The sequence below is a fragment of the Rhipicephalus sanguineus genome, chromosome 6 (genome assembly GCF_013339695.2).
Source record: "Rhipicephalus sanguineus isolate Rsan-2018 chromosome 6, BIME_Rsan_1.4, whole genome shotgun sequence".
NCBI lineage: Eukaryota > Metazoa > Arthropoda > Arachnida > Ixodida > Ixodidae > Rhipicephalus > Rhipicephalus sanguineus.
Window position 1 is genome coordinate 162,453,916 of NC_051181.1, and position 133,184 is coordinate 162,587,099.

At 45.4% G+C, this 133,184-nt stretch overlaps 4 protein-coding genes, 1 long non-coding RNA gene and 1 other non-coding gene across 14 annotated transcripts in view; all 6 read right to left on the reverse strand.

Annotated features, from left to right (window-relative positions):
* Positions 1 to 8,054, reverse strand: part of LOC119396951 (uncharacterized) — a 16,823-nt gene extending 8,769 nt beyond the window's left edge. The window contains exons 1-5 of one of the 2 annotated variants that reach the window (XM_037664349.2): positions 7,547 to 8,049; positions 4,615 to 4,710; positions 3,788 to 3,861; positions 404 to 551; positions 256 to 324 (exon numbers count right to left, since the gene is read on the reverse strand). In XM_037664349.2, the coding sequence (XP_037520277.1) occupies positions 256 to 324; positions 404 to 551; positions 3,788 to 3,861; positions 4,615 to 4,710; positions 7,547 to 7,612 (453 nt within the window). In that variant the 5' untranslated portion in view covers positions 7,613 to 8,049. Of the gene's footprint in view, positions 1 to 255; positions 325 to 403; positions 552 to 3,787; positions 3,884 to 4,614; positions 4,711 to 7,546 lie in introns of both variants that reach the window. The other variant, XM_049417287.1, reaches the window with a different exon arrangement.
* A 7,262-nt stretch (positions 8,055 to 15,316) lies between these two features.
* On the reverse strand, positions 15,317 to 58,738 carry LOC119396950 (multidrug resistance protein MdtG). Of its 2 annotated transcripts, none has more exons than XM_037664346.2 (14): positions 58,583 to 58,738; positions 46,291 to 46,700; positions 39,579 to 39,674; positions 39,403 to 39,476; positions 37,011 to 37,158; positions 32,768 to 32,836; positions 31,863 to 31,962; positions 30,684 to 30,844; positions 29,761 to 29,859; positions 28,637 to 28,725; positions 26,186 to 26,281; positions 25,916 to 25,990; positions 21,512 to 21,605; positions 15,317 to 15,513 (listed from the first exon to the last, which is right to left on the reverse strand). In XM_037664346.2, the coding sequence occupies exons 2-14, from the start codon at positions 46,633 to 46,635 to the stop codon at positions 15,394 to 15,396; spliced, it is 1,566 nt and encodes a 521-aa protein (XP_037520274.1). In that variant the 5' UTR covers positions 46,636 to 46,700; positions 58,583 to 58,738; the 3' UTR covers positions 15,317 to 15,393. The 2 variants fall into 2 exon arrangements, with proteins under 2 accessions (XP_037520274.1, XP_037520275.1); XM_037664347.2 differs by lacking the exon at positions 58,583 to 58,738 and adding an exon at positions 55,672 to 55,799.
* Positions 44,287 to 44,359, reverse strand: Trnas-gcu (transfer RNA serine (anticodon GCU)). Its single transcript has one exon. It is a non-coding gene; the product is annotated as a tRNA-Ser (tRNA).
* Positions 58,739 to 70,293: 11,555 nt separating the features above from the next.
* On the reverse strand, positions 70,294 to 95,234 carry LOC119396952 (uncharacterized). 7 transcript variants are annotated; one of them, XM_037664350.2, is made up of 13 exons: positions 94,828 to 95,231; positions 90,161 to 90,256; positions 86,662 to 86,735; positions 86,009 to 86,156; positions 84,213 to 84,281; positions 81,649 to 81,742; positions 79,793 to 79,947; positions 78,170 to 78,268; positions 74,139 to 74,227; positions 73,096 to 73,191; positions 72,416 to 72,490; positions 71,661 to 71,754; positions 70,294 to 70,434 (listed from the first exon to the last, which is right to left on the reverse strand). In XM_037664350.2, the coding sequence occupies exons 1-13, from the start codon at positions 95,008 to 95,010 to the stop codon at positions 70,312 to 70,314; spliced, it is 1,395 nt and encodes a 464-aa protein (XP_037520278.1). In that variant the 5' UTR covers positions 95,011 to 95,231; the 3' UTR covers positions 70,294 to 70,311. The 7 variants fall into 7 exon arrangements, with proteins under 7 accessions (XP_037520278.1, XP_037520281.1, XP_037520282.1 ...); XM_037664353.2 differs by having other exon boundaries at positions 71,665 to 71,754; positions 94,828 to 95,230; XM_037664354.2 differs by lacking the exon at positions 94,828 to 95,231 and adding an exon at positions 92,544 to 92,627.
* Positions 95,235 to 101,084: 5,850 nt separating this feature from the next.
* Positions 101,085 to 105,396, reverse strand: LOC119395533 (uncharacterized). Its single transcript, XR_007416660.1, has 4 exons — positions 105,296 to 105,396; positions 104,514 to 104,602; positions 101,266 to 101,361; positions 101,085 to 101,182 (listed from the first exon to the last, which is right to left on the reverse strand). It is a non-coding gene; the product is annotated as an uncharacterized LOC119395533 (long non-coding RNA).
* Positions 105,397 to 106,234: 838 nt separating this feature from the next.
* LOC119395534 (uncharacterized) lies at positions 106,235 to 110,681 on the reverse strand. Its single transcript, XM_037662519.2, has 5 exons — positions 110,539 to 110,681; positions 109,265 to 109,333; positions 107,865 to 107,964; positions 106,968 to 107,122; positions 106,235 to 106,309 (listed from the first exon to the last, which is right to left on the reverse strand). The coding sequence occupies exons 1-5, from the start codon at positions 110,602 to 110,604 to the stop codon at positions 106,235 to 106,237; spliced, it is 465 nt and encodes a 154-aa protein (XP_037518447.2). The 5' UTR covers positions 110,605 to 110,681.
* Between the last annotated feature and the right edge of the window lie 22,503 nt (positions 110,682 to 133,184).

Genomic DNA, 133,184 nt, shown 5'->3' on the forward strand with positions numbered 1-133,184 from the left:
GTGCTGCGTTCAGGAGGCATTATACACACATCATCGGCTGCAGAGACACCTGTTCCAATAGTGATCACTATCAGAAACACCTGAACATACATTTTGCAACCGTTACACATAGTTTGCAACGTCATTAGGCTTTCACAGCCTCATGTACGCCACCATATCGACTACGAGAACTTTAGACACTCATAACGGCAGAAAAAGATCGACATCAACAGCAGTGGCACCAGAAATGCTGAATATAAAGAAAACAGGTCATACATCTGCAATGGCGCCCCCAAGGATGGCACCCGTGGCTCCTCCTGATCCCCACAGGACTTGCATTCCCGCCTGAAAAAATACGAGAATGTTAGCAGGGGCTGGATATTGTAAAATCCTAACATCGCGCGAGAGAAATAAACAAACTCACGACGGCGAAGCCCAGGTGGTCGGCCAACACAACCGTAGCTGTTGCATAGCTGGCGATGCAGTACAGAGATTCACTCAGTCCACCTAATGCACCTCCAAAGAGAGCAATGCCCAACATCGTGTACTTTCCAGGAATCCAGTGCAAGGCACTAATGATAACGAAGAAAGAACAAGGAAATTACTATAGCTTCAACTTTAGCAATATTCCCTTCCAGTATATGAAAAGCAATGCACCTTTCGTTTTTAAAAGAATGCATGGACGATTATGGACAGACGCTCCATATATTTAACTGCATTCTACTCGTCAATTCAGAGAAGCGCAGCCCGTTATTCCTGCAGTCCTCGAACCCAACGGTCTTTCAATTCAGTTTAACAAACGCATAGATTTAGGATCTTTAGGTCAAATTTTTCACCGCAATTATCCTTCAACAGTATAATTTATATAACACGGAACTTCAAACCTTTGACACTTTTGTTCACTATGTGAGCAACTCAGGCTCCGTTTCAGAGCCTTTGGGATCTCGAAAACAAAAAATAAAACGGGAAGAAAGAAAGAAAGAAAGAAAGAAAGCAAGAAAGAAAGAAAGAAAGAAAGAAAGAAAGAAAGAAAGAAAGAAAGAAAGAAAGAAAGAAAGAAAGAAAGAAAGAAAGAAAGAAAGAAAGAAAGAAAGAAAGAAAGAAAGAAAGAAATGTCTGCCTTAAAGAAGCTTGTACTATTTTTTATTGTGAATGACAACAATGTTTTGTGTTCTCAGTAAACGTCATACTTACAGCGGATATTCCAATTCTTTTAACTTACGGGTAGAACACCAGGGGCGTTGCTAAGATTTTACTCCTGGCTTCCACCCCTGTGCAGGGTAGCAAACAGGTCACTCGCACCAGTATAACCTCCCTGCCTTTTCCTTTTCATCTATTTCACTCTCTTTACCCCTGGCTTCGGTAGCAGGAAGGGGCAGCTGTTGTAATACATCGTGTCTTCACCTGTCGTCAACGTTACAGGAGGGTTCCCCTGCCCCCTCTCCCGTACCTCTGTATGGTACCGCCCCTTCTGAATAGATTCGATTACACCAATGGCAATTGTATGTGGCCTACTGCACAATACGTGACTCTTCCTTATCAGTTAAAAGAAAGCCTACGAAATACATCACTTATTTCCAGATGTGACCTACTACGACTAGGAAGTGTCTCTAGGGCCTGAAGTCAAGCCAATCCGACGCAGTGACACGAGTAGTCGCAAATGTTTCTATACGGGTGGTTTTGATGCCCCGATAACGAGTACCAGTCTAATGGAGACCGCCGAGACAACGGCCGGATTTTGCAGCAGAGATGCGCGTAGCGAGGGGAGAATCTATTTGCACCTCAACAGCTCTGGGTCACGTGACCTGAACAGAAACGTCACGTATGGCGTCAGTGGTATATAGAGCGGGATGTAGCTGCTCTGGCAGATAGTGATGCTAGCAGAATAGTGAGGACCGCTAAGCGGCACGGGCCAATTACTGACGCTAGCAAAATAGCGATACTTGCGCAATGCCAGCCTTGCCTTTCATAGAAATTGTACGGTGGTGGTATACTATACCTAATACCATACGGGACATTTCCGCACAGGTAACGGGATCCCCAGTCACTGAGACGCAAAGAGACTCTCCCTGTAGCGATAGTCTACAGCACCATTCCGTTGGCGTAGCACAGATGGGTTGGAAACGACGCATTAGCGCTGACATGTCTGGCCATGGCTTTGTTCCAGTTTCACTTCAGAACAGATGCATGTAGGATGCCTCTTGTGGGAAAAAAAAGTCTACCTGAATTCCCGCACACAGCTGTGCAGCTCTAAAATCACCTTCCAAAGGAAAGAAGGAGTTCGCTCACATAGCATACGGGGCGTTTATCTTGACGGCTGCCAGATTCTTGCTTGCCGCCAGCTTCGCGTTTGAGTAAAGGACAATCCGATGCCACAAGCGGCCTGCCAAGACGAAGCCATCAAAAATCACAACGCACGCTATTGTTTTGTCAACTACGGGCGGAGTTACAGGGATTTATCGCACGATTTGAGAGCATTTTTTAAGTCTTATTTCGCCCCGACAAAACGCTGGAAGATACACAAGGGGGATGACAAAGGGGCAAGCTTCATGACCTTGAGCAGTTTACTTTGAACGCACCCGCTCCCATTCAGTGTGATCACGATTGTTCTCACTTGCAGAGTGCGCTCGTACACCATGCAGAGCGCGGCGCCGGCACGTGGTGACACACCGTGGCTTTCGTGGTAACCATGCAGCACAAGAATTCTCAAATCACCCAAAGGCCGTGTCCATCCCCCCGTTGATGCAATCGGGAGCCTCGATGACGTAATTTTCCGAGAGAAGAGCGAGCAATTTCTAGCTGACCTTGAAACGTAATTATAGGCTCCCTGCTGCGTGCAGCTAGTCCTATAATATTTGGCTCGCATGTTCACAGGAGCCTCGACTACCGATCGGTAGCGTTTTCTGACCATGTTCGAAAAATTGGCGAAGCATTGTACTAAGCCGCGCAAGGCTTGAAGGAGCGAAACTGGACGATTCTGAACAGTAATCTGGGTGATTCTACAGGTTGTTTCTACGCCTTAGCTAGGTGATGCAGGTTGTTTTTAGGTTGCTTCTAGGTCGTTGCTAGGCTTCGGCTAGGTGATGCTAGGTAGTCTCTACGTTTATTCTCAGCGCGACTTTCTACGTTGATTCTCAGTTCGACTCCACAGATAATCACAGACACGACACGGATGTCCAAACTTCAGAGACAGAAACTCGCGCCGAAACCAAGCATAGATCTACTGGCACGTCGTTGTTGGCGTAGGCCTTTCATCGCTTCGGGGTCTTACCCGTAGCCGCCGTTGCATTTCCCGTTATTTGTATCTATAGATGCTGGGGGTCTTCGGCTCGCCGCCGTCGCTTAGCAGCCATTTGTTGTTGGGCTCACTGTTGCCTTCTTAATTTTTAGTGTACCAGTGTTGAATGGTGAGATTTACCCAATTTCTGTGGCACATACCCGTTTATGATGATGAGAGTTTCTTGGTTCGTCGCACAAGGAACGATTTGCTAAACAGCTTCGCTGTTCAACGTGTTGCTGGGGCCTTTTAAAGATATACAGTTGGTTTTTCTCGCAAATAAAGATTCGTTCTTCGCTTAATTTTAAACGTGGTGCGTGATAGCTAGGGCGCATAGTATATTCATCTTGTTATACATTAATTTACATTCTGTGTCTCTGTATTTGCTCCAAGTAGATTTTTCAGATATTTAAATCACTGGATAAGACGCTTGGAAACGTTCGTTTTAGACCTGTGAATTTGGTTTTCAGAGTATTTCTTGCGAGCTTGAAAACTTTAATGCGCTTGTCTGTTTATAATTTGGTGACTTACCCATACACTGCGTTTGCCAGGAAGTATCCAACTTGTCCAATGAGAAATACAAATTTTGGAGATGTCTGTTGTATCTAAAGAAAAATACAAGAAACCCTGAAAGCATGACGCAAACGACTTATGTCTGAGCCATTTTGAGGGTTACACCACCTTAAACGTATGTGTTAATAGCAGTCAAACAGCTAGAGGAGGAAACCAGCAAGCATAACCATAACTAAGTGATCAAAAGGGAATATTGGTATCCACCTTTTTGTAGCTGACAAGGATAATCTCAGAAAGTGAAGCTTCCTAGTTGACGAAAATACCGTCCTGGTACGGGGATCGAACTCAGGACCAACTACTATCCGAGGCGGTCGCTCTACCAATTACCAGAAGGCTGGCAACTGGCAGCCCGAGGGTGAATTAATCGACATTGCGGGATAACTGATTTGCAGCAATCAGTGTTCAAGTGCCTCGATTTGTCGATCGATTCGCCCTCGCGCTCTGCCCTCGTGATTAACTCAGTTGGTAGGGTGACCGCCCCGGATAGGCGTTGGTCCTCGGATCAATCTCAGGACCGGGACGGTATTTTCGTCAACTAGTAAGCCTTACTTTCTCAGAAAATTTCCTTGTAGCTTTCTGCTAAAAAAAGGTTGGATGCCAATCTTCCCTTTCATAGCCCATCCTCCACCTTGCGGGACTCCGCAGAACTAATTTGCCAAAACCAAATAATGTATATGACAGAGTTAAAACGCGCGACCGTCATGATAAACATGTGAAGTGGTTTGGTGCGAATGACATGCTCCTAAAACAATTTTTCATTTTCAATGATAAGCGCTCTGACTTACCAGTTTTTTTGCCCATGATGACCCTATTAATGTGGTTATCTTTCCCAATGAGAAGACAAATCCGTACTCCCAGGCTTCGAGACCCCTCGAAACAGCCTAAGAAATGAGGGAGAACGAAAAAAAAAGCAACTGTAAGTGGCGCTCTTTTACTGGCTTGGTGAGGCGCATTCCGCTGTTTGAATTGTTGTAATAGTGGGTTAAAAAAATTGTCTGAACGCTTGAACTCGTAGACGCGAAATCCATTGCCTTTCGTAGAATAACGTCTGATGGCGAAGGCGATTAAATTTGTGGTTTTCGACTGCGTCGAGCCTTAGCGTGACCAAATTTATTTATGGAGAATTTCGACATTCATGTAGTTAAGAAAAGACGCACTCGTAAATTTGTTGAAGTGCCCCGTTTCTACTTCAAGTTATATATTATAGAGCCGTTTATTTTTTTGTTGAAATGACGTATAGGAGAGGTTTACGGCTTAATGGCGGCACCGGCTGCTCGTTCACGCTTAGCAAGCAAACCATCTAAATACAAGAAAAAAAAATGGCATAAATGTGTCACGCAGTTGAACACCGGATGTGCAGACATCGTACAATCAAACAGGATATGCATCACAGAGATTTGAGCAGAGATTCAAGTAAGCAAAATGTGTTCACATGTACAGCGATAAAGCAAAATATTCATATGGTTTGTAATACACAGAAAAACACAGAACGCAAATAATTACACATAACGTGAAACACACGCATTACACAATTTTGAACACAATACGTTTATGAAACTCATTTGGTATTTAGGATAAACTGAAGTTCAATATTCGCATCACGTGTTTGTTTCATCGAACAGGTTTTCCAGAGTGACAAGAGCTCTTTTCTTAGTCGGTTCCTCGAATGATGACAGGCTATCAGTTATCTGGAAGAAAATACCAGTAAATGCACACGACACATGTACTATAACTGGATCTTGCACGTGTAAACACTTAAAACGCAAAATACAATACCACATCGCATAGTATTTATAGAACTGTCTGCGTAATTGATTAGCTTTTTGTTACTAGTTAAGTAATAATTAGCTAAGTCTTATTATGTATTGAAAGATTCCAACTGGTTTTACAAGAGGAGGGAACGCACCTATTTGCAGAAGCAATGAATTCTTTGAATTGAACAGTGTTGGATCGGTGGACTGCATCGGTAGGAAAAGCTTTAAAAATCGCGCAAGACTGCACGATGATCCCTCGTATGCATAAGACTGGGCTGATGGGTACAAGATGGTTCAAGTCACTCGAAAAATGACGTGCTAGTATAATGTCAGGGGATCAAGATGCAGCTATGTACCAAAAAGAAAAAAAAGAAAGAAGACCCTGAAAGCTCACAGGCTCCGTTATGAATTCGCCTAAGACGACTCGAAGGCGAAATCCATCATGCGTGGCTACTTTACCGTGCCCTTTATATCACGCGAACGCCGCTTTCCTCATATTTTCAGTCACGCGAACGCCGCAAAGACGACGCGAACGCACAGCTCGTGCACTCACTTCGTTGTCATTACTTTCATTTTGCTCATGCCACTCACACCGGCTTTTCGTTCAAGGTCATGTTTGCATGAGACATATGAGGCTTTCACCTCAACAAGGAAAACGGCAAATACGATTCACGTGGCTACGCGACGAAATGTCGTGAAGGTTAGCATGTGAAATGCATGTCGCTAACATTTTAACGATAGGAACATTCAAAGATGCATGGAATGGCACAGTTTTCAGTAAGAACGACAGCTATGCGAAAAGAAAAAAAAAACTAATGTTTTCTTTAATTGTTTTTTTTTTCTAGAATACGTTGTTCATTGGCGCCAGTTTCTCCGGCCTCTTAGCATTACAAGATAATTAAAAGCTCGATAAAAATCGAAAAGCGCAGGCAAAAGTCAAATTATCACGAACACATCCTCAGTTCTTGCAGCGAGCTCTCCTTAGGTTTGCAACATGGGTAATATTTTACATCACTTTTTTCACTGAAAGAAGCTCGCATAAGTGAGGTTAATAATTCGGTAATACAATACACCACATGTAAACAGCCATGTATGAGTAAACAAACAAACAAAAAAACTTTAGGTGGTCGCTCGCTAATGTATTTAAAAATTAGAGTGGGCCAGGAACGGTGCCCTGGCGCGCAACTGAAGTAACGGAAAAGAGAGGTAAATAATCGTTAATGTTACGCACACGTTGTTCTGTGTTAGGAACACAAGAACTGAGTTAGTAGCTGAGGGGTTAAACTTCGCACGTGAGAGTTCCAAAAGTAACCATTTATCAGATACTTTGTCGAAGGCCTTTTCAATGTCGCGCTATAGCACGTCTACAGATATGTGAACATAGAGGCTCATGTGGAAGTCAGCTATTGACAGAATTTGTTGGATATCAGAAGAGCCTTTTTGAAAACGACGCGGCTTTTGGTGAACAATTTGCCATGACCTGGAAATTGTCGTAAATGCAACTTTATGTCATCAGTATTTTCAACGCAGATACAATTTCAGCAATCGCGTTTTGTGACTGTAACCCGCCTGTCATAACGACATTGCTTCGAATGTGACGAGCTGGAAATGGAAGCTCGGAGTTTCTCAACCGCGTCAGTCGAGAAGAACACTACGCGAATGCAACATTGACATTTGAGGTGTCTTAATGCTTGGGATTCCGACACAACAAAGGCTTATGAGGTTCATTGAAATGATGGAGTGACGGGAAATTTCTATCTTGTTCCTTGTTCTATTGCACACTGTGCGTTAACGATACCTCCCGGTCACGCGTTTCTTCCTCTTACTGGCATTATTACAGCTGCTGGATAGGTCATGTGATATGCATGTCCTGGTTATGCATATATTCTTTTTTGCTTCCCTTTCCGTTCAGTGAAAAGGCACATTTTTATCAAAGGCGCCGTGAAGAGACTGAATAGCTTACCAGAGCTGGAAAAAGTGGCGCCAGAAGAGCATACGCTGCAGCCACCCAGAATTGAGTGTGCATCATTGGAAGGAGGGAAATTTTCTTTCGGTGCCTTTGCAGAAAGCCCGTACTCCTGACAGCCGGTGGCGGACACGTGTTGCTGAAGTCCACTGCATCGACACTCGGCGAGAGTTTATCCGTTTCCGTCGTCTCATCCTTGCTCGCGCCCACAAGTTCGATGTCGTTGGCCGGAGCCGCAATGGGAGCGTAGGATATGTGCTGTACCACTGGAGCCTAAAACCTGGGCGTCCGGCATTTCCAGAGTAGAGAAGATGAACGGCAGTTCTCGGGGGACGACCGCCTGGCCTTGAGCCTCGAAGAGGGAGAGAGGGTGGGCGAGTGTAGGCGTTTGCGTATGTCACCAGACACGTCTGCCTCCTCTTTTTCTTTTATATAGGTTGCGACATCAGACCAACAGAGTATGGAAATGAGGCTACCGAGAACGCTTACGCCTCATAGCTGCCTTTCGGTGAATAAGGCAGGCAGCGCGCTATTGTTGCCAGCGGCATGGCGTATGCGCACGACGAAGTCTAAACAGCGGGTCCCGCAGCTGTGTTTGTAATGCACTCGCTGGAGCGGAAGCTCGTGGTTTTTGCTCTGTGTCGTAACAGTAGGCCGTGGGAATATTCCGATGCAAAGCTGTTGTGTCGTGACAGGAAACCCGTGTCGGCGCCAGTGGCGCAGGCAGGAATTTGTTTTGGTGGGGAGGGCAAGCTCTTGATCCGACGTGGGGTGCAGGCGGGTGTAAGTGTGGTCGAGTGCCATTTACTGCTCTGTATCCCATGGCAGAAAATATTTTCGGAGGTGAAAGGGGGGGGGGGGGCATAGGACCGGTGTGTTAACCCTTGGCTACGCCACTGGTCGGCGCTGGTGCAGTCACTATGCGATCGGCAAGGTAATGCATATATACATATCGAATGAACAAAATTAATGATAGACAAGAGCGAAAGCACTGTCAGCAGCTGCGGGCTCCATTATTGCGGCTTTCTTATTCGCAGACTTCTTGAACCTCGTGGTGTCCAGCAATGAAACGTATATGTACGATACATCGGAAAAGGGAAAGAGGCGCGCAACCACCGCCAACGCAGCGCAGAGCCGACTGAAAAGCTGTTTTTCCGGTTTGTACCGGTACCTGTGCTGCTATCTGGAGAATATGGTCGAAGTACAAACTTGTTGCCCGCCAAAGCAGATGATTTCAAAACGGTTGGCTTTGGAGCGGGCTCTTTTGAAGGCGCTCATCGCTGATGTAAGCGTATCTATAGCTATGCGGCAATGTCTTATTAGTGATGAAGAGTCGTTGAGCAGGGAATTTGGCTGCAGCCAAAGTTTCGACAGGTGGACTACTCTGCATTGCTGTCCTGACGGAGACAATTTCACTTGTGGAAACGTTGGTTCAAGCGACATTCCCTGTTGAGCAGCTTTTCATCATTTCAAGCCTCCATCGTCTCCTGAACTCTAATTGCCATGTGTTCTTAAGCACATGAGAAAACCCATATTTCGACAGTGAGTGAAATAACCTTCTTGAATGGTTCTTGTATATTAAGATGTCAAGTATATCGAACTTTGCGCCTCGACCTAACAAAATGTTGAAGGAATATACAGGCGATCGCGCCTCTGTATTAGAGCACTGCACGGGCTCGGGCCTACCCGGAAACCCGGGCCCGGCCCGGCTCGTGGGCCGGGCCAGGCCGGGTAAAGTAGTTCTCACGGCGGGCCCGGGCCGGGCTCGGGCCTGAAGCTCCGGGCTTAGGGCCGGGCCCGGGTTTGAGGTGGCGGGCTCGGGTCGGGCCGGGCTTGGACTTTGCTGGGTTCTTAAATGGACACCGTAATGAAGCACTGAATTGGTTTAGACTGATAAAGTGAAGTCTAAAAACTTGAATGTCATTCATTTCACCACCATAAGTTTATTATCAGACGAGAAAATCGAGGTCAAAATTCCATTTTTTAAATTTCGCGCCGAAATCTCCGAGCGTGACGCCACAGATTTCAAACTGTATTTGTCGTATTTGGGGACATTGGCTCTATAAAATTTCCTCAAACTTGGTATGTTAAGTCTATGGCCCCCTCAGAGGTCAACGTACTTCATTTTTAGTGATTAGGAACTACGTAGGACCCATTCGACGCCGTCAGAATCTAAGATGTCGCGGTGTCTGCTGCGCGAACTTAAAGGGGGCGTCGCCACCCGCATTTATCTTTTTGCGCGTATTCTCACTTACCAAGAGTCTTGTTCCGGCGAGTGTGGGGATTAAGGAAATGCTAAAGTGTGATTTACTGATAATAAGGAAATTGTTTTTCTTTCTAGTGCCCCTTCATGTTTGTTCCACATACGTTGTGCTTACATATATTTATATGTTTCACATTTTCCTTCGAAAAAAAAAATGCTTTATTTATGTGGGGCAAGCTATTTAGAGAAATTTTATTAGAGACAAGTACTGAACTTCTTTTGTTCCTTACATATGGGGCTACTTGATTTATCTTAAACAGGCGAGTTAAAAGTAGATGTACCAGGCGCTTATATATTTAACATGTCGATATTCTGTGCTTTATTTTCATTCATTATGACTTTATATCGCAAATGTTATTCTGTAATCGCAGTAATCAGTGTAATATAACAAATATATACCTGTAGCTTATCGCAAGAGCGATCACAGAGCTCCAAAGCGAGCAAACATTTTTGAAGTTTCCAGCCCTCCACTAAAACTAAAGGCCTGCACGGACTCTCGTTACATAGAATTCCTATACATAGACATTCTTTTTCCGTGGCTTCGTCACGGCCCCCAGTGGTCATGTGACGAGAGATGGACGTGCACAGCCTGCTTGGTGTGCCCAATTCGTTAACATTTGAACTTTGGCCTTTATCCGCTATGTCAGGGGTCTCAAACCCACCTCAGCTAACGGGCCGCATTCACGAAAATTTACTCCCGCAAGGGCCAGGACAGTAACGCAGCTAAAAGCGCGGGGGGGGGGGGGGGGGGGGGGGTAGAGGGGCTAGGTCGTACCAAATGTCAGCTAACGTTGCCATTTAAGAGAAGAGCTTTCCGATATGTCACATATGGGTCGTTTCTGAAGGGCATTTAGCGGCAGGATTCCAACAATATCGATACCTATCTTACATGACCAAAAAAAGAACGCCGATTTTGAAGTATAGAGTTTTGTTTCACGGTTAGGTATCAACACATGGTGGCCGCAGGGGATGCCTCACGACAAAAAAACTTTAGACCTGTCATACCTGTGTAACTTAAGAACATACTTATAGAGAAAATGAAAAAGTGGGTCCCCTGCGCTATACAGGTATAGTGTGAGAGCTACATGGCACTGCCACAACACTGTTGGAATGTCCAGGAATAGCATAGGTTCAAACAGCATAAGGCCTGAGGGAAAATATATTCGCTCGACGAAATATCAGGCTTTAAAAAAGACAATTACAAATTCCGTGCCGGGTCATGTCCCTTAACCTCGAACCATAGGCATCCAATGAGTAAGCGTCGAGAAGCTTATTCGCGCCTTTATAACCAAACTGTAACGAACACCAAAAATAGATCGAAATCGCTTCGTCCACCTCCTACCAGTCCTACCCACGTAGTGCAGTGGTCACCTTCTACCAGTACAACATCGTTAGGAAGGCATAGGACATTATCATACGGCAGAAAAGAAGAGCGCGGTGCAAGCCGTACAAACATACACGGCTGAAAACTGCAAGCAGAAGCCCTCAAAGAGGACTTTTATAGGTGATACTGAAGAGTGTCACGACGTTCGGGAACAATAGAAATGAAGGGATAAGCTGCACAGCCACGTTCATTCTGCAGAGTTCCACAAAGACATCCTGATGTTGCTCCAGTGGTGGAAGTTAAGAATAACGACTGCCGACGCCTTCACATTTCGCAAGACAGATGTGCACCCCTGCGGCTAGCGCATGCAGTGCGAGAAACTTTAGCGTGGCAGGATATGTGATACAACGGTGGATGGCGTGCTTAAAGCCGGAATCTCTAGATAATTTGATGTCTTGCACAATAACACGTGAAGTAATAAACTATAAAATATGCCACAAAAGACCTATGGAATGTATATAGTAGCAGCGGTGATATATGAAATAAATATGATATATGAAAAGAATGCTACCACAAATACTTTTTTCGTCCTTTCGGCTGCCTATACGTATTTCTAAAAGTACACGTGCCGCACACGGTTCGTTATAATTTTTATCTAGGTTAGTGTACATACAGCAAGGTAATAAACTTGGCTTTCTTCCTCCATCAAGCTGTGGCAAGGTATTGAAGGCATGTATTACATATCCAGAAGGGTGCATGATTGGCTTTTTCGTTAGAGCATGTTTTAATTTTAAGTAAAGAGCGCAATGAGAGCGTTGTCTTTTCTCTCTCCTGTTTTTATTTCATTTCCTATTGAAACTGAATTCATGCTGCAAAGCACTTTCCTTGCTGCAATATCTGCTACAAAACGCTCTTGATGATCCCCATTGCATTAGCAAAAAAAAAAAAAAAAAGAAAAAAGTTGTAGTATACCATTGCGAGCCCTATACCATCGTGAGCCCCTTTTTACACGAAATTACCGTAGGTTTAAGAAGAATCGTTAGCAAAATATTCGCCAGCAAAGTGTAGATATTTGCTACTTAAAACACTTTGCTGTGGATTCATCGTTCTGGCAACATCACCTATATTATTGGCTCGGGCCTCTGTCGAGCCTGATCTACCGTCGGGCCGGGCCGGGCCGGGTAGGCAAAATTTTTTCTCGGGTTCGGGCCGGGCTCGGGTCGCGTATTGAATCGCCGGGCTGGGCTCGGGCGGGTAAACTTGAACGAGTTCCGGGCCCGGGCCGGGCCCGGGCCGGAAATTCCGGCCCGTGCAGTGCTCTACTCTGTATACAGCGAAAAGAAATGATTCACTGTACTTGCACGATCTGTAACAACGCTTTGCTTTGCCACGATTTACGGACGTCGATGCTCCTCTTTGCACAATTGAAGGCTGCGAATAAAAACAATGTTTCTGTGGTCTACTACATCATGGGGGAGCGTAGATGTTCTAACACAATTCGTTGACGGGCTTGTTGGGGCTTATCTGTAGTAACTTTTAGCTCAAGAAGAAGACACGAGAAAGAGCGCTGTGTCCTGTCGTCTTTCTTGTGTCTTCTTGTTGCTCGAAAAGTTACTGTACTGTCTAGCATAGATACAGAACCTGCACTCCTTGTAGGTAACACGCCCCTAGAAGACACAGAACGTATATTTTGGTATTACATGTTTACTAATAATCGGAAGGAAGCGGCGGTCATCTAGTGGCCTGATCGCATTCAATCTTGATCGTCCTCATACCTCGAATCCAGACAGGGGCGCAACAGGCGGTCTGTCCATATAGCTGGACTTTTAATTGGTGCAAAGCTTACATGAATGAGGACGAAGATTAAGGAATGGACGGCACACAGGAACATATTGGACATAGCTAAAAACGGGGCAATATTAAACACGGCACGACACAGGACGAGCTGTGCCCTTCTCGCAGCCTTACAAAATATCACATGCGAGGCTGCCAGCGATTCCCATAAACGGGGAATAAACTCTCGCGAGAGCGACTCCCAACCAAAGCCGATACAGCAGCAATGCCTCTTTGGTGCAGCCTGGGAGTCTCAGCACAGGTTTGTCTGTGCAATCTTGTGTGTCTCACGCGTGAGCTGCTCCATTTGTCTAATAACAATGTGCTTACTAGATGACGAAGCTGCCTCCCAGCGTCTGTGCAGTGGCGGATCCATCCACTCATATGTGGGGAGGGGTGCGGTTGCTCAATCTAAAACTCGTAGGGGAGCGGTTCCTGTTTTACGGAGTTAGTGACCACACGGCTCGACCATAACCTATACACTGTTAAATTTTGATAAGAGTGTGCCCACTCATTTCTTTTGTCATCAATAAAACAGGCAACCTGACGACGTACGCGGACGGCATGATTACAGGCGGGGGAGGAGGAGGGGGCTTTCAGAGGGACGGGGACCGACCGGCTTTACGTTGAGCTCAAATGATGAGAACGAAACAAAGGACGAGATGAAGACAGGACGTGCGCTGTACTCACGACTAAGTTTTTATTAAAAAAAAAACTCCCTTTATACGCATTATGAACCAAAAGATTATATCATTATGAACCCAAACCAACTCGCCCACCTATCTGTTATTCTGCTTCACATTGAGCCACTGTTGTATATCTGTGGACGTCGTAAATCCGTTAGTCTTGTACGCCGAGGTGTAGCTTGAAGCAGTGCACGTAAGGAAAGTGATTGGAAAACAGCGCCACACGCAACATCTCTTCTTCACCAATGAGAGTAGGTCATTTTTAAGTGATCAGGCGAGAGACAGTGTAAGCCATTAAAGCTACTCCTCATTGTCTAGCGAACACACATTTAAACCATAAATGACGTCATGGCGCAACAAATTTGCATATTGATTCGAAAGATGCGAGCACTTCTTGAAGTTCATAGCTAGGGCTGGTCAAGTACATTCACCGTGTAGCTTCGAAGAAACGGCGCTTTTCGGATTCGTTGCATGAAGCGTCAATGTCAAAACGCGCTTGTAAGTAACGAAATTACATCAGGAAACAAGATTACTTTTAAGGGCTCGTTTTTCTTTGTGAGACACAGTATTAATGAGAACAGTTAGTTCTCAATAATATTGTGTCTAACAAAGAAAAACGAGCCCTTAAAAGTCATCTTCTTTCCTTCATTCACAGCGAGGGTCTCGTTCTGGCTGACTTGATGCCTTCAGGTAGTATGCGAGGGATTATTGGTCAGCTACCAGCTCGTAAAAAGATCACGTGCTACGTGACGCCAACAGGCAGAAAAAGAGTGTTCCACACTCGCCGTCATGGCTGCGATCGGCGCTAACACTCCTAGGTATAAATGCACATATATACCCCATAAAGTGGACGAGAGGATGACCGCCGCCGTAGCTCAGTGGTAAAGCATCGGACGCGTTATTCGAAGGTCGCAGGTTCGGTCCCTGCCGGCGGCAAGTTATCTTTGTACTGTGCTATTTCAGTGACAGTGCACATTAAAGAACCCAGGGGATGACATTATCCAGAGCCCTCCAATACGTCGTCTCTCATAGCCCGATTCGCTTTGACACGTTAAACCCCAGAAGCCAACCAACCAGCCTCGAGACCTAACAAAATAAACGACGTAAACAGTTCTGGAATAAATAAGTTTTTGCTGTGATTGCTAAGGTGGGTGCCGGTCTGTAGTTAAAATTTCGTAGTGTTTGCAGAGCTCTATTTTGCGACTATGGTTAAGAAAACGCAATTTATTAATACAGATGGAACAGATGAAGATAATACGTTGAATGCATGAAGCGGTCAGAGAACGCATACGTACGTCGTTAATGTTCCTGCTTGATTCAGTATTCCCGAAAACGTTTGCAGGCTGCGCTGTATTTCTTCTTATCGCAGAAGTAGGGATTGCTTTTTTAACACGATAACAGAATGTGACACGTGGCATTGTTTTTCCAAAGTAGGCTCTAACAGTTCGTAATGTCATCAGGCAAATCAGGCAAAGCGTGAGTTTCACAGTTTCGCTTGGTTTACGCCGCAATCTAGAGTCAGACGTCAAATATTGGTTTATGACTTTTCCGAGCATCAGATTTTATTGACTTTTTGAGACCTATGACGACACCGTGTATGTCGAGTGGTATTGAAGAAAATGCTCCTTGCTTTTTCGCCCTTCATTCCACGACATGATTCGTTGATGGAAAAGTAATTTATTAATACAGATGGAACAAATGAAGAGAATGCGTTCAACGAATTCAGCGGTCTAGGAACTCAGATGTCCGTCGTCGAGGTTCCAGCTTGATTCAGAGCTGCCGAGGAAGTTTTCGACGCTACGTTTCCTTTATTCGCACCGCAGACAGAGTGCAGCCAGAGAGCTATAGTGGCAGGCGCCTGTAAAAAAAAAAAAAAAAAAAAGAGGAAAAATGCTTACTAACAACACTTTTTTTTACTAACAACACTTTAGTCCCTACACGACCTTTGTTGTATTATTTTTCTCCGTATGATGAAAAAAATAGTCGTCTGATGCAGTGTTGTTCCATTTATCAGGCGCATTTCTGGAGCAAACTGCATTAATTTGCGACGATAATCACAAGGTCATGGTAGCAGACTAAAACATTCACTGTTTGGTATTGTTTGGATTTATAATGTATTCACTCTTTAGCTTTAGCATTAGTATTCAATTATGGTGCTTGTTCCCACTGCAATATCAATGGAGCTGCAGTATAATACTGTTTGTTCGGCTAGTCTATAAAAAGTGGCACCATAGCAGCAGTGTACTGAAGCAGGCGTGACTTATCCATTGTGACTGTATTGAAATACACAATTGAAATGAGGAAAATTTATATAGTTAATTAGTGAGTCATGAACAGGCAGGATGCTGTTCACGACTGTCTTAGCAGAAAGGTGAGATAGAAGTAAAATAACGCTCGGTTGAGTAAACACTTATATTTTATAAAATACGAATCATGTTATTTGTCGGCCATGATGAGGTATTGATAAAAAATACTATACACTCATAGTGATAGCATTCGGCCGTACACGTGCGCAGGGTTTCCCATTGGGGGGGGGGGGAGCAAAGTGTCATTGCAGCGCCCCCCTTCTCCCCACACACACCCCAGGTTGGTGGAGACCAAAATACAACATGCTTCACAATGAAGGAAAAAATGAAGGCAACTTCGCACTAGTGATGCAGAGCCTGAACGAAGTGGGAAGTGGGGCGGCCTTCCCTGTTCCTCTGTATTCCTCCCTCTCTTTCTCCCTTTTTATTCTATTACATTTTTGTCTCCGTTTATTTTGATATCTTTTCTTCTCTCTATTTCTTTCTCTTTCTCGCTCTTTCTATATTTTCTCTTTCTTTTTTTTCTCTCTATTTCTCGCTTCCTCTCCCTTTCTATCTCTTTTTCTCTCCCTCTATTTCTTTATCTTTCTTTGATTCCCTCTCTTTCTTACGAGAGCAAGACAGGAAGTCTTGCTCTGTTTTTCTATCTCATTTTCTTGTCTCTGTTTGCTTCTCTCTTTTTCTCTCTCTCTTTGTCTTTCTTCCATTTCTTTCTCTCTTTTTCTTTCTTTCTGTCTAGTGCAGTTTTCTCTCTCTCTCTGTACTCATTCTCATGCTAATCAGAGTTACTTCATCTCACGCCAAACAGATCGGATCACGTGTTCTGGGAGCGAAGCAGAAGATGAAGCAGAGGATGAAGAGAGCGCGTGTGCCGGTTCATGATGATGATTTCTGTACGCGACTAACGGAGTCTCTCCGAGCTCAAACAGCTCCACCGTTAAAAAATGAAACTTAAGCGATGGTGTGCCTCACACAATGGCCTGCCTTTGGTCCCTTGCTTTCATTTTTACCGATTAAGAACTACGTAGGACATAGCGGACGCCTTCAAAATCTATGACGTCACGGCGTTTGGTGCTGGAATTTCAAGGTAGCATCGCCCCCCCCCCCCCCGCATTTTCTCGCTTGCCAAACGTTTTGTCGCGGCAAGCGTGTCGATTTCAGAATTGTGAAACAGTAATTTATTATTACGAGAAAAACCGCTTTTCTTTTTAGTGTGCCTTTAAAAATGACCGGACAGGTCGGGCTGAGTAAATGTGTGGGGCAGACTTCGCCCTCCCCCACCTAGGCGACGAGGGGCGTGGCTCTCACTGTTTTGCTAGCATCACTATAATGCCAGATCCAGGGTAGACCGCGACGCGAACATCATTTCCTAACGGGAAATAGCCCAGCCGCACTACCAGTGACGTCACGTGACCCAGAGCTGTTGACCCAGGTCACGTGACCCAGAGCTGTTGAGTTGCAAATACACACTCCGTGGCGGTGGCGCAACGGCAGCAACAACAGCCGCCAAAGTTTTTGTTTATGAGCCGAGGAGGACGAAGACGACTGCCAATGATCTTCAATTTACCCCGTTTTGCGCAAGCTGGCTCCATTTTATGCCAGTAGATTTTGTGACTTCATCACTCCACTTAACCCTCTGCCACCCTCGGCTGCACTTCCACACCCTTGCGCCCGTTCAGTCAATCTAACTGACCTCCGGTTGTCTGCCCTACGTGGCCTGCACAGTTCCATATTTTCCTTCCCCTGTGCTGTCCTATCTCTTCATTCTACGTCTATAGGTTTCCGTTGCATCGCACGTCACGTATTCCCGAAATTAGAGTTTTCTTTTTATCCTCCATATTTCGGACCCCTTTGAGCACCAGCTGAATGCAATGATTGCGCAGATTTCGCATTAAGGACAGCGGTAAGCTGTCGGTCATGATATGCTTGCAAGTATGCGTTCCAGCCCTTACATATTCTGCGCTGGATATTTCTTCACGAGTAAGCTTCCCTGTTAGTAATCAATCTACTTCGATACAGTACACTCTTGCACATTATGGAACTCTTTTTCACTCGCCAGGCTATTATCTTGCATATAGTACACCGGAGAGACTCCTGGGTAAAAAGAGTCCTTCACAGCAGCTTGACGAGGGCCCAGGTCTCTTATGTATAGCAGCAGAATCACGGATAACTACCGCAGGCCTATCGCGCTCGCGAGAGGCGTGGACGGAATTAAATGTAATTAGGAATAATGCAATGGGCCGGAAATTTTTGAGCGTGATGTCTCCGACGGCGATGCAGAGTTAGACGTAGAAATTACCACAATTATGGAAGCAACTTGCTGTCTAGGCAATGATTTTCACTAATATAGCCCAAGCGTTGACAAAAACTTTGCTAGCGCGTGCGACACCACCATTAACAAAATACCTTCAGTCGCATCTTAATTATTTACCCTTTGTTTTAGTTAGCTTGGCCCGAGTTGGTGGGGAGACACTGTATACCGAAGGGCAGCAGCCGAAGTGAATTGGTTTGCAATGGGGCAAGAGGCTATTGCGAGCATACATACGTTTGGGTGATTCTAACACTGTGTGCACGGTGTCGAGAGTGTACGCGAGTAATCATATCCATTTAATTATATTATACATACTATGTACGCTATATACACTATATAAACAATAAAAACGTGAGAGACGAGGCAGGGGAAGAAGGAAATGAGCGGCGAACTCACTGACGCGTGCGGGACTGCACCACCAGTGAGAGGCGTTCACACAAGCCCGTCAAATCCGAATGCCCACGCTAACTAACTGGCTGTTAGCGGGCTTCGGCTGTTTCAGCAGTGAGTAAGCGTCGAGTCAAACGGCGCTGAAAACGGGATAAACAGGAGAGGACACAGCGCTCTGTTCCGTCTTCTTTTTGTGTGGGTCGCCCTTTTCAGCGCTGTCTGAATGCCAGTGATAACAACGATTTCCGCGGCTTTACTTGCCAGAACCATGGTATGATTATGAGACACGTTGTAGTGGGGGGACTCAGGATTAATTTCGACCCCTGGTGTTCTTTAGCGTGCGCCCAAATCTAAGCACACGGGTGAGCTTTGCATTTCGGCCCCACCGAAAGGCGGTCCCCTGTTGCCGGGAATCGAACCCGTGTCCCCCAGCTTAGCAGCGCAACACTATACGTTGCACCGAGAATATGGTTAGCTGCATTACGCCTTCCGAATTTTAGGAACGTTCTTTATAAGTGCGGTTTAGCTTGTGCACTCCGGGAGAGAGAGAAAGATGTAAAATGAGGGAAAGGGCAACCAGAGTTGTAACCTCCGGTTTGCTACCCTACACTAAGGGGAGGGGGAAAGAAAGACGGAAATAAGAGCGGAGAAAAAAAAGCATAACTTCAACTGATGGCGCAAATGTTAAGACAGGAACGTAGATGACGCGCAAGACACGGACAAGCGCTTGTCCGTGTCTTACGTGTCTTCTACGTTCCTGTCTTAACATTTGCGCCATCAATTGAAGTTAAGCTATGCACAAACTAGCCCGACAGCAAACGTTATTGAGAAAAAAGCATGCGCGCGAAAACAAAAAAAAAGTTGTGGAACGTGAGTACTATGGCCTATCCAATAGGCGACTGCCACGCAAACGTTTCAGTAAGGGCTTAATTGACTTCCAGTGCGTTGACAGTTCGGGTCGGCATTATAGCGCTCACTGTTCCGACAGAGGCCCGTGGTCAAGGCGGGCCAACACAGCAGCTTGGGCGAACCATGCCCAAGCGCAGGCGATGTTTTCATTCCGGCGTAAGAAAGTATAACCTGTAACCAAAGTTCATTCTGTTTCCTCTCAGCACCAGTACCTGTGTTCCTTTCGTCGGTGTAATCATTGATCGGCAAATTGTCCGTTCTTCATCCTACAAATGTCACACCAATTAGCCCAACGGTTCAAGCTTCTACAGCTAATCTACAATGCTTCTGTGCAATCCGACATATTGCGAGCGTGCATGTATACTGTTAAAGAACGCTCCGTTCCACCTGCGCGTTGCTATGGCAACAGAACTCAATCCATATAACGCGCCTGAATACGCGCTGCCTCGCTGCCTCGCTTCATTGATTTCGGGTGTTAGATGCAGATGTGGCACCTACATGAAGGCAGGTGGACCCCACACCGCAGGCTGTGTGACAAAGCGGGCAATGATGCAAGAAATGCACATGCGGGGCCGCTAGCCACGGCGACTGCTTTGTTTGTACTGTTTTAACAACTCGACTAAGTTGGAAGGTCCATTAGCAGTTATTAAGGCGAAAACCTTATGTTTCATGCCAACATGACCTGGAACTAGTAGTGTACTGTTCGAAACTGAATATTCGATTCGATTCGCAAGGTCCTTTTACTGTTCGAAATATTCGAACATCACAACACTTCGTAACCGGTACTGAAATGAGCAGGAAAAATTGGTACATGTACACTTTTGATAAATATCGCAGAATGTGATGCACTAATAGAAAAATCGGTAAAGTTTTTTTTTTTTTTGATAAAGTCACTAGTTTTACTACTCGTATTAGAAAACAGCCAAAAATATTCTATTTAATTAGGACTTGGTTTTCATTATTCGAAGTTGAAAAATTGATATTCACACAACCACGCCTTGAACGAAAAGCCGACGTGAGAGAAATGAAGCAAACTATACCACGCTGACTGCGCGAGCTTTGCGGCGTTCGCTTGATATAAATCGACAGTAACACAGCCACACTGGATGGACTTCACCTTCAAGTCGTCTTATGCGAATGCCTAAGGGACCCCATGAGTTCTATTGCCTTCCCGAGTGCGACGGATAATTTCACTCCTTCAGTGTATACTGCTATATTGCTTTCAGTACTGAAGTACATTTAGCGCTTAGTTTTCTTTTCATCACTCAAGCGAGCTATTTATGACCAACATTACTGGCAGTGAAGCAGGACGAAGGACGAGAATGATGAGCCTGTATACGGACACAGGGCTGCACTAGCGAAAGTTGTTTGTTTTCTCGTGCTTCTCTTCCTCCACTTAGTACTGCTGACGCCTTATCTTTAGCTTTGTATCACGTGCTGTTATTGAGCCCAAGAACCGACATGACATAACAGAGCTGAGCATTTGTGCAATTGTGTGTTTGTGTGTGGGGGGGGGGGGGGATGTATTGCTTGGGTGCTGGACTAGCCTCTGAAGCTATCCTTTCGAGTATATCGGCACGGATCTCTGCAGTGTCGGCAAGGACGTATGCGTTGCCTTTGGCTTCAAGCAAGTATGAAGCCGAAACAAAGTTCTGGCCACGCCGCTGTAGTGGCCCGGTGGTTATGGTGCTCGGTCGCTGATCAGAAAGACGCGGGTGCGATCCCGACCGCGGCGGTCATTTTGACGGAGGCGAAATGCTGGAGGATCGTGTACTGTGCGATGTGAATGCACGTTAAAGAATCTTAGGTGGTCGAAATTACCAGGCTCCCATCACTATACGCCGTCTCTCATAGCCTGAGTCGCCGTGGGACTTTAAACCCCAGAAACTAAGTTATGGCAGAGGCGCCCAAATGACCGCATTGAGTACGAATCGACTTACCCATATAACCAGTAGTCCAAACATAAGCATGCTGCCTTTCCTGTAGCCGTACAACTCGACAACGTAGCCGGCAACTGGAGGCGTCACCATCGCCCTGCACGGTATTCGTGGGATCAACAAAAAAGATATAAACATTCGAAATATTATTTTTATGACAATGAATGTACTATAGAAATATGCAACACTTTTATGCATGACAATGTTAACCGAAGGTTTGAAACTTAAAAGGTTTGACAAGTGTTGCTCTAAAAAGCTGCGGTGCGTAAGTGGTGAATACTATGACTCCCTGATTGAAGCGTTGTGTACAAGAATTAAAGCGTGCGCGCGCGCGCGCACACACACACACACACAACACACACACACACACACACACACACACACACACACACACACACACAAGAGAGTTTACTTCCAAGACATATTGAAGGAGGGCGTTTGAGACCATTTCAGAGTCATTAGGGACAGGCATTAACCTGCAGTCATGACAACTAAGAAAGAACACTCGCGGAGCGCATCCTCAGTACCGCCTGTGCAGCGAGCGAAGGCACGCCCTGTGCGTGTGTATATATATATATATATATATATATATATATATATATATATATATATATATATATATATATATATATATATCCCTTCATGTGAAGTGGAACTGTCTAATGCACCACAATGCCCTGTACTCCCACAAAGCATTTCACCATCACTCCTTGCTGTGTTCTGGCACTCGATTCAGTTTATTTTACCAGGAAAATACTCGGATGCATTCCTGAAAAAATTTCGTGCTGCCGCAACATTCGTACGGGGCCGGATAACCAGCGAAGCTGGATTCGCGCTTCCGCTGTAGACGCCTGCCCGCTCGTTTCTCCGCCCTGAGCGATTGCAGACTGCCCCGATTCCCTGTCCCGCTCTTGCTATGTGAATTCGCGTGGCAGCTGTCAACGCCTCTCCATTTCGTTAACCTTCTTTATTTTTTTCTGGGCGCGATCGCGCTCCGCCGTCTCTCGGCGTTTCACCTTCTGTTTCCAGCAGTGTTCTGTAGGTCATAGCACAGCAGTGTCGACACACTACCACAAGGCAAGCACTGCCGCGTGTGCGCGTGAGCGCAGCTGTGCCGTCTCACTTCTTGTAACGGCGGAGCAGTTTAAGGGTTCGCCCTGTCGGCGTCTCATGCCTCGCGTTGGCGTCTCCAGTGTGCGATACACATAAACCGAGCAGGCTGAACGTTTGGAACGTCGTTGTCGCCTGTCCGAGCCAGCGGAGCGACAGCGAAATGCCAGCGTCAGGAGGCAGAGACGCATCCACAGAAGTGAGAAGCGAAGGCGAAACGCCAGCTTCGGGAGGTAGACGAACCGCGTTCAGACAATGCCACCTAGAAAAAAAATTCAGGCCTGCTCACTGCCGCCGTGACGTCACGCGTCTTGACCGAGCCAGCGAACGCGCGGGAGACAGTGAAGCCATTGCCACTATCGTCTCCTATGAAAAGATATAGCGTTCGCGGCTAGTTTTACATGCGTAACTGTTCAGCTTTATTTTGCCTTTTGCGTCGGGATTGGCGCTAGCTTAAGTCTTTGGTGATTGGTCTGTAAGCGACTTATTATTCCACTTAAAAGTAAGAAAAGATTGTGCGCTATCGAAAATGTGACCGATTTATAAATGCAAAGGTTGATGGCCCCGAAAAGTGACGAAATAAATAAGGTAACTTTGATTCATACTTCATTATTTACACACACACACACACGCGCACACATGTCACACTGTCCATAAGATGCGCAGAAACTGTTCCTATTGAGTTTGAGTTTATTTAACCACGTGACAAGTACACGAAAATACACTGTATACGTGGTTTGGTGCGAAGGGAAAAAAGCTGCATTTCACAGCTTGACTGGCCCCTTCACCCAGAAAAATCTAAACTACAAATTTACAAAAATTACAAAAATTACAGGCAGCGGAAAGCGACAATACAAAAAGAAACACGCATGTGGCCCATGACAGCAAATAATAGAATGACAACTCTGAAATACATACAAAAATATTCATAACAAAGCAATGTATGAAAGAATAAAACTGAATAACCATCACAGAAATCACCCAACATTCATCCACAACACAATCAGCACATCCGATTAAACATTTCAGTTTTAGACAATATACGCAGATTATCAATTGTTAGTTTCCATTTGTTCATCACACTTGGAAGGCGGTAACGTAGTGTTTCAAATCCATAGTTTGTGCGAGGACAAGGTACGTGCCAAGTCTCCGTATACCGAGTAACGCGACTGGCAGGATTTGGTTGCAAGGTGGCCAAGGTGCGTTCATTTGGTAAACCGAGAAAAATTGTCGGCACTGCGTCCAGAGGTCCAGAGTCAGCCGAGTAGCCCCCATAGGAGCTACTGCTGTCCTGCCGGTTCTTGGATCGGTGTACTTGGTAGTCGTCCTTAACTGTTCTGGCTTGAAATCGAGCTCACACACCTGAAAACCATTTAAGAAAGCGGTTTATCACAGGCTTTCCGCTGCACTGTGCTCCTTATTTGCTCAGTTACAAAACAACAAAATCTATGAGGTGTCCACAGGCATCCCAATTCGGCTGACTTGCAGCAGTACACATTTCAAGGAAACAAATTAGGTGAAGGTGCTGGCGAGACTGGCGCATAATTATAATACCGCAAAAAGTGGCCGAAGCACCGTTAAGAAATACTATGTACAAAACAGATGCACGACGCCACGCACCGACACTCCTTAGCATTTCTCAGTCAAAAGAAGCCCGCGGTGCTACGCGCAAATAGCGAAATGTTTACCGACCCTGAAGGAAAAAAAACGCCTGTTCTGAGAATATACTGCCACGCGCGCTTATTGCTCCATTTTTATGAGTTCGGGGTGCGAGCAGCAGAACGCAAAACGCATCTCTCGCACCGCTTGTGAAGTCGCTTGATTGGAGCATGAAGGTGCGTCTACTTCGTTTCGCCGTCGTTTTGCAGCCAAGCTCACCGCGTCTCGGCAAGACGCGCTCGTCAAAAACGGGAAATCTATGCACTCTCTAGAGACGCTACGTCATCGCGGGGGTGAGCGTCTGCCACGCTCGGCGAAAAGTGCCTTATGTCAAGGCTTACGCTAACAATTCAGCACTGCACACGACATTATTTTATCGAAATAACTGAACGTGTTAGAGGTGGTGCCTTTAAAACATCTGAAAAGCAGGTAGTATAGACTACACATACCTTTGAATCACGGAGAGAATGCATATCGATGTCATCCCGATTAACGGCACGCTCTCATTTCTCTTTTTGGTTGCCTTGGGAGAATGAAACCACTGGAACCTTCGGTACATCGCCAATATCGGCGACACTTGGGCCCACAGCACTGCTTCATTGGGAGAGCTTGCAGGTGTAAAACATTCCGTGAACGAAGCAGATCACATCACCACGCAGCACTTCACAAACGCAGACCACGGTCTCCAAGCAGACGCCAAAAGAAACACCAGAGAGCTGCGTTGCTCGCACTGGCCCGTCCCAAGTTCGCTGGCATTGGCCGTTAGGGGCACGCAGAAAACAGACGCGCGAACGCGTCCCCCGTGTATCCCGGCCGCAGTCCGCCCACTCATTCAGAGAGGGAGACGCGCACATCGCGTTCCATTTTGAGCAACCCCGTCTCATTATTGCGTTTTTTATCCGCTAGGTTATGCGTTCTGGCGCTGCAGTCGCACTGAAAAACTCGACTGTACGGAGCCTATACCACGGCAGGCTTCGTCAGGCTTAGCAATCCTGCTCTCTCGAACGGCGTGAGCATGCATGCGTACGTCTACTCGGCAGGAGGCGAGGGTCAAAAATGACTGACGTCAGAGGCCATGCCCGAAGTAGTGAGCAGGCCTGAAAATAATCTAGAGGGCGCTGGTTCAGAGCAACATAGAGTAGAAAAGAGACCGTGGAACAGAAAATAGATAATCTCAAAAGAAATCAGATAATCACAAGAACAGAAAATTATATAAAATATCACATAATCACACGAAAAGAGCAGATAAACGCAAGAAAAGAACACAAAAGAACAAAACAGGACAGCTAAACACAAGATAAACACAAGAAAAACACACGCGATTCAATGCTCCGCAGATTGTACAGCTTTCACTTGGGCTGGAACTGGCTTAGATTTATCAATTTTTTGTCCATTTCGTCATCGGTCGTGAGGCGGAGAGAAGCCTCCTCCCGCCCCCCTCACAGGGCACGTGGGCCAAGTGGTAAACAATTTTCTGCAGAAAAAAAAAAAAGCTGTCCATGTATATTCTGTGTCCCTGAAGTCAGTCCTTCTCTCCCTGGTGTTTACAAGAATCATATTTTTCAAATACGCATGTAATCGGCCGTATTGCTTTGGGTACAGTCGGAGTGTGTTGGCCCAGAATTATTTATAACTCACCCGAATACTGCAAATGTGAGCACTGTACTTGAAAGAAATCCATTTGTGCGCAAGTTGTCGGGGTAACCACGTTGTCTGTAAAAAAAGAAAGAACAATAACAAGGTTTAGTAAGAGCTCTAGAACGCCAGATGGAACAGAAGAGAAAACAGAGCGCTGATCTCCAACACTGCGATGATTTTCAGAAGGCTTCGCCATATATAGTCAGCCATGCGCAGAACGCAACCATACCACAATGAAATTCACCGGTTTCTTGGCGAGAAGGGACTTACACAGCACGTTTCAGTCCGTGGCAATATCCGCAGACAAACTGAGCTGACATTCCCAGACCGGTGAAAACTTGCGAAATATAAACGAGTGCTAGCGTCCTGTAAAAAAGAAAAAAAAAACAAGAGGTTTTTCAAGATAGAGAATTTAAAAATAACTTTTCGAGGGTTTTCCATTAAGGGCGGGTCGATGTTGGCAATCAGTGGCGTCCTTGTTGTCTTGGTAGCGTCTGTCTAATATGTTTGTTATTCAGTCACTGATTACAAATTAACATGTTACACGGTTGAGCAACACATCCAAATGATGAAATTTCATTATCAAAATTATGGTTCGTTCGTGCAAATGTCGCCCCAAAAAACCATGTCTAGTGAGGAGGCACATTTTTGGATGAATGGTTATGTTAAGCAAAATTGCCATATATGAGACGACGCCAGCCCACACGAGGTTCACCAGGTGGCGATCCATCCAGAAAACTTGCTGTTTGGTTCAGATTTCGGGCCGGCAGCGCCATTGGTTCATACCTTTTTTAAGAACGACGTCGGTGAGGCCATCGCCATCAACGGCGAGCGCTACGGAATGATGATCACCGATTTATTTTGACCGAAATTTAACGATATGGACGTAGATGAGATGTGGTTCATGCAGGACGTCGCTACTTGTCACTCAGCGGACGTAAAGATGGCCATTGTGCATGAACGATTTGAGGGAATGGAGGCTCTCGCAGGTGTGACCTGAATTGCCTACCAAGATCGTGCGATTTGACCCAGCTAGACTTTTTCTTATGGGGTTTCCTGAAGTGGCAGGTCTATACCAATAAGCCGCAATCGACCGATGCCCTTAAAGTGCAACACGACCCAGGCCATCGCTCAAATTCAACTGGATCTATGTGGTATAGTCACTTAATATTGTACCACTCGGATGCGTGCCACCGTTAGAAACGATGGCGGACATTTGAACGATGTTATATTCCATACATAATGGCATACATGGGCCGTTCAAATAAAAAAAAAAGAATTTCGTTAATACCTCTCACACAGCCTGTTTTATTACATTTCAAGATCGACCCACCCTTAATGAAAAACCCTATAGTTTCCGAGAACTCACAGGTAATCTGAAAAACAAGGAGAATAACACGAATTATGCTACTGCATCCCGGCTTTAAATGCAGTTAATAAAGTCAGGTTTTTATGGTTAAAGTTAACTAGGAGCCTTAAAGAGGTATAAGTGTGTTTTAGCAAGTCTCTGAGAGGTGCAGTGACTGTTAAAGTGAGTACAGAGAGAGCATAAATCAAGGCGGGGCATCTCTGAAAGCTCGTAGCCATTGCTATACACTCGAAGAAAACAAAGAGCATGTGCTACTCTTTTCGGCGAGTCGTGACTTGCTACGCATACGGCGCTCTTTAAAGAGACACGTTAACTCTCTCGTGGGTCACACGACTCTCCGAGGAGAGATTGCCACACACGCTCCTTTCTTTCTATGTTTTCTGTTACCGTCCCATTGCGCGTGCAGCTGCTGCCTTGCGCAAACCGTGCCAGAATGTCTGGAAACTTTCGAGATTACTTTAGGATCATCTGTTAGGCTTTAGCGCGCAAACGCGAACAACAGAGTTTATTCTCGAACTAATGCGGCCACCAGCGATAAGGCTCGAATTTTCGATGCCGCATGTATAAATGCCGACGCACTTTGCCGCGACGGTGTACGCTCTGCTCGCCGCGATCAGTCTACAGTGCGTATTGCTTGTAGTTTGACTTTCCGTTTCCCTGCCACACGTTCGGCCAAATAAAGAGTTTCATCTTGGACACGCCGACTGCTTCCTTCGTCAACGTCACGACCCCGGGACAGTATAATGATCTCGAAAGAGAGTTCACGCGTCTATTTAAAGAGACTCATATACGTGGCAAGTCAGCACTCACAAAAATAACAGTCAAATTACTCTTTTTTTTTTCTTAGAGTATAGCAGGAACGTATACGTAAGAACGCGCGCACGTAAATCGCAGGCATTGTGAACTTCCTGCCAGTTTCTTCTTTTCAATTTGTGCGACAATAAGTTTTGTTTGGTTTTATAAGAGTTAATGTCCCAAAGCGATTAAGGCTATGAGGCACGCCGTAGTGGAAAGTTCCGCATGAATTTCGACCACCCGGGGTTCTTTAACCTGTGCTGACGTCGCGCACTACAAGGGCCTCTTGCGTTTCGCCTCCATCAGAATGCGACAGCCACGGCCGGGATCGAACCCGTGTCTTTCGGTTCAGCAGCCGAGGACCGTAAACACAGGGCCACCATGGCAGCTTTTGGGCAACAATAAGTCGCCACAGTCAGCTGACACTTCTAGCCTTTCAAACTAAAACATTTATAAAGGCCATGTGCAAAGAAGTTTTTTCATTGTATGCTGAAGCATTGAGATTAGTGTCTTGTATTCTAAACGATAACGCGTAATACTTTGCCGACAGGATTTACCGAGTAAAAGGCAGGAATGGCGCAGGTCCTATAACAAGATACGCCACTATGGTAAACAGCTGGCCCACCATGCCGTAGAAATTCTCCAACTGAAAAACAACAAAATGCATGCGTTATTAAATGCGACCGCATGGGAACATCGGCTGCTGACGGGTCTGCTGTCCCGGAATTATAGACAAACACTCAAAACAACTGATAAGAAAAAAACTGCATGGTATAACAAAGCACCAAAAGTCTTCGCAGACACTAAGAGCGAGAGAAAACACTAGAAAAACAGAATTTGATACAAAATTGTAGACATGCATGAATCGTGCGAGTGAGAGTGAGTATAAACTTTATTCAGGCCCCGAGTAGAAAGAAAGCGTGCGAATTTAATTTCAGCCTATGAAGAATAAGTTGTATCTGCCGACGTTGAAGTAGGTTAGCTTAAATCCCAACACGTAAGAAATACCTAACGCAAGAAAAAGTTTCCACGATAATAAATATAGAATTAAAGGACATACACACAAAATGAACATGAAATAAAATATATCACGACGTTATTGTTTGATAAAATTACACAAGGAAATAGGGTCACGTAACCTGAGCAGATACAGTCACGCAAGACGTCAGTGGTAGAGCGGCACGTCGCTGTTGACTCTGGTTCTAGCAGTAGCGATGCTGGCAAAAATAGTGATTACCGCGAAGCGGCACGGCGTGCGTTATTGGCCCTCCCTAGAGGCACGGGCGAACCTCTGACAGCGGCAAAACAGCGATGCTTCTGCAACGCCAGCCTTTGCATTCAAATTGTACAGATGGTGGCGTCACGTCATACGTGACGTTTCTGGTAGGGTGACATGACTCAGGTCACATGATCACTTGACAATATGACGCCGACCGGAAGTTCTAATATTGCGGTGTTTAGGATATGGAAACAAGCTATACACAAAGTCACACACACTCACACCCACTTCGTAGCACGCACACCCTCCCACGGACACCTACTCCACCGTAAGGTCACTTTACACGCAGCATAAGCATGCTTGGCGGACAGTGTATGAACAGAGGTGTAAATAGTACATCGGGGTAACGTTTTGTCACGAACTTGAGTAAGTTTCATGTGCTGCTTTGTGGGGTTTACATACCTCATAATGAGAGAAGGCACCGGCAATGAAGCCACCCAAGGAATAACTGGCGAATTGAACCGTGTACACACTGCCCAGTATAGTGCCACTGAGGTTGAACTGAAAAAACAATGAAAGAAGGTTGCAAGCCCCTTCGATACTGTGGTTTTTGAGTGTGTGCCCATGATAAAACCGTTACACTACACAGGAGTGATGAGGTGGTGAGTTTAGCGGACGGTGTACAGCGCTCGCGGATTGAGGCGCGACAATTTAGGGTTGAGTAATGCACGTACTTTCGCTTCCACCGTCTTCAGTTCACGTCATATCGGTGTGATAGACTCGAACACTTACGTCAGAGCCCACAATACTTTTAGCGACCATAGTGACATGACGTGGTTATTTTAAGATATCACGCATACCAGTCGATGCCGCGTTTGAATCCGTGAGATCTGCAGTGTACATAAAAGACAGTGTCATAACGAGCGTAAGCTTCGATAACGGTGCTGAACTCCATTTTATGTGATCGATAATATATGTTAGCTATGCTTGTATATACATATTAAATATTTCTTGCGCGCTTTTTCTATATCTGTGTACTACCAATTCATTCTGACAGGGTCTCTCTTTTTTTTTTTAAATAGATTTATTTAAGGAGAAGTCGGGACGTATGCGTGACGCCAACTAATCCTCTTCTTCTCTGTCACAGTAGTTGTCGTAAAATTTTCAAAAATCACAAAACTAGACAAATGAGCGTGTGAATGGACATTCACATACTCAATCTCAGCACTACAATTTAAGTGTTCACGCAACAGAAAAGTTCACGCAGCTACAAATTAGGCTGCAATAATAAATATAATAAAAATGGCCCGACGGAATATCCTATTTCCGCCGAGCTCGAAAAAAAAAAAAAGAAAGCGTTAATCATTGGACTCTTGAATACTGACGTCTTCTAGGCTGGGTTCCAGCGTGGGCTCGTTGAATCCCAGAATGACCCAGCTCATCATGAGTGTCACCATGTCGGCGAGGAATACGGGATCAATGAGAAGCCAGTAGTAACTCCTGCTCTGGCTGCCTTTTTCCGTAGACGAATCGGCATGTTCTTCCTCTAGAAAACAAAGATCGCTACGCTATACACTACTGCAGGAAACAATAGTAATTTGTGGGGTTTTACGTGTCAAAGCCATGATACGATTTTGAGGCATCTCCGTAGTGGACATGCTCCGGAAACTTAGACTATTCGGTATTCTTTAACACGCACTGACATCGCACGGGACACAGGTCCTCTAGCATTTCGCCTCCATTGAATTGCGACCTCCGAGGTCGGGATCGAAGCCACGACGTTCGGGTCAACAGCCGAGTGCCGTAACTACGGTACCACCGAGGCGGACGGCAGAAAAAAAATTTGTTTCGACAGCATATGTTACACGCTCTGTAACACTTGAACTCGAAAGCGTGCTGCACTCTGGGTAGGGCATTAGTTTATAGCATCGGGGACCAGACTTCTTGGAGGATATAACAAACCATACTGTGGGAGACACGCATTAGATTACCTGGACGTTCTCAGTCGATTGCAACATGACGTCACGAATTTTGACCATCTGTGACGTAATCATTGTGACGTCATGATGACGCAACGACAGGCCGTTTCCTCTCCATGCACCGCCCGCACGGAGAAGGGCCATGTGGTTTTTTTTTTATCTCTCATCGGACGCCGCTTTTCCTCAAGGTCACTGCGCAACAAGCCACTGAAGGCTTTCGCCTTAACACAGTGTAAGCAGCCTAAAAGACACCGGCGTAGCTCCGCAGCACGTGACATATTCGTCGTTGCTGCTTTGGCGCTTACCTTGCCGTTCTACGCATACTGCGCCCTCGATAAATATGGTTTCTCATTAACGGCAAATCGGTCAACAGACTTGCGCATAAATGCTACCCTTGCAACGTACGTGACAGTAAAAAAAAAAAAAAAGCCTTCAAGTCGTCCACAGCCAGTCGACGTGTCAGTGTCACTCTCGAGGCGATCTCCGAGTATAATCACATTGCGAACGAAATTATCGAAGGTTGCGGAATGATTACTTAGTTGGTTTCCGTACTTGGCCTTCTAAGTGTGACTTCACGGGGCTTACCTGAGTATTGATTGAGCTTGGAGCTAAATCTTGCTATTACAGGAAATGAAAGCATCGTAATGGCTCCTAACACGAAGAACGGTAGTGGGTAAGCCCATGCCTGCAATGAAGAGAGTGTGGTGTTAACTATGATTGACATAGTAACCATAGACAGAGAATAAACATTACGTTCAAGTCTGTTGTACTTATAACAAGCGCAAACTCATCACACTGGACACATTGCAAGCAGTTGTGTGCCAATGATACTACAAATACGACAATATTCCTAATTCTTTAAGATAATTCAAGTAAATTCTGCACCAGTTTTAAGACTGAATAAACGGGAAACGCGTGGCGAAACAAGAAACGCAATACAACTGTATATAAATTTAAAAGACGAGATGTAGTCTGCTAAAACTATCATTGTTAGCAAATAATTACGGAACTGATGTCAAGACAGTTGCTAAGTAGTCGGAATAATTTTGCACAAATTGCAGCTCAAACGCATTATTAAATACATTAACAAAAATTGAATGCAGTTTTAGCATGGACAGCAAAAAAAAAAGGTATTTATTACCATTTCTTTACTTGCATTGCAGCTTGGCCGTTTTATTCGTACCCGTTTTATTTTTATACTTACAAGTCTTATCAACATTTTGAACACGTTATCTTCACTTGAATTCATGAAGTTTTACATTCCGTCCTCAACAAATATGCATGTTTGCTTTTTTTATGCAAATACACAAATTCTTGTTCACAAGTGCTAGATAATGACGTAGCACATTCATATATAGTTTAGAATTTTAAAGCTTGCATAAGGCATTTAAATAATTAAAAACACGTAAAATGATCTAGCCCCTGCTAGCGATTTGTGATCTCTGCGCTGTGACATAAGACTATCGAAAGCAAAAGAATGGTGCACTCACATCAATTAGAGCGCCACCAATAGCCGATCCCACCATGTTGCCAGATCCCCAGAGGAATTCTAGGAATGCCTGGAAGCGCCAAAGTGCGGCATCGTATTTATATGATATGTCAACAATTCAAAAGCACCGGATCCACTCTTTGTAAAAGTACGCAAACGACCATCTTAAAAGATGAAAGACGAAGGCTACTTGAGTATCTACGAGCGAACTGTTTATTCGTTACTCTTCAAGAACGAATATTCCATACATGAAAGATGCACTCTCTCGAGGAATTCTAACTTAAGATTTGTCCAAGTTGTCTGGTGGCGGGTCATTTCAGCTCTTGGGAACAGAGTGCGTTTTGAAATCATTGAAAGGCTGGAAGATTCATAACTTGACGAGTGAAAACACGATAAGGTATTATTGTTGTTCGTGATAACAAGGTCAATGTGTATTAATTAAACTTCGCGGGGCGTGCAATTATTCACATATAATCAGCTAAACTTGCACCCAGTAGCAAGAACAAAAGTATTGCAAAGGCGTTATTGAAAACACGCAGTTGGCTCCTATAAAAAAAGTCACAGTTTCGCCGCAAGGGCGAAGCAATGAATGCGATAGCAAGAAAAGCGGCCCGTGATGGACGCGCTGCTGCGCTGCAGAAACATCTACCCCCGGCAGCAACTACCGCGAGAGCAGACAGCGGAAGGGCAAGGTTATCCCTGCGCAAAGTGAGCGAGCTGGCCGACGACTTTTAAATGCGCCCGTTGCACTCCTCGTGCCATCTCGCTGGTAATGAAGAAACGCTTATAAGCGCCTGTCGTCTCTGAGTCCTGCCAGCGGTAAAGGGTGTGTATATAACACTCGCCGTTAGCTACCTGAAGGATCTGCGCTTTGTGGCGTAGTAGTTAGCGCCACGCGCTGCGGAGCGAGAGGTCGCTGGTTCGATTCCGCGCTTCGGAAGCATTTTTCTCAATTATTGTTCTTTGGGACTTTATATATATATACATATACGGTGCATGACGGCGGCGACGGCAAAAACCAGCCGACCCTGTCCATATAATTGCTATCGCAATAAAAGAAATGGCGAAGCATGCACTAAGCCGCGCGAGGCTTGAAGAAGCGGAACTGGACGAAATCTGAAGAATGTTTTTTTTAGGTTGTTTCTAGACCTTAGCTAGATGATGCAGGTTGTTTCTAGGCTGCTTATAGGTCGTTGCTAGGCTTTAGCTAGGTGATGCTAGGTTGTTTATACGTTGATTCTCAGCGCATAGAGGTTCGAGTTAAACCACAGGCACGACACGGATGTTCAAACTCCAGAGACAGAACCTCGCGCTGAAACCCAGCATTCGCACCTCTCACAGATCTACGGGCTGCTTCTATATCCTAGTTGTAGCTAGGCAGAACTTGGTTGTAAGCTACGTTGTCGGTAGAGTGGGCCGGCAGCTTGTCGAGTTCACTCTTTGGCTTGGCTTCTTTCCGCATGCCCGTTTGATGACGATAGCTTCCTTCTTCATTTTTAGCGGACCAGTGGTGAGTAGTGGGATTTACGCAATTTCTGTGGCACATACTCGTTTTTGATGATGATGGTTTTTGCGTAGGCCGCACAAATTACGGCTAGCCTTAACAGCTTCGCCGTTAGAAATCTAGTACCGCCCGTATTGAGTGGTTTCCTCCTCCCCCATCATCATAACCTTTAATTTGTACTCGCACATGGCCTCAAATAAATGACAGTGAGCACGTTATGGTGGAGCGATTCTATGAATTGCTGAGACGAACGTGAAAGCGGCTGTGCTCTTTGTCATCGGCATAGGTCGACGAAAAAGTGTGGAGCTCACTCAGACTCACCGAAGAAATATATTTTACGCTTAGGGCTCACTCGGACTCACACTTACCAAAATTTTCCTCAAGCGGACTCACTCGGACTCACATTACTGAAAATTTTGTCAGCCGAACTCACTCGGACTCAAACTCACAAAAATAATACTCACTCGGACTCACTCAGACTCAGACTCACGGCTCTATCCGAGTCTGAGTGAGTCGACTCATGAGTCCGTTAGCGTATAATTGGCCTTTTCGACCATGGTGTCAATGCTCTTTAACACCAATATCTCGCATAATTGGTGCTCTACTTGGCGCCTTTTCATCTCGTACCTTCAGATACGAGTTATCAGTGGTTGCAATCCAGTAAAGAAATTTTTATTGAAAGAGGTGACTCACACGAGATGTTTTTTATTTTTATCAAGAACTTTCTGCGAAGGAGTTTGCGTGGGGAAGGTCAATCTGCTCCTTCCCCTCCCCTTTTCGTAACTCTCGCCCTTATTAATAAATATTGAGCTGGCGTATGAACCCTAGTGCTTTGAAGTATGTGCGAGTCGACGGGAGTATAAATGTGAACCGACATAAGGCTGATAATAATGCTGAAGTTGTGTAGATAAAACCATAGCTCGGCAAAAAAGTGTGGAGCTCACTCAGTCTCCCTCAAGAAATGTATTTTACGCTTAGGGCTCACTCGGACTCAGACTCACCAAAATTTTCCTGAACCGGACTCACTCGGACTCATACTCACTAAATTTTTTCTCAACCGGACTCACTCAAACTCAGACTCACGGCTCGATCTGAGTCTGAGTGAGTCGACTCATGAGTGAGTTTGCCGACCTATGGTCATCGGTGACGCGCGTCTATATAGCAAAGTAGAATGTTTCACAATGAACACGTATTTATATTATAAGCGAGAGTATCATTTATCGACCTCGATGCTCACAGTGGGCACAGTGCTAGCGAACGACTTGCGGACGAACTTAGATGTGTCCCTTGCTTTTTTTTAAGGCGCGACCTGATAATAACAACAGCCACTGAAACCAAGGAAGGCATGGGGGACATTATTCGTAGTTTTTAACTGTAGTGTAAAAACTATGACATAAGTGACAATGTGTTAAAGTGGACGAAAAAAAAATTAGCGCAGCTTGCACCAAGTCGCGCAAGGCTGGGTCAGAGCAGAGCTGGTGGGGACGTTTCAGCTCCTCTTGCTAAGGGGGGGGGGGGGAGGGGGACAGCGCAAAAACGGGACGAAGAAAAAGCGACCACACAACACAAGCGCTTGTGTTGTGTGGTCACTTTTTCTTCGTCCCGTTTTTGCGCTGTTCACCCCCCCCCCTGCATCACGCACCAAGTGGCCCCTCAGAAACACCCTTCTGCAATTTATTTCTCTTACAACGGGCTCTTTCACACCCAGTGTTCTGCATAACGCATCAATGTGCTTCAACCTTTTCACCCGAGGAACGATCCGCGCATGCATTTACTCGTATTCAATCAAGAATGGCATCACCCCACGTGAAGTAGCCTCTCTCGTGGGGCCCTTGAACCCTTCCTAGAGGACACGGCTTGCTGTTGTCCCGCATCTTACGTTCTGAGGCATGGAATCAGTCAACATTCCTCAAGGACTGTCTTCGCGTCACCTGTTTCCGCGAAGCCCCACCCGGAGGAGGACTTCACCGAGAATTGCGGTCTGCTTCTCAGGTGACTGAGCTTGTGTGGAACAGCGCTTGTGTTGTGTGGTCACGTTTTCTTCGTCCCGTTTTGCGCTGTTCGCCTCCTGCATCATGCACCAACTGGCCCATCAGAACAACCTTTCTGCAATTTATTTATAGTGTTAATAATCTCTACAGAATGCTTGGGTGGTGAGTGAGCGCGTGCCGTTTCATGATGATAATTTTCTATCTACGACAAACGGCAAACCTCGACCATAACAGCTCTGCTGTAAAAACAATTTGTCGTCGATAGGAACCGAACCTAAAAGCTTCGTATAACGCGTCCCATGCTGGCGAGCATCTGGCGTGTTATTCCTTTCCATTTTCCATTTTTGTCATAATACTGGACTGAAAGCTCCAGCCTCTGGGACTTTTAGAAGCAATCAGAAAAAAAAAAACCTGTCTGCTACTACAACTAATACTACTACTGCTGCTACTACACTGTACTTAAAAATAATGTCCCCTGTGCCTTCCTAAGCTTCATGCCTCGTGGCTTCATTATGGTGTGTCCAACAAAGAAGCGAGGCCTTGATGCCATTTTCGTTGTTTCGTAGTTTCTTATTTAGTGTTACGTGTGCTTGCACACGGATACTTTAGGAGATAGCAGGAAGGCACCATCTAACGTTTCGCTCGCCATGTACACAACTATATTGCACGACGTCGTTGTTTGCACACTTCCAGCTGTAGATTCTAAGCGCTTTCGAGTCAAGAGGCGGCGAAGCTGCGCAAGCACTTACTATTATAGCTCCTCTATATTTTGGGAAGCGCGTCGTGAAGACGGCGAACATGCTGACGAGGTAGAATGTGTTGGTGATGCCTCCGAGAGTGACACATGCTATGGACAGGCCAAGCAGGACATCGCCTCCGGGGGCCCAGTAGAGGCAACTGCGCGGGTCGTAAAATGCCGCGTAAAGCGTTAGAAACAGCCACACGCGCAAAGATATGCATCCCGTCTTTTTGTGCCTTGGGACGTAGGACCTCAACAATTATTATATCTTTTTGCGCCTTCATGGGCGACAGCGAAGTCGCTCGTAAGAAAGAAAGAACAGTACAGAGAAACATTTGACCTCTTGTACGTCACGTTGCTGTTGCTGGCGTAAGACGAGATCTTGACTCCTATACACACGATGACAGAATATCAGGAATTTTCTTGATGTTCCGGTTCCCTTGTAAAGCTTCTATTTTTTAAGGCAAGCGCACGATAATAAACTAACGTTCCTAATGGTGTGGGAAAGTTCTATAAATACGTTCTGATGACTACACGTGAACCTTCCACGGGTGATGTAGTCGCTGTGGTGCTCGACTGCTGACCCGAAAGTCGCGGGATCGAATGCCGGCCGCGATGGCCGTATTTCGATGGAGGCGAAATGTTAGACGCCCGTGCATTTAGCTGTAGGAGCGCGTTAAATAATACAAGATGGTCAAAACTTCTGGAGCCCTCCACTACGGCGTCCCTCAAAATTATATGGTTTTGGGACGTAATACCCCTAAAATTACTATTATATTACTACACTTCAAAAGCCAAAGTAAATGTGGGAACCGACGGATGGAAACAGAAAGATGGGGCCACCCGTCGAAACTTCCCACAGCCTGCCTGAGGTAGTTCCTACTCCTGTCTATTCAAACTCTATAGTGCATGTGGATGGATATTGTCGGGCTAGTGTATTGATTATGGCTGTGAACGGCACCAGAAAGACTATCAAGGAGGCCAAGGCGTGCATCGATGTCAGGCCCGTAGCCTGGAATTTTTTTCGGGGGAGGGGGGGCACTTGCTGAAAACCTTAACTATTTGAGAAAAACGCCTATTTTCATTATTTATTTCTGGTAAAAACACCTATTTCACCAAAAGTTCGGGGAGGGGGGGGAGGGGCTAGCCCCGCCCCCCCCTGGCTACGGGCCTGATCGATGTGCATCTTCGTGCGAATCACAATATGGACACAAAGAATTTTAAGTTTATTTTACCCCTGTGAATTTCTGGGCTGAGATCTCATACCCCTTACGGGCCAAGATTCAAACGTATACTGTCGGTCAGCCAAGGTTTTGTTCATTCATTCTTGATCGCACGGAATAAACGCCGGATGAAGCCCGATATGCCGAATATACACACATCAGTAGAAGCAGAGAAAAAAAATGCATGCCTATTGTCTGTTTATGCTAGATGACGATAGGAAGCACACATTCTTTTTTGTAGCTTGTCAGTCAGCTTGCCGGCACAACACTCCTCCAGCCATTTTACCTCAGGAGCGTTCGTAATGTCCGCGGTCAGCTGATCAACAGATCTGCAGAGCACGCTAGATTCATTTAACGAGGGCGTGCAATCACAGCCTCTACAATGCTGGCATAGATAACCACATATTTCTGTGCGTGTGGTATATATATTTATGTTTTTTCCAATGTCTTGTTCAGGCGTCCGTCCATTTGCCCTAGATAAGCCTTGCCGCCTGGCAAACGGATCTGCGGACACCAACGTTTCTTCGCAGCGAACATTCTTGCCGGGGCGTTGCTTGTTGCACTGAGGAGTATATTAATATTAAAGCTAAGGTTTTTCTGTGAACTCTCCTGAACTTTCTAGACTGTGGTGCTGGGTGCTGCTGCTAATTATCCCATTCATAAGAAATATTGATAGTGGGCTTAATTAAGCGAGAGTTGCAGTAAAAATAAATGTAGCGTGACGCATTCGTTGGTTGCCGAAATTCGCTGTGCGCTTCTCATCGCACATTCGAGCTATTGGAAGTTTACACAAATTTGGAGTTGTGTATTGTGATTTAACATGCCCAACAAGAAGTCCAACTCGATCAAACATGCATTCTTTAATCAAGAAAACTTGAAAAAAGAATCAACTTGTGGTCTGTTTACGTTTCAGTAAACTGCATTAACAAGGGGTCGATGCTCGCGAGGAGGCCGCAGCAGTAAATTTCGGATGTTTTGCAAACCTACACAAGCTTAGATTTTTTTTCTTTGGTGAAGATGTTTTCCTAAACCTATCAAGCATGGCAGGGAGAATAAGGGCATACGTCGGCCACCCCAGATGTTGCGAAACGGAATTACAGGTGAGTGAGCCTCTCAGTGATATTTTAGCTGACTTACGAAAGCGAGCTGAAGCTATAGGTTCAAATAAGCCAGATTTACCCGAATAGGATTGTGAAAATGAAGAATCCTCCTTGCCCGAATAGATAACAGGCTGTGGGAGTGATTCTGTTAATCTGAAAAAAAAAGAAACATCACGGAAAATACATGCTTTATTACATTAGTTACTTTTTCTAAGAATCAGGAAGAATTTAAATTGTCGTTCCGCAAGAACTTACCATTTTTTCTGCGGAGATGGATCCTATGAGCATAAATACCTTGAAAAGAGAGAATACAAATCCATACTTCCACGCTTCTATGCCTCTTGAAGAAGCCTGCGAGAATAAAATGTGAATGAGCAGGGCGCATTAGAAGTGACTGATAACTACGCTGAAAATATCAAAACCATTACTGTGATAGAGATCGCCACTGTACCTTGCTTTTGTGCATGACACCATAGAGGTCGGTGCGCGTACCACCGTATAAAGGGCTTTCTTAAAGAATTTTCAAGGAAGCCACATATGTGATTAACGCTATTTTTGTTTTCGAGCTTCAAACATATTTGCTAGAAGCAGCTATCGCAATATTTTCTATTTTTGCACTGAATAAACACGATGCATACGTCTAGGTGCTTTTATTTGAAGGAATCATGACGAGGTCCTATAAGTATCGCCAGTTTTATTATTGCAAATGAGATTAGTGGTGAAAGGCACTGGGCTCTGAGCGCATCTTTGAATTCACAATTTTTTTTTAAAATATCACTGCCTGTATGCTACAGTGGCCGTCCAAGTCCCGCCCACTGACATCGACCAACATTTTAACATGACCGGTATGACCCAACGAAATTTGCGCTACCGCTGTGTCAGACGCTTCGAAAAGACCGGAACAACTTGGAACGTCCGACTCCAACAGCTCTGGAAACCAATGACGCAACAAAGGCGTATCCGTAGAACTGCACCCTCTATGCTTTCACTCGCGCAATAAAGGCCCTACGTATATCAGAGAACGTATGCAGTGAGTGTAACGCATGGCGACTGTGCCGGATTTCCGGTTTCTGCAGTCGCCTCTGGTGCTTGCACCGGCCTAAAGTATGACCTTCGAGATAGGCTTCCGGAATTCTGACGGAGCCGTGGCTGCAGATAAGATTAATGTCATTGTTGGTTAGCGTTGTCGGACCGCTCTACTGTTCAACCAGGACATAAAAACCTCAAGTACCTATTTTCTAGAGCACCGAATGCACTGTTCCTAAGCCGGATTACCGCGTAGAATTAACGATTGAATGCATAGTTCTAGAGCATTCGGTGTCATGGCTTCTTTATTAGACTTTGAGCACCAAGCTGTGTTGTCGCCTGTCGGTTGTATATGCAGAAACCGTGAATTGAGGAGGATGACTACAGCCGCAACAGCGACACTCTCACGTTCAGCTTGCTAGGCTCTACGCAGCATAGCGATGTTTTCCGCCTTTTGCAGCATAGAGTTAAGGATACCACGCAAAAGAATAAAATCGCATACAGTGCAGTAACCTATATATGCGTAGTGGTTTTTGCACATTAAAGAAACCTAAGTGGCGTGCTTACGCCTTCTGCACACTGAATGCTTTTGCAATGACTCGAGTGAATGGAACTGTCATATGAAACGCCAGAAAGCATGTCACGGACTGTGTGCGTTACCACCCGTAAGATAACGTAGCCACACATGCAGTTTACAACGTCATGACCTACGCCGCGACCCTCACAAAAGAACGCGGATGACGAGCCGGTAGCCTTGCTGAAGAGATGTGTGTGGGAGGGACAGCGGTTGGGGGGGGGGGGGGGGGTTCGTTATACAGCCCGCATAATAGCACTGATAAGTCAAGGCGGAAGCATCCAACAGGTAAACGTAGTCCTAGACGCGCTTTCTTCGTACCAGAGTTCTCCCCAGAAATTTTTGAGGGGTGGACAATTTCACAGCGGGCAGTGGGCGGGGGGTTTCGAGAATATAGGTTTAAGAATTTCACTTTTTCAAACAATTCGTTTGCGACACACATCCACGTTTAATTTTTGATCGGGCATTTCTGGTAGCTATGCCGCACATGTCACCTCTAATGCATAAGCACTGACTTCGAGATTTGAACATAGGAAACGGAGGCAAGGACGCTTGTGTTCGAGCGCTCGCACATAGAGTTGGTAATCTTTGAGGCCACTAGGCCACCCGTTCAGACTCCTTCTTAGGTAACCAGGTGGCGGGAGGCACGGCCCGCTGGCGTACATACGACTACCTTACTGTAATACGAGAAAAAAAAAAACGGCAGGAGACATCAGGATTGGCGGATAACTGAACTGAAAATAACAGACGTAGGGTCCGCCAAAGCAGGTGTGGTTGTCTATTCGTATATAAAATTAAGAGCTTCGTACTAAGGGTGCCAAGTCTGAAAGAAGTGCGGAGCTGGGTGGCCTTCTTTGTTTCTCTTGATTTTCTGCATTTCTTCATCTGTTTCTTTCTTTTCTCTCATCTCTCTGTTTCTGCATGTCTTTTTTCTGTCTCTTTCTTTCTCTCTCTATGTATTTCTTTGTTTTTCTCGCTCTGTCTTCCTTTTTCTTGTCGTTTTCTCTCTCTATTTCTTGCTTCTTTCTTTCTATAATTTCTCCGTCTGCACTTCTTCTCTTTCCTTCTCTCTATTTCTCTCTTTCTCTTACTTTCTATGCTTTACTCTCTCCCCTCCTCCTCTCCCTTCTACTCACCCTCACTTCCCTTTCCCGCCACCTTGCTATACTATAGAAGGCTCTCCTTGTGTGCTTGGATAGCCGAGTGATTAGGACGCTCACCTTTGGATCGTGGGTACGCGGGTTCAAATCCCGCCTCGCCAAGGATTCTTTTCCCCAAGAATATCTCCGTTTCTATTTCTTTCGCTCTCTCTCTCTCTCCCTGTACTCGTTCTCTCACCCAGCAGGGTTATTGCAGGCCACGGCGGAGAAATCAGCGCACGTGTTTTGGGAGCGTAGCAGAAGATGAAGAGGACTGAGAGGAAGAAGAGGACGAAGAGAGCGCGTGCCGATTCATGATGATGATAGTTTCTGTTCGCACTACCCGGCTCAACGAAAAGCTTTAAGAGCTGCTCTCTTAAAATTGTGGTCTATATGTTGTTGGTACCCCGGTGTGCACGACAGGCGTTTTTCATGCACCAGTATTTAGAGATTGGCTAGTTAGTGTAAATCTATAATAAAAAAAACAACAACTAGAAGACGGGTTCCTTTAGATCCAAGTTATTCCAAATATACATTGAGTACTAAGAAAAACTTGAAATAATGGTTCATTATGAAAAGAACACAGATAGCACACGTTAATAAATTATGAAACAGTTACAAACAAACAAACAAACAAACAAACAAACAAACAAACAAACAAACAAACAAACAAACAAAAACAAACAAACAAACAAACACCATGCTTCCCGTTGTGGGTGAATTATACAGAACGTTAGTATTTCCCGCATATAGGAAAGAATGCTTGTGACGTATGAGAAGTCCGACAGCGGGAGCAACCCTTCTATCTTGCTGAATGCCCGCACGAAATGGGCGGACGTTGATAATTCGCTATCGTTACGATAAGAGAACGGCTACGTAAGCATTGCGACTTGCCTCGTTTGCGACACGTCGTGACTCAGTGCAAATTAGAGCAAACAAAGCTGCAGCAAGAAAACTTGCGCGCTCAGCCTAGAACTCGCTTTAGTAAGAACACATTCTTTGTATTTTGTTTTTTTTTTGTGGATGAATAACGCAAACACACAGACTTTCCAGAAGGTCACCGGTCGCCAATTCTGGTACCGTTTTAAATTCCATGTATGCCATACCAACTCGCCCAAGGTTCACTTTAGTACGGTTTTGCGTCGTTCTCTGAAAAAAAAAAAAAGCGAAGCGATATCGATGTGGTGGCGGAAGCAACGAAAAATACGCGTGCAGTTTGTTTACTCGGCAAAGATGAACAGCGAACAGATTACACCTGATACCACGGTTGAGTTTATCTATGGCGGATAGCACTGGTGCCTCCATTTCAGCTGACCCTGCTGAAGCTTGTTTTCATGCATATTGATTAGAACAGGGAAGGTTGCTGGCGAATAACTAATTCCATCTCGGTTTTTCGCGTTTGTTTCCAGTAAGAAAAGACATACAACCTGGTGTGCATTTCAGTGTGAAAATTGGCGTGCGCTTTGTGCTACAAAAAGTGATTGTTGTAAGGGGCACTATTACTATAAGTCCGTTTCAATGTTTCTAATGGCTAAATAACAAAACAACAATTAAAATGAGGCCGATATAACAAGGTTATGTTAGAGACAATTTTTATGTCGTGATTAATTGCTAATTAACCAAGATCACTTATGCAACTTTTTAAATATTCTCTTAGGGTCACGTGCGTTTCATTACGCTGTAGGAGGCATTCCAAAACGGCTGATCCAACTTTTTGTGGCAACGTACATGCTGCATGGTGATTTTTTCTGGCCTTTTAAAGAAAGCCCGAGAAATGTGAAGTAATGCTATGTGCGGGTGCTCATGCGCTACCGTACTGCAGCGCTGTCAAACGTGCTTCGAGCGAAACAACTGGCGCGCGGACCGTGGCGAAATGAGCAGCCGCGGCTCAGGGCATTAACTTCCCTGCGCGTCAGCATTTTTGACGGCCGTGCATGGCAAGGAAGCGCCGTTGTCCGTGCTAAGCGGTAGGTTAACGGTAGCGCATAAGCGCCCTCACGTGGCTTTACTTCATATATCTCGGGTTTTCTTTAAAGGCCGCAAGAAATCACCACGCCGCATGTAATAATAATACCTGGGATTTAACGTCCCAAAACCACGATATGATTATGAGAGACGCTGTAGTGCAGGGCTCCGGAAATTTCGACCACCTGGGGTTCTTTAACGTGCACCTAAATCTATGTACACGGGCCTCAAACATTTTCGCCTCCATCGAGAATGCAGCCGCCGCGGCCGGGATTCGATCCCGCGACCTTCCGGTCAGCAGCCGAGCGCCATAACCACTAGACCACCGTGGCGGGGCACACGCCGCATGTACGTCGCCACAAAAAAATTGGACCGGCCGTTTTGGAATGCCTTCTGCAACGTAATGAAACACAATAAGCCTTAAAGTGCTTAAAATATTGCATAGTTCTTCTGAGTTAATTAACCAATAAAAAGCAATATAAATATAAAAAATACCCTAACGAGCGCCCAATGACGGCAAGTCATATGTCGTTGGTTCATTGATTTACGGATAACTCTTTAGAAATATTTGGTTCTACACATTTTCGCAGACGGCTCCCTGGGCGTCACCATAATCCTGAACAAATAGTCCCGCTCATGCACTCGGCTGTGTTCTCCAAAGGCGGGGCAAACGGCCATCCGGCTCATGACGTCAGTTCGGAGTGCGCGCCCATTCGTGCAGGCTTATGCGCATCCGCCTTTGAGGAGGAAATGCCGTTGACTTCTAAAGCTGTATTTGACTATAGTTACGTGCCGTACACTATATGAATGCCAGAGTTATACTATATGAATACACGTACGTACACTATACGAATGTCAGAGCTTGTTTTGCAGAAATTCTGGTGTCGGCGTCGTTGGTTGTGAACGAAGAATCATCATCTTGTCCGTGACCGAAAAATCGAGAAAGATGCAAATAAAATAAATAATAAAAGACTTCGGTTCGAGTGAGAATCGAATCCCGGCCGTCTACATGGTGAGCAAGTGTTCTACCACAGAGCCACGTTATTGCTTGAAGCTGCATCGGAAAAAGAAAAACACTATACGAATGTCATGCAGTGCAAGGAGTTTCCTTAAACATGTAATATTGTGTGGCAGAAGCGTAGAATCGCGCCAGGCGTTAAAACATTTGAATTGCGCAAAGAGTGGGTGTTTTAAAGGCCCACCCATTACAAAGCGCTCAGACATATTTAATCATCATCAGCTGCAAAAACATCAACAAAGTGAGCAGCTGCGTAGGTTCGCGTGTTGCCTTACGGACGCCTAGTGCGCCCTTCGCTGATTAGCAAATGGAAGAATTATGGCGTAGTGGGCACAGCGCAAGTGTACTTGCAGTATCCATTCTAGGATAGTTTGAAACGGCCAATGTCGCGCGCACAGACTTTCGTTTTCTTACGGCATGGCCGAGGCATGTACCGAGAACCGAAGCCAGGCTAACAGTTGAGAAGGCGATGCGCACGGGGCCCGATTACGCTATCGCGTTCTACTCTTGAGGGCAAAGCTCGAGCGTCCTCAAAGTTTTTAGCCCTGTATTGAGAAAGAGGTCAATACCGAGCTGACCTGATACAAGGTAGTGCTTATCTCCGGCATCGAACCACACTTTTCTTTTTTCACGCCGGGCGCACGGACGGATGGAATTTACTGACCGACTCACCAAACAGAGTTACGCAATATTAAAAAAGAAATAGGTTATTAACTGTACGGAGTGCGCCGACATCGGAAGTGGTTATAAGAACGACGATTGGCAAAGTTGCATTGGTATGGCTGCTTGGCCAGGGTCAGTGGTTAGTCCGTGTCACTGGGGGGTCAACGCCGTGCCGCTTCGCGGTTCCCGAACCTTAAAAGGTAGAGTCTGTATGCACCTCAACAGCTTGGAGTCACGTCGTCTGAACAGAAACGTCACGTATAACGTCACTCGCAAAGTGGCATGTCGCTGTTGGCCCTGGCTGTGGCAGTAGTGACGCTGGTAAAATACGGAGAACCGCGAAGAAGCATGGCGTAAGTCACTAGCCCCACAGTGACAAGGACTGACCACTGACACTAGCAAAGTAGCTATGCTAATGCAACTTTTCCAATCGTCGTGTGTGTAATCACTTCCGGTGTAGACGCACTCCGCAGTTCTAATAAATGAAATGAAACCGGCTAAAGACTATTGCGTTCTTCAAAGCATGGCCTGCACTAATGTGTATGACAAATACAGCTGCCACAGCCTTATATTAGCACTCACCAGAATTGGGTAGAAGGGCTGGATAAGGGAGAAGGCAGCTGAAATCCAGAACTCGCTGTGCACCAGAGGCAGTAGCCAGGCGTCGCGCTTGAACTTTTCCCAGCAACCGGCCGGTGCCTTCGCTTCGTCATTCGATTTGGCGGCCTCGGAGTCATCTTTCCATAACGCCGAGCCGTAGCTGGGGTACACTGTCTTGGCGACATCGGTGCCGTCGTTAGCAGAGCGCTCGTACGATTCGAACGCCCTGTTGACGAATGCTGTTGTTCCCTTGGCAGAGGCGTTGCTGGCTCCACTTCCGCCGAAGCTGGCGGAAAAACCGTTCCTCGCCGTTAGCGACGCCGCCATCTCCGCTCAGCGCGTCACAACCAAACCGGGATCTGCTGATCTGTAGTCTGCGCGCAAGCCACCGTCTGCGTGAAGAGGGGGAGGGGAGGAGGGAGGTTGCGAAATTGACAAAACGCGAGAAAAGATGCTGCGGGGGCTCATCAAACTTTTGTCCACGGGCCGATAGAGTTTTGCGATAAGCGGGAAATTATCGCGACAACCTACCACACGTCATTTGCGCTGTGTAAGCTGTCGCGCGTCGCTTAGGGGAGCGGAAAAGCGAGAACGTGCATTCTGACTGATAAAAGCTAGGGTTTCTCGGTCAATCATTTCTGCGAGCAACGGCTTCGTTTTGTTTTGACGCTTGTCTCGACGATCGCGTGCCTCTAAGGATTTAGGCAGTTTGCCGCCACAGATAAACGTTCTTTATTGTATTTAAATGCCAACTATTCCTTGGCGAATTAAATGCGCTTTGACTGTATAAAGTTACACCTACGTAATGACGACGTGTAAGTATACAAATAAATCATCATAAGTATTAAGTCGGTAGACCACTTTATTATACTGAGATTGGTTGAGCTTGTTGTTATAACAGTGGATAGCCAATATTAGTCGTCACCAAGCAGCATTTACCATCATTAGGCCAACATCATTAGCCGCAGCTAACGAGTGCAGGTAGAGTGCAAGTAAACACGGCATCTGAAGTGAAGTTACTGCGCTGCCTTCTGCTTTGGCCGTTATTTGACGCCAGAAATCAAACATCGCCATACCCCGTTACAGAATGGTCGTGGACGAGACCTATAGATGACATCATCTTCAAAATTTTCCGGCTGAATTTCTGCTCGGGGCCGCCTCCACGGGAATCCGATGCTCTGACCACTACGCCACATGCGCATGCTTAATCGGGTGGCTTAAGCGACTAGATACAGTTTAGATCAGACTAACTGTTTCAGTCCATTCGATTCTTGGACGGTCCCCCGAAGTGGATGTGGGCCATTGTGGAAGGCAACAGTAACTATGCTGCTGTCAAGGTGTGGAAGCTAAGCCCTCCCTATGCACGAGCAAGGATTCTCATTTCGTAAATTTATCTTTGATATCTACAGAAACATTTGATGAATCGATTCGGAAAGTGCAGGCTGAGAAATACTTCTTCAGTGTTCTCACCGAGCAGCGTCGTCATTTATTATTATTATTATTATTATTATTATTATTATTATTATTATTATTATTATTATTATTATTATTATTATTATTATATTATTATTATTATTATATGCGAATTCCGAAGAAAAAAATCGCGGGGATGAAGGCACCAGAGATGTTTATTCCACAGAACGCCACGCGCCTTCACTTCATGCACCCATACACACACAAAAAAGAGAGAGAGAGAGAGAGAGAAAGGAAAAGAGACCCGTCACGGAAACACGTGGCGTTGCTCATTTTGTAGGTATTACAACACCTTGATCACAGTAACCAGAATTTGCGAATGCTAAGGCCTGAAATCGTTTATTGAGACGCCTATGAAGACCGATTTCCACTGCTTTATACGTTCTCAGTATGACTGACAATGAATTCAAACGCGGCAAAGAAGGGGCGCAGGGATGGAGCCAGCGTATGCCGCACATTCCAGCGACGCCTTTGCCTTTGTCGTCGTCATATGAAACCTGATGAGATGAACAGCCCTATAATTCACAGAGTTTTACGCAAGAACATTAGCGGTTGTCCCCTATTTGCTATGGACGAAATAACTGCTTCGCAACTCACCCGTTTCTTTAGACACGATCCACGACACGCACAAACTCCCGCATTAAAGGTGCTTGGTAACGGTGAACACGCTGAACGAAGAGGCGTTAACGTTACATTCGCTGACAGGCATATTATCCACGTCAACTGCCTGTGAGCGCCGTTTCCGGGCAAAAGTGAAAGTGATTATAACCCAGGGACGGTTCTCTAAATTTCCGCAAATTGTTTTCTCAGTTTATGCGAGCTGATTGCAGCTGCGTGCATGCACACACGTGCGAGAGGGATGCGTCGTGCCGCACTGCTGGTCTTCGTTGCTTTGTTTCGTGCTTTTTTTTTATTACAGGTGGCAAAGGTTTTTCTAGCGTTGCGTAAAACCACACGTACCTTTCTCAGCGTTGTGAGTCGCTCTCTATACAAGAAAACACTGAATCGATTGCAACACTGGGTGAAAAGCGGCAACAGGATCCACTGCAGACATTTCCTGGAATAGTCTCCGATCCCTAGATAAGTACTGCTCACATGGGTGAACTGCTGGCGCTTTGTAGTTACCCGTCTTGCGAACACACGAAGATTAGCCCGATTCGGTTGATACAGAGCTCGTAACAACATAAGGATATATAAATTCATCCTAGTATTGAAGGAGCGAGTTCTGAGCAGATGTTTAGCAGACATGGTGCACCAAATAACAAACCAAGTGGTAGTCTACTGTGTTGGTTGCTTACTTGGCAGCACTCCTTTGAACGAAGTGCTTTATTTTCAGAAGTAATCGCGCATTTTTAACGCGTAGAAAACCGCACATTTTTCGTTTGTTGTTCCAAATATAGATGATCGGCAAGTCGCACACGTTCTGGGCAGTTTTATCTTATATTTTAAATAACGTTTAAGTTCAATATTCTGGATAGCATGGAATAGTGTGTAATATGTGGTCTTCAGGTGTCATGTGCGTGCATGTGCGTGGCCTTGGCTTGCCATTAGTGTAATAGGTGACAGATTAGACATTATCACGAGGGGGGAAGGCAAGGCACAGCACCCCCCCCCCTCCCTTAAAATCATCGGAAGGGGAGTCCTTCACTCAGTCGGGCGTTTCACGAAATTTTTCAATGCTCGGGGTTATGGCTACGCACGTTGTTTGACAATAACGGCGACCAAGGATGTTGCATCCAAAGATCTGTGTACTTCCCACATTTACCCCGGAAAGCCGGGGACCAATGGCAGGCCGTTGTGTGAAGCACGTCATCACTTCATTTTCATCATTGTGGAGCTCGTTTTCTTTCGGACTCGACCAACGGGGGGGAGGGGGGACGGGGGGGGGGGGGCAGGGCTTCGGTGAAGCTTGCCTCCCCCCGAAATGGAGAAGTTTGCACACGCCTATTGCTGACATGTTTGTGCCTTCTGAGCTGCTCGCTCACATATCTATATTTACGTATGAAGCAGTGCTGACTCGCATAACTTCTGTTGTGATACATCACCTGGTGTATATGACCATGCAAGCTTCAGGAATCGGATTTGGGAACCTGGTCTATAAGGGCAAACACGAAGAGAAGACAAGGGAGCCAGTTAACATAAACGCCGACTATCGAACCATGGTCGCGCTTGGGCGAAAGCGAAAGTTGACATGAAACATCTGAAAGTTGTAGCGCCTGGCGGGTCTCTCTTCTACATAAAAGAAGACGCACAAACACGGACACAAAAACGTTCTTGCATTTTGTGTAATCCAAGTAGCCCAGTTGTACGTTGTAGTAAGTTTTTTTTTTAATTTTGTATATTTTTTTCTTGCTTTTAAAAAGGGAAAGTATTTTGAAACTACCTAAGGGAGAACGAATACTGTGTGAAAGGCAAGAATTTGGGAAAGTTTAGCCTGGTTGGCTGCCCTCTTTTCTGTTTTTTTTTTAATGGGAGCAAAATAATAGAAGGGGAGGAGTTTATTGCACGTGCAAGCACATTCAAAAGCAGAAGCACAAACCCGTACAGTTTACTCGAAAAGAAAGCTTTTAGATAAAAAGATGTGTTCAAAGGGTGTGACGTATCACACCGCTCAGATGTCATATGTATTGTCCACGGAACTATAAAGCAAGAAGCACGAAGTTCCTACCATTGTGACTCAATGTGCGGAATCGGATGAGACGAAGCTTCGAATTCCTCAGGTGCGGCGTTTATCATCCAAACACTTGTCCTTTTGCTTTGAGCAGCAATCTCGCTGGCTAGAGCTTATACTTCAACTAAGCATACCGCAAGACAATACTTCAACTTCAGCAGGAACAATCGTGCTTAAACGCTTATGTTGAAATGCGCTTGGCATAACAGTTATTGAAGGATTGAAGGACGAGGAAGAACGCTCGTTAGTCCTTCACGGAACTGTTATACTAAGCGCATTTTGTCATGCATGCACGTGCACCAACTAGTCCCATTTTCTGCTTTACTAAATTCTAAACGCGTGATTCAAGAAGGATGTCCAACAACATTGCTGTCAGATTACCTTTACGCACTCTTTTCTCAATGTACTCTCTTTTTCATACTTTATTTGACAATTTTACATATGCATAACAATGGCACAGGTAATCGATCACCTGCCGTGGTGGTCTAGTGGTTATGGTGCTCTAGTACTGACTCGAAGGTCACGGGATCGAAACCCGGCCGCGGCGGCCGCATTTCGATGGAGGCGAAATGGTAGAGGCCCGTGTACGTTAAAGAACACTTGCAGGTGGTCAAAATTTCCGGACACCTCCAGTAGGACGTCCCTTATAATCATATCGTGGTTTTAGGACGGAAAACCCCAACAGTTATACTTAACTGGTGGTAATTGGTCGTTTGCATACGATGACACACGTTATTTTTACGAACCTTCGGCTGAATCACGCTGGCCACTTGTTCTTGGTCGAGACCTGCGCAGCTACGGAAGTGCTACTGCGTGCCCCGTGTGGTACCAGAAAAACATTTTCTTGCGTGGTTCTTTCACTATTATTCGTCGTCCGTCCTTAGTGTGGACAACGTTGACGGCGCACTTACTTTGCGCGCGCATATCGTCATGAAGATACGCGGCGTCTTTTCGCTATGCATCACGAAACGACGCCGCACTTCACACGTGTGAGATAAGCGGCTTGTAAACGCTTCAAAGGAACGGTCATATTAGGGCCATCACGGCTCGTTCACTCTTTGTTGACTTTGGCAGCATGTGGTAGTCATTGCTCGCGGATCTGACATATACCGCCTCAGCCATGCGCATACGGTTCTCCCGAAGTGCTCCGCAAATTCTAGACCTACTCAAGTTGGTGGATCGTGAGTTTTAGCAAGCGTTGGCGGAAGTTAACATCTACGTAGCCAAAGTCAAAGCATACGCATGTAATTAGCCAGCCTCGACCTTCATTGCGCATGTGCGTCACTCCCTGATAACTTTCTTGGTTATCAAGAAAACAGCACCGAAAATGTCGGAGGCGCTCACTGAAACGACGTTCCTGCATATGACGACGTCTGTACCACGCGTTAACAACGTTAGGGCCTATGACCGTCTCCTTGCCACGTGTGGCGCTTGCAAACAAAGGCTTTCAATGGAGCTCAGCTTAAAAGACAAGCTCGAGGATGCGAGTTCGATTCCCGGCCACGGCGGCTGCATTTCGATGGGGGCCTAATGCAAAGAACGCCCGTGCGCTTAGATTTAAGCGCGTGTTTAAGATTTCGCACCCTGATTTTACCGACTTTCCCATCCCCTCCTTTTTGTTTTAAGTGGAGCATAGCCGCTCTAGGTGGTCGACCAAAAAGGCGATGACGTAACCTTAAACGAAACATTTTAATAATATTGCTCTCGCATTATGAGCACACGTGAGACGAAATTTTCTCGCCTGGGCAATTGCTTCATAAGTGTTCTTTTATTTGGAATAAAAAAAAAAGACGGGTGTGAACAGGGATTCATGAAGAGACTGTTATTCGTGATCTTTTGATTTTCAGTGAATCAGAGAAATGTTTCAACAACAAGTCCAAGCATATTCCAAAAATTTTAATGTGAAAGAAGGAAGATAAGGAAATTACACAAATAACTAATGGATGACTTAACAGTAAGCTAGAATAATGGTAGTTTGCCAAAGGCACTTGCTTTGCTTGTGTTTGTGACGTAGATTAACTGACATATTTCAATGTCGCCCTGCATTGCACAGTCTAGTAAACGCAATTGCAAAGTTGTAATTCTTGTTTTATTTGATGCAATTTGAATGCTTCATCTTCTTTTATTAAATTTATTTTGTGAAGTCGTAACGATAGACACGTAAAAATAAGTCACGGAATGATGCTAATAAGTATAGATGACGGTGTTATTGGACGTTGTAATTACGATAGCACTGTAGGCGCACATTTCGCAATTACAACCTACACTCAGCCTTTCATAGTTGTGAAAGTAAAGCTGCAATCCTACTGCCGTCATGAAGAGGGACTTCGGTGGAGAGTTATGCGCGAGGCTTGTGGCGTTTTATCCAACACGACGACGATGTCGCAAACGTGTTGGATATTCCTGCCCAATTAGATTAAAAAAAAAAAAACACCAATGCGAAGAGCATACAAAAATTGAACATGAAGCAAGAAGAATAAAAAAGAAGACGCGCATGCAGTAGAAAAATTCCGAACTAAACCGCGCGGATCAGAGGAGGAATCTTTCACGTTATTTTATTTTCAGCTATGCAGCTATTTCGCAATCCCGCAGAGTGGCCACATACTACTGCACACGAAGGTTTTTCATCTACATCGTAAAGATGACTTGAGAGGCGAAAATGCGCGCTTGTAGGACAAAAGTACGCAGCCGTGCGAGGCCTTCACCCAGTCGCGTCGATGGCGGGCGGCTCTCGGCTAACGCAAGACACGAATGCAATTCAAGGACGATGCAGATGCTGGTTGAAGGAGCGCGCTAAAATGCCGCCTGCATTCTGGCCTATGACGCCTTCGCTCAGCCGCATCGACCGTGTACCGAGATGGTGTGGCGAATCCCAGAGTCTCGTTGTCTACTTCAAGTCATCGTCATCATCATCATCATCAGCTTGACTGCGCCCACTGCAGGGCAAAGGCGCCTCTCCCATGTTTCGGCAATCAATCCGGCACTGTGCTTGCTGCGGCCACGCTATCCCCGCAAACTTCTTAATGTCATCTGCTCACCTAACTTCCTGTCAGTAAAGTGAGGTTTATTTCCAAGAACGTCGAATCGGAGGTCCTTAGGCGAAAAGATGTCGCAGACGTCTTAAGAGTGCCCAAAGACCCGTTTAAGAGCAGTAGGCATCTTAGAAAAATAATCACCTAAGTCACTGTACAAGCACGGTCCAGATTTAAACTTGACGAGATAGAATTGCCGTATCACTACTTTTAGTGAACAAAGTAAACGCACATAATACATGTGTCGCATAATTATTGTAAAGCTAAAAATTTGTTTGTATTTGATATTGAAGAAGGCATTCTCCGTAGCGTATCCGGGAAAAAAGGAACAGGTCTGGGTTGATTTCGTAGAGTGTTTATCGCTCGAAGCTGCGAAATGAATGTTGATAAAGTTTGTTGTTCTTAGCATAAAGTAGTAATTTATATGTAAAAAGATCTGGCGCAGCGGCTAGTTAGTTCCTGAATATTCCGTCCGCTTGCAGTAGTGCCGGACATCCGAGGACCTCTTTGAGTTCTGCTGTTCCCTTGACCCTATCACTGACCATGGTGGCTAACTTTTAGAATTACCGTCATCAGAGTGGATTGTTTGACCACCCTTTATATATTTAGTGCAATTAGGAGGAAATGAACACTCCCTCATTTTGAAGAACTATTCGTACTTGAATCCTGTGACATTTAGAAATGCAGTTTTACTTTTATTTCATTGTTACCTTGTCTTTAATAAAGTTCCACCATCCATTGTCTTTTGATAACATCGTGAAATATCGGGTGCCAACATCTCGAAATCATATTTTATTACAGACACCGATATCGTTTGTAACACCTATATGGCTCCTCGTAAAGTGATGTTCCTGTATAAGTATACCTCTCGCTTCACTGGAATAGCCCATAGAGTGAAAAAATGCGTAAGAAGAAAGCAGGAACCATTGACAACTACCAAACTAATATTAATTTACTTATAATCTGCAAGTATGTATGGGAAATTGTGAGAACAGTGACGGTCGATACATGCTTAAATAGTCGCTGTCGAACAACCCTGCTACGAAGATGTGATCCTTGTTTTGCCGAAGTGATGAACGGGGCACTGACAGCTTTCACTGCTATCATCAATGACACAGCCTTGTGATATTCTAGGTGCCGATTTATTGTGGCTTAACTGATTGGCTCGGGTTCCACTGAGCCACATGGGCTTCACTTACGCTGTTTTCAGCTCTACCTAGAAGTCATGGCCATAAAAAAATTAATTCATCATCGTCATCACTGTGAGCCTACTTTATGTCCACTGTACGACGATGGCATCTCCCCATGATCTCCCGTTTACCCTGTCTCGTGCGGGCTACTTCCATTCTCACCCTGCGAAGGTCTTAATTTTTTCACTCCATCCAATTCGCTTCCGTACTCGGCTGAGTTTCCCATTTCTTGGCAACTATTCCGTTGCGCCGTGTGACCGCTGCTTCTCTGTCCAGCCCCGGTCCATTCCTTTCGTTTGATGTCGACTGTGAATATCCGCTTAGCCCTGTTTGTTCCCTGACCCATTCTGCCGTCCTCCGGTTGCATGCTCTACATGGCACAAAATGTCATTAAATTAAACAAAACCTAATAAAAGTTCAGCAGCATGCTGCGTTTGAATTTACATTCAGGCACTTCGATGTCGATACAAGTTAAAAATTGGTTCAGTAGTGTTGGTATCTGGTATTAATATCTGTAGGTTTTTTTCATTCAACCTTATCCAATTTGTATGGTACTTTCCATTTTGAATGTATGACCATGGTGACTTATTTAGAAGCAATATCTAGGATATATATTAAGTTTTCTCATGTGTGTCAAGTAACTAGTGTGAACGACATGCTGATCTTGCGTGGCAGTTCATATGAAAACCAGACTTCACAGTCTGAATTGGACTTTGACTGTTCCGGCCGATCGCTCCCGCTCCGTACGAATGCGCCTCTGCCGCGCACAGTGGCTGTAAGCAAACGCTTCACGTATTCAGTTTCTCAAACACGACGTGCTTCTCGCACAGTCGAACACGCTTCGCAGTAGACAAAGCATAACTCGAGATTCTTGAGCAAGCAGCGGAGGTTTGTACGAAGAAACAGACGGGCGCATCGTATTACGAAACCGAAAGCCCGCGCAGATGCCGACACTCGATCGTCGCTACACGGATTGCGTTCGTGCTCGCTTCCTTACCTGAATGCATCGTCCTCACTAGTTTCTGGCACAGGTTTGCTTGTAGGGTCCACTTCGATTCGTCAAAGCTGGCAGTTGTCCAATCGTGTTCTACACCGAGTTTCGTTTGGGCTGCTGCAGGCGAAGCGCAAAGCCGTCACAACATCGAGCCAAGCCCCCCCCTGAAGGCAGCCTCGTGCACTAGGGAACGTGTTTGAAGCAGCGAGGGCATCGATTTTTACTCCCCTCGCCATCTCGGGGGATCGTTTGCCGGCTGACCTCTAAAGGAAAAAGGATAAATAATAGAGAGAGAGAGTGTGTGTATGTCGTGGCTGGGTCGGGTCGCCTAAGCCTGCGGGCAAATACGCAATGAGGCCCTGCAGGCTCTGGTATGGCCGTTCTGCTGCAGTTCTGGTCACTTATTTTTTAGGCTTGATGAGTCAGTCCTACTAAGCCTACGTCAAAGGTGTGTGCTGGATAAAGAAAATAAAGAAAAAAAAGGAGTCATCCTCCTTTCTTTAGTCTTGTACACGTGTTGCGGTATACGCAGCACGTGATATCTAGGATACAAAACGAGACAAAAAATGAAGAAAATTGCCTTCTGAAATGTAATAAAAAGATTAAGGCACTTTACTGCCTTCAAAAACGCAATTTCATTATTATTATTATTATTATTATTATTATTATTATTATTATTATTATTATTATTATTATTATTATTATTATTATTATTATTATTATTATTATTATTATTATTATTATTATTATTTCATATTCATACACAAAAACGCAAGGACACAGAAGAAATAGGGAAGGAGCATTTTGACAACTGTCAACATGCTCCTTAGATGGGCCCAACGCCTGCCTACTCTTTCGGGAGGAAGGAAGAGATGGAAGAAAGGAAGATAAGAGGAGAGAAAGAGGAAAGAAGATAGAAAAAGAAATAAAGAAAAATGACGAAGACTTGGAAAAAAATAAGAAAAACGCGAAACAAACAAGCAACCTTTTAAACGATGTAGTAAACACGTATGTCGATTCTGCGAGATACCGATGCGTGACGGGGGTGCGTTGGCGCAGGCTTTTCGCGAAACGTTTTCATTAACATCGTTTCATATATTTGCATCGCCAAGCTTTATCACAACATGAGCGCACATATCTGATCGTTCTGGCCACGCACTTCCTGTCGGCCGTTTACGAAACGGCCGTATTGTTCGCGTTAAGGAGCGATGCAAACAAACTCTAGTTCTGAATATTTTAAACTTACGTTATCTAGATCCTTTCGACGTGCAGAGACAACGGAGTACTGCTACCCGCCACGGTAGTCTAGCGGTTATGGTGCTCGACTGCTGACCCGAAGGTCGCGGGATCGAACCTCGGCCGTGGCGGCCGACATTTTATGTGGAGGCGGAAATGCTTGAGGCCCTGTGTACTTAGATTTAGGTGCACGTTAAAGAACCCCAGGTGATCAAAATTTCCGGAGCCCTCCACTACGGCGTCCCTCATGACCATATCGTGGTTTTGGGACGTTAAACCCCAACACTCATCATTAACAGAGTACTGCAGTACTATGTTACCACCTACCAATCGACACTTTTACGGAGTGGAAAAGATCGTCCGTCAGGCTGAAAACGTCCGGAGAACCAGGATTAATCACTTTCATGTATCCACGCTTTATGTCGTAGCATACTTCGACTGGTTTTGAGATAATAAAGTGAGGTGGAGTTTCTTAGCACAAATGGCTATTATTGTTATTACTTCGAAACCCAAATAAAAAAAAAACGTCAAGGAACTGCGAAAAGCACTCGCATGTATACTGACGTCCGTAAAATGATCAATATATTTAATTTTGGGTTCACAAACTAAGGTATAGGAATATGTACAGACTGAACAATTGACTGAATGTACATATTTATCGAGTTTAAGTAAGTCTCACGCCAGCTTGCACCGATAAAAGTAAGTGTGTAAGCGGTCAGTCAATCGAACAAAGCCCTAATTTAGCTTTCACGGTATCAGACCGTCTTTGATATACTTTGTCTTTGATATACTTGCCCCAGCACAAGTTTCAAGTGTAGAGGACTCCCAAATACTTATATTCCAGTACTTCTAGCAGTGCGCACTTTTTTGCGCTTCTTCTTTCTGTGAAATTAAAAACTCCAGCGGCTCTCGCTAACGCGATGGATTCGTGCACCTTACTGAATGTCACATGTATGTGAATACTTGGTGCTCCTACTTTGCATGGGTGGCATTATCAGCTGAAAAGAACGACATAAAACGAAATTCTGGAGCTGTTATAGCGCCGCGCGTCAGATGAAAACAGAAGCGACAACACATGCATTCTTGCTTCTCGCTATCGTGTCAGTCTGCCCAACAGTAAATATGCCCATGATCAACGCCGACTACGGCCAATAAGGTTTTGTAAAAAAAAATGCTGGAGTGGAAACTAGATTCCGAAAGTGAGATCGTACCCCTGCCATCTTACGAGGGCGCAATGAAACATCGTTCTAAGGCGAAGAAAGAAAGCAGCGCTTTTTTCTCACGCGCCGCAAGTTTAAGACGCCTGACTGTTCCCGAAAGATACTACTGAACGTGCCTTTTTGTGTTACTGGCTTAATTAAGAAACATGAGCACTTTGAGAAACTTTTCCAGAGATGACGTCTAGTCATGTGGATGTATTACGTTCGTCGGGAACAGCGACCTCTTATTTTATGGTTAACATACCATGTACGTACATTAGCATAGCAAACGCGCTGCATCTGTAGGCGGGTACAACCTGTCAAGGCTCTCATTCTGAGGTAAAGGAGGGACAAGTACCGGCTTCAGCGTTACTGGTGAGAAGCTACGGCAACTTCCACGCCAGCAATTATCTTTTAGACTTCCTTGACTGCGGCTAAGAACGAGTTCCTAAAGCCGTAGGCTATCGCCTCGCATTTACCTGCGGTGGCGCCATTTTTCTCCCGGAGGCGTTGTGCGTGACGTTCGTGCAGCAGTGTGGAAAAGCAGTGCTGCAGCAGAACAGACGGCGAGCGGGGTGGTACAGGATGCGGCGGCCTCCAAAATAGCAACGCTTCCAAAGCGAAATAGGAGACAAGTTTTGGCACGCGTGACTGTCTTGTTTAACGACTGCGCGTCGCGACGGCGCAGCACAGCGGCACGTGTACGGACTTCTTGTGTACCAGTATGATCCCTGCGGTGGGAAATTCTGACACGTCGTAAAAAGAATTAAGGGTAAAGGAAACACAGGGAGGTTAACCATAGGAAATCTCCGGTTGGCTCCTATACTTGCGAAGGGAACCGGGGTGTTAAAGAATGAAAGTGGCGAAGAGAGCCTGTGATGACACTGCAAAGTTATGGCGTTAGCACTGTCCAAGAACTACACGCCAAGATTGTCAGTGAACAGCCACAATGTGTCCTTCAGTCCGGTTTACCTAAGAAACCGCAGCAACACCCTCATAGCGAGTCGGCGTTGAAGTCAGGAGGCCAGTGCCCTCAGATTTTGTTTTGTGTGACTTGGCGGTTGTCCAGCTGGCCTAGTGCTGGCTGAGAGGGCTGCTCTTTCGGTGTTAAAGCAGGTGCACTCGCAGAGAAGGATGCCCGATCGTTTCGCTGCACCCAGCAGAGTTCACATAATGGGCTATCAGCCATTCCACTAGTGAATAAATATGCATTAGAGAATGCCACTCCAAGCCATAGGTAGACCAGCAAGGTAAAATGACATTCTGATAGGTTGAACGGGATAAGTAGTTGAAGATTAGCGTTCATGGTATGCAGGCGTGGACGTGGGTGAATTACACACGTCGAGCGTTACGTGACGGGCTAGATGTTTCATTCTGACACGTCAGAATCTAGCATAATTGGTGGGAACGGTTTCAAAGGTTATTAAACCCGCCTGAGAAAAGGAATTGCGGCGCCTTCTGAAAAACAAAAACAAAAATTTCAAACATTCTTCAAATAATGATTATATATGCAGCTGGCTCATTGTTGCTTCGTTTTTCTTTACTGTTTTTGTTATATATGATGGAAAAACATTCACATTGCCAGAAAATATTGCACCGGGAAAGTCGTTTTTCACTCGAACTATGTTTGACCCGGTATATATGTTGCTTGGTATATTTGCATAATACTTCGTTGTTTTCAAAAGAGTGTCCTCGCAAGTTATTTATTGCCGAATATAAAGGTAGGTGATAGCTTCATTAGCCTATCAAAATTTGCTGGCATTTCTTGCCTTTGGCGTCGGTAAAGTCAAGATGGGTCCATATTCAGCATTTCTAGCTGTGCATGTTTAGACTTAAATTTAAGTCTGGACAGCCGTTTTGAGTCATTCTTGTTCTCTTGCAAAGAACCGTCCTGTTTTAACCTCTTTTCATTTTCGATGGAGTCTTCTTCAACTTTGTCAATGGCACACCAATGTCAACTTATAATATCGATCCGCGAAACGGTCACCACCTGTATATAAGCATCTGTATATTTGGATTTGATGACATGTTAAGGCGTGTGGTTAATATAACAAATATATTTTTATTTGTGCTCCAGTGCCGCGTATGTTTTCTTGGTTAGAGTTGAATACGTTGCTTTCTCGCTTTGAGAATTTCATATAGCCGCTTAAAATTTTTAAGTCTCTGCCATATTCTTTCGTGGGGCGAAAAAACATCCAGAATACGAACAACTTAAATAACTTGGTATTTAATAACTTCACAGCTTAAGTAACGTGTATTTTGTTCTGCCACCATAATTTTATATTTCAGCTAGCCAACCTTATGATATTGACGTGTGCTGTATTATTGCCCCTCTGTCTCTAACTAAACGGGATGAAGGCCGTCAATAATTTCTTGTTTGCCGAATACACCCTCGGTTGTTCTTGACTGAAATGGAAAGCTACCTCAGCAGTAATTTACATTATAGTGGACTTTGTGCGATTCCACGAAACCGGCTTAGATAGCTGGTAATCATTAGTCACCTTGGTCATTGATGTAATGTGTGGGTATACTTATGGAAGCTATCAACTGTTGTTTTGTTCTCCAAGCATCATCGCGTGCATTAGCTTCTTTACAAAGAGAGAAAGAAAATTAAACGGTGCATTGTTTACAGAAAAAAAAAAACATATTGACGAAACGCTTTGTTTTGTGACCACAGCTACGAGCGTTGCAAACGCTTGACTATACATGCTGTTTGTGCCATGGTTTTAGGGCGTCGGAAGGTTTAGTGACCATGGTGCAGATAAGGAAAAACAACCGTTTAGGGGACAGCCGAGCCATTGTTACTACTCGGTGCCACAATGAGGGACACGTGTACTCTCAGCGTGTGCACAAACTGGCAAGGATGTACACTGTACACAGGGTTTACTAGCGATGCGACGCGGTGATCATCACCCAGTGAGCCCCGAGTTCACGCGGCTGTTTGTTCTTAATTATAATAGCATTCGAAATCACTGCATAATAATGATAATGTCGTTTCGTTGTTTGTTGCGAATAAGGCATTCTTGTAAAGGGGGCCCCAGTAGTCAGATTTCTATAGCAAAATTTGATGCGTAACATCATTTGGTGAATCGTCACAAAAAAAAAACAAACAAAAAAAAACAACAAAAGAAACCTGCCCGTTCTTTTAAAGACAAATGTTGGCCGAATCCGGATACTGTTCAATACCCGCGGCTCGGTGTTGCGCACTTCCGCAACACCCTGTGCGAACAACTGGCAGCTTAAGCCAGTTGTGCGCACACGCTTGAAGGAAGTGCGCAACACGCTTGACAGCAGCTGGCACGTGTAGCGCAATAATGGCGCATGATTACCTGTCATGCTGTGGCACCCATAAAGAGATGGAAAATTTGTGAGCACGGGGTGTCGCTGAAGCCAACATTTCGACAAGCCGTCTTGTGTTCTACAAGTTGAAGAAGACAAGACCGCTTTTCGAAACGTTCGCAACACCCCGTGCTCACGAACCTTTCATCTCTTCAAGCTTTCATCTTCCCAAGAACTTCGGCACCCGTATAGGCATGTGCTCAGTGTGTTGGGGCAAAACACACACAAAAGAAAACAAGAACAAGGAGTCCACGATGGTCTCAAGGAGGAACCAGAAGACTGCACATTTGTGGGAGGAATGTAGAATGCGAAACACAAGACTAGGATAGAAGGGAACAGAGAAGAAGAAAGCAGGGAGGTTAACCGGAAAAGTGTCCGATTGGCTACCCTACGACGGAGGAATGGGAAAGGGTAATAGAATGATGAAAAAGAGGGGGAAGGAAAAAAAAGAATGAATGGTAAAAACAAAACAAAAAAACAAACAGTCGCTACAGAAAACAGCCGTTGCAGCAGCAAAAGCAAGTCGAACGAACAAACGCTACCCTTCAGAGAGGCTCCGCGTAATTTTTACAATTTGGTGAGCGTATGCTTTATTTCACGACAGTGAAGCACACATGCTTTGTGAAATCGGCCACGCACAGCAGCACAGAATAAAGCAAACTTCAAGTTAGATTTTTGCTTACTTATTTCTCTAGTCAATTCTTTTTATTATAAGCCTACGGTTTGTGCGGTGTTGACGTTTTTCACGACGATTCCATAGGAGACGCCATTGTTTCCCTCGACTGCTTCCGTTGTCTCCGTATTTACGAGGCAGACGCACGACGCGGTTGCGACTAAGCGAACTTCTGTTTTATTTACCGGCTCACAGTGACTTAGCGGACAACACGAAGCTCTGTCCTAGTCCAGTAGACTTCACATGATGGTTTCAGCTGTGTGGTCTACAGGAATTATAGAAATGACCTCTCAGCAAATTTGCGTGGATCCGTGATGTGGGTTGCCACTCTATACCTGCGGTCATCCATCTTGGTAATTTTAGTTCGATGGTGCGCTTCGGTGCTTTCCGAGTCCGATGTGCTTATGAGCAGAATGTTGTGTGCTGAGTTCATGCGGTATTGGTGCTCTAGAGGGCTTGTGAGCGCTGCAGCTTGAAGAACGGTATATACGAGCTACGAAGTGGGGTGCAAGCAGAACTGAGGTCTCCACGTATCCGCAGTCTTCGGCTTGAAGGGAGGCCGGTAGGCTTTCATGTGCCGGTTCTGTCGAATTGTTAACGACTTACGTTGTTTTCTTCAAGAATGAAGCGGGTTTTCAGATTAATCAGCCATATGTGATTTCTGCAACGAGCCGCTCATCTGAGCCTTGACATAAAGCGGAGAGTAAGCTTTGATAGGCTGTTTTGCAATCACAGGAGATCGACCATTGATTAGGTGGTTCTTCTATGACAAAGTCTGCACTGAGCGCTACTAGTTCAGCAGCTGTAGTGCGTGTTGCGTGAAACATTTTGAGTGGAATTGTGACAGATCTTGCCGGAATTATTTACGCAATAGCGTTAAAGAGCTCGTTTCACAGAAATTCCAGCGTCCGCCTCGGCGTCAGCGGCGTTGGTTGTGAGCGAAAAAAATCAGCGTTGTCCGTGAGAGAAAATTCGAGATACATGCAAAGAAATAATAAAAAATCTTCCGTTCGAGTGGGAATCGAACCGAGTACTTCTGCGTGGCAAGCAGGTGTTTTAACACAGAGCCACGCCCGTGCTCGAAATTGATTCAAAAAAGAAAAACACTATATGAATGTTATATAGTGCGGAGAGACTCGTAACACATGTAATATTGCGTAGCATAAGCGTAGAATCACACCAGGCGTCAAAACACGTGAATTGCGCAATAAGTTATGGGTTTAAAGGCCCACCAATTGCAAAGCACACAGGCATAATTAATTATCGCTATCAACAACAGCATCAACAACGTGCACAGCTGCACAGGTGCGCGCGTTGCCTTACGGATGCGTAGCAGGTACCTCACCAGCTCGCAAAAGGAAGAATTATGTCGTAGTAGGAACTTCGAAACTGTACTTGCAGTAGGCATTATAGGATAGTTTGAAAGGGACCGTTTACAGGCTCACAGACGTTCCTATCCTTGCGGCACGGTTTAGGTGTCCACCGAGAAGCGAAGCCAGGCTAGCGATTGAGAAGGCGACGCGAACAGTGTCAGATTACGCTATCACTTTCTACTCTTGAAGGCGAGGCTCAAGCGTCCTCCAAGGTTCACGACATCAATTGAGCGTCTAGCCTTATAACTGAACCATCAGTGTACATACGTATACATACGACCACTGCGTTCCTTATGTAACTGGAGTTGTGTGGGCTGTTTGAGGGAAACCGGTGACATTCTTGTTTTCGTCGTGATTCTCAGTATTTTAAGGCGCACTTTGGGTCGATGTAGGCACCATAAAGGCGAGGATGGTCTTACCGCAGACGTATAGTTTTAAGGGCACTGATGTACGATTGGCAGCCATGATGTGGTTGAATGCTGCATGCGGCCTCTTTGCAGGTAAATATTGTAAAGCACAGTTCGAAAACACACTTTAATGAACTAAAGTAGGTTGGGCGAACCTGTGCCCGAGAAGGAAACAGCTAAAACGAAACCCTACGAGAAACATCTCTTATCCTTGTACGAATGAACTTTCTTTACGCACCGATTGTCATCAAGGCGTTATAATGGGCGACTTGAGCGCACCTCAGACAGTTTGGAGCTACTATACTACCACAAAGAAAGGCGCCCGTGTACACAACACTGCTCAGCAGCACAGACTAACTCCTTGGAACGATCCACTCCAGACAACCAGGGTAGGTAACACTGTCTCCGGAGACACAAACCCGAGTCTCACGTTCATGCTAAACGTGCGTTCGGCAAAGTGGAGCCGTCTCCCAGCAACCCTAGGCAGCGACCACCATATCATCCAATTAACCGCAGCTCACACTCCCACGCCCGCCAGGATAGGCACTGCCCAAATGACGGAGTGGAAATTATTCAGAGATGATCTAAATGTTGAGAACACCACCGAGGACAGACGACTGGATGACGAAGGTCCTCGACATGGCAGGACGTCGCACCAAGGGAATCCAGCTGTATGAGGAAGCCGTTGACACGCACTTTCCTTATCTCTGGGAAGCCAGCAGATCTATTCTCAGGAGATGGAAGAGACAGAAGCTAAATAAGCAGCTCAAGAAGAGAATCGCCCTGCTCACTGAACAAGCGCAACAATATGCGGAGGGGCTAGGAAGACAGAACTGGTATGCATTCTGCAACGCACTACAATGAACTCCAAACACGAAGAACGCGTGGCACATCCTTCGCGCTCTTGTAGACAACGAACCTACAAGGACGCAGCAGCGACAAAACCTCTGCAGGCTGGTACACAACTACGCAGGATCAGAGGAGAACCTCCTTCGAGTAGTTCAGAAGAAGCTGTGTGGAGACCCGCCCATAACCACGACCGCACACGACAGAGCCTACAGTGGAAAAAGAAACCACGAACTTGACGAACCCTTTACGCAGGCTGAACTCTGCGCAGCACTGTCTACACTCACCAGAAATACCAGCCCAGGCAAGGATCACATTATCAGCAAGCATCTCCGGAACCTTCCGATGAAGGCCACCGAAGCCCTACTCCAGTATTTCAATGAATGCTGGGAGAGCGGAGAAATACCGGCTACCTGGAAGCACTCGGAGATCAACATGATCCCCAAACCCAACAAGCCCTTCAGCATCGAGAACCTGCGACCAGTTTCCCTTACCTCGTGCGTAGGGAAACTATTCGAGCACATGGTACACAACTGGCTACTCCGTACCTCGAAGACGGGATATTTTCCGAACACAATGTTCGGATTTAGGCAACACCTATCAACACAATACATATTCCTTCTGCTCAAGACCATACCGATCGCCTGAGCACCAAAAGCAAATCTTCAATTCTAGCCATCGATATAAAGGGAGCTTTTTACAACGTCAGTCACGGCGCTATCGTCTGCAATGTCGAACACCTGGACTACGGGTCACGGAATATACAACTACGTGAGGAATTTTCTCACGGACCACAAGGCCAGAGTGGGAATTACAACCTCCGCAGCGACACTTTGCGCCGAGCAGAGGTACTCCGGCAGGGTTTGGTCATTTCGCCGTTGCTATTCAACGTTGTCTTGATCAAACTACCCAGCCTCCTCGGCTCTATACCAGACCTACGACGTGCTTTTTATGCAGACGATATCCTGTAATAGACAAGGGCCTCAAATACCGGAACGCAAGAAACACGCCTACAAGATGCGATTGATACCAACGAGAGGTATACTTGCAAAAATGCGGCCTCCGATGCGCTTCCTAAAAGTCGGAACACCTCATCCTGAAGTCCAGAAAGAGAGGACGGCCAGTCGCCTACAATGAACTCGATCCCAGCGTCACCCTCAACGGAAAACCCATTCCAAGAGTGGAAATTTTACGAGTGCTGGGGCTCCACATCCACAAAGAAGGGTCCGGTGTGGTCACACTCTCTCGACTACAGCTCACGCTATTGCAGCTAACGCATCTCGTCAGGAGAATTGCGACAAGACGTGGTACGTGTGATGCAAGCTCTCCTCAACAGTAATAACCTACGGCACTCCCTATCTCGCGCTGAAAAAAAAGCAGAGGTGGAGAAGCTCAACATCCTAATACGTAAGGCCACCGAAATAGCTCTGGGGCTCCCATTCACGGCTTCCAATGCGAAACTTCTCAAGATGGGCGTACACAACACCTGGGAGGAACTAGCCGAACCACACAAGGCTAGTCAACTAGAACGGCTAAAGCGCTTGCCCACTGAAAGATCAGTGCTTCAGCGGCTGAACTATGGCGAAACTTTCGTAGCCGACACAGACACGGATCGAAAAGAACGTCTTCCGCCAAACATCCGCGAATCTTTCTGCATTGCACGATCCCGTGCAACATGCACCCCACGCATCACAACGAGAAAAGGCAAGCCCGAGTGAATGTTCTACGGCAAAATCACAGCCATGATCCGGACGCCGGATATACAGACGTAGCCAAATGTCGCAATAGAAACGCCTACGCTGTGAGCATCGTAGATTCTCGGGGCATAGAGCTCGCATTTGTCACAGTTCGCTCTCGAAACCCAGAAACTGCAGAAGAGGCCGCAATCGCACTGGCAACCACCACGTGCTTGGATGCAGCTGTCATCTTCACAGATTCGCAAGCAGCCATGCGAAACTACACCAAAGATAATGTGTCTGCCCAAGCACTCAGGATATTGAAGCGCCGAAGCACTCCGATGCCGTACACCTGTGTGACATGGATTCCTGGTCAAGACGGGCTGTAGGGAGAACGAGGCGGCACCCCCCCCCCCCGGCCCGCAATCACGCCTACCGGGCTATCCCCCTCCCGCTCTCCAGAGGCTGGGGACTGGGTCCGCAGAGGCTGTGTCTGTACCCATCACATACTCTGCAATACTAGAACATCAAAGGCTGGAACGCTGTGAGTACCCACCACCACATTCAAAGCTCAACAAAGAGGACAACACCATACTCAGAAGACTTCAGAGCAACACTTACACCCACGGTATACTAATGCACAGGCTGTAACCAACGTTACACGAATATATCTGCCCAATTTGTGGCGTACCTGACACCTTGGTCCACATGATCCTCGCGTGCCCGTACAACACACACACACACACACACACACACACACACACACACACACACACACACACACACACACACACACACACACACACACACACACACACACACACACACACACACACACACACACACACACACACACACACACACACACGCGCGCACACACACACACACACACACACACACACACACACACACACACACACACACACACACACAACACACCACACACACACACACACACACACACACACACACACACACACACGTCGCCTTCGCCGAATGCCTGTAACGCCGGTCAAGAAAACGAAGACCTTCTGAAAACGTGGGAGGCCGAGCTCGCCTCAGAGGAACTAGACCAACAACGGCGTCTCGTCGCCAGGGCCTAGGAAGCAGCGAAGTCCAGAGGGTTCCTGAAAGGAGGAAACCTCCCACCTAGGGTAGAAGCAGGACTAGCACCGCGATACCGTTTCGTACAATAAACGTTTATTCCTCGCCCTCCTCCTCTCTCTTTCTCTCCTGGCAGCTGCAGAGCACAATCCTCTTTCTCTTCGAAATCTACACCTCTTCTCTTCCTTTCCTTCTATTCCGCGTGGGTCGCGCGCAGCTGCTATTGCCCGGGTCAACGTTTGCGAAGAATGGGTTCTAAACATGTTGGCATGGGTCACGCAAGCACGTGCTCTCCACCACAGTTTACTTTGTTTCACCCGTTTGCCGCAAACAATTCGGAGGGCGTAGGAATCGGCCAGCGGGCGTAGTTTGAAACCACCTTGTGCCAGTACGCGTAGATGGTGGGAATGTACTTGGCTAAGGTGTAGAATATGCGCCCTAAGAGTATCAGTGGCTATGCACGTTGACATGACATGACCGCTATGGCCATTGTTGCCGCTGTAGATCACGTTTCTGAAGGTCAAGGCACGTCTTTAGAAATTGATTTTGTATTCCCTGGAGCGCATGCAAGTTTGTTCTGCAGCTAATTCCCATCACAGGAAGGCTGTATCTCGCAAAATTGAAAAGTAAGGCATTGTAAAGCTACAGCACTGACCGTATTGATGTGTCTCGACATTCCACCAGAAATTTGAGAAGCTGAGCTATGGTAGTTAGCCGTCTTTTTAAATAGAAAACGTGTAGCGCCCATTGTAGGTCGGGGCCGATAATTACGCCTAAAAATTTGCCGTGGTTGAACACGGATGAACCAAGCTAGTCGAGCGATAATTCGGTTACGCTTGCTTTGGAAAAGGTCGAGAGCATAGATTTGCAGATATTTAACTTAATTCAATGTCTAGGTTTAGCACATTACGGCGACAAGTCTACACTCATCAACTTCAACTACACGCCTCGACAAGTGAGCCAAAGTGTTGCAGCACAAAAAATTGGCCGCGTATCTGCGTGCTTCGCTGCAAATGTCGTGTAAAGACGATAGAAGAGGCGCTGTGTGAGATATGGACGCCATCTGGCAATACGTCGGGAAACATGAGTGCTGTGTTGCGTGCTGGTAGTCCCGGCGCAGCAGCAGGCGAAGACCTTTGCAGAGAAACGTCCGCACTCAACGAGTACTCTCCACACACTCTTTTATTTACACGTCGCCTGGGTAAAACAGGAACGCCAGAGCGGCGCCCACAACCGGCAGCCTGAAGGCCGCCCACAACGCTGCTTTTTCATTTTTAAAATATTTTTTTTCACCTTCTTGGCCTTCTCAAAACTAAAGTTTTTCAACACCGACCCATGGCATTCGTACAGTGCAATACAGAACCGAAACCGAAACACAACAATGAGCTCGTGCGAAGGGCACGGAGGAAGGCAAATTTCAGCGCAGTCGCATTTTCAGCTTTGTTGAAACAGCGCTCACTAGACGACGACGAAGTAAAGAAGGCACAGGACAGGCAGCGCCTGTCCTGTGCCTTCTTTTACTTCGTCGTCGTCTAGTGAGCGCTGTTTCAACAAAGATGAACGCATACCAACTCGCTCAAGCTTCCATTCTTATGCATTTTCAGCGCAGCTTAAGAAACTAGGGTCCTTAAAATTACGTATGTATGCATTTTCTATTAAAGGAACACGCCACCTAATACTTACCTAGTGATGTTGCACCTCAGATATGCATGATATTTACTTTTTGATCGACAACGTTCACAAGTATGAACAGCCGTACCAGTTCAAGACGGCTGGCCCTTGGGCAAGTGGTTCAACTTTGGCCGAGTGGCTGAATCGAGGGACGTGCCGACAAACAGAAAGACAGACAGACAGAAAGACAGACCAAAATTTCTGCGTTTAAGTTCCCCAAGAAAGACTATCGTCTTTAAAAACACGGACGATACTCCGCGCCGTCGGCGATCTAGGCGTGAACTTGCATTGAACTTAAATGCAGCTAGCGCATCTGGAGGTGGCGGGACGGAAGACTGACGTTTAGCCGCTGTTCGTTTTCGCGAATGCGCCGTATTACTGTTTCGTTGAAGGTCTTGCGCGGGCGCTGACCTTGGCTGAGCTTCAAGGCGAGATTCGTGCAACGAGGAATTTCTGGGTTTGTACCGGGAGAAGTAGAGCTATCGCTCTAAAAAACGGTGCCACCGGCGTGGGCAACTGCTAGCCCGTTAATTTCTGCAACAAAGCGATCTTATGAAATGCGCTTTTTGTAGTAGTTTTGTACGCCACGCAGTACAACGCATTCATATGGTTCAGGTACGTTCACGTTCTGCAAGCGTAGCCCAGGGGTCGGCACTCAGCCTCTGAGCGTCGGGACGTAGGTTCGAAACCCACCATGGCTAATAATATTCCTTTTAATTTTTCTTGTTTTATAGATTTCCTCTGCGCTCTCCGTTCGTCCTCATGCACCTTCCCCTGTGCGAATCGCTCGCACGGTTGCGCACCAGGACGACGTAAAATATAGCAATGGCCGCTTAAGAGCTGTGCTCTGAAAAAAAATATTACTGGACTCTCCAGAAAGTCCAATTACAGATCACTACGTGGCCGGAAATTCTCCAGAATCTTAAGAGTGGGGTTGTGTTCCTAACCAAGTAAGAATGCTGGTGGAAAAATAATGGTAACATTGAAAGTGGTCAATCACCTCACGCTCTGTGAAACGACACGATTATCCGTTAGACCAATCAACATTCGTGTACTAAAACATAGCATGAAAAGAAGAAATATATTTTGCCATATTCTGCGTCAGTTTTTCGTTCCACTTTATTTATTACTGTAATGCGCTCTTGTAAATTCAAATATTCCTTTAGCGTTTGCTCTTACTTTCCTTCGTTCATAGTGTGACTTGACTGATGACGACATCCACACAACAAATGTTACAGGAGTCTGGAAGAAAATAAATGGGAAAAGTGACTTACTATCACACCAGCCCGCTCTGAGCGGGTGATAACTTTATTTGTAAGAGGAAACTTCAGCTCAGGGTTGATTGGTGCATCGACTATTCAAATACACGTAAAATGCAGCAATGCTTTTATGAGATAACCTCTGGGCCAAATTGAATGAAATGCGCTGAATTTTACGCAGCAAATTGCGGTGACTTTTGGAAAGAAGATTTTGAGTCAGCATGTCAGCCGTGGTAGCTTAACTGCTTTGGCGTTGCGCTGTTAAGCTCTAGGATGCGGGTTCGGTTCCTGCTTACGGCTGCGGCACTTAGATGGGGACGAAATGCGAAAACACCCGTCGTCTTAGAGTGAAGATGCGCGGGCGGTAAAAACTGGTCTCACCACTGTGCCCGCTACGGTGTACCTCATAATCACGTCGTGGTCTTGGCACGTGAAACGACAAAGTTTATTTTTTTTTTTACATTGCTCCCGGTAGCTTGCACAGAAGTGGCCGAAATAGGTAAGACATCTGAACTTTACACCACAAACAGACAAAGCCGTCCTGTAAATCACTGACATCTGCTAGATCGCCTAAAGAGAACAAATTCGCCACATAAATTTACACCTCTGCAACGTTTTGGAAGGTTTTTGCGAAAGTCCTACACAAAAATTAGCGGTGTATCTCGGGGGGTGTAAATTACAGTAACTTTTTCTGCCTCTCGAATGAAGTTCCGCTCTTCGTTCTCTCTTTTCCTTCCTTTAATCCCTCCATCCCCCCCCCCCCCCCAGTGCAGGGTAGCAAACCGGAAGCGCGTCTCTTTGACTTCGTGACTTTCTTTTCCTTAGTATCCCTCTCTCTCTCTCGTCTCTTTTAGATGTATTATTATTGCAACTTTACATAATTGCGACATTTCCTGCGCGGACGGCTTAAAGAGCTCATAACTTCATTGTTTTGTTTTGAAATTTTACAGCTTTGAACCATTTTTATTAAAAAATTCATGACCTAAATAAAAAGTTTGGTTTTTTATTTTCGCTATATATACATGACTTAAAAAATCTAAATGCAAAGAAAAACGTCATAGCTTCAGTCACGTGATTTATGGCAAATTTGATTTCTGCGTTTAAATGTATTTAATGACAACCTCCGAATTGAGGTTTCATTTTAAGGTATTTTAGATAAAGCTTTTTAACTTATCTTTCAGTATGAAGGATAAGTTAAACTATACTTACTAACGTGAGCAGCAGGAAAAACATGAAAGTCGTGGCTTTCCTGTAACCATAGGCGTCCAGCAGCTTCCCGGCTATGGGATCTGTGACGATGGATCTGTAGATAGGCGTGCAATTAGGCATTGCAGCAAACGACGAAGGAGAGTTGGTACGTTGAAGAGTTCCCTCGAAATGTCAGTGAAATGACTATTTTAGAGAGTTAGCAGATATTCACGCTTGTCCAAGTAGACATCAATTGAGACTTGCAATCACTTTAGACGACGTGTTAATTAAGCGCGTACAAAATGTTTTGTCGAAATATTTTTAGAAATAGTGTAGTCTACTCGAGGGTATATGGCAGGGGCGTAGCCAGAAATTTTTTCGGGGGGGGGGGGGGTGTTGAACTATACTTTATGTATATTTGTGCGTGCGTTTGTATGTGTGCGTGTATATATACGAAGCAAAATTGAAAAAATTCGGGGGGGGGGGGTTGAACCCCCCCCCCCCCCTGGCTACGCCCCTGGTATATGAAAGAGTTCGGCATGGTTCATTTTCATACTTTCGCAAAGAAAAAAAACAGAAACTATAACATCTTATGTTGGTCGGCCATAACAGAGAGGTTATGTGAGCTCAGTCTGGATTAGGTCAGCTAGCGAACTTCTTATTTAATAAAATCCTTGAGCGCGATAACGATAGAAGGCCTTTTTTTTGTAGACATAACACTCGTGTGGTCATACATAACTACAAAAGTCCCTCCTTGAGATCAAACACTTTCTCACCCTGATACCATGAATGTGAACACGGTGCTTGACACAAATCCATGAGTAGTAATGTCATCCGGATAGCCCAGTTGGCTAAAAAACGTCAGAGAAATGTTCTTTTAACGGTGCAGTAGCAATGGGGCGTCATAGAACCATAAATATATCAAATAGTCAGAGAACAGGTTGGATTTCATTGGCGGTCACATCAAATTTCAAGGTATACAAGTGACCTATAAAATAAAGTTTTCTATTTGTTCGTAAGTGCTTAAGACTAGATAAAAATGTGATCCAAGGCAGGTTCGATTCGGATAAAATTGAAAATCCAAAAGTGCCATTTAGCTGAGATGGACACCTGAATGTGGCCTAGCAATTCTGGTAGCCAGCTTGACATCGTATATGGAGCACACTACAAGAACTGGTCATTCGATTACTCCCCTATTCTTTATTTTTAATTGAAGTTCATCGTTAATCTTGCGTAAGTTGCGTAAGGTGCGTAAGTTGCGAAATGTGCAATTTTTTTTCTCGCTTTGTTTACGAGAAATTGATGGACTTTTGCCGTTTGAGTTTTTGTTTATTTACGTGATAAATTTATTTCCCCTGTCTTTTTCTAAATCACTAAATGGTGTCACGGTTTACTAGTTTGTGACCAAAGACGCTGATATTTTTTATTGCTATGAAATAACCATTAAAATACGCACGTGGCTCGCTGGAGTGCTTGGTGGTACGCACAGACAAATAACGATGACATTCCCACTCCTAGTAACACCTGTGCTGCATAAACGAGTCCCAAGTTCCTATGTGGAAAGTAAATTGTAATTTTCGGCACGAAAAGCAGTTGGCAAGGGCGAACAAATATGACCGGAAAGGTTGGGATGATCAACTTTCTTTTATTCGCAGTGAATTATTCGTGATCCGTGTACCAATAGCTATCCATGAGAAAACAACCAGACGACAGGAAAACTTATATAGTAGAACCAAATGAATCCAATAGTCAATTACGCCAGCGAAAGCATAGATGACATTCGTTATTGTCTGTAACTGTAGTGTAGCCTTTAACTTTCATTGGCCTAATTGAATGTCGGATTCATTTAGCTGTGCCTAAATAAAAAAAACGAGCCTCTCGGAAATATTTACCTTCTTTCGTTCATTACATAGTAGAAATGAGATATAGTATGAAGAACTGGGGGAAATAGCGTAGTGACATTATGCAGAACATGGCCTGTATCACAAAAAAAGCTCACACGCTGGAATTGTCCCTAAGAGCATTGGCTATTCTGGTGCTGGGCATATAACGAACGATCGCGAGCGAAGTGCTCTGTGACTTCTTGATAAGACAGAGGGAGAAGGAATATAGGAAAGGCAGGGAGGTTAACTGGACCACGTCCAGTTGGCTACCCTACACATGGGGAGGGGAATAAGGGAGTAAAAGAGAGAGTGAGAAAGAGAGACACATTTCACAACACACGCACAGTGCGGCGTTTCACAGGCGGTGGCTCAACTCTGTTGCCTTCAAGTACTGCAGGAGGGCTCGTGTGGCTATGTGGGCTGATGTGCTTGATGAAGAGATGATTAACTGAAGCAACATCGTCGGTAGCCATTAATTGCACCTTTAATCGTACGCGATCTAAGAAGCTTCCGGTACAAGCACCTAATGGTATTCGCCTTTATAAAGCATTTATAAGTGGGGTACAGAATTCTGGGACTAGTTATGGAAATATATGGGCAGCGAGTCGAATCATACCGTTCCAGCCGTATCAGTATTACTGGTCCTATGATGAAATATGCAGTCAACGTAAGTAGGTGTCCGAGGAAGGCATAAAACGCCATTACCTAAATGGGGGAGGAAAAAAGAAGATTGAGAAAACCTAGCACGGAAGATGCAAAGTGTATTCGTAAAGTTATGTTCCTATAGCATTTAACACATCTTAACACATTAATATCTTTCCCCGAGGCACTTTTTAACAGAGAAGTTATTGAAGTCTTTCATCCGGACTAAAGATAAGCTAAAGATCATGCAAGCAAGGGCGAGTAGTTCTTGATTACATTTGCAACGGTGCACCACTAACAAGAGTTTTCAAATACAAATATTTGCACGTCATATTTACACCCATTTTGTGTTAGTGGAAACATATAGATCACATCTTTAGTGAAGCGTTAAGAAATCTCGGTTACATCCGTCGGACCATGCCTCAAAGGACACTAAAAGTGGCATACAAAACAACAATTCACCAAATATTATAAATTGATTCATCCATATGGTACCGTATAAGCTGTGCGGAATTAATTTTATTTAGTAGGTCAAATAAAGCCTTTTCGTTTTGTTTACCGTCGCTTTGGCCTCGGCTTTTCCCGAGAGGTGCACATTCGGAATTAAAGGGACACTAAAGGCAAATATTAAGTCGACGTTGATTGTTGAAATGGCGGTCCAGAAACCTCGTAGCGCTGCTTTTGTGCCAAGGAAGTGCTTATTTTGAAATAAAATCACGTTTTTAGTGGTCCGCATCGCGTTAGCGCGCTTCAAATCTCCCGCCTGAAAATACGACTCTCATACGTCACTGCTGCCGTGCCCAACGTTGCCCGCTTTTACTGCGCGGCCGCCGACACTAGTAGCAGCCGAGCGGAAGTAGCGGGACCCACAGTAGCAACAACGGCGCTGCGGCAAAGACTTGCTCGGATGGGCACATTCAAAGCCGTCACCAAGTTGCGGTTGGTCTCGTAATCCTCAGTACGAAAGTGCAGCGAGCACACACGCAGAGGTTTTGACTGTTTAGCACACTGGTGCAATGGCATGACACTAAGCCACTTCGAGCGTAAGGGTTCATTCCGCGGCACCCAGTGAAAAGACACACCGGTTTCCTTGCTGCAGCGCTGGCGTTGTGCACCATTCGGGCATCCGGCAATATCACACGCATGCGGCATTTTGTCGAACTTCCTGTCAGAGCGACTTTCACGAGCGCGCAAAACACGCACGGCAGTACGCGATCCCGAAACTACCACTGAGACGGGTGAGGCACAGCTCGGCGAAAACGGAACCTTTGAACCACGCGCGCCGTTCCCCATGGCAACGCCACGGAGGTTTTGTTTTCCATGAATCAAGCGGAAACGAACAAACAGCATTTTATTACGTCTTTTGATGCTCGGAATGTTCTTTTTTTACAGCTGCTGGTTTGATTACTAGTGATTTATTGTAGGCCGACTTCCCTACGTCATCGGGATCACTTCAAAAATGTCCCACTGGTGGCGCTCATCATGTGATACATTTAGCTTAATTTCTCGGTAAGTAGGGCACTGCTGTTGATAATATTGCCGTTTTAGAAGTTGTCATACATTGGGCTTTCACTCTGACATAAATTGTTATTTGCCTTTAGTGTCCCTTTAAACCTCCAGTTTATTGCTAGATGACGGCACATAGAAGCTCTGAAGTGAAGATTTTTCTACTCGTATAAGAACTCTGTCAAATCTCGCATCCTGCCCTATTAATGCCTTTTCATGCAGGCACTAACACATTCGTATGCACTTTTTTCCCAGATGACAGAACATTGGAATCGGTTACCTACCGAAGTTTGTTTGTTACCCATTTCACAGTTTTTTTAAAGCTGTTGCTTTTCTCTTTCTCTCTCTATGTATAGTTCCTTTGCATTATGATATGTTTATGTTCATGTCTCTGCATAACGCACTTATTTGACTTGCATGTACACCCTCTCCTGCCATAGCCCTAACGGGATGCATTATTTATAAATAAATAAATAAATAAATAAATAAATAAATAAATAAATAAATAAATAAATAAATAAATAAATATGGAAGCTCCAGTTAGTCGACCTGCTTCGGTGTATAATGGAAACACTTATTGAGAACATTTCAGCTGGTCGAGGCAAAGACGTCTTTCCACCAGGCGTGGTGATTTTAAACAGTGTTGCGCTGTGCCGTTTCTACACTCCCAATATTTTACGCCAGTATTGCGCAATTTATAATGCCCGCCTGTGGAATTTCTAAGCTGGTGTGAGCGACTGCAGACGGTGACGTGCGTGTTCGCTCTCATGGTCTTTCGACACATCCTCCGCTTTTGCACGGTCCCGCTTTCGCTGTCGGTATTCTTATTGCTGCCGTCGCTGCTTTTTAAACTCTTTCTCCGCCGTGGACGCGCTGCGCCATCTAGGAGTCTCGCCTTCTCCGGTTTGTTATCCGCGTCGTACTGCAGCAGCGCCACCACACAACGCCGAGGCAAGCGCCGCCGCGTGAGCTTGCTCCGCCAGCTGCGCCGTCTTCATTTTCTTGTCTACAGTGAAACCTCGGTGATACGAATCTCACGGGACCACCAAAAATATTCGTATCATCCGAAATTCGTATCACGAGAAAGCATGGAAAATTAGCATGCGACAAAAGAAAGCTGGCGTACATTTTCATTTATTGTTTTTCAGGGCCGCGGCAACGTCAGGAAGAACCTTGAATGATTGTCAGTTAAGTTTTTAGATGTCGGCAATCATACCATAATATACGGCCCGTACGCGCGTATTTATTTAATGAACCAGGTGCGTTGTGACCCGCGACAGTAGTAGCCCTTTCCAAATTTTAGTATGCTTTCTTTTTTGCACGACACCGAAGTACTGCAGCGAAAGTAACAAAAGGAGCGCTTTGACGCGATGGATCAAGGACACAATATTACAGAACCACGGTCCTGTGTTATGACTTTGTTATCGCAGAGGTGCTGAGGACGTTTTTTGGCAGAATTACGGCCGTGCCCGCACAAGTGCGACCTCAACGGTCGCGCATGTTGACGTTGTGAGGCCTGACTCCTTCGCCAAGACCGTCCTCGCCTTCTTTCGGTCCTCGTCCACCTTTCATGGGATGTCTGATGCACGAGGCAGGCACGTGTGAATACAGTACAACGACAGCAGCCCGCGTCGACGCGTTAGAAAAAAAAAGCATGGTGCTATAATGTCCTCTGTAATCTAAACGCGAAGGCACACGGAGGCACATAAGAACCTCAAAGATTCGCGTACCAATCTCGGAGGCCGTGACGCGTCTCTGAAGGTTTATTCTGACCGTAAGAAAAGTGTTTTTCTTACACCGTGATTCTGACGATTTGGCGGTGCGGCGCGCATGCACACGCTTGCGTTCCCGCGCTCGCACGCACTTGGCGCGTCTTCCGCGACAGCGCGGACAGCACCTCTTCGTGCCTGGGCGGTATCGTACGTTCGTATCAAACGTCGCTGGGTGAAAATCGGTTCGCAACAACCGTACTTCATTACACTAAAGGCCAATGGGCCTTGGCCGGGACCAACAAAAAATTCGTATCACCCCGAAATTCGTATGAGCTGTGATCGTATCACCGAGGTTTCACTGTATATTCTTTTTGTCGACATACGGTGTCTACAGAAGGACGCGAGCCGCCCGGATCCGCCCCCCCCCCCTCCCTCCCAGAAAACGCATGGGCTAGAGGTAACAAGCTCAGAACCTTCTGGTTGATGTGCTAAGTTTCGTATGGCCTGACACTGTCGTGCTAAGAAATCGCAATTTGAATTACATAATTGAAGATTTATCCTAGAGTATGAAGTAAGTTTCAAGCTGTTAATGCGGGCAAAAGTAATGCTGAGGCTTCCGAAAAGAAGATTAGATAGTTACCTCCGCCCGTTCCACCAAGGTGAAACAGGCTTAAGCCGTGAATGTAGACTATATGTATTTAATCTGCTTATCAATGGAATGTTGTTGACGCGTAACCAAATACTTCAGTCGCTGACCTGTGATGTATACATTACTGAACAGATTCACCTGTAAGTGGCAAAATATAGCAGCAAGTGTGCAGCCGAAGACGTAACTCGCGAACTGCACAGCAAAGACGACTCCTCTGGCAGTCACGCTTGTTTGAAACTGAAATGAAAGGTAAATACATAAATATTATAACATTACCATGGTGAAGGTGTCACACGCATGCGCACGCGCACGCGCACGCGCGCGCACACACACACACACACACACACACACGCACGCGCACGCACACACACACACACACACACACACACACACACACACACACACACACACACACACACACACACACACACACACACACACACACACACACACACACACACACACACACACACACCAGTCACGGTTGCGACACTTAAATTCAGCACTTAAATAACACACCTCAATAATCCACTTAAATTAAAATACGGTTGTGTAGTGCACAGTATTTCAATTTAAGATGAATCATTACTAACTAGCCCAAATGGCTGTTTTGCTATGAACACACTGTTTGTCTCATTTATATTGTGTTTGCGCATGGTCAGTTAATTATAATTGAATAACTAACTCAACGTGTTAGGTCTTTTCTGCGTTCTTTGTGTAAAAAAACAGAGTTATGACTGTTGGAGTTTCCAAGAACTCGCCGTTCTCCATCTCCACGCTTCCACCTTATCGACCCATCGCCGGTCAAGCCCTACGCCGCAAGGCTGTTCACTGTTCTCGAGGCTAGAGCTACGTGCCATTTGAAATACCACAGACCTTGTTATCATCAACCTAACATCACCAAAGTACAAGTCGAAAGATGTGAGGCACACACACTGGTTGATATCGGCGCAGCAATCTCATTTTCTCACGGAGAACTTTGCCTAAGGAAAATAAAAACAATGACGCCACTTTCCGGATTGGGGGGGGGGGATACTGCTAGCCCCACATAAAACACAAAACAGGACTGCAAAACGCAGGCACGTTTAATAATGCCGTGTTTTCCTTTATCATGATGTTCTTGTTAGCTATTACTTGTAATATGCGTGTTTGTATGTACGTAATCATCTGAACTAGACGCGCTAGCTGGTCATGGTTGTTAAAACTAGCGTGATGCCCCCATCGTTTTTACACGTACTACATGATACATGTAGATGAAAAAATTCGTAAACTGTGGCTGGGTGCTCGAGCCGAAGTTTCGACAAGTGGACTTGTCTTCTTCACGGCTGGAACTTGTTTAGGGATTTTTCCGTCGCAAGCTTCCATCTTCCCCTTCCTGCCGTTTGTTGGATGATACATGAAGAGCAGTTTATAAGTCGCGTTGACCAACGTCTATTCGAAAACTCAAGTTCATCCCATAGAAATATATTTCTATTAAAATATATTTTTATTGTTATTTTTAATATTTCTTCCATCCCCATATATGGGGACGGAAGAAATATTAGAAATAACCGTACAAATAACATTTCCGCGCCCCCGATAACTACTGTTTACAAAAGAAAAAAAGAAAGACAAGGCAGCAATTCATACCACTGACTGCAACAAGTCTTGTTTAGTGCGTAAATCGGCAGATTTTACGGCACGGGTCTCCTTTGTGGTCGTCTTGAGTAAGCTAATGAAATAACAGCAATCTAAGCAATCGGCAACGTCACGTTCGCTCACCTCTTCCAGGCTCGGCTGCAATGTCGGCTCATTAAAAGCTGACATCACCCACACTGTTGTCAGTGTAGCCATGTGCGCCAAAAACAACGGGTCACGCATCAGATTCGAGTACTTTGGTTTTGCAGCGTCCACCTTGTCACCGACTGTAGGTGGCACTACAAATGAAATTAGAGAAGATACGATAAGTGTTCGGCAGGAAATACACATAAAGAAGGGTTACCACGATGCTGATTACTGTGTGCTAAATGTAAATAAAACAGTGTTCTTGACTATAGAAGTGCTCTGTAACGACTAAACTCACTGCGCCAAATCACATGTCACGTGGTGCTTATTTGCTGTCACGTACATTGTTTGCAGCACTGAAAAAGTTCAACCATAGCAGTGATCATAGTAATAAAAAGATGGTTGATCCCTCCGTCATAGGAATCAGAATAACACGAAAGTAAAGCGCGCCTTTACAGAAGTAACTGAAAGTTTACTGTACATTGATATAAGAGAGTTTGCACAATGTATATCGAACGTGGATGCACCCACTTTGATGACTGGTGGTACATCTCCATCCCGACGACGAACGTCCACGTTAAAGGATTAAACAAAACCTTGCGGTAGCTGTAGTAGTTAACGGTGAAAGCGTAATCAGAGAACGAGGTGTGATAGTCATAAGAGCGTCGCATATTGGATGCAGAACTTGGTCGCCATCCCGCGGCATGTTAAAATGTGACTGAACACGAGGGTCGGACTAGGGGGAAACGCAAAGCGCGTCGTGCCGCTCCGGTAGCCCGGCCGCGATTTTTCTCGGGGCGAGCACGTTAGCGAGGAACGCGATGTTACAGCCAGGTGAGGCAGGCACGCGTCGCAGAGCTATTTTCGGTTTGGATTAGCGTAATGCTATGAGCGAGGCCGACGCTGTTACGACGCTTTGGCTAATTCGCCACCTCGCAGTATTAAGGCACTGACAAAATTGAAGATCTATTGAAAACGCGCCGAATGGGACGGACGTGAAACGCGTTGCAGGTGCTAATCGCGGATGAAACAGTGATGACGACTTACTTTACTTTACCTCTCGCAGAGGGCACCACCGCGCCGACCGGGAGAATGGTAGATATAAAAGGCGCGTTTGTATAGCTTCTAGGGTCTGCGCAGCCAGCCTTACGCATGCTGGTGGGTGATGTGTGGCACATGTGTATATGTATGTAACGTATTAACATTACAATAAAGAAAAAAAGTGACCGTGGCGCAGTTGATAGCGTGCGCGGCATCTGTTGTTGAGGACCGAGCGGTCGTGGGTTCAATGCCCGTTGACAGAACTTTTTTTCTTTGCCATCTGATTGTGTAAATTTTTTCACGGAATACGTAACTGAAATCTTGGTGGACCCCGGCATAAAACACTTTCGTGTTAAAAATATATTTCAGTATCATTCAGTAGCTTCTGTAACTTCTCCATTGAAAATATAGCGTTCAAAGCAACACTTTAGACTTGTGTTCATGATTTCTTGTTAATTAATAGCCTTTGTGCGTAGCACGCTTTCTGTATCTGAAACGAACGTAGGAAAGTACTTGGTAATTTCATACATGTAGCGCATACGGAGTTTTTCCATACTTTTCAAGAGTTAGATGAAACAGTCCGTGTATATTTCTTGCTTTTCTTTGGGAAGCAATGAGCAAGGAATGTTTCTTTGGCTTTCTTGTTAGTTCCAATTAATGCTGTGTGTAGCAAAGAAAAACGAGCGCTCGAAAATCTCCCTTATTTTCACTTGCTTTTGTGCACGCATATCCACGGCCGGCACATAAAACGCACAAGGTGGTATTGGTTACTCGGCCTATAGTGTTAGGATAAGAAGGTTAGGTTTACTTACTGTTGTTAATTTTTGATCCTAGCTTTGTATTCCAGGGAAAAGAAAGCATAAGGATCGCTGACATGACAAAAAATGGCAGAGGGTAGGCCCAGACCTACAGGTGGCATACACAGAAAAAGGTATTTAACAACAGTGGTTTTAGCGCTCGCGCTTACATCATACTTAAAAAATTAAGTGCATTCTTTCGACACACTGACACAATTCTGTTGCTAATGCGCCTTAACTATATTTGACGATTTGCCATTTTCACCATACTTTCTTCAGAAATGACTGGCAACTGGAAGATATGTCATTTTACGAAAACAATGCAGAATCGGGATAATTTTGTGTCATATGACTGTGGGACAAACTGGCACGCGTGTGAATATGATGATAATTTCTTTGTGTCGAATTACTGTTATACATCATCATCAGCCTGTCTACGCCCACTGCAGGGCAAAGGCCTCTCCCATGTTCCGCCAATCAACCCGGTCCTGTGCTTTCTGCTGCCACGTTATACCTACAAACTTCTTAATCTCATCTACCCACCTAATTTTCTGTCTCCCCCTCACGCGTTTGCCATCTCTTGGAATCCAGTCAGTTACCCTTAATGACCACCGGTTATCCTGCCGACGTGCTACGTGCCCGGCCCATATCCATTTCTTCTTCTTGATTTCAACTATGATGTCCTTGACCCCCGTTTGTTCCCTGACCCACTCTGCTCTCTTCCTGTCTCTTAAGGTTACACCTATCATTTTCCTTTCCATCTCTCGCTGCGTCGTCCTCAATTTAAGTTGAACCCTCTTGGTAAGTCTCCAGGTTTCTGCTCCGTAGGTAAGTACCGGTAAGATGCAGCTGTTATATACCTTCCTCTTTAGTGATAATGGTAAATTACCATTCATGATTTGATAATGCTTGCCGAATGAGCCCCATCCCATCCTTATTCTTCTAGTTATTTCACTTTCATGGTTTGGCTCCGCGGTTACTACCTGTCCTAAGTAGACGTACTCCTTTACAACTTCCAGTGTCTCGCCACCTATCGCAAAGCGCTGTTCTCTGCCAAGATTGTTCCACATTACTTTAGTTTTATGCATATTAATTTTCAGACCTACTCTTCTACTTTCCGTATCCAGTTCAGTAATCATGAGCTGTAATTCGTCTCCCGCGTTACTCATCAATGCAATGTCATCAGCGAATCGCAGGTTACTGAGATACTCTCCATTAACTCTTATCCCTATTTCTTCCCAATCTAGGGCCCTGAAAACCTCCTGTAAACACGCGGTGAATAACATTGGAGAGATCGTGTCTCTCTGCCGTACGCCCTTCTTTATTGGGATTCTCTCGCTTTCTTTATGGAGGACTATAGTGGCTGTGGATCCGCTGTAGATTTCTTGCATTATGTTCATATAGGCTTCGTCGATGCCCTGATTCCGCAGTGCCTGCATGACGGCTGATGTCTCCACCGAATCAAATGCCTTCTCGTAATCTATGAACGCTATGTATAAGGGTTGGTTGTATTCCGCGCATTTCTCTATCACCTGATTGACAGTATGAATATGGTCTATTGTTGAGAAGCCTGTACGAAATCCTGCCTGGTCCCTTGGTTGATTGAACTCTAATGTCGTATTAATTCTGTTAGCAATTACTTTTGTAAATAGCTTGTAGACAACGGACAGTAAGCTTATGGGCCTGTAATTTTTCGGGTCCTTGACGTCCCCTTTCTTATGGATCAAGATGATGTTGGCACTCTTCCAAGATTCTGGTATCCTCCCCGTCGAGAGACACTTCGTATACAGGGTGGCCAGTTTTTCTAACATAATCTCTCCACCGTCTTTCAACCGGTCTGATGTTACCTGACCCTCGCCAGCTGCTTTGCCTCTTTGCATTCCCTTTAGGGCTTTCTTTACTTCTCCTGTCAATACTGGTGGGATGTCAGATTCCTCTGCGCTATTACTGCTTCTTACGTTATCATCCTGACTGTCTCGGCTGCTGTACAGATCTCTGTAGAACTCTTCCGCTACCTCAACTATTCTATCCATATTGTTTGTGACCTTGCCTTCCTTGTCCCTTAATGCATACATCTGATTTTTGCCTATGCACAGTTTTGTCTTCATAGCTTTGAGGCTTCTTCCGTTCTTTAGAGCATGCTCAATTCTCTCCATATTATACTTTCTTATGTCCGCCTACTTTACGCCTATTGATTAGCTTCGAAAGCTCCGCCAGCTCTATTTTGTCTGTTGCACTTGAGGCTTTCATAGCTTGACGTTTTTTAATGAGGTTTTTCGTCTCTTGGGATAGCTTACCAGTGTCATGCCTAACGACTGTACCCCCGACTTCCACTGCACACTCCTTAATGATACTGTTATACATCCATTGTCGTTAATGTAATGTTATGATTCGTTGAATATGAGTAACGAGTTCCTGAACAATGAGTTAGGACGCAGTTTTTAAGCATAAATTTGTTGTTTATTAGTATATTTTCGTCTTACCCTTTACGTAATTCGTACTATGTTTCACTTATCAGTCATAAATATATAAAAAACCATAGCGAAAAATCTCACATAGTGTGAAATGGAAACACTTACGTCAATCAGCTGTCCCCCTAGCGCAGACCCGATCATGTTGCCTATTCCCCAAGAAATTTCCAACGCGGCCTGCGAGGTTTGCATCCGACAAGAGTTACATGTTTGCCAAACCAAAACCAAAAGTACGTTGTTTGCTAGCTTTGTTTCTTTATCGTAAATGCTAATTCTTAATCATATATAAGTTGAACTACGCAGCCGGATGCTAAGCCCAGTTTTCGCAGTGCTGATCGCGTACAACGCTCTCGCGAAGTACCACTGGAATCTCACTTTTCATAGCGAAGCTGTTCTTAGCCGAGGCTTCCCGTTCGTTGGCGTAGCGCTGGTCACGGGGTCTTGCGGCGTGGCGAGAGTGGGACTCGGTGGGAGATGAAGGGCTGCGTCGCGCCAAGGTGGGCGAGGACTAGGCTCGTCGGAGAGTGTCGAGGCTCGGTGGAAAGGGTGAAACAATGAGAGGCGCACAAATATGGGTGAGGAGGAGCCTCATGAAGGGGGCATCAGCTTCGCTGCTTCGACAGTGTTCGCGATGTGGAGCTGGCCTTACGTTTCTTTCTCTTTTAAGGACACGAAGTTTCATTCGTTATGGACACAATACTACAACTCGTGCGTAAGCTGAAAAATGTCGTGGATTTGCTCTTTTGTTCTCGTATACCGTGAACAAGAAGCATCGACAAGGTGCATCCACAACGACTACAACCTTTGTTCTCTCAGGCTGGTCTTATTGTGGGTCATATGCACTCCTCTCCGCCAAGCTGCTCTCTGAGTGCAGTGGTTCTTAGTCTGTATTGCAACATGCATTTACGTCTAACTACCTCAGCGATATACTGGACCAGCGTCGTTCGTCGCGACGAGGTCGTCTGCGTATCCCAGATCGAGCAGTCCCATGACATATTTTCTCTCCCCATCCTTCTCCTGGAATACAGCAATGTTACACGTACCACTGTCATCTAGTGCCCCGAGAATCCAAAAGTGCATGGCCTCACCAATTGCTTTTATCGAAATCTTGATCGAATAACTACAAATTATGCTTGCTCTCTTAATTTCATGCATTTTTTGTGAAGTAACTGATGGTCTTACACTCTCTTCTATTGTTATTTTATCTATAATACTCCATTTCTTCCACAGCTCAAGAAGAAATAGTAGAGAAGGAAAGGCAGGGAAGTTAACCAGTTTAGGAAAACCGGTTTGCTACCCTGCACATTAGAACAGGGTGGGGAAGATTTAAAGATGGAGAGGAAAGAGAGAGAGAAGGACAGTGCATAATACATCACACACACACACACAGTCAGTCAGAGTCCATCACTCTTGCGTGGTACGCGACATTACGGTCACAGTCGCTTGTCCAAGCCCGTTTCTCTCAAAAACCTCAAAAGTGTCTTCGTCGCATTCAGCTGCGATGACTTCTGTCGACGACATGCAAGAACAGTTTCAACAGACATTTGTATATTGTCAAGGTGCGCTAGAACAGACGCCAGTGACTGTCTCTGGACATTATGTGCCGGACAGTCACACAGGATGTGGTGAAGCGTCTCCTCGTAACGACAGGCATCGCAAAGAGCGTTGTCGGTCATTCCAATGCGAAATGAATAAGATTTCGTAAATGCCACCCCTAGCCATAAGCGATAAAGCAGTGTGGCCTCTTTTTGGCGGAGTCCAGTTGGCATACAGAGATGTTAGCGAACACAGTCTTGCTGGTCTGGCAACCACCCTGCATTTCGGTTATTCTCTATTACTCCCCAAGTCGAGATAGTGCCCAAGATTTATACCACGCAACATGACAATGGTACATAAACACTTACGATTATGAGTCCAGGGTTTTTGCTGAATTTGTGCGTGACGACTGAGAAGAGACTGACGAAGTACAGCCCGACAGAGAAGCCCCCTAGAAGGACTGTGGCGAGGGACAGCAAGAACAGCGACTGGCTTCCTGACGACCAATACAGAGAGCTGCACGAACGTAGAAACGACGTTAGTCGGCGGTTACATTTACAAATACTAGAGCGTACTAGAACCGTAGTATACTCTACAAATACTACTTAAGAGCCATCATTATGAAAAAAAAAAAAACACTCATGAACTGTTTTCGCTAAAAGTTGGCACAGTCGATTTACAATTATAAACTCATGGGACACCACTGCTGGCTCCGTCATGACCTATGTGTCTAAATGTCACAGAGAGAAAGATGTAAATGGAATACGACATCTTTCTAAAAATATGTTCATGTACGTTTTAAGCGTGCTTGACGACCGACGATGGAGTTACAAAAAATATTGTTTGCCATGTTTAAATGACAGGAATGATATCACCATCGACACAGTAAACCTTCCCACACAAAGCACACCCAACGTCAACATGAACCAACTAGCCCCAGTCATACATTCATTAATGCGCAGTAAACTTATACGTGTAGTGAAGGAGGTAAAGGAACTTGAATTAAACAAGAAAAACTTACGCTTCCGAAACGGAAAAAATAAATGCTCCTGTCTGTCCGATTAGATAGCACGCCTGCGGTGACGTCCATTGCAGCTGTGAGAATAACATTCATGGTTTTGTCTAAGTACATTGAAACAGTGGGAAAATGCTGAACACTCAGTGATTTGCACATGAATCTAAGATTCGCAATATGACCTTGTTATTATTTCATAATTATTAAATTAGCGAGAGTTCATATTTACAATAAGATGAAGTGAAACGTACAAACAGGTCACATACAGAAGGTGCCGTACGTAAGCAATGCGTAGCGCATGACGAGTTATTACCAGGTGAAAAAACTGTTAAGTACGTTAGATCGTAGGAGCTTCTTCATCGCACCATTTTCGATCAACATAACTTGAAGCATTTGAAAACCTTTGTACGTTACGCGAATTATGTTAACTAATGCTTCAATAAAAAGTAAAGTTGTTATTGACGGAATTTTGTGTAGCAATGAGCTGGGACTGATAGCACGTACAACTTGAAAGAGGCAAGATTAATTTGCGACCTAGAGCATAGCATAGAGCTATAGTAAATTCGGCAATCATGCTATGCTCTAGGAGCTATAGTAAATTCGGCAATCATAGTTATGTGTGTGCGTGTGTGTTCCCCTCTCTTTCTCTCTTTCTTTACTCTTCTTTCGATCTCCCCCATCGCTTCCCCTGTACAGGGTAGCATACCGGTTATGCCAAACTGGTTAACATCCGTCTTTCCTCTCTCCCGTTTTCCTTCCTTCTTTCGGCAATCATAAACACACAGAAAAAAAAACTGCATGGTGGAAAGCACATAAAAAGGGACATGCACGTGATGCATCAAAAAATCTAAGCAGCCTTCATGTCCCAAGTGGCCTTTATGCCCCAGCTATAGCGGGCAGCAGTCATGAAAATTAGTCCCGCAAGGGCCGTGACAGCGAAGAAGGTCGAAGCGCGGGGTGGGGAGGCTGTACTCAAGAAGACCGCGATTTCCACTTTTTCTTTCACTGTACAGCTTAAACTAGGCGGAGGCCACTGCGGCGCTACTTCTCGCAGACAAGCGAACGAGTTCTCTGCACTTCCTTCGAGTTTAACAAAGAAACGGATAAGCACCACAAACCAAACGGAAAGAATAAGCGGTCCAATTGGGTATTTGAGACGGCTTGCTGTTTTTCCTGACCATGTTCTGCTGCGTTCCGCCTTTTTAAAAGAAAGTCGTCACGTGAGTTTCCGGTCTGTTGTAATATGGCTGACGGTTTCCTACGCTCCCTGTGCGCTCAGTTTTGGTATCGACTCTATCGGGGCCTTGAATTTCGGGGATTATTATCACAAATTACGTCCATTTTCTTGCAATTTTTAAAAAATAGACATGTCATAAATTGCCGCGTCCTACAACTCTTCAATATCAACAACGGCCCTCAAGCTAATAATTAAAAGGTTCATTAAGAAATTTTTGTTAATTACTCATTTGAATGTAGCTTTAGGTGAGGCAATTTTTTTCCGCCTCGCCGTAGTGTTCCCTTGCGAAGACAAGAAGGGCCTGACTGTCATAGCATTTTTATAAAATAAATTGTATTGTCTGAAAAGAAAAAAGCCGGCAGATCCCACGCATTGTGGGAATCGATGCAATGCGAAGCAGCCAGCAAAGAGCTGCATACATCGTCTTGTATGTCATTGAGGAAAATGCGTGTCATGGTTTTCATGTTAACTCCTATTATTTATGTTCGTCACACAGTAACGTCGCGCAATACCAACTTCGGGGTCGCTCAAGCTAGAGAAACGGCCGCCAGCGCCCCATGAGCGTGGCACGCAAGTCATGCTGTACATGACATACGCGTCATGACTTTCATGTTAACTCGTGTTATATATGTTCCTCACACAGTCACGTCGCAAGATACTAATTTTGGTGTAGATCAAGCTAGCGAAACGGCCGCCAGCACCCCATGAGCGTGGCACGTAAGTCATGTTGTACATGACATGCGTGTGATAATTTTCATGTTAACTCGTGTTTTTATGTTCGTCACACAGTCACGTCGCGCAAAACCAATTCCGGGGTAGATCAAGCTAGCGAAACGGCCGCCAGCGCGCCATGATCGTGGCACGTAAGTCATGCTGTACATGACATGCGTGTCATTATTTTCATGTTAACTCGTGTTATTATGTTCGTCACATAGTCACGTTGCGCAATACCAATTTCGGGGTAGATCAAGCTAGCGAAACGGCCGCCAGCGCCCCATGAGCGTGGCACGAAAGTCATGCTGTACGTGACATGCGTGTCATGATTTTCATGTTAACTCGTGTTTTTATGTTCGCCACACAGTCAGGTCACGCAATACCGATTTCGGGGTAGAGCAAGCTAGCGAAATGGCCGCCAGCGCTCCATGAGCGTGGCACGCAAGTCATGCTGTACATGACATGCGTGTCATGATTTTCATGTTAACTCGTGTTATTTATGTTCGTTACACAGTCACGTCACAAGATACCAATTTTGGTGTATATAAATATAGCGAAACCGCCGCCAGCGCCCCATGAGCGTGGCACGTAAGTCATGTTGTACATGACATGCGTGTCATGATTTTCATGTTAACTCGTGTTATTTATGTTCGCTACACAGTCACGTCGCGCAATACCAATTTCGGGGTAGATCAAGCTAGCGAAGCCGCCGCCAGCGCCCCATGAGCGTGGTACGTAAGTCATGCTGTACATGACATGCGAGTCATGATTGTCATGTTAACTCGTGTTTTTATGTTCGCCACACAGTCACGTCACAAGATACCAATTTTGGTGTATATAAATCTAGCGAAACCGCCGCCAGCGCCCCATGAGTGTGGCACGTAAGTCATGCTGTACATGACATGCGTGTCATGATTTTCATGTTAACTCGTGTTATTTGTGTTCGTTACACAGTCACGTCACGCAATACCAATTTCGGGGTAGATCAAGCTAGCGAAACCGCCGCCAGCGCTCCATGAGCGCGGCACGTAAGTCATGCTGTACATGACATGCGTGTCATGATTTTCATGTTAACTCGTGTTATTTATGTTCGTCACACAGTCACGTCGCAAGATACCAATTTTGGTGTATATCAAACTAGCGAAACGGCCGCCAGCGCACCATGAGCATAGCATGTAAATCATGCTGTACATGACATGCGTGTCATGATTTTCATGTTATGACTTGTCATTTATGTTCGTCATACAGTCATGTTACGCCATACCAGTTTTGGTGCACATTCGATGAACCAAGCGACCAGGAGAGCACAAAGTCGTAGGCGGCTAGATAGATAGATAGATAGACAGGTAGATAGATAGATAGATAGATAGATAGATAGATAGATAGATAGATAGATAGATAGATAGATAGATAGATAGATAGATAGATAGATAGATAGATAGATACGCTTAAAGTCGCAGAAGTTCGCTAAGAAATGCTTCGCATTTAAAAGAAAAAAAAACACCATGCGATATGTGAGGTGGCATGCAAAAAAAAAAAAAAGGGGTACCGTACCATTCTGTCTCCCAGGACCGAAGCGAGAAACATCGCCGCTTTGAAAACCGAAAAGACCAGTCCGCACTTCCAGGCCTGCACACCTCTTTTGGTCGCCTGTCGTGTTGAAGAACAAAAGTAAATAGCGTTTCCGCTTTCGTCGTATTGCGCTTGAAGGTTCAAGCAGTAACTTGATGACCACAATGATAATAAAGCTGGGGCTTTACGTACCGCAATGGAGGGTTCCGGAAATTTCGACCACCTAGGTTTCCTTAACTGGAATTGACATCGCACAGTACACGGCCCTCTAGCATTTTGCCTCCATCGAAATGCGACCGCCGCGGCCGGGATCGAGCCCGCGTCTTTCGGGTCAGCAAACGAGCACCACAGCCATTGGGCCGCCGCGGCGGTTCAGAATATTCCTTCTTAACACGAAAGTGTTTTATGCCAGGGTCCACCAAGACTTTCATGACGTATTTCCGTCATGGAAATATGTCAGTAAAATGCACACGATCAGATGGCAAAGAAAAAAAATCCGGCAGATCCCACGCACTGTGGGAATCGATGTAATGCGAAGCAGCCAGCAAAGAGCTGCATACATCGCTTTGTTTATTTTTGAGCCGAATGAAATCATTCATGCCATGGCATCTAGTTCGCCATATATCGCATGTTTGCCATGCACGCGTGCTTGCACAATGTGGTATATACCATGCCAATGAAACGTATATGCTGGTATATACACTGCATGACCGGTGATTTATGTTCATCACGCACTCCTGTCATGCAATACCAATTTTGGTATATATCCAGTTATCTAAACGGCCGGAAGCGCACCATAACAGTGTCATGTAAGTCATACCGTACATGACATGCATAACATAATTTGCATGTTAGGACCTGTCATTTATGTTCTTCATACATTCACATCGCACAATGCCAATTTTGGTGTATATCAAGCCAGTGAAACGTCCGCGAATGCATCATGAGCGTGGCATGTAAATCATGTCATGTCATGTCATGGTTTTCATGTTACCACCTGTTATTCATGTTCTTGATACAGTCACATCGCGCAATACCAATTTTGGTGCATATCAATCTAGCGAAACGGCCGCGAGCGCACCATGAGCGTGCCATATGTAAATCATGTCTCACATGACACGCATGTCATGATTTTCATGTAACCACCTCTATTCTACGTTCGTCATACAGTCGCGTCGTGCATTATCAATTTTGGTGTATATCGAGCCCGCGAAACGGCCGCGAATGCACCATGAGCGTGGCATGTAAATCATGACATACACGACATGCATGTCATGGTTTTCATGTTACCACCTGTTATTCATGTTCTTCATAGAGTCACATCGCGCAATACCAATTTTGGTGTATATCAACCTAACGAAACGGCCGCGAGTGCGTCATGAGCGTGGCATGTAAATTATGTCGTGCATGACACGCGTGTCATGATTTTCATGTTACCACCTCTAATTTACGTTCGTCATACAGGCGCGTCGCGCAATACCAATTTTGGTGTATATCAACCTAGCGAAACGGCCGCGAGTGCGTCATGAGCGTGGCATGTAAATCATGACATACATGACATGCATGTCATGGTTTTCATGTTACCACCTGTTATTCATGTTCTTCATAGAGTCACATCGCGCAATACCAATTTTGGTGTATATCAAGCCAGCGAAACGTCCGCGAATGCACCATGAGCGTGGCATGTAAATCACGACATACATGATATGCATGTCATGGTTTTCATGTTACCACCTGTTATTCATGTTCTTCATACAGTCACATCGCGTAATACTAATTTTGGTGTATATCAAGCTAACGAAACGGCCGCGAGTGCGTCATGAGCGTGGCATGTAAATCATGACGTGCATGACACGCGTGTCATGATTTTCATGTTACCACGTGTCAGTTATGTTCGTCATGTTGAAATGTCTCGCCATACCAGTTTTCGCATATATCCATTCATTTAAACGGCCGCGAGCGCCCCGAGACCATGTCATGTAAATCATGCCGCACATGACATGCGTGTCATGATTTGCACGTTAGGACCTGTCATTATGTTCGCCATGAACTCTTGTCACGTTATACTAGTTTTGGTATATAGGAAATTAACGGAATGGCCGCAAGAGCCCCAAGGCCGTGGAATGTAAATCATGCTGTTCATGACATGCATGTCATGATTTTCATGTTATGACCTGTCATTTATGTTCGTAATACGGTCATGGTATTCCATACCAATTTTGGTATACATCCGATTAACAAAACGGCCAGAAGAGCACAAAGTCGTAGGCGGCTAGATAGATAGATAGATAGATACGCTCAAACTCGCAGAAGTTCGCTAAGAAATGCTTCGCATTTAAAAGAAGTTCCATATTGAACCCACGACCTCTCGGTCCGCGACGATAGGTGACGGACGCTCTAACCACTGCGCCACGCTCACTTTTTTTTTTCTGTGTTGTCTGCGCCACGATCACACATACAGGAGGCTTCACGAACGCGCCTTTTATCGCTCACACATCCCTCTCGCAGTGCTCTCTCTCTCTGGCGTGGAGGAAAGGAAAAGATAGGAGGAAGAATTACATCACGCAGCCAGCCTTGGCAAGCCAACCCGTTTTGAAGTCAGCAGTATCGGCCCAACGCGTGACCTTTTGCTTCAAGATCACGCAAAAAATAAGATTTGCCGAGAGTTCGAGATATGGTGTCCGGTAGCTTTTAACTGAAGCGCGCTTGTTCGGCGCTGACTGGCCGGCTCACGGAGTTGGTTCAAAAACAGAACGCCACCGGGAGTACTAAAACCTACCGCGCGCTCTGACGTTTTTATCACGTGTTGGCAGGCTTCAATCGCGTGACGTAATGTTCCCTCCTTCCTTTGTTCTTTGTCCATGGCTCTTTTCATAGAGTTTCCTAATAATACACAAGAGGGAACTCTGGCGATGGGAGCTGCAACGCAAGGCGCTTCATCCAGCATGGGAATGATGGGTAGTACACGTATTTGTCTAATGCCATCTTAGTCAAATCGCACTGGTGTGCACCGGGGCGCCCAGCCGCTATGATTATTGGACGAAACGGCGTACCAGGCAGCCCCGGTGTGCACCGGTGCGATTTGTCGAAGATGCCTTAAGCTTCGTTCTTTCGGCTTCGTTTGGCTCCGCGTGGCCTGCAGCCGCTCTGTCGCAAGACGAAGTTCAGCAAACGTTCAGCAGTTCCACTTCACCAACTTGACCTTTTTAGGCTCACCAATTCAAATCGGGTCACGAAGTTCACAACGGTCCATTATTTTATCCGAAACGAACGCCAAAACACAGCAATAAACAAAGCGGCAAGTGCGTTAGAAGTCGTAAGCACAAATATTAGGTAAATCCATGTACTACCCATCATTTTCATGATGGCTGAACGATTGCAGCGCCAGAGTTCCTTCTGGTAAATATAGGAAACTACATGCCTCTTGGTTCGAGGGGTGGTGTCACCTCTTGGAGCGGTATAGAGTGAAGTAATGCATGCTATTAATGCTACTACTGCGAGGACACGTTTCACTTTCGTGTTGTACCGATTCCTATGACGGAGGGATCAGCCATGTTTTTTTTTCTTTTTTTTTTTGAAAACAAGGTACTTTTTGGAGCGTTCAGATTAATATTCAGTTCGTGAGATCTAGCCGCTACTCTACGACAACTTTCGTAAAGGTAAGGTGATTTGAAGTCTTTTAGCACTTAGGACAGCAAAAAATGCGGTAAAATGAAGCTTGCAACAAATACGATACATCAAGTTAGCGTATGGATCCATGTATGCAGTATATGCAAAACAGAAATAACGCACAACAAAGAGAAATTCTTTAGGACCATTTTCTACTTTGTTGTAGCGCAGGTAAAAAGGAAACACAGAAAAGAAAGGCACACTTGACAGCACACAGCGCTTACTTCCAACAATAGGTTTATTACGACATGCTGCGGCAAGCATGTGTACAGCCTCAAAATGAGTAAATACCACTACTTCTTCTTAGAGTGTAGGACTGCTTAGGCTGTTTTAACGTGTGACGACAAGCAATACGACTAGCTTACGGAAACGTCCTCGGCTGCGAACATGCCCGAAGAATTGAAGTGGGTGACGTAATGATCGATCTGTTAGGTCGGACAGCAGAAAGGTTGTTTACAAGCCAGTCAACGAGACTGCAGTGACAAAGACGTATTACTTCGGTGACACAGCCCAAGAACGTGCGGCAGCAAGATAGACTGTCAAATTTGCGCACTGTTTCTGAGTGGCTAAACTTGGCCTGAAGGAAGGAAGCGTGGCGCAAATCGATGCTCTTGACTACGTGCTACACTTTTCCAAATAAGCTATACAGTACAGTACTTGCAAATGTTAATTATTTTAGCACGTTGGCTTGACTATAGTTTTTACGAGGTTATCATCTAATGCGCGATTCGACTGTTAAAATAATTACGCTAGCGCCATTCTCACTTAATGCACGGTCATATTTAAGTTGTATTTTGGCTTACGCTAATAAGAAGACACCGTATTTCCACACGTCTGCAGGAATTCTTGCAGACGTGTGGAAATACGGTGTCTTCTTATTAGCGTAAGCCAAAATACAACTTAAATATGACCGTGTTGTGACTAGTCTTGTGAGTGGTTAGCGCAGTTCGGTTGCTTTCCCCCGATATATACGCACTTACCAGCAGCGGAAAAAACGTCTGCGTAACTCCCAACAGAGCTGACATCCATATCTCCGTGTGAACAAGGGGTACAATCCAAGTGTGGCGCTTCCACTTGGTCTTCTCCGCGGTATTCTGAACCTGAGCCTTCTGCTGCAGCTCAACTGCTCCGTAATACACTGGTGGTCCGCTGTCAGCTGTCATTGGAGGATCGTCCTTGTCTCATTGACACCGAGATGTCGTCGGTACACGAGTGGGAGAAACGACAATTGACGAATGGAATGAGGAGCACATATGCATGGAGTCGACGATCTCCCTAAGCCAATACACGGGAGCCGTAACCTTTATATCCGCTTGAAGGCCCAGAGCTGATGACAACCTCCTACGTCTTGCTCTTCTGTTCCTCTCTGCGGACAATTGCTCGTACCAGTGAGCTCTCGGCAGAATATAACTAAGAGTAATGCCCATTCGGTTCGTTCTGTTATGTCATCTTTTTTTGCCGGCAGACAGAACAACTCGCTCCTGCGTATGCATGCTAAGAGTGATTGCTGCGCGTGTTGCTGACTCAAACTGTATTCCTGGAACAGCCCATGGAAGCCCTAGTCCTTGATACTACGCATATGCGGAAAATGAGCATGCACTGTATAAACTAGGGCTGCGTGAGGTTTCGTGAGAGGCTGCGGAAAGTAACTTACATTAAGGGGTTAACTATTAAGCAGGCTGTGTCTTAAGGGTTGTCGTTTAGTGAGCATGCTAAAAGTATTTAGTCCAAAATAAATTCTTGTATGCACAAAGACGCTTTTAACATACATTATATAATACGCTTCGGTAATTGCGATAGCTTTGTTATTTCATGATAGCTTTATTTTTAGTATTATTTTTATGAAGTAGCTCAGCAACCGGTTCCTCGACCAAGGTCCCGTCTCATCTGACGGAAGTATTTCTGAATGCCGTAGATTATTTTTACGTATTTCGCAAACGTAATTTACGAGGAAACGCATTTTGAAAATCTTCCTGATGAAAAGAATAAACCCATTCATTGTAGTATGATTCAATTACATTGTCGATGATTAACCACGCAAAGCCAGTCTAGTATCGGGTGGATGTAAGCATTGGGCCTGGGGTTACTCATACGGTGCCCTGTGGCTGTTACAGAGCTATGTATCATGGTATCATGTCCTTGTTCCCTTAAGCAGCGTCTTGATGTGAGGGTTTAGGAATGTATTGAAATCCAGGCATATTCAAGCATCCGTCCAAGCAAGCTATGCTGATAAGGTTTGCCTCATTTGCGAAAGACAAAAAAAAGTTTTAGGTGGTACTGGCGGGCTAGTTGGTTGTACATGATCTTGAGAACAGCAGCGCTAAATTTCAGAAAACATGGACAGGCAAACAAAGATGACACAACACACGCAACCAGTGTTGTATTTTTGCTTGCCTCTCCATGTTTTCTTAAATATTGCACGGCTGTTCTCTCTCTCTCTCTCTCTCTCTCTCACACACACACACACACACACACACACACACACACACACACACACACACACACACACACACACACACACACACACACACACACACACACACACACACACACACACACACACACACACACACACACCACACACACACCACACACACACACACACACACACACACACACACACACACACACACACACACACACACACACACACACACACACACTATAATCTGAAATGGTATTTACTTGCATTCAGCTTGAAAGTGGAAAACAATCACGGCGATTAGAGTCTCGGCCGCTCGTCTCGTACCAGGACATCACAGACTCACCCGCCGAATAGTTACTTACATTAAATATTCAGGAAAATTAGACCAACACATACGCGAGGCATGAACAGACTGTGCAAGACGGCCCCGCCTACATGCTGCAAAGCCTTGCCTGTTAAGGCATTTCTGAGGTGCATCGAAGCCTCGTACGTTGCAGTATTGCCGTATTCGTTGATGTCGTACCCGAACGTCACCAATACTACAGCTGATGCCACGCGCATGTGTGGCTTCGAACGCCTCGCACAGCCGCAGACGCACTGCATCTAGATAATTCCTTTTCGTTCTTGAAGTTGCCTAATTCCGCCCGCGCATTGCCGCTGTAGGTGGAGGTCGGTTGTACGCACCGATGCTAATCTGGTTGATCACGCGTCACCGCTTGCCGCGCTGCGTCATCGCATGAACAGTCAATATTTTACACTCGGCGGAGCGAGCCACTGCGAAGCATGGCGATGCGTAAACGTGCCGCCGATAATGTAAGACGCGGTAACTGTCGCATCAGACAATATTTCAAAGTCGGGCCACAATGTTCCTTGTGCGGGCTCTGTGGTGGCTTCGGGTCAACCAGCACCCCAAGGCTCTTTCATTTTCCAGAAGACGACAGGTAAGTACATGCTACTCAGGATCAGAGCGTAATAATAATTGCTGAGGTTTTACGTGCCAGAACGACGATATGAGTATTAAGCACGTCGTAGTGGAAGGCTACAAATTAACCGAGATCGCCAGGGGTTGTTTAACGTGCGCCCCAATCTAAGCACACGGGTGTTCTTCGCTTTTCGCCCCCATCGTAGCTCGGCTGTCGTTGCTGGGAATCGACCCACGCCGCCGAGCTCAGCTGCGCGGCACCTTAACGGAGAACGAGTCTATATAGGCGCATTGCGCTTCCGAATTTCAGGAACGTCCTTTATAACTACAGCGTAGCTTGTGCACTCCGAAAGAGAGATTGGTTGTGCTCTAGCGAACCACACCCAAGTACACGCGGTTTTTTCATGCCTGCGTAAGACAGTTAAAGCTTGTTTATGCAAACATCTAGGCAAGAAGCAGACGAGGACAATGAAAAACACTGTAGACAGGGCGGGCGCCAGAGAGTTTGTCCTCGTTGCTTCGTGCCTAGATGTTTCCATAAGAGTACGTATGACCAACTAGCTCAAGCCAAACATTTACTGTTTAAAGTTAGCGCCCGTCCTTTCTGCTTCCTACTCTTCCTTTTCCGAGTCTTTGTTCTGTGCTTACATGGATCGCTTCAAAGTTAAACCTTACTTTTAAGGGCTCGTTTTTCTTTGTTAGACACAATATTAATGAGAACTAACAGACAGTAATGCCAAGGAAACTTTCCTTGTCATACTTTCCTTGGCATTACTGTCTCTTAGTTCTCATCAAAGTTAAACCTGTAACAAAAGAACGTTATTTCTGTTTCTTGCCAGTACCTGTGTTCCTTTCGTCGGTGTAGCTATTCTTGTGGCTGGGAAGTCAAGACCGAGCCCTCGAGCTTAGAAACGCGGCATCCTACGTGCTAAGCTACCATTGTGGCTCAGTATCAGAACGTCATAATAGCTGAGCCACCGCTGCAAGTGCGAAACATGGGATATTTTTTTTTCTTGTCTGAGATCTATCTTTTTTTTTTCTATCTGTAATATGTTATGGAGCCCCGTCAAAGGGTCTTTAAGGTGTTAGGATGAAGCGACAGTAAAAATTAACCCCGTCACATGGTACTGATGGCATATTAAAGTGACAAAAAAGTGAAAATTAGTTATCTTAAAAAAAAGGGTTGATTATAATTCTAACTGTGCGCTATATCAAAAGGAGGCGATGGCGTATTAGTAATCACTGAAGAAATGTACACTGAAATAGAACCAAAACAATTCAAACGTGGACAAAACTCCTTTTCTATTTAACTAAAGTCGCAATTTGGGCATGTTGGTCTGCCATTAGAATGCGAAAAGTTGCGGGACTGAGGCAAAGACAGAAAAAAAAAAACACGATGAGGCGCACGATGCGCAATCTTACAACAGTCTTATTTCCAGAATCGCGTGACCTTTAGTACATATGTTAACAACATACAACACATGTCTAGAGAGTTATCTTTACATGTGTTTACTACCCCTCAAAAAACGCTATCTTTTACTGACAAGGCAATGGAGAGCTCGTTGATGCACCTAACTGCGAATTTAGCGATGTTTGGTGCTTCTATTATCAAACGTGTCATTTCATTTTGCTTCTAGCTATTATTGTGCACTGGTGAAGCTTGGTCCCGCAGTCGCATTTCCTACAGTGGTGGCCAACCAGTGACCTGCTTCACATTGTTGGCGTGCTCGCGCAGCCTGTGATTAGCGCAGTGGTATGACTGCCCTAAAGTAAAAGCGATCACATGATGGTAGCATGCGCTTGACTGTGCCTTCTTTACGCCATATGTATGTACTTGGTCTTATGCTGCTTATTGCATACCTTCTTTTCTCTGCTTTTTGTGCCAGTCAGCTTGTTCAACTCTGCCATATTGTCACGGGCAGAAAAAAACTTCAGCACGTTGGACAATCATGTTTAACTTGTGTGACACCCTGTGAATATAGGGAGTCAACGTAGCATTTTGCTCTTTTTTACCTACTGGACGCGCACATTAATAGTAGCCCTTATGGACTTGATAAGTTTTTCGGCCACAAAAACTAACATTTGTCTCGTGTGGCGGTGGTGTTCTCTTACACCGAAAAAGAGGGGACCAGTGCGAAGACTGGTTGCGCTGGCTTAGAGGAGTTCCCGTATATCCGGCCTATGAAAGACGAGTACATTGTTGGTTCAAAACTGATTTCCATCACCTGAATACAAGTATTTTCCACGGCATTCCTGAGGCACAAATTTAAGATTGCTCGAGTGGGCAGAGCTAAATGGAAGGATGGGTTTGTTTGCTCATAGCTCCCGCACAAATGATTCTCTTCAAAATGAAGTTGACTTCTAAAACACCGGACGCTAGCATCATTTGGTAATTCGTCGTTCATTTGTTGGAGGTCCAGGTATTTTCCTGCGATGGACAGTACTTTTTCTACTTCTCGTTTGAAATCCGACGCGTTGCAACCAAAATGTAACACAAAGTCGTCGACGTATCAGAAACATTTGCACACCTATTGTTGTTAGTAGTTCGGTAGCTAGTGTTTTGTCTAGGTGTGATAAAAAGAAATGACTAAGTGTTGGTGCTATTCATGACTAGAGGCATATGCCTTTCCTTTGTAGATGGAAACTGTCCCCCACCATGCGAACTGCGTAACGAGTGGGTGGTTTAAAGCTTCCCACCAATTTACAAAGGGCTACGCAATAATTCTTCATCCTCTTAATCATCCGCCACAACAACAACTAAGTGTGCAGCTGCGTAGGTGCACTTATTGCCTTAGAGGCACGTAGCGGGTGCTTCGTTGCTTTGCAAAACGGGATGATTTATTGCATTGTGGGTGCCTCGCAACTGTACTTGCAGTAGCGCCGTCAGTTTACAAATAGCAATATGAAGGCCGCTGCTTCATAGTACTTGTTGCGCTAGCATTAGTTCAGGAAATTAATGTGCTAACATTCAGGCACAAAGAATCTCATCTATAGGTGTCGTATGGTCCATCTGTATCAGCGTGACTACAGATTCTTTCTCATCGAGTTCACATAAATTAAAGAAGAGTGCCTAGAGTGATTGCTTACACAGGTCTTATGCAACTCCAATATCCCTGGTGCTACGACTTTTAGAGTAGCTCCGTAGTAAACAAGGTCTTAGATTGTCGCAGAAGTTCTTTTCTGGACGTTATTGTATTCGAGAACAACTGATACAACCGGCCTTACTGGTGACTGTCAGGGGTTTGCATCCACAGAAGGTTAGGAACATCTTAGGTTAAATAAATTTTAGGTGCTACATCAGTATCATTTTCTTAGGGCAGAGTAAGACTGCTCACCAGGGAGAGGCTATTGGTAAGAACATAGAATTTCTGTGTACTTTTTATATATTGTGGTATCCTTTAAGAGAATGCTGAACTTACAAATATAAATAAAAACTAGTTTCTTGTTTTTCAGCTTTATTTAACGGTGGTGATGTTCCCGGTACCAGCGGTTTTGCAGGTTGTTTGAATCCATACTGCAATCGTGACGGGAATCTGTGGGCGAGTTTAAACAGAAGCAATGAGTTAGTGAACGAAGAACACAATATACGATTGGTGGGGGCCTAATTCTTCATTGTTGACACATATTTGGAGGTGTTTAGTTGATATACATTAAAACACTGTCATGTAGCTCTTGTATACAATTGTATACACTTATAAACGGCAATTTAATTTAGTCACGATGCGCTGAAGTCAGCGTGGCTTACTCACCCATGCTCCCAGGAAGCAGCTGAGGGCAAGGCAAGCGTTTTGATAACCGAACGTATCGTAGACGTATCCGGCGACAGGTGGCGTAATGATGGCTCTGCAGGAAATGGTCAAAGTTGCATTCATGTCTCGCACGCTAATACGCGCTTCGATGCTCCGTCACTCACCCGACAACCAAGAAGGAGAACACACAGCTGGAGACAAAGCTGTTGGTGCGGAAGTTATTTGGATATCCACGGCGCCTGAGATTATATATATAGGTGATAGTCGCTCACATTCAACAACAGCAGCAGCAACAGCAACAAGCAGCTGAAAATGTACTTACATAACGTGTTGAAGCACATGGCTGTATGCACATATGAATAAAAAGGACGTCCCTGTGCCAACAAGGATTTGGCATGCATACACATTCCAAAGTTCTCTGCAAAAGACATCCGGTGAGCGAAACTGGATTATAGTTCAAGACTGCCTGACAACCTTCGCTATGATTCTAATTACTCCACGGAGATGAAACACTTTTCTTCTTCGCCACATAAGAGATGGAAGGCAGAGAAGAGACAGACACAAACGCAGGTGCGCGAAAACGCATGTAGTTGCATAGTTAACAACTTTATACGTTTTTCTTTCAGCGTACGACAAAGCGTTCCGATTTATGTGCATGCCCACGTCTATTCCTGGTCTTTGTGTATTACCGCTTAGTTTTGCGCAAATAACTACTCGCTAAGCAAGTTGCAGCGTATCCTTTGTTTCTGAGGCAGACTTTTACAATGCAAGTACGAGGATGAGGAATCGGGATAAGAGAAAACTGATTAAAAAGTTACAGCATATCCACGGGATGATTGATGATGAGTGGGGCGAAGCTCCGGAGGAAATCATCGGTAAACCGTGAAACTCTTCCGTGAAATTCGCCCAGTACATCATATAAAGAGTGTGAAACACCGTGTATATATTAAACATCAAACTTTTGAGAGAGAGAGAGAGAGAGAAGGATGTAGGAAAGGCAGGGAGGTTAACTAGACAATGCGTCCAGTTTGCTACCCTGCACATTGGGAGGGGGAATAGAGGCGTAAAAGAGAGAGAGAGAAGGATAGACACATGTCACATCACAAACACACAGTGCCGAGTTTCACAGGCGGTCGCTCAATAAGGTTCTTTTCAAGTACCGCTGGAGGGCTCGTGTGGCTTCCTGGGAGGATATGCTGCGCGACCGGGCTCCTAAGATCTTTGCTTCATTAAAGGGCCTGTCATTTAGTCTATTCAAGGCACACTGGAGAGTCCGGCGATCTTCATCAAATTGGGCACAGTGGCACAAGAGATGTTCAATAGTCTCTATACAATTGCAGCTTTCGCACATGGATGAATCTGCCATGCCAATGCGATGGCTGAATGAGTTGGTAGAGAGAGAGAGAGAGAGAAATGTAATGCGGAAAGGCAGGGAGGTTAATGAGTTGGTAAACGCTAATTGTACTGTTGGTTTACGTGGTCCCTTCATTATCACCGCTTTGTGATCGGTGAAATGCAGGGAAAGTGTCCGCTCCTGAGCGAAAGAGAAAGCGCGCCAAAAGCGACGGCGTTCCCCGCTCGTCCTGTGAGAATTAACGGCAAGGCTAGATGGAAGACACGACGCGCGTAGCGTTCCTCTTCGCGTTCCACGACGCGAGGTTGCCCAACGAAAGCCAACGGAACGCGATCGTGCAAGTGCTCCGGCCACTCCGGCTTCGCATCGCCTCATGGTCCCATTTAGCGTCCCAAAACCAAACATCTTGCTCAAGGTGTGCTTTGCGTTCTTCGTAGAACTAATTTCTTCATCATGTACATTAAAATGAAAAGTTGAAAGCTCACTAGAGTGTATCGCCCGCAAAGTATGTCTTTTAGTGTGATTTAACTCTCGTACGGCAGGGTCCTCGCGCCGTTGCCGATCGGCGCTCGCCCGTTGCCGATCCACCTCGCCCGATGGCCGTTGCCGATCGGGCGAAGTGGCTGCATACTACTACAGAAGAGGGAACGACCCACACCCTAAGGAGCTTCGCCCCTAAAATAGGCCTATGGCTTAATCTGCAAAGTTAAACGGCACGAAGGACGCAAGAAGCATGAACACAAAGGGCCGGTGCTTTGCAGATGTCGCACCAACTTGCCTGAACCAAAGCGCTCCTACGGCTTTACTTTTTCCTCATGTGTTGGTTCACACAAAAATGCCGTTTTTATGTGGGATAAGAATTTTGCTAAGTGATTCACACTGAGCTAAAAGAAAAACGAGCGTGAGAGAACACACTATTAGATTATTGCCTCAACATAAATCATCACAATCCATTATTTAAGATCTATTACTTAGAGTATTCCTCGGGAGAGTTCATGACACATTTTAACGCCTAACACCGCAAAAAAAAAAAGGACCACAGGACTCTATAAAGATTGCAAACGAAGCGCTTCGTCTGTAATTTTCTAGTATACTGTTTTCGATTTTGATTGCGTGCGATAGAGTGAAACTTTAGGCACACCTCTGCGACGGCGTCGCCGTGAGGTTCCGTATAAATTCGAAGGGCGATAACGTCGCCCCACGCATCCTACATGTTATGCGAGTGGACGCGGCCGAAGGCAGCTGACGATCGCGAAACGCGTCGGCCGTCTACCGTCGCGCGATAGGCCCGTAAGGGAGGGGGATCCCGGAGGGAGGGAGCGGGGGGGGGGAGCTGCTTGGCTCTGGCAGCAACTTTGAGCGGCCGGGCGCAGTCGGCGCGTCTTATCTTGAGAGGGATCAGCAGACGGCTCACACCTTTGCACGTAACGTTTCCTCACCGCTTAGTTTGTTTGAAGCGATAGGCCGCACGAAGGTCGCTCGCTGCAGCAGCCGCGTTTCCTTAGATCAGCGTTTTGTTGAGTTACGCGAGGTCAGGTGCTAAAGGAGTTAGCTGCTAGCCTTACTTCGTATTACTAATTGTTGGGATTTTACGTCGTGGGATTTTACATCATGGCGTGGAACCCGCCTGTGACGCCGTGAGCATCATTTTTTGTCGATAGAAGAGGACGCGCTTTTTATCTGATTTTGCGAATTTATTGTAATTCCCAGGCCGCGTGCTGCGCTATAATGTTTGGCTCGCGTGTTCTTGGGAGCCTCGACTACCGATCGGCAGCGTTTGCTGACCATGCTGAAAAAGTGTTGCAGGGCCCTTTAACGTGCACCTAAATCTAAGTACACGGGCCTCTGGCGTTTCGCCTCCATCGAAGCCGCCACGGCCGGGATTCGATCCCGCGACCTCCGGGCCTAACTTCGTATAATATTCCAAATTGTTGATATCGCATTCATTGCTTTGCCCTTGCGGCGAAACTGACTTTCTTTTTCCCTATTCTTAAGATTCAAACTTCCACACTGGGCATTATCACGGGCTAAATTGAACGCGAAAATGTAGTTCTGGCGGCATTTTTGCAGAGGGCAGATATGGTTCACAGCTGAAACGCAAATGCTTGGGAACGAATGCTTACAACTTTTGTATAAATTGAAGTGCATGCTGCTAGTCACTGAGATAAGTAAACACATACGCTTTCGAGAGACGTAAGGGAGTAGAAAAAATTAACCTTTCTGTGGCAATAAATGAGACTGGTGCCATGACAAGGAATCCAATTGTGCAGCTGCACTGGCCTAGCACCATGCACCAGCCATCACCCTGTAAAAAAGCATTACTGTTATGGCGACGTTTTCGCTGCTGATAACGTGCACAAGACTACTTCCCGGTATAACAGTTCCGATAGCTATACTTAATGCAACAACTTTAATGACATTCTTTTATGCCGCTGCAGCGAAGGTTCTTTTATTCAACGTTATAAGGGAGCATACCTTGTGCGAGGCATAAAAGTGAAAATGATAGAACTTGAGAAGAATGAAGTTATTACCTACGTACATTTTTGAATAAGTTTCTCATCACTTAGACATGACATTAACGAATAAATCAGCCGAATACGTTGAAGTGCCAGATGAGCAAACGAAACTTAGAAAAGCTTTCCTTTAAAAAAAATTAAGTGTACTAAAAGAGAGATTGATGCCTTTGTGTTGGTGCCGCTACTCTGCCTTTCTGACATTATAGTTTTCTTCGTAACGCTATTAACAAGCACAACAGTTGAGAAAAAGGTACAAAAAAGAGCACAAGAATGGACATTCGCCTACTCAGGCCCAGTACTACAATATAAGTGTTAGCACAAGTACGTCCGTACTACAGAAATGTTCGCACGCAGCGGAAGTTCGGTACTTGTAAATAATATTTTTATTCAGTGCCACGGCTCTAAGCACAGTAGTAAATATGCCTTTAGACACGATGAGCCTGGCCCACTGTTGCTATTTGTTCAATAGATACATAAGTTACCTTAAAATGGGAAATGACTCCAGCGACGATGCACCCACAAGCGTAGAAGCCATAGTGAACAGTGTAAACGATACCGGTCTCAGAGGAGTTCAGGTCAAACTGGAAAGAAAATACATGGTTGATCCCTCCGTCATAGGAATCGGTATAACGCGAAAGTGAAACGTGTATTTGCAAAAATAGTTCAATGTTCATTGTACATTGATAAACGAGAGCTTCTACAATGTCTGTTGGTGCTCTGCGGCTATAGCACCGTTTAATGTGGACGCACATACGTAGATCCTAGTAACACACCTCAATCACGACGACTAATGTCAATGATCATGATTAAGCCTTTGCGGTAGCTGAAGTAGTTAAAATCGAACCTGGACACAGTGTATGGTGAATCCCGCGCAAAGATGACATCAACAAGCACATAATCACTAGTGCTCGATATGCGCTCATGGAAAGGGTCGTCATTTCAGGAGAGAAACGGCAATGTGTGCGTTCTCCAGCAATCGGGTAACGTATATACTTCTGCTCATGCATACACTACTACACAGCGCTTCAGGAAGGTGAGAGGCAGAGTTCGTAGCTTGAGCCGTGAACGCGCGAAGGCTTTCCACTTCCCGTTGTCGTGTCTCTCGCGGAGAAGGTGTGAAAGATATAAGGCGCGTTTGTAAAGCCTCGTGTATGTGCGTCAGTAGAGCAGTAGGTAGAGCGCCGGGCACCTATCACCCCCGACCGAAAGGTCGTGGGTTCGGCTCTCAGGTCATTTGCGTCAACGAAACCTTTTCTTCTAGTTTTTCTTTGTCATCTGTTCGTGTGCATTTTGCCAACATCATTTCCGTGACGGAAAAGACGTGTCTTGTGGACCCCAACATGAAACACTTTCGTGTTAAAAAAAAGAATGATGAAGTATGATGATGGGTGCATCGACACCTGCAAGATGGCTGAATATCTTTATTGCGTTCCACCACCGCGCTCGCAGCCGACCAGGGTTGCCAGCCGAGAGTGGTGGATAGCAGCTATATACAACTATGTACACATACGATACAATGGGGACCGGAAACGGTGATGCGTATTAGAATAATCACGTAACGTAGTGCTTTCCTTAACGTCTGGTGTCCAGTTCAGTACTCTTGAAAAGATTTATAACTGCGATTGTAGCAGTTATTGACAGTAAAGTAGAGAGGTGGGCGAGTTGGAACTGATGCATTCTTGAAAACTTTTCAGCGCGAACTGGACGGAGCACAGACATGAATCAGCGCTCGTCTTGTGTCCTCTTCTTTGTGCTCCGTCCAGTTCGCGCTGAAAAGTTTTCACGAAAGTTATTGACACTGTCTCGTCGCACATTGCGGACAACATACAAGTTTCACTGAGTGTATAAACTCCGATGCTTACTGGCGTTGAAGCCAGCCTCTCTCGTTGTGACATATAGAGAGGGAAGTCGCAAAAGCTTCTTTGTGTTTTCATGCTACAAAGGGGTGGATAATAATTAATGTGTCCCTTTCAAGAAACCACCCAAACATTGCGTGCGTCCGCAGTGTTGTTTGATAACATAACATGTTTGACAGAAACATTCCACAAATTATCTGAAAAGATGACGGAATATCCCTGTAAGTTTTACAGCCTTGGTTGTGCTTTGCGTTCAATTTAATAACAATAAAAAAAGGGGAACAGAAGGGCTTCGTACCTTGGTGAGACTCGGCTCTAATGTTGGTTCGTTGAATCCGAGGATAATCCACACCATAGTGAGCGTCACCATATCGGCGAAAAAAATGGGATCGGCAATGAGCCACAAATAATTTATGCTCGCTTCCGCTTCGGTCAGATCTGGTTCTTTGCTCTCTGAAAACATAAATGGCGTGAAGTTGTGAGACGTGACGTCTAAATGACGTGAACCACTTGCTGATACCGTGCTTGGTATCGAACCGAGGTGCGCCCTTTCTTCAACATGTCTGTGCTTTTCCGAAGAACAAACCGGAGAACATTGCCTTTTGTAGTCTTTTACGATCGATATAATGAACTGAGTGGCTGTGCGAGTGGGTAAGAAAGATCCCCTTCTTTAGCCTTGCTCGACATTGCACTGAAATACGCAATTATTTATCCATTCATTAAACGACTCGCCTGAAACAATTTAGAACGGTGCAGATTTGCCATAAATCGACAGGAAATAATAAAAAAAGAAAATGCGCGAGAACGTGACTCTGTGTCGAGCAAAACCGACGCAACGGCCTGATGGCCAGCGCGAAAACGCTCGTCACTGAGGTCATGTTGGAGCGGCAGATATGCTTTTGGGCCAAAAATAAAGCGCGGAACAGACACGGGCCGAGTGAGACACGACAATCGCGCTCCTGTGTCTCTCGGCTTGTGTGAGTGTTTGTTTCGCGCTTTATTTTTTCTTAAGGGATATGCACCATCTAGCCCAGTAAGAAGTTTTTTTAAAGTACACATAGGCGTCGGCAAAGTTCGTCAATCACGGGACAGTAGCCGTACGAAACGCAGACAGTTAAAATGACTGCCACTGTTACAAAATTTCGCTGTGCTGCTCAAGATAATGAGATTAATTTTAGAAAAGAAAGGGATTCACCGGAATTGTTCTCAAGCTGTTGTCGCAACTTTGCAATGATGGGTAAGGCTGCCACAGCAATGACACCGACGACGAAGAACGGGAGGGGATAATTCCAGGCCTGTGTAGAAAAACAAGCACATCAAAAATATTTATTCTGTATTAGGACTAGGAACGTGATGTGTTTCTCTACATATTGCAGTAATTTATTATGATAACTGGTTCGGTCCCAAAGGCCTGTAAACACGACAGCCTGGCGTGGCAGGCGGTTAATAGATTACATCTTTACTCATAGTGTCAACGAAACAGATGAAATACTGTGGAAGCACTACAGCTGCGTGAAGAAATAATCAAGTTTTAACAGCAGAGCTGTTAAAGCCGGCCGTAACGTGTGATCCGTGGACTGGAAAAACCATTTGGCGCGTATGCGCCACAGGAATTGGGCAAGCCCACTACATTGTACAATCATTTTTGGGCACCATATGAATGCGTTGCTGGTGAGAAAGGTTAGTGAGGGTGAGGAGGAGGGAAGAGGGTGAAGCATAGCATATGTAGTGTAGTACAGCAAGGGAGTGGGAAAGTGAAGTGACGGCGAGGATGAATGAGAGATGAGCGAACAAGAAAGAAGAGCGGAGGAAAGAAAGAGAAAAATAAAGAGAAACAAAGAAGGCCGCCCAGCTCAGCACTTCATTCAGGCTTGGCACCAGTACTGCGAAGCTGCCTTTTTAATTTTTACCCAAAACACAAATGTGCTCTACAAAGCGAGAAAAAGACGTTCACGAAACATCAGCGCACGTTTGCAACTGCTTATTGCGGTGAAAAACAAGGAATGTGCACACAAGCTAGACGCATATTCCTTTTTTATACCGACCCTATCTAGCAGTGCTATTCAGTTCAATCTCTTTTTCCCTGGGCGCTATTCACGGAGCGCTTACACATGCGCCACAGGCAGCCGTTCGCTGCTTCCTGCGTGCGCAATAGCCGTCCATGCAAAACATTGGATTACACTTGCACTTGGTACTGTGCGTCGCCTGATGTCCCGGAGCTTTTTGTAGTATTGCGCATGAAAACGTTGATCACGTTCAACCAACTAGCCCATTGCCAGGTTTTACTTGAGTAAATAGATGCTGGCTGCCGACTTGCCCAACCAGCTATGCCTCCTCAGTTACCGGATCGGAAAGCGGGTACAGTCCCGTAGACGTCGACAAGAATGATTGAATATGTATGGGAGGTATTTTTGCGCGGAAACGTACGTAATACGGCTGTCATATTTCGCTATGTTTCTAGAAATGACAAGGTGTTTTGCAACGCTCCGCACCCGCAAGGCTTATATGAAACTGAACTATGCGCCCTATTACATGGCTCACAGTTCGACTTTTTGAAAAGCGTGAAACTCGCACAAAAACTTATCTGCTGCTTACGTCTATTAAGTATCCTCCTATGTAGCTTCCTGCCATGTTTCCTGCGCCCCATAGGAACTCCAAGAAACCCTGCAAAAGGAAACGAGATGTTAAATGTTCATTTTTATTCAGTGTTACTCAAGATTCTGCTAATATAAAGTTTGGGACTGTGTAGCGCATTTCGCTGTGCTTCGCTGAGACGGAAGGAGAGAGAAAGCACTTAAAGTGTGCGAGAAATCCCCGTGACACCGCTCGTACTCGACGGATTCGAAAAAGTCTTGCGGAAATCGATTGGTGAGGCAATCAATTCCGATAGTGAGGTCATACGACGATTACTTGGAAAAGTGTGGCAGAATCCTTTCAAGTAAGTTTTTCACATTATTACTCATATAGCGTAGAGCACCACGACAGGGATAGCGAGAGGACAGCGAGAAAGGCTGGTGCCGACGTGGTTTTTTCCGCTCCCAAACGATTACAAGGTATGTGCAAAAAGGTTAATGCAGATACTACAGCGGGAAGCGGGATTGTATGATCAAGCACCGTGAAAAATTTGTCAATTGCAGTCGAGGCGTTGTGTATTGTGTCCCTATGACATGTCAACGCGTATACGTAGGCAAGAGTGGAATGTGTGTGAACCATAGACTTAGGGAACACCAGTACAATGTAGAAAAAGTGTATCTGGTCACTTGGAAATTCACTGTAAGAGCTGTGGTTGCGCCCCAATGTTTCAAAACACCCGTATTCTCGATAGGGCCCGCGGCAGAACCACGCGAGAAATAATTGAAGCCTATGAAATCGACAAAGGGAAAGAAAAATGTGTGAGTCTGCCTTGTTTAGCTTTGTCGGCTGAAGAAAAGATGCATCTGGAATCAGCTTTTACGTTGGCGGGTGCCGAATTAGTGCAGGCTTTGTGCTGTATCTTTACATGTTGTTCTCTCGGTTTTATCGATCCACGGTTATTGTATAAAAGGCATGTGTGATCGCAAATAAAACCATTAGTTGCAAGTTAGCGCTGTGTGTGCGTCCCTCCTCTCTGTCCCTGTCGTGGTGCGCTACGCCATATGAATTATGATTCCCAACCAACCAGCCCGGCAACGGGCCTTAGCATTATTACATTAAATGTTGAAAAGGAATTTTGGAATAGCATTAACACCAGGAATATCCTATAATTGTAGTGATTTAGTCAACAGGTAGGTTTCAGAACTGACGAACGCATATCGCGATTAAAAGAAATACCGAGCTTTTCGAAATAAAAGCGACAACACTTTCTAAGCGATGATATGAGAGCGACTCACTATGAAGATGCCGCTGTTCTGGTCAAATCTCGTAGTGACGACTGTGAACATGCCGACAAGGTACATATTGTTTGCAAGCCCTCCGAAAAGGACAGACGTTATAGATGCTGCTAAAAGAGCGTTCCCGTCTTGTATCCAGTAGAGGCAGCTTGGGGAAACAAAAGAAGGTATTACTTATGATGGAGTGAGTGTTTACGTGATAATAATATAAAAAAAATCACAGCATATCCACGTGGGGAATCATGATGAGTGGGGCGAAGCTCCGGAGGGAATCATCGGTAAACCGTGAATCTTCCGTGTAACGCCCCATCAATCATCATATAAAGAGTGAGAAACACTGTGTGCATATTGCAAACATCAAACTTTTATTTTTCTTAATTAAATTATGCTTGGCTTGCGTTGTCCCTTCATTATCACGGCTTTATGGTCCGTGAAATGAAGGGATAGCTGTTCCTGTACGGGTTGCAATTGGAAATTTGAAAATACCAGGTCTATACACGTCCCTCGGATGGTCGTTGGTTTCATATGATTAAAGGACGTGCACGTGAGAGCATATTTGGCTGCCATATGTTGTATTAACCACTCATTGTTCTTTTCGGTAATATCGACATTCAGGTCACCAACTAACACAAATGGTCTATTCTTGTACTTGTCATAATTAGGCTATACGATGTCATGTCAATGAATGTCTTGATATTCCCATTCGACAAATTGTGTGCAAGGTACATGGTCATGATGATGCATCCATCAAAATCGATGGCACCATATTCACCGTTGTGGCTCTGTGTCGTTGGTAGTAGTCTCAGATGTTGTGCCCTTTTTGTTTGTTTGACGTATACGGCCACACCACCTGCAGGACGCTCTGCATCATCGATGCACACGACTGGAACGTATCCTTTGATATACGGTCTTTTGGCGTTCCACGTCTCGGTAAGACAGAGAACGTCCACCGCAGTAAGTATGGGGTCCCGTTCCACATCATCTGCATGGGCATGCAAAGTTCCAACGAAAGCAGTTTGCTTTCAGCCATTTTATTTATATTCCTCCTAGATGCTTCTACTTCTAGCCGCTTCTTTTCCGCCTTCTCCAATCAATTCCCTTGGTTCCTTTGGTACTATACTAAAACTAGTACCATCTAGCGATATATATATATATATATATATATATATATATATATATATATATATATATATATATATATATATATATATATATATATATATATATATATATATATATATATAAGTGGAGCGAGCGCCACCAACGCTATCTAGTGAGCACTTCACGAACTAGAGGTGGCTACTACTAACAAACGGAGGATGGACAGACCCACGGCATAAGGAGATTCGCCCCTAAAAAAGATTCTCATGAAAATACATCTATTGGAAACGTGCACGTGTGTGTTTGTGTATGTACATGTGTGGTGTAGGGGGCTCCAAGACATAAGTTGTGAAATAAGCGACTTCTATGTGTATTCATAGAAACTTGATCGGCACATAAACAGACATAAACACTATAGGAGATGCAATCGACGGGTTACTAGTTTAACGTTCAATGAAGAAGCTAGAAATAAGCGTGACGTGCTTACGGCAAGAAATGGCGTAGAAGCACTTAATTAGATGGAAACTCATCTTACGTGTAAGCCAACCTTAATTAGTAGGGTGCATATTAGTTGTTGTGAGCCTATGCTGTAAGAGAGAAGGGTTGCAATGTGGGCTTGTGTGTGTGTGTGTGAGAGAGAGAGACTTTTTATTAGAAAAACAGATTTTTGCCGGCGTCTGTATACCGCTGGCATGCTGCCCTGTGTAGGGATGGGGAATGTGATTGAAAGATTCCAGAAGGGAGGGAAGAAAATAATAATGAAAAGAAAGAATATGAACAAATATGAAATGCGCAAGTGAACCTTTACAACGAGAATGTCAGGTCAGTTAAGGCTTTGCTATGTGAAATAGTCAATCATTAAATCTTTCCGGCTAAGCCAATTTTTGACAGGTAATTAAACAGTGACTGTAAAACCAGTTGCTGTTTTGAAGGGCCTGGCACCGGGCCTAACGTGCTCTGTAACATTAATTGATCGTGGCAAATCATGTCCATTTGTCGCTCAAATTCTCTCTCGTCGCGGTACGCGGAGCATTTCAGTAATATGGTGGGCTTGTGGGTGAATCATTTGAACAGCTTTGGTGTAGCGCGAAACGACACACAGACGCCAGAAGGCACGAGAAGGTGGTGTCCTTATGTACCTTCTCGTGTCCGTGTGTGTCGTTTCGCGTTACATCAAAGCTGTTCAGCTGTAGGAGGGTCTGTTAGTCTGATTGTTTACGTCGTTGTTGTATTATTGTCTATGTAATTTATTTTCACTGTTCTTTGTGAAGATGTGATAATCTTTAGAAAGCAACAGTAGTGACATTGCTTTCTTTGCTTCTTTGTGCCTTTCATGTGTCTTTTAAGTGCGCAGCATTTTAGGGGCCCGGCTTGTCCATTCGCAGATCTCATGTGGCGTGATCACGCTCAAAATCAAGTGGTAGATACAGGCCTAAAACAAGGCTAGCAATGCTCAAAACCGAGTTAAAATAAACGCGCAAGGTCTAAAATAATATAATTATTAGAAATAACCAAGAAGTAAGCGCAATAATTAACTTAAAATTACTAAACGCTTCGGAAACATGCGGCTGACAACCGCCGCGCAAGGGAGGGGGCCACCACCTCGCAAAGCGCGTGATTGCTCCTCCCACCGGCGCTTCTCCGGCGCCTTCATCGTCACATCTAAAGGGGGAAATAACCTGACGGGACTCGCTGCAGACTAAACGTGCCTTAACTGCCGTAACAAGCAGCAAGTCGATAAAGCGCAGCAAAAAGTAGAGCGCATGTCGCACACCGACATTGCGAATCTCACTAAGAAGATTCTATGCGTGCCGGGGAAACCCTACATTGATTACCTCAAACATTGATGTCATCGACGGTTTGGTAAACGGAGCAGTAGGAACTCTGCGAACGGGAATCGCTGGGTACCCGTGCTACACACTTTCTCAGGTTTCACACGTGGCGCTGCATTTATTTTTCAAATAGCTTACTGCTCTCTAATGTAGGGTCGCACGAAGTGTGAACGTCACTGACCTCCCTGTCTCTTCTTATATCGCTCGTGCAGCTGAAGGTACATAAAAACTGCCCCAGTTTAAGCGAAATCCTAGTAGCGGAAAGTTTAGGTGATTTCGGTCTGTTGGCGCTATTTACCATTTTTTTTAGTTTATCAAGCAAAAAAGAACTGGAACTTCTTACCCGAAGGCAACGAGAAATATGAAAAAGCCGCCTTGACCGATAATATAGCAAAATGTTGGAGGCCATATCTTGAGCTGAGCAGACAAAAATCAACAAAGTGTTTTGTGGAGCGTTCATAGGCAGAAAAACAACAGCAACAATAACACTGAATCAGTCAGTCCATTAATCAAGTGGTCTGAGAACTGGTGCGCCATATAAGTTGTCTAAATAAATAAATAAATAAATAAATAAATAAATAAATAAATAAATAAATAAATAAATAAAGGTCACACAAGAACAATAATAAAATAATACGAAAGACATACAAAACTAAGGAATGACAAAGTATCATATCACGAGGAAACACCAGAGATATGATGGGACAATGATGATAAAGCCAGTTTGTGTGAAACAAGTCACAAAGTAAGCTGAAATGACAAAGTAACTCGGAGAAAATGGCTTGACCGATGTGTGAAACCGCAATAAAATAGTGCGAATCTAAAAACGAATGACTGTGAGCTCTGAAAAATATGAAGATCGCGTAAATAAGTATTTTAAAGACTGTGGTTCTGTGGAAGCTTGAGTACGGTAGTGGCAGGCACATGAAACGGCCTATGGCCTCTGCTTATCCTATGCGAAGTTAACATAAAAGCCGATCAGTTCGGGGCAAGTTATGAAACTGTGAGTAAGATTATGCCTTAGAAAAAAAATTTCGTAAGAAGCACGCTAGTAACTGCCACCGGAGGCGATCACAAAGGCTGCCTACTCTTTAGCCGTGAGAGGCAGAAACAACAGCAGCGGCAGCTGTGTGTTTTTATTCCTAATCGTCGGGTGTCTGCTCTCAAGGCTTCCTTGGGGGAGCCGTACACACAGGGACTCTAACACGCAGCTGAGTGGAAGTTGTTCGGGTATCCACGGCGCATGAGCAAATATGTAGGTGACGGTCGCCTATATTCAACAGCAACAATAACAATGTATGAAGAAGGTAATAAAAAAACAAGACAACCGTTTGCGAAGAGAATAAAATAACAGGAATGACAATAACAGGAATGACAATATGCTGCATTAGGAAAAGAAAAAAAAAACACTGGGAACGTTAACAAAGCCTACGCGCAGGCTGGTTCACTTACCATTCGCTCCGCAAGTATTGAGCCGAGCAGCATTCCGAATTTGTAAGCAGAAAAGACGAAGCTGTACTTCCATGATGACAAACCTCTGGAAATTGCCTGTAACACGTGACCTTTCGCAGTTAAAAAGCACTGGACTGTCATCACAGCGAGGCAGTCACGGTTGCTGCACGCTGTGGAAGCGTTCACTTGTAAAGTGCGTTGTGGGGCTAGTTGGTATGACATTAGAACGGCAAGGAACTGCGCGACTGACGGAACACAAGACGAAGTAGTACACAGGACAAGTGCAGTCCTGTGTACTACTTCTTCTTGTGTTCCGTCAGTCGCGCAGTTCCTTACCGTTCTAACGTTCACTTGTAGCTGAACGCATCAACCTGGGGACTTTCGCTCGTGCGGATGGATGGCGGTAAATAAATGCGCAATTAACTATTTCTTCGTTCGGGTTTCAAGGCATCGCGCAACAGCAATGCGTTCATGGCGGCGAAGTCCTCTATTCGATTCACACCTCATTAGAAATATTACGGAATTACTAAGTTATTGTCTCTGCCTGTTTCTACCTTCTAAATCGGAAATGTCATTTTGGAAAGCAGATGTCTGTGGCGGTTGTGCTTGCACAAATGGCCGATGTTCCTGGCACTGAAGATATGGTGGTGCTGGCAAAATGCTGTGGTTGCTAAAGCGTACCGAGAAGAGGTAAACGTTACGTTACGCGCGCTCTAGTGACGCAGGCCAATCCCTGACGTCTACAAATTACCACATCGACATTAGGGGTTCTATGTCGACCGCTTCAACGTACTTGCTTGGCGCGCAGCTCTTGCTTTCAGTCTACAAGTAAATGCAAACCCACTTCTGTGGAGGTACAGGCATGATGGTTGTGGTACATGGCGGTGGTGTTGACAACGAATAATCGGATTAGAAAAGGACAGTGCACAGAATTCCGACTTAGAGTCGATTCTACGCTGTGCACGATACCACCATGTAAGCACACCAGCGGCTTTCCTTCCGTGCGACTATCTAATGCACATTTACTATTTTCTAAGTGTTCTGTTTCTTTTTTGAATTCCGCCACTATCAGTATTTGGTCTGCAGTCAATGCAACAAGCTCGTGTTTATCCGCACAACGCTATAGCCGCTGAGCCACAGCGGCGAGCATAGGAGATAGCTGTAGACGAAACTCATAGTTTGCATTGTTTAAAGATTTCGAGTTCAAATGGACTCAGTTTAATCAGATTTGCGTTGATGTAAGATAGGGGTGTTGTTGCCCGAAGACAAGTCATTGTAGTGAACCGTCGTTTTGGCATCGTATAGTTGTGCCTTCTGGGGTAAGGTGTTTGCGTTCAAAGAATAATGATGTTGTGTGTATGCGATAAAAGAAACATACACTTACGAAATTACCATATGATGAATTATATATGACAGGTGTTCTTGTTTTTCTTACTCACGGCGACCGGGTTTCACCGTCTAAAACTCTTACTCGTGTTAATGCTCGAAGCAGGCCTCTCCTGAATGCTTGCGAACCTTCTCGAACGTTCCAGAATGTTCTACTCAGGTTGCTTCCACAATGCGCATAGCTGAGCATATTCTGGAATTAACGCGACCAGAAGCGATAACAATGGAATGTACGATGACGTATAATACAAAGGCCGACGCGTTTTACCGAAAATGAGATTCTCGACGATCGACGAGTGTACTCGCCGCTGTCATTGTACTGTGAGAGCTTTTTCTAGTCGGAGGATTCCCCAAATAAGGAGCTTAGTCTTTGCCGGTTCGACTGTTGCTTTCTTCAGTCAGAACCACGTAACAATGTATTGCCATGTACTTAGAAAAAAAAGCAGCTTAGCACAGTGGTGTCAAGCTTGAAAGTGCGGAGCTGTGCGGCTTTCTTCGTTTCTCTTTATTTTTCTCTTTCTTTCTTTTTCTAGCAAGTCTGTTTTTTCTATGTCTTTTTTGTCTCTGTTTATTTCTATTTCTTTCTTTCTCTTTATGTATTTCTTTCGTGCTCTTTCTATCTTTTTATCTCTTTTTTGCCTTTCATTCTCTCTCTCGTTCTCTCTTTCTTTTCTTTTTCTGTCTCTATTCCCTTTCTTTCTGTCTATTTCTCTCTTTCTCTTTTTTTCTATGCTATGCTTTACTGTCTTCCCTCCTCACCCTCACTTCCTATTCCCACCCGTTTGCTATACTATACTAAACAAGGCTATGCTATGCTCTGCTACCGTGCCTCGATAGCCGAGTGGATACGACGCTCGCCTTCGGATCGAAAGTGCGCCGGTTAGAATTCCCCCTCGCGAAGAATCTCTGTCTTTCTTTTTCTTTCTGTCTCTCTTTCTCTCTCTCTGTACTAGTTCTCTCGCCCATCAGAGATATTCTATCCCACGCCGGAAAAATCGGCGCACGTCTTCTGGGATTTAAACTGCTGCCATTTAGTTTGGGGGACTACTACTGAATCGAACCTCTTGCGGCTATTGCTTAGGCAAAAAAGATTTTTGAGAATAATTGCAAATGTACCAACTGTGCTTCCTCCTGAAGAGCTATTTAGAAGATTCAAAATAATTAGAACACAAGACATATACGTGTACAGATTGCTCCGTGAATATCGAATACATTGCGAGCACCAGGATTCTCTTTGCATCATATAATATACGAACAACCGAGACATGGAATGTTCCGCATTGTCGAACTGGTTACGGTCGGCAAATGACTCGTAATAAGCTTCCGCGTTTATTAAATGATTACAAGAATAAACAAATTGATATTGGCGATGTAAAATTGTCTGAATTGTGTGATTTTTCCTCAACTTAAGCCCTTTGTTTAAAATTGTTTGACTTTATATAAATAAACACTTAAACTGTCCTTAATGCAATACTATAGTAGTGATGAAGTGTTGTGTTGGTCCATCACGCAGATCTAAACAGGATGTATAAAAATGCAGGACGTTCTGTAAAGGGTAACTAACAATCGATGTATATTTTGGTGGTTCGTTTTCAATTCATATTTTGCTCAACATGATTCATTACAAATTTTTGTGTTAACAGTGTCAAGAACATGCTTGTAACTGAGCTGCTGTCTTTGTACGGGGGCGAAGGACTCCCTTAAGCCATTCAAATGGCTTTTCCCTTCGCCTCCGATCATGTGTATTGTGATGAATCAATAAAATGAAATAAAATAAAATCAAGCAGAATATGTACAAGAGGACAAAGCGAGCGCGTGCCAGTTCATGACGATGATAGTTTTCGTTTCGCTTGGCAAGAGCGAGAGAGATGTACACAAGAAGAAAGTGGTGGTTAGGAGAGACATTCTGTACATGTTGAGGTGCAGAATGACAAACACGCAAACACGCACGAACGCACACGCCGAAAAGCGCATTCTGCTAGTTCTGCGCAGAGTTTCATACAATTACCTAGAGAGGAAACTGGCGCTGCTATCGATCAACCACCACGGGAATGATGGGAAAAACAGGCTTCGGACTGGATTGCGTTAGCTAGCGAACTGTCTACGGATCTTCTTCTACAGTTTCTACAAGCAGTGCATTTGTTGTTCAAAAAGGCTGAAAACCGCTAGATCTCTTGGTTTGCTGCGACGTTGCGGCTTTACAGGTTGTATTTGACAGTTTTAGTAAAGCACCGTGCACTCACCGCTGCGCATAGATGTAGCGTCCCATGCCAGTGCAAGATGTTGCATAGAGTTCACGTTTGTTGGTAAGCGCGTCTTGCTAAAACTCGTTCAAATCGGCTGCAAAACGACGGCGAAGCTAAGCATACGCACACGCTCCTCTGACTTGACTGCTGTACTACAAAACGAGAGATGCGTTGGAGGCAGATCACTTGAACAGACGCACCTGGCATCAAAGTAGATGACACATTAAGTGTTTTAACACGAAAGTGTTTTATGCCGGGGTCCACCAAGTACATCCGTCACGGATATGACGTTGATAAAATGGACGCCAACGGGTGAGAAAGAAAAAAACCAAGAAAAAGATACCCCCCGCTGGGAATCGAACCCACGACGTTGCGGCCGCGACGGCAAGCGCCCGACGCTCTACCGACTAAGCCAACTCGGGAGATGCTAGGCATGGCGCGAACACGCCTTATATCTTTCACACCTTCTCTTTCGCGGCGGGCGGAGCGGGGCGGTGCCGCCGTCTGTGAGAGGTGAAAAGAAGTAATGCTTCACGATCGACACTTACTAGCGCTTACTCCGAGATTGCACGTGATATCGGAGGTCATGGTTAAAGCGTCTCGATACCAGAGAGGTAGACTGGCCGCGCTGGCGTCGCCGAGGCACCCTTGACGCAGTTACGTTCTTTGCCTTTGGATTCGTGTTACGGTGCGTCGGCTCATCAGAGTAGTGCAGCTTCCACGTGCACGAACGGGATTTCTCTGCCGCCGACTGCTTCAATTGCGAGAGCACCGACTAACAAAACTGCTGCAATATGCGTTGCAGAAATGACGCGATTTCGATGGGCGAATGTCGTGCCTTGGTGGAGCGAGAGCAGGGCCTGCGAGACAGATGCCAGCGGGACGCACGCGTTTGCGGCTCAGGCTACGAACCTCTACCTCCCGCGTTGCTGAAGTGCAGTGTGTGTTATGTATGCATGAGCACAGGCGTCGGCTACCCATTACTAGAAAGCGCACACCGTGCCGTTTCTCACCTTAATTGACGACGCTTTGGAGAAGCGCATACCGGGTACCAGTGTTGATTATGAGCTTGTTGATATCATCCTTACGCGGGATTCACGATTCCCTGTGTCCAAATATATGTTCGCACCGTCAGCTACCACAATGGTTTAATCATGATCATGGGCGTTAGTCGTCGCGATAGAGACATGCTGTCAACATGGGTGCATCCACGTCAAACGGTGCTATAGCTGCCAAACACGAATAGACATTGTGCAAGCTCTCATATATCATAAGCACTACTTCTGTGAAGACACGTTTCACTTTCGTGTTATACCGATTCCTATGACGGAGGGATCAGCCATGTTTTTTTTTCACTTAATACAGTACTGTTATTTCCATAAATAGATAATGCGTACTTTCGAGGGAAAACAAAGCATGTTAGTTTTAAGTGTTGTAATAAAATAATTTATTACATCGTGATGCTAGATCTAGAACACAACTGCAGAGCAATGTATACCCCAGTGGTTGAGTTTGTCCAGGTCTCACTTTGATCTTACGGTCACGCAAACATTTTGCAACAAGTTTTACGCACAAAAGAATGAAGCAAGTTTCAATTGGAAATGACTTCATATAACTTTGTTTTGCATTCAGCAAACAAGCGTCGCGAATCTCAAGAATGAAAGCCATCCGAATCAGATCCGAATCAGATCCGAAGGCTGTACTTCCCATCATTACCATGGTGTCTCAAGCGCCGCTGAAGGAGCCCGCTTGGACACTAGCGCAAGGTTCCCCTCTAGTATAGGAAGAAAGCCTATGATTCTGCGTTATTCTGCGCTTCAAGGACCTTTTTGTCATGAGCCAGCTAGCTCGACAGCAAATGTTTTTACGCCATACTCACCACATCAGGAAAGAAAGGCTGTATGAGAGAAAACCCTGCGGAAATCCAGAATTCCGTGTGAACTAGGGGCACCAGCCACGCATAACTCTTGAGCGTGTGTGTTGCGTATTGCACTCTCGTCCGTTCCGGCGAAACTTCCTTTGCTTGCACTGCCATTATGGTGCACGCGGGGCTCTTACACTGCATGCTGTTCGCTTTATCAGAGCAGTCGATGATGTACACGCAGTCGCATGCCGGAACAGTTCTCTCTTCACACGATCTGCCGCTCATCGCTCAACAGGGAGTAGGACACTCACGCAAAATGAGAGCCGAGCCTTAGGGCGTGCAAGACCATTTATTATAGAGAGTTTGCAATCAACATAACAGAAATAAAAAGGAGTTTGAGCGGCCTTAGCGAGACGGGGCTTTCCTATATCGCCGCAATACCTGGTTGGTCTCGCGAATACAGGATGTGCAATCGCGCCGTCCTTCCTGGCAGATGTAAGCAACTGTCGTCGTGGTACTGAACGGTGTTGTGCACCTGCGACCTACTTACCTTTTTAGTTATAGGAACATCGTGTCCTGAATACACCTTCAGTAAAAACACATTGATAGCGTTTCTAGTTGGCGGCACCAAATGCGAAAGGGCGACTTGGTCGTAGCCCGTGCGGTAACTTTAAGTGAAACAGGGCGAATATACTACGCGAATTTTCCCGCTGTGACTACGAAAGCGGGACATTCGACGCAATAAACTTCAGATAATTGTCCTGAAGCGTAACCACTATGGGAATTCACAATCAGCTATTCACATGGAGCCACAGATTGTCGATCAGAAATTTATTGAATTCTTTCAAACGTTCATGGTAAGCTTTTGTGAAATGGGATATTTTGACGATTACCACAATTGAAGCATTCCAAAATTTTCAGCGTAATATCCCTAATGTTTTGTATTTTGCATTATTATTATATCTCAGAAAACTTCTCGACCGATTAAGCTAGCGCGTTTTCCTTGAAATGCTTTTGTAGTTTAAGCGCAATGCTTATAGGGCGCTGTTGTGGCATTACGTAAGCGAGGTCTCGAAGCTGGGGCGAAATAGCGTACAACTGTTCCATCCTGCCACTCTTCCGTTCTGCCTGACGTCAAATTTGCATTAACGCCGGGGCAAGCACGGGCGGAAACCAGCCGCATTTCCTGAAGAGTTCAATGAAACGTTCTTCCTGTTTTCCTGGAAATCCAATTTCCTTTGCATGAAAACGAATAGCATTGCCTGCTGCGAGACGATTAATTATCTACTCGGCTGACATAAATCGATGAGCGCACAGACGAGGAGAGGAACTTGGGCTGAGCTCTCGGAACTAAATCGGGGGATGACGTTTCGCCTGCTTCCACGATTGGTTAGCTTCACATTACTTGTCATGATGTGGATTGGAACAGTCGCGGCAGCTTGCGGATAGGCGTTAAATAAGCGCATCTTCGGCAAAGAAGAGTTTGCAGAGCGAAGCGAAGACGACTTGACGATGTTATGACGGCACTCAAAATATTAGCTATACGCGTGTAAATCCATTTTTAACACGAAAGTGTTTCATGCCAGGGTCCACCAAGTGTATCCGTCACGGATATGACGTTGATAAGAAAATCCTCCGCTGTGAATCGAGCCCACGACTTTGCGGCGGCGACGTAAAGCACCCGACGCCCTACCGACTAAGCTAACTCGGCAGAGGAAGGGCACGGCGCGAACGCGCCTTACGTCTTTCACACATTCTCTTTCGCACGGTGCTCTCTGTTGGCGGTGTATTGGCGGGGCGGAGCGGGGCGGTGCCGCCGTCTGTGAGAGGTGAAAAGAAGTAATGGTTCACGTCGACATTTACTAGCGCTTACTCCGAGATTGCGCGCGATATCGGAGGTCATGGTTAAAACGTCTCGGCGCGCTGGCGTTGCCGAGGCACCCTTGACGCAGTTCGTTCTTTGCCTTTCGCTTCCTGTTAGCGTGCTTCGGCTCATCGGAGTAGTGCAGCTTCCACATGCACCAACGGAATTTCTCCGCCGCCGACTGCTTCTATTGCGAGAGCACCGGCTAACAAAACTGCTGCAATACGCGCTGCAGAAAGGACGCGATTTCGACGGGCGAATGTCGTGCCTTAGTGGAGCGCGACCAGCGCCTGCGAGACAGAGGCCAGCGGGACGCACGCGTTTGCGGCTCAGGCTACGAACCTCTACCTCCCGTGTTGCTGAAGAGCAGTGTGTGGTAGTGTATGCATGAGCGCAGGCGTCACCCACCCATTGCTAGAAAGCGCACCCCGTGCCGTTTCTCTCCTTAAGTGACGACGCTTTGAAGAAGTAAGTGCATACCGGGTACCAGTGTTGATTATGAGAATGTTGATATCATCTTTACGCGGGATCCACGATTCGCTGTGTCCAAATATATGTTCACAACGTCAGCTACCACGACGGTTTAATCATGATCATGGGCGTTAGTCGTCGCGATAGAGACATGCCGTCAACATGGGTGCATCCACGTCAAACGGTGCTATAGCGGCCAAACACGAATGGACATTGTACAAGCTCTCATATATCACTGCGCAATAAGCCCTACTTCTGTGAATACACGTTTGACTTTCGTGTTATACCGATTCCTATGACTGAGGGATCAGCCATGTTTTTTAAAGACGATAGTCTGTCTTGGGGAACTTAAACGCAGACGTTTTGGTCTGTCTGTCTGTCTTTCTGTTTGTCGGCACGTCACTCGATTCAGCCACCCGGCCAAAGTTGAACCACTTGCCCAAGGGCCAGCCGTCTTGAACGGCTGACTAGGTTCATACTTGTGCACATTGTTGATCAAAAAGCAAACATTACGCATATCTGAGGCGCAACATCACTAGGTATGTATTAGGTACTGTGTTCCTTTAATAGAAAATACATAGATACGTAATTCTAGAGACCCCAGTTTCTTAAGCTGCGCTGAAAATGCGACTGCGATGAAACTTGCCCTCTGCACGAGCTCATTGTTGTGGTTCGGTTTCAGTTCAGTATTGCACTGTACGAATGCCATGGGGCGCCGCTCTGGCATTTCTGTTTTACCCAGGCGACGTGTAAATAAGTCTGGAGAGTACTCGTTGAGTGCGGACGTTTCTTCTGCTTCAGCGCTTCGCGCCCAACCGCGTGTTCGGGCTGGCTGGCGTCCCCGCCGGTCGCGTTGGTCACCGCCAGTCTTCGCCTGCTGCTGCGCCGGGAGTACCAGCCCGCAACACAGCACTCATGTTTCCCGACGTATTGCCAGATGGCGTCCATCTCTCACGCAGCGCCTCTTCTATCGTCCTTAGACGACATTTGCAGCGAAGCACACAGATACGCGGCCAATCTTTTTTCTTAGAGTGATAGAATGTCCACTACAAGTACAATTGCGAAGTGCCCACTACGCCATAATTATTCCTCTTGCGGGTTGGCGAGGTACCCACTACGCGTCCGTTAGGCAACATGCGCACCTGCGCAGCGGCACACGTTGTTGATGCTGTTGTTGATAGTGGTAATTAATTATGCTGGTGTGCTTTGTAAATGGTGGGGCTTTAAATCAACCACTCGTTGCGCAGTTGACATGTTTTGACGCATAGTGTGATTCCATGCTTCTGCCACTTAAGGATAGCCCTCGCACTACGTAACTTTCATATGGTGTTTTTTTTCGATGCAATTTCGAGCACGGGCGTAGCTCTGTGGTAGAACACCTGCTTACCACGCAGAAGTCCTGGGTTGGATTCCTACTAGAACCAAATATTTTTAGATGCGAAGCAGCTCTTTGACTAGCCTGTGTAACGCTGTCCCTCCGTCCGCACAAACGCGAGGCAACGCGCTTCCCTCGGCGCAGGTGTTGGAGCGGTGCCAAGTAGGTCACGCCGCAGCTGGGCGTTGACGTCACGCTCCCCTCGCACGCTTCCCTCGCAGGTGCGCGCGTACGTCACTCTCTCCCTCACCCGCCGGAGCGCCCGCAGCTGCCGGCTCCAACGCCCGCTCGCCTCCCGTGTCTGCGTTTCAAACAAACGTTTACACCAGTAAGCACATAGCGCCGAGTTTCGCTTCAAACGAATCTTCCGGCGCTCACCGCAGCAACCGCGTTAGTGCCGTTCAACCCGTGACGCCACCCGTGCGCAACGCTGCTGCTTCGCATCCCATCAGGGTTCCCTTAGGGGAGATGGTCCAATTTTTTAATTTCTTTTTTGTTGCATCTTGAATTTTCGCTCACGGACAACGCGGACTTATCGCTCAACACCAACGCCGACACCAATGCCGACACTGGAATTTGTGCGAAGTGAGCTTTTTAACGCTATCGCGTTAAAAGGTGCGTTAGTGCCCATTGTTCTTGTGGCCACCAAGGCAAAAATGTGCCTTTCCGGTCGAGTGCACTTAATAACGCAGTGTAACGAGAGCGAATATGTTGCTTTGAGATAAAAGGTAAAAGATGAAGAAAAATGTCACAGTTTCGCCGCAAGGGCGAAGCAATGAAGGCGATAGCAAGAAATTGAAATGTCACACGAAGAACCAGAAGCAGCTCGATACTTGCAGCGTGCCGCTGAAGCACAAAGAAGGACGCCCTAAATGAACGCACAGGCATACACAGGGCAAGCGTGAACTAACAACTGTCACAGTTGTTACGCCTATGTGCTTGAGCAACACGCTGCAAGTGTCGACAATGGAGAATCAGACGCTTGCTTGCTTGCTTGACCCTTAATTCTTGGCTCTCCCCCACTACGGGGTATTGGCCATGAAACTGGCGGTTAATATAACGGGGGAAATTTAGAATTTAGACGCTCTTAGATATTTCTTCTTCTTTTAAAGTGCGGCGCGTGGAGTGACCCTCTGCGTCTCCTACCACAGGGGGCGTCTGATGCAAGGTGTGCCCGGTGTTCTTTGTCTTTTAAATGCGAAGCATTTCTTAGCGAACCTCTGGCACTTTGAGCGTTTCTATCTATCTATCTATCTATCTATCTATCTATCTAGCCGCCTACGTCTGGGTGCTCTCATAATCGCCTCCTTAACTTGGTGTAGAGCAAAATTTGCATGGGAGGGTAAGAGGATTTGACGAATATGATTGCCGGGTCATGACATTAATAACGTTAAAATCCTGTCGCGTACGTCGTCAAACCCTTTCCACTAGTCACGTGTGGCACATACCCGTTTACCACGGGCCGCGGTGTACGGGTATGCGCCCCAGGTGATTGACAGTTTATATCTACCTAGGATCGGCGAGAACATTGGTAACTTACATGCTAGAGCGTTAAGGAAAACCAACATGGGCAGCGTTGACTCAACGAATGGAAAGAATGAAAATTAAGATCGCAGCAGAAATCGAACCCAAGCATTCTGCGTGGCAATCAGGTATTCTACCACTGAGCCACGCCAGGTCTATAAACTGGTTTGGTAAAACAACCTACGCAGGCGTAATAACAGTGACAGTCAATTGTGGTTGTGGTGCTGGCTATCTAATTTTACAAGAAAGCAATAAACACTACATGATACTCCTACGATGGGTACTCCTACGATACAGGCGTCATATCAGATCAAAGTCTGTAGTTCCAGTGTTGGCTCCGCTTTTATAGCAGTCTAATAAACTTTACGTTTGTATTCTATGATTCAGCAAGCTATATTGAAGCATTGCTCGAGCCCGGAGGAATACGTTAACGAAAGTTACATATGATACCCACATCACCGCACCGTAAAGTGCACTTCGTCCACCAGAACGACGCAGTGGCCTCTTTATTTCTAACGAGGCTGGGCGATGACCTCATGCTGACCGAGGATGATGCCAGATTGATTGACAGCCGCTTTGTAGACTAGGCTACGTAGGACACATACGCTCAGGTAGTGTACGAATACGACAAACACCATTCATTGATGTTGGTCTACGTAGCACTATCCAGGCCTACCAGCCTCGATGGCCTATACCTACCAACGCGAAGGGTGGCTTCAGGTTCCGACATGTCGCCGGCTCTGTCGACAGACAATTTGTTGATGAAATGACCGAGGCATCCACGAATTCCAACAGCTCTACTATACCACATACTTCACCACACATGGACCCCTCGTCACCACGATCACGACCGGATCCTATAACAAGTCATGACCAGCTGCTGGTGCTCACTGATCACGGTAATGACGCCCTTGTTCAAGAACTGTCAAGAACTTCTTGCACACATGCACACCGGTTCGTAAAACGTGCGTGAGTTCTCGGGACACATATAAGCGCTACATATCAGTTTACCGCTTCTGGTGTTGGTAATACCCACGTTGCCATTGGCAGCGTTACCCAACCGTAAACAACTGGTTATATAACACATATGCGGCTCTTCAACATATATATGTGTGCGTATAAAATTTATACAAATCTTTAGCGTCGTTTTATAACGTGCCGCTCAGTAAAAAAGTTACGCCACAGTCACCTACCCGCTGCATGCTTCGCATAACATCGACTCCCACGGTACGTGGGATCTGCCGAATTTTTTTTCCTTCGACATCCCGAGTGGGTACAGAAAATGGCCACTTTGTCGTGCGCGTCTCAAGGGCAGTATTCGAAATGAAAGAAAATTAGGAGCGCCGCGTCTGCAAGTGTCGACAATGAAGGACCAGACGCTCTTAGATATTTCTTTTTCTTTTAAACTGTGGCGCGTGGAGTTACCCCCTGCGTCTCCAGCCACACAGGGGCGTCTGATGCAAGGTGTTCCCACTGTGGTGTTCTCGGTGTTCTTTCTTTTTTTTTTCCTTGCACATCATGAGTGGGTACAGAAAAGGGCCACTTTGTCGTGCGCGACTCAAGGGCAGTTTTTAAATTGAAAGAAAATTAGGAGCGTTGCGTGATAGAAAAAAACGTTCACTCTCCTACGAGATTTGCTTACCAGCAGCGGTACATGGTGTATATAAATAGCTCGCCGTTATTTCGCCGGCGCGTACATGTCAGTGTACATGTGACGTTAATAAACCGGCAATAAAGAAAAAAAAATGGCGTGTGGCTGACTTGTCTAACGCAGCGTGCTGGGGAGCGAGGGGTTGCTGGTTCGAATCCGCGGTCGGGTACTTCAGAATTTTTTTCTTCTGCTTTATTTTTCTTTGCGTCTTTTTATATATATACATACATATACATATCCGGGACATGACGGCGTCGACAGTCGGCGACGGTAAATATCAGCCGAGAGTGTCCATATAATAGCTATCGCAATAAAAACGTGCTCCGTGGCCAACAGCAGGCTTTCAGAAAGGAGCTCTTGTTGCCTTGAAAAATTTTCCGAAGAAACAAACATTTTATGCAAATATTAAGCGTCACATTATCATAAATGCCTAAAGAGTTACATAAACACTGCTATGTGTTCGAAGTTATATAACGTTATAATCATGTGTTTTGCGTTATATTTAACTATTTGTCTTCGGTGTCTGCTGTGTGACAAGCGATAAAAACCATGTAACTTTATGCATCTACATGTCAACTCATTTTACTTTCGCGAACATCTAGGCGCGAGGAAAAAAAGGACAAAGGACACTATAGACAGGACTGGTCCTCGCCTTGTTCGCGCCTAGAAGTTTGCATAATAATGTACGACGAATTAGCTGAAAGCAAAGCTTTGCAGCAACTTATTTTACCTGCATGAACTCGTATTTGAACATTTGTGACTCATGTGCTGTACAGTTATACTGTATTTGTACATGTGGTGTTCTACTGGGTGACATCATACTTTGTGCCGTTTTCATTTTTCTCTTTTTTTTGTGTTTTATGTTCCGTTTGCTAAGCGAGATGGAGTAGCGGCCGGATGCCACCATAAAGGCACAAACTTCTCCTATACATAACTAAAATATTAATAAATAAATGAAATACGGAATGTGGTATAGATGTACGTTATTCCGCTCAGGTTTTTCTTTATTATATTGAAATTCAGGATTAGTATTCACCTTTCATTGGGGCTGGGCTTGCGCATGGGGGAGGGGGATGAGGGGAGGCGGCTACGCCCCCAATCATCTAAGGGGGGTGCCAAGTCTGCGCTTGTTCTGTAGCTTCTCTCCCTTTGTCCCGCCCTTTTTTGCGCTGTTAAAATTAACCCGTACCTTTATTCAGTTGGACCTGCCCCGTGATTGTTAAGTATGCGGTGTTATGGCGAAGCAGGTGTTTGAATATAATGGCAGCCTAAGACTCCTGATGTTGGATTCCAAGAGCAGTTTAGTTTCCACCTTCATCCACGGAAAGAGGAGGACGAAAGGCAGGTCGTTGCGAGCAGCACTATCGTTTCACGCTCATTTCTTTCACCCATTTGAAAGCTTCATTTCTTTAAGGCTCGACGAATTGGGAAGATGGGGTGATGGTGTAGGCGGTGCGGTGAAACTTGGCTCCTCCTAATGGAGAACCCTGGCGCCCCTATGTGGTCGGGTATTTCTTTTCCTTTGGCAATATTGAAGAATAAGAGTGATGCTATAAGTAGCGCTGACAGTTTGAGTGAAGCGAGGAAAATTACACCTAAAATGACGACATTAACTCTAGATGTGGAAGAAGATTCAGAAACTTGCAATGAGGAAAAGCGTCCGAACATTGATAAAAACAAGAGCTAAGAAAGAAATCACGGCAAAGTAATTTCCAGAGGTGGTTATAGGTTCCCAAGCGCGAAGGTGAAAATCGCGATACATGCATGCTCTCGTACAGGGAGTGCAGTGGTCGGTACTACACACCATGCTGCGGTTCTGCGAACTCCTGAAGTCAAAAATATTACTTCAGGCAACGTTTCCGCCTATAGTTGCATGATTTTCCCCGTACGAAGTTTCGACCTGGCGTTTAGCCGTAACATCCTCAGCACTTTAGTGTGATGGGAAAGCTGTAATAAATTTTGTATTGATAATAGTCTGCACTGTCTGGGAAGAAGAGAAAACGCCGCATAGTTTAAATGAAGCAGGCAAATGCGAGACCTTTCTACCCGGTCGAACGACCTACAAGAGCCGCTGTCAGGCTAATGTTAAACGATGAAAGAAAAGCTAACATAAATAACCGACAAGGGCGATGCGCCATGTGGTATTCCAACGTATAAAAAAATTCCGGCAAATTTCATGACAAGCAGTCAGCGAGGAGCTGTCTATGCCATGCTTTTGACTTGAAGCCAAGCGATACGAGATCTGGATCGACGTCTTTGTGTACATTGTGCAGTTGTATGCATCTCGTGGGCTTACCAGGCGCGTCGTCTACAGTCACTAAAGGGTAGCTTTCGCTCCAACGTAACGTTGACGGTCACGTTATATAGCGGACGTCATTTTCCGCGAAGCGAAGTGCACGCTACTGTGCGCTGATGTGTATATCATGAGCAGCGTTGGCGAATTCCTGCGGACACGAGCAACGCGCAACTCTAGACTGATGACTCATCGGAGTACATAGGTAATGTGTATTGTACTGTTATAAGAACGGGCAGTCAACACTGTAACCGCAATTGACGTTATGCAAGCGCCGCCACCACAGCTCATGTTAGGCAACCGCCTCCAGAACTGCTCAAGTAATACGTTCTGTTACGATGTGAACCTCCTGGTTGCTGGCTGAGGGACAGTGCAGCACAATTGTGAGTGTTTGTGTGCTGCAATAACATTGCCATCTATAACGAACGATATGTCGTTCTCTTGTGTAACCCGCGCTAGGTGTAGGGAGGGGTGGCTTGGGAGGATCAACCTCTTCCCCCCTTCCGAATATTTTACATTTTATATGTATAACCCTCACAACTCACAGTCGTATAACTGTGATAGTAAATGAAATGCTGTACACACAATAAACGATGCTTAACAAATGCATGATACACACATTATACAACATAGGCTAATAAAGTATCGCAAGCAAGTCAAACCCAGCTATTCGAACTCAGGTAAATCGAATTACGCTTTATATCGAACTATTTTCGCAGACGACAACGCTTTAATGTCATTTCATAGGAAAATCTACGAATAAATTGAACCAAAATAGCCCGAACACTTCTTACATCGAACATCGGCGCGAAACGACCCAAAAAATTGGCTTTCTCTCGCAATAGATAGGCTTTTTTCTCGCGGAAAGGTGGTTTCGCGCATGCATTTGGGAGCGCGAGCGGTGCCAACGTGGACTAGAGGCGCCAGACGTGTACGCACAGCTGCGTATGAAGATATTGAGGCGCTGTTTACATCGATACTGTATTTCCTCGCGCATAATTCGCCTCTGCGTACAAACCGCAAAACATTGAAAACTAAAGACAATATCCCCACGTAATACCGTGAAATCGCCTTCACTGCATTATCATACAGCAGTGCCACGCAGCCAGCTTGAGGACCAAAGTTTGCACCGAAAATACGGTTAGTTCTTTAAAAGCTTTCTATCGAATTATACGAAATATCAAACTAATGTCCGTTTTTTTGCGAGTTTTATATATCCGGGTTTGAGTTTATATACGTACACTTAAAAACGCACGCACTAACAAACATAACGTGCATTTTTGCGCTGTTACCTCAGTATCAGTTCGAAAAACTCTCCTTAAAATGAGGCGCCAAGTTGGTCGCAGATGGCTGATGGCACCTTCATCAAATCACCCCGGCGGGCACCGGGGCGCCCTGGTGCTCCGTTTCGCCCAGTCATCGCAGCGCCTGGGCGCCCCGGTGAGATTTGTTGAAGATGCCATCAGTTTTATTGCGATAGCAATTATATGGACACTCTCGGCTGGTTTATGCCACCGCCGTCATGCACCGTATGTGTATATATATATATATATATATATATCATCATCATCATCATCATCATCAGCCTGTCTACGCCCACTGCAGGGCAAAGGCCTCTCCCATGTTCCGCCAATCAACCCGGTCCTGTGCTTTCTGTTGCCACGTTATACCTGCAAACTTCTTAATCTCATCTACCCACCTAATTTTCTGTCTTCCCCTCACGCGTTTGCCCTCTCTTGGAATCCAGTCAGTTACCCTTAATGACCACCGGTTATCCTGCCGACGTGCTACGTGGCCGGCCCATATCCATTTCTTCTTCTTAATTTCAACTATGATATCCTTAACCCCCGTTTGTTCCCTGACCCACTCTGCTCTCTTCCTGTCTCTTAAGGTTACACCTATCATTTTCCTTTCCATCGCTCGCTGCGTCGTCCTCAATTTTAGTTGAACCCTCTTTGTAAGTCTCCAGGTTTCTGCTCCGTAGGTAAGTACCGGTAAGATGCAGCTGTTATATACCTTCCTCTTGAGAGATAGTGGTAGACTACCATTCATGATTTGATAATGCTTGCCGAATGAGCCCCATCCCATCCTTATTCTTCTAGTTATTTCACTCTCATGGTTCGGCTCCGCGGTTACTAGCTGTCCTAAGTAGACGTACTCCTTTACAACTTCCAGCGTCTCGCCACCTATCGCGAAGCGCTGTTCTCTGCCAAGATTGTTCCACATTACTTTAGTTTTATGCATATTAATTTTCAGACCTACTCTTCTACTTTCTGTATCCAGTTCAGTAATCATGAGCTGTAATTCGTCTCCCGCGTTACTCATCAATGCAATGTCATCAGCGAAGCGCAGGTTACTGAGATACTCTCCATTAACTCTTATCCCTAGTTCTTCCCAATCTAGGGCCCTGAAAACCTCCTGTAAACACGCGGTGAATAGCATTGGAGAGATCGTGTCTCCCTGTCGTACGCCCTTCTTTATTGGGATTCTGTCGCTTTCTTTATGAAGGACTATAGTGGCTGTGGATGCGCTGTAGATTTCTTCCATTATGTTTATATAGGCTTCGTCGATGCCCTGATTCCGCAGTGCTTGCATGACTGCTGATGTCTCCACCGAATCAAATGCCTTCTCGTAATCTATGAAGGCTATGTATAGGGGTTGGTTGTATTCCGCGCATTTCTCTATCACCTGATTGATAGTATGAATATGGTCTATTGTTGAGAAGCCTGTACGAAATCCTGCCTGGTCCCTTGGTTGATTAAACTCTAATGTCGTATTAATTCTGTTAGCAATTACTTTTGTGAATAGCTTGTAGACAACGGACAGTAAGCTGATGGGCCTGTAATTTTTCAGGTCCTTGACGTCCCCTTTCTTATGGATCAAGATGATGTTGGCATTCTTCCAAGATTCTGGTATCCTCCCTGTCGAGAGACACTTCGTATACAGGGTGGCCAGTTTCTCTAACATAATCTCTCCACCGTCTTTCAACAGGTCTGATGTTACCTGATCCTCACCAGCGGCTTTGCCTCTTTGCATTCCCCTTAGGGCTTTCTTTACTTCTCCTGTTAATACTGGTGGGATGTCAGATTCCTCTGCGATATTACTGCTTCTTACGTTATCATCCTGACTGTCTCGGCTGCTGTACAGATCTCTGTAGAACTCTTCCGCTATCTCAACTATTCTATCCATATTGGTTGTGACCTTGCCATCCTTGTCCCTTAACGCATACATCTGATTTTTGCCTATGCACAGTTTTGTCTTCGTAGCTTTAAGGCTTCTTCCGTTCTTTAGAGCATGCTCAATTCTCTCCATATTATACTTTCTTATGTCGGCTACTTTACGCCTATTGATCAACTTCGAAAGCTCCGCCAGCTCTATTTTGTCTGTTGCATTTGAGGCTTTCATAGCTTGACGTTTCTTATGAGGTTTTTCGTCTCTTGGGATAGCTTACCAGTGTCCTGTCTAACGACTGTACCCCCGACTTCCACTGCACACTCCTTAATGATACTAGTCAGATATCATTCATTGCGTCAATGCTAAGGTCGGTTTCCTCGGTTAAAGCCGCGTACCTATTCTGAAGTGAAACT

Coding starts and splice junctions, on each gene's coding strand:
- LOC119396950 (XM_037664346.2), bottom strand. CDS start 46,635: ATGGCGGCGTCGCTAACGGCGAGGAACGGTTTTTCCGCCAGCTTCGGC. Junction 26,282..28,636: donor CCATTCCTGCCTTTTACTCG/GTAAATCCTGTC, acceptor TCTTTTTTACAG/GACGCTAGCACTCGTTTATA. Junction 15,514..21,511: donor TTGGACTACTGGTTATATGG/GTAAGTCGATTC, acceptor TTTTTTTTACAG/GCGCCTGCCACTATAGCTCT.
- LOC119396952 (XM_037664350.2), bottom strand. CDS start 95,010: ATGACAGCTGACAGCGGACCACCAGTGTATTACGGAGCAGTTGAGCTG. Junction 86,157..86,661: donor ATTTTTTCCGTTTCGGAAGC/GTAAGTTTTTCT, acceptor ACGTTCGTGCAG/CTCTCTGTATTGGTCGTCAG. Junction 74,228..78,169: donor CTATATTTTGCCACTTACAG/GTGAATCTGTTC, acceptor TCCCCCATTTAG/GTAATGGCGTTTTATGCCTT.
- LOC119395534 (XM_037662519.2), bottom strand. CDS start 110,604: ATGTACCTTGTCGGCATGTTCACAGTCGTCACTACGAGATTTGACCAG. Junction 107,123..107,864: donor ACAGCTTGAGAACAATTCCG/GTGAATCCCTTT, acceptor TTATGTTTTCAG/AGAGCAAAGAACCAGATCTG. Junction 106,310..106,967: donor TAGAGCCGAGTCTCACCAAG/GTACGAAGCCCT, acceptor ATGTGTACATAG/TTGTATATAGCTGCTATCCA.